The sequence below is a fragment of the Leucopleurus acutus genome (assembly GCF_964270905.1).
Source record: "Leucopleurus acutus genome assembly, chromosome: 21".
Classification (NCBI taxonomy): domain Eukaryota; kingdom Metazoa; phylum Chordata; class Mammalia; order Artiodactyla; family Delphinidae; genus Leucopleurus; species Leucopleurus acutus.
This window is the reverse complement of record NC_139163.1, coordinates 29,265,973-29,401,298: the sequence shown is the minus strand read 5'-3', so window position 1 is coordinate 29,401,298 and position 135,326 is coordinate 29,265,973. Positions and strand designations below refer to the sequence as shown.

General features: G+C 51.6%; 4 protein-coding genes across 8 annotated transcripts; 3 read left to right on the top strand and 1 right to left on the bottom strand.

Moving 5' to 3' along the window:
• Positions 1–11,365: 11,365 nt before the first annotated feature.
• Positions 11,366–16,202, top strand: GOT1L1 (glutamic-oxaloacetic transaminase 1 like 1; the record flags this gene model as incomplete). The annotated part of the gene is made up of 10 exons (XM_082863734.1): positions 11,366–11,383; positions 11,482–11,659; positions 12,541–12,722; positions 13,465–13,576; positions 13,835–13,944; positions 14,155–14,247; positions 14,341–14,491; positions 14,979–15,144; positions 15,623–15,765; positions 16,027–16,202. 10 exons carry the CDS (start codon positions 11,366–11,368, stop codon positions 16,200–16,202), a joined length of 1,329 nt encoding a protein of 442 aa, XP_082719860.1.
• A 23,605-nt stretch (positions 16,203–39,807) lies between these two features.
• Positions 39,808–69,776, top strand: RAB11FIP1 (RAB11 family interacting protein 1). Of its 5 annotated transcripts, none has more exons than XM_082863681.1 (6): positions 39,808–40,234; positions 54,553–54,998; positions 56,109–56,895; positions 60,502–60,610; positions 66,219–66,410; positions 67,863–69,776. In XM_082863681.1, exons 1-6 carry the CDS (start codon positions 39,855–39,857, stop codon positions 67,884–67,886), a joined length of 1,938 nt encoding a protein of 645 aa, XP_082719807.1. In that variant the 5' UTR covers positions 39,808–39,854; the 3' UTR covers positions 67,887–69,776. The 5 variants fall into 5 exon arrangements, with proteins under 5 accessions (XP_082719807.1, XP_082719805.1, XP_082719804.1 ...); XM_082863679.1 differs by having other exon boundaries at positions 66,797–69,776; XM_082863678.1 differs by lacking the exon at positions 67,863–69,776 and adding an exon at positions 57,946–59,730 and having other exon boundaries at positions 66,219–66,937.
• A 7,248-nt stretch (positions 69,777–77,024) lies between these two features.
• Positions 77,025–81,889, top strand: BRF2 (BRF2 general transcription factor IIIB subunit). The gene is made up of 4 exons (XM_082863663.1): positions 77,025–77,215; positions 77,929–77,988; positions 79,154–79,475; positions 80,532–81,889. The coding sequence occupies exons 1-4, from the start codon at positions 77,062–77,064 to the stop codon at positions 81,268–81,270; spliced, it is 1,275 nt and encodes a 424-aa protein (XP_082719789.1). The 5' UTR covers positions 77,025–77,061; the 3' UTR covers positions 81,271–81,889.
• Positions 81,890–83,499: 1,610 nt separating this feature from the next.
• On the bottom strand, positions 83,500–116,109 carry ADGRA2 (adhesion G protein-coupled receptor A2; the record flags this gene model as incomplete). Its single annotated transcript, XM_082863644.1, has 19 exons — positions 115,717–116,109; positions 103,529–103,600; positions 93,744–93,815; positions 93,412–93,483; positions 93,207–93,278; positions 92,745–92,908; positions 92,134–92,347; positions 91,359–91,523; positions 90,571–90,769; positions 89,947–90,096; positions 89,657–89,818; positions 88,749–88,973; positions 88,349–88,565; positions 87,592–87,800; positions 86,690–86,817; positions 86,289–86,412; positions 85,722–85,867; positions 84,999–85,088; positions 83,500–84,769 (listed from the first exon to the last, which is right to left on the bottom strand). Exons 1-19 carry the CDS (start codon positions 115,977–115,979, stop codon positions 83,500–83,502), a joined length of 4,014 nt encoding a protein of 1,337 aa, XP_082719770.1. The 5' UTR covers positions 115,980–116,109.
• Positions 116,110–135,326: the final 19,217 nt, after the last annotated feature.

Genomic DNA, 135,326 nt, shown 5'->3' with positions numbered 1-135,326 from the left:
TTTCCCCTTATTTCAATTTTTATGAACTTTATCAGGCAGTTTCCTATGGAAAGAAAATTGCTATGGAAATCCCCGGGTCATTTTGTGGGTTCTTATTTAAACTCCATGAGCAGAGACCATTGTCCGGGCTGATTTACAGGATAGCCACTAAATCGTCAAAAGTTTAACGTGCTGGATGACAGCAGCATACAATGCATTGGCTAAGTTCAGGGGCTCCAGGGATATGAAACTCTGATCTGCCCTGAGGATGAGCTCGGTGGATTTCCACATATGGGTGTTGCCTGTGAATTGGACCTGGCCTCAGCTGCTTTCTTTTGTCCAGGAGTCCAGGTTTTATTTCTTAGGATGTTTGCATACCAAAGATGACTTTCTCCTTTTCGACCCAGAGCAGTGTGAGCTCTCTGGTGTCTGAGGTATGGAAAGTTTCTTGGCAAGGACTCAACTGTTGAACCCTTACGGGAGAGAGAAGTCTTGCTTTAGCCTGGGGACACGTAAGAGGGCCTCTGCTCTCTCCCCATCTCTGGATATTTTCCCAGCATCGCCGAGGGAAGTTGCCCAGTCAGTGCTAGGCAGGGGAGAATGATGATTTGGGGGAGGAAGGGCGCTCTGGTGTGTAGAATTGTCCTTGAACGCTAACCAGGGGCTCGTAAGGCTTGAGTCTCGCTCGACGTGCACCCGCGTGCCAGCTGTCAGTCTCCTCTGGAGCGTTTAGACTTGCACCGGGGCTGTGGACTCCATCTGCGAATTGTCACCGGTGCATCTGATGGAGAGGCAGCCGGCTGCTCTGGTCGTTTCTCCAGCAACGTGTGGCCAGGTGTCAGGCTGAGGGAGATTTACATCCTCGGATGCCAAGTGGGCTGCCCTCGCTAGCGCGAGCACGGGGCCTGAGCACTTGAACTGTGGAAGACAAACAACCATCCTCGGAGCCTAGGGGTGTGAAGACTTACAGACCAGTGAGAACAAAAGGGCCCTCCGAACAGCTGGCCCTGCCTGGGCGTGGGCAGGGGGGGGGGCGTGGGAGGGGAGAGTGCCGAGCTGGAGGACAGGGGATGAGGGGTGACTGGGTTTTTCAGAGGGAACCTTCCTTCTGCATCAGGTGGGACTGCTGAGGGGCAGGCAGAATTAGGGGGAGGGGGAGGTTGATAACAGACTTTCCTAGGACTCTCCCCGTGGTAGATTCTTCTGGGGAGTGATGGTAAGTGCAGGCTGTGGTCCTTGTGGGGGGTCACGGGGCTATCATTCCACACCAGCTTCATCCCTCCACCCTTACAGAGTTGAGCAGCTTCTCCCTGTCGTCCTGGGGCCACAGGTGAAGGCCATGGAAACAGTTTCCTTTATGGTTCCATCCTAAAAGCCAGAGATCCAGGCTCCCTCTCAGACCCTCTTGGCGGAGGGAGTATGTCTTTGTTTGTGTGTCTGTCCCGGGAAAAAATGGGAGCCGGCAATGGGGGTACAGATCTGCTAATGCCCGCCCCAGCCCCCTGCCAAACGCCCTGCGGACAGTCTGCCTTAGGCCAATGAGTAAGCAGTTGAAGTATGATGCTCAACTGTCTGATGAGCAGAAACTCCATAGGGCCATCGACTCTTTCATAGCTCATCCTGTTATGGGATTAAGGAAAATCAGAATGCATTCCTCAGTTTCCTCATCTATAAAATAAACGGAGAATAACCCTTTCTCTCCTCTCTTGCCTTTAGAAGGGGAATGATGGTGACTGGGACGGCTGGCTCTCATCGACCCCTGGGGAGCCCGAGGCAGAGCTTTGCAGCTTCAGCGTTTATGCAGAGCTTTTGTGCTCCATCCAAGGCATAAGCGGTGCGAGGCGGCCCCTGACGGCGGTTTAAGGTACAACAGGTGTGGACAGAGTTTGCAAGTTGCCCTGACTTGCAAAAACTTGAAGAGACCCTAGGAATGGTTTAGCCCAATCCTTTGATAAAATGGATGAAGAAACTGACTTCTAGAGAGGTGAATTATGAGTAGCCAAGACTAGTGTAGTCAATGAAAGGCAACGCTGCATGGAATTTGCAGCTGGAAAAAACAAATAAAAAAGGAAGGAGGGGAATGACCCATCAATAAATATGCCAACACTCTAAGAGGTGCTCTCCAAATGTTATGTTGTAGTGACAACAAAGAAAAAGTACAGCTGCATAGAAATCAAAGAGCTTGCCGTGCTGATTCTAACCCAGTCTGCCGGGCTCCCAAGTGCACTTTCTTTGCCCTGCACTCACTGCCCACCATGAGCCACACAGAGCAAGTGATTTAACATCTCTGCTTGCCTGTGAATCAAACGCAGATTATATTACTGCTCTACTCAGTTCCTGCACACTGGTTTTGAAGCTCAGATGAGAGGCTGTATGTGAAAAGATTTGGAAGCTGAAAGGGCTCCTCCAGTGTAAGGGGTGTCATGGAGTATGGAGCTCGGACTAGTCCCAGGTCTCCTGGCTTTGGCCTTTGTTTGGTCCTGCTTCTGTTGACAGCCTGGATCTTGGACCCACTTGCCTTTGGTCTCTGTGGGCATGTCCTGCCTGGTCTTTCTTCCACAGGTTCATCCCTACCTCGGGCTGATTCCACTGGTGTCACCTCCATGTCACTGTACACCTCCCCCTCCAGCTCTCTTTTCACGTTCAGACCCTGATCTGGCCTGTGCCTGACCCTTTGGTCATGGTTTGGCTCACCCTACCATTGGGGTGCAGCATTTATAATGAGGTCATTTTAAGGGTGGACAGAAGGTTTAAGAGAGAGGGCACTTTTAGATGTCTGTGCTTTATGGTACATTTGTGAGAATGTACCCTAAGGAACCGGAAGAGGGAGGTGGTATATTAGTTTGCTAAACCTTCCATAACAAATCACCACAAACAGAAAATTATTCAGTTCTAGAGGCCAGAAGTCCAAAATCCAGGCATTGGCAGGATCGCGCTCCCTCTGAGGGCTCTGGGGGAAGAATCCCCTTTGGCCTCTTGTAGCTTCTGGTGGCTGCCAGCAAGCCTGGGTGTCGCCTGACTCATAGCTGCCTCACTGCAACTTCTGCCTCCGTCTTTGTCTGGCTTTCTCCCCTGTGTGTCTGTGTCCAAATTTCCCTCCTCTTATAAGGACACCAGCCATTGGATCAGGGCCCAGCATAATTCCGTAAGACTTCATTTTAACTTGATTATACATGCAAAGACCCTATTTCCAAATAAGGTCACATTCTGGGGTACCAGAGTTTAAGATTCAACATCTCTTTTAGGGGGACACAATTCTACCCACAGCTGAGGGTGTGATGGGGAAGCAGGAACACTCTTAACTCTCCATGTTCATCTTATTACTGCTGTCTCAAACCCACATTTCCCAGGCTCTGTTTCATCCTATAATCAGTCAGAAGGGTAGTGGGCATGCTATGCACTCCTGGATTTCCATTTACGAGCCTTTTCTCCCATCTCCCTGGGCCCCAGATTTGAGAGGCGATTCGTCAAGTCAGACTTTGTGTTTGTTGTCTCCTCTGGGCAGAATTTGCTGTCCATTCTCCATTCTTCCCTTCTTCCTTGAGTAACAGAACCCTTAAGTTTGATTGGGGCACGTGGCCTCCCTAAAAACACATTGCGGCCTCACCTGCAGCTAGGTGTGACTAGGTGACTTAAGTCCTAGCTGACTGAAGTGTACAGCTTCCACGTCTGAAAGGGAAAGGGTGTATCCCCCATGTCCGCTTGTCCACTTCCAGCCGGCTGGAATGCAGATGGGATGGTAAGAACTGAAGCAGCCACATTGGGTCATGAGATGGCAACCATGTGTTGCCAATGGCAGAAGAACCAGACATGGGGAGCCTGGGTGTCCAACGGTGTGAAGTCATCTTTTTAGCCCTGAACTGCTTATGTTTAAAACTCTTAAATGAAAGAGAAATAAATGTCTATCCTGTTAAGCTACAGTTGTTTTCACTTTTTTTTTTTTTTTAATAGCTGCTGAATCAAACACATTCATCAGTGAAGGGAGGCAACAAAAGGATAACAATGAATGGACATCTCCTACATTCTGTAATGAACGTGGCTTGGCTTACAAGGCTGCCTTGCTTGGGTTCCCCTAGGGCATCTCTGGGAACTGGCATTTCTGTAGAGTCTGAGTTCGTGTCGTACCTGTGGCCACCGAGCCCATCTCCTGGACATTAATTCACATGGGGACAGTGAGCGTGCTCGTTTCCCAAGACCGCCGCAACAAGTGACCACAGCCTTGGAGTCTTAAAACAACAGAAATTCATTCTCTCACAGTTCTGGAGGCCAGGACTCTGAAATCAAGGTGTTGACAGGGCTGGTTCCTTCCGGAGGCCCTGAAGGAGAGTCCATTCCAGGCCCCGTTCCCAGCCTCTGATGGCTGTGGCATTGACTTACAGACACATAGCTTTGACGTCTACCTCTGTCTTCACTTTCCCCCGGTATCCCTGTGTGTCCTCTCCTTTCCTGTCTCATAGAAAGGCACAGCTGTGTCTTTGTAAGGGACAGATCGGATTTGGATTTGGGGCCTATTCTAATCCAGGATGATCTCGTCTCAAGATCTTTGCCTTAATTATATCAGCAAAGACCCTTCTTCCAAATCGGGTCATGTTCTGAGGTTCTGGTTGACATACCTTTTGGTAGGCGGCACTGTTCAACCCATTACAGTGAGAGATCCATGTGAACTCTTTAACGAATAGTTCTGATCTCATGAAATTTTCATCCACTCCAGTCACCCCTCACGGAAGGGCTGTTTTCTCCAGAAGCTCTTGGACTCTGTGGCAGGCAGAATTCTGAGATGACCTCCAAGGACCCATGTCCTTATATAATCCCCTCCCCTTGAACGTGGGTGGGGCCTGTAATTTGCTTCTAACAAATAGAAAATGCCAAAAGTGATGGGATGTTACTCTTGTGATTATGTCATGTTATGTGGCAGAGGGGAAGGGATTTTGAAGATGTAATTAAGGTCCCTAATCCATTGACTTAGGTTAACAGAAAGGGAGATTATCCTCAGGTGGGCCTGACTTAATCAGGTGAGCCCTTTAAAAGAAGGTCAGAGGGCAGAGAAGAGAGATGCACCTACTAGCCTTGAGGAAGCCAGCCATGGTGAGCTCTATAGCTGCAAGGAAATGGGTTCCGTGTGAACCTGAAAGAGGACCCTGAGCTCCAGGTGAGACTGCAGCCCTGGCCAACACAGTCATTGCAGCCTGGTGAGACCCTGAGCAGAAGACCCAGGCTCCTGACCCATGGAAAGTGAAATAATAAATGTGTGTTGTTCTGAGCTGCTTTGTGGTAATCTGTGGCCCAATAATAGAAAAACAAATATAAACTTACTTCCCAATTCTGTCCTAGGCTGCTCTTTCTAACAGTCCTTCTCTGGTCCTGTTTTTAAAGATTTCCTATCAGAAACCGAAATACAATGGGACCCCAAGCTCAGGAAGTTCCCATGATCTGCCATGGCCTGCTTTTCTCCAAAGGACTCTGGGAAACTCTTGCTTGTCTGGTCCAGAAAGAGCATCTCTCAGCCTCCATCCTTCACTCCTGAGGGAATGACCAGTCATTCTATGATTCCTTCTCCCCAGCCTTTTAAGAAAATTAGGAGCTAAAGAACCCATTGCACTACAGTTTTCATTTCTGAGTTGCTAGTGAGGAACCACACTTTATAACACACAGTAAACACTGTTCCCAAAGCCTCTTCAGCAAGAAACAAGATGAAGTCTTATTGCTTCTGCTGTTGGTATTCCCAGAAGGAAGAGTGGATGGGTCAGTTCTTCCCAGAGAAAAGAGTGCTGGGCACGGGAGAGCTTTGCATCAGCTCAGCGCCACCCACGGCTTCTCCGTTTTCTCTCCCAGTCACTGGATCATGTGACTGAGCCCTTCCTCTGCGGGCTCCCCTTGGGCCCAAGTCTGAATCTAACTGACGTCGGAACACTCTCCCAGGGCCACAGGCAGCTGCTTTCCCAATGAAGAAATTCTTACCATTTGGGGGGAAGGAGAAACATATGAGGCTGGTGGCAAACATCACCGCTACGTGAAGACGCAGAGGGGAGAACACATTTTAAGAGCAAACTAGTCCTTTCTCCCTAACCCTAACTTTCATGCCCATCCCCTTGGTAGTCTTGCTGGCTAGCTGGTTTGACCCGTTCTGGTATTGCACTTCTGACCCCGTAGAATGAAACAGTTTTGAAAACTTTGCCTTGCTTTCCTTTAACATTTCTTGCAAGTTGTTGTAAGGAAAAAGATGTTTCTTAAAAAAAAAAAGGTAGAAAAGTTGGACAAAAGTAAGTGAATATTATTAATGATACATAAGATATTGTTTAAATTAAGCAGATATTTTGCAGAACAGACATCTCCCTCCAGGCTTGCTGTGGTGCCTGGTATTTTTATGGAGACATCTGGTGAGTTTACCCGGTACCCACAGCATATCTCAGGCCTTCAACACTTAACCGAATTAACTCAGATAGTCTTCACTGGGCCTTCTTGCCTAGCTCTGGCTTCCCTCCAGTTCATCTCCCACAAGCCCACAGATGGATTTTTCTAAAGTATAAATCTGTGTCATTCCTTTTGTCAAAATCATTCAGTGATTTTCTGAAGCATTTGGGGTAGGATTCAGACCCCTTAGCACAAGGGCCTGGCATTAGATGGACAAGTGCCTACCCTCCTAACCTGATTTCACACCACTCCTCTCCCCCATACACTTTTATTCCAACCACACTTAATTTTTAGTTTTTGGCCACACTGCGCAGCCTATGGGATCTTTGTTTCCCAACCAGGGATTGAACCCGGGTCCTCGGCATTGAACGTGCAGGGTTCTACCACTGGACCACCAGGGAATTCCCCCAACGACATTTAAATTCACTAAAGAGCTAATTTTTCTTTGTACCTTCACACAGACTGTACCCTCTGTCGCCCATCCAAACACAGATTGTACCCTCCATTCATCGACTCACCCATCCCTTCCAGCAATAAGTAATGATTTTAAAGTGAACAGATTCTAAATATGTTACAAAGTAAAACTGACAGGGTTTGCTGATGGCTTGGACGTAGGGTGTAAGAGAAAGAGAGAGAAGTCCGGGATGAGACCAAGAGTTTTGGGCTGAGAACCTGGCAGAAGGGACTTGCCACTTACTAAAATGGGGAGAAATGATGAGAGGATATGAAACTATGAGTTAGTTTTTAGATACAGTAAATTTGAAACGTCTATGAATGATTTATTGGAATACTATGTAGGCATTTGGATTTCCAAGTCGGAAGTTAGGAAAGAACCTGGAGTCGGATATATGTGTATGGTCAGGCCACCCAAGATGGCTGTTCTCTTGCTCTCTGTACATCCCCTGCTGGGCCAGGCCCTGCTTCACCTACACCCTACTCACCTGACTGACCTTCCCTCTTAATCATAGAGCCTAATCAGTAAATGCCTATGTACTTACCCTGGCCCTAGCTAGTGATTGTTCTAATCTTTAGATCAGAACTATTTCAACTATGATAGTTTACCAAAGGAGCCATGAGGGGTGCACCCCTTTGCTGGTTTCCCTGTTAACTGATGAGCCATCCTGACGTCAAGTCCCCTAAACTGGTAATCTCTCTATTACCCCGGGAGCGAAGACTACTGCCTTGTCCTGCCTTCTGTCTGCCACACACAGCGGGGTGTCGCTCCAAGACCTCGCTTCAGACATGTAAGGTCCCTCTCATCCATTACACCATTGATGTCTCTGTTGCTGACTCTGGGCTCTTGAGACTGGACAAGTCCATGGCTTGCAGGCCTGTGGGTACAGCTCAACAATAAGTCTGACAGATTGATTTCAGCAGTGAAAAGCTGGAAGAAGGGCCTCAGTCCTTGTCTTCTGTGAAGAAAGAATTCAGCAAAGAGACCAAGATTGTGAAAAAGACAAAAGATACAAGTGTTTATTAGAAGCAAAGTATGTGGGACTTCCCCGCTGGTGCAGCGGCTAAGAATCTGCCTGCCAATGCAGAGAACATGGGTTCAAGCCCTGGTCCAGGAAGATCCCACATACCGCGGAGCAACTAAGCCTGTGCACCACAACTACTGAGCCTGTGCTCTAGAGCCCACGAGCCACAACTACTGAGCCCGTGTGGCACAACTCTGAAGCCCGGGCCCCTAGAGCGTGGGCTGGTGTTCTAGGGAACACCCCAGGAATGGTCAGAACTTGGGGCCACAAACACTCCATCCCCAGTTATTGGCTGATCAGCTTCCAGGCAGAGCCTCAGGCACAAGCCAACCGCCCCCTCCGTTACTCCCCACATGCTGTCACTCTCCGTAGCCTGGGGTAGACCAGAAAGGAACCTTCCCTCTGCTGCTGAGACAGCAATGGGGACCGTGGATGTTTAACACGTTTGGAAGAACAAAGCCAACACACATAAAAATAGCCATTAAAGATGGTGGTTCCTGGGGACTTCCCTGGTGGTCCAGTGGTTAAGAATCCACCTTCCAGCGCAGGGGACGTGCGTTAGATCCCTGGCCGGGGAACTAAGATCCCACACACTGTGGGGCAACTAAGCCCGCGCTGCAACTAGAAGAGCCCGTGCGGCCAAAATTAAAAAAAAAAAAAAAAAAGATGGTGGTTCTTAAGCCTTGGGAATGGATGATTCAGCGAACACTCTCTGACTGCCTTTCCAGCATCCCTTCTCCGCTCTCCCATTTCTGAGAACACCTGGCATCTCTTTTGGGAATGCTTCTGTCCATTCTTAGCTGTGCAGTTTGGGAGGGATGAACAGCCCCCCTCAGCTCTAGGTGACTGGTTTACACGCACCAGAGTATCCCATCCTTGGTCAGGGATGGGCCAGTGACCGACTGCAGCCAGAGAAAGGAGGCCGGGGGCTTCGAGGAGGGAAGCTTCCTCATTCTTGCAAGGAGCCAAGAGAAGAGGCGCTTTCTCTTCTTCTGGATAGTGAGGATGTAACATCTGGAAAGGCTGCAGCCATTGTTTGAAAACATAAACACTTTTTTTTTTTTTTTTGCAGTACGCGGGCCTCTCACTGTTGTGGCCTCTCCAGTTGCGAAGCACAGGCTCCGGTCGCGCAGGCTCAGAGGCCATGGCTCACGGGCCCAGCTGCTCTGTGGCATGTGGGATCTTCCCGGACCGGGGCACGAACCCGTGTCCCCTGCATCGGCAGGCGGACTCTCAATCACTGCGCCACCAGGGAAGCCCATAAACACTTTTTAAATGAGAAATCATATGCAGGTGGTCTAACATTTCCAAGGGGCAACGTGGTGTCCAGTGGAAAGCAAGTCAGGGTTATTCTCTGTCCTTGTCCACCAGCCAGCCTGTTCCAGTTTGCAGAGGTGATCACAGTTACCTGCTTCTCATGCACCCTTCCAGAGATTTTCTAGGCATATACATGCAAATGCATCTTTTATTGATATATCCCCCCAAATATTCCCCACTTTGCTATCTATTTGTACCTCCTTTGTTCTTAATGATGTATCTTGAATATTTTTATACATTTGTACACGTAGGGCTGCCTTTAACACCTGCATGGGATTCCATTATATGGATATCCCATTATTAATGTAAACATTCCTTCAGGAATTGGCATTTAGTTTATTTGCAAATAGAGCTGCAATGTAAATTCCTCAGATGCGTTTCCCCTGCACATGTGCTACACTGGCATTTGCTCCCGTGCCCAGAGTCAGCCCGAGAACAGAGCAGAAACATCCGGAAGAGCAGAGCCAAGGGAACCACAGAAAAGGGAGCTGGAGCCCTGACAACTCATTACGCTCTGGCATGAACGATGAGTGAGGTCAGATGTACCCTGGGCTGCCCCGTTATAGAGCCAAGAAATTCCTTCTCTTTCTCAAACTAGTTTAGGTTGGGTTTTTTATTACCTGCTGCATGAAAAGTTCTCATTGGCACAGATGTTAAAATTGTCACAACTGAAATGTGTAGTGAAAACAAGAATGATGAAAAATGACACGGCAATTTTGATCTCCATAATCTTTTTTTTTTTTCTGGCTGCGTTGGGTCTTCGTTGCTGCACGCGGGTTTTCTGTAGTTGCGGCGAGCAGGGGCTACTCTTCCTCGTGGTGTGCGGGCTTCTCTTGTTGCGGAGCACAGGCTCTAGGTGTGCAGGTTTCAGTAGTTGTGGCACAAAGGCTCAGTAGTTGTGGCTCGCGGAGTCTAGAACACAGGCTCAGTAGTTGTGGCGCATGGGCTTAGTTACTCCACAGCATGTGGGATCTTCCCAGACCAGGAATCGAACCAGTGTTTCCTGCATTGGTAGGCGGATTCTCAACCACTGTGCCACCAGGGAAGTCCCAATAACCATCATCTTAAAATATAAACATCTTAGAGAAGAAACCAGAGGGGTGTACACCAAAATGTTAACTGTGGTTGTGGATTGACTGTAGGACATCGGCGCTCTTTGTTATTGTTTTTTGAAGTTTTAAAGTTTTCTACAATAATAAGGATAACTTCCACTATCATTGTCTCAAGGCAGGTTCCCTGGAAGCACAGGCTGAGACAGAGGTTTGGGGCATGTGATTTTCAGAGGGAGTGCCCTGTAGGAGGAACCTGTAAGGAAGTGGGGGAAGCACGATTGTGAAGGGGAGGGGGGCCATGCAAGGATGGGGCCTTGGCCTGATTGGGGGATGGGCCCTAAAGTGCAAATTGAGCCACGTGCATCCCCCAAGGCAAGAGGGCTGGCTTTTTGTATGCCAGGATCAGGCAGTCCTGGGGGTGTAAGTGTGATGCTGATGGGGGTGTAACCTGCCAGGTGGTTTCCTGTTGCCAAGGACAATCTGGAAGGTAGATCTGAAAGATAAGCCTTATCCACCAACAGGGCTGGAAAATGTATTTGAGTGAGACACCACCAGTGTCTGCAAGGATCACAAAGTCATTTGGAAAAAAAAAGAAAGCAAGATGCAAGACTGACCCTGCAGAGGCCAACGCTTTCTGCCTTTGATCTCTGCCTTCTACACTTGCTGCTCGGCCACCACTGAAACAGTTTGCAAATGTAGAAGTCTTGTCTGTAAATAACAGAGAAACAGGATTGGCTTAGAGAGCTGCAAGTTATACTGTTCTAAACATAGGACTCTTTGTGAAAATAACTGTAGAAGAAAACAGTGATTTCTTTCTATTTAAAAAAAAAAAATCTGGAGCCCTGAGCAAAATGAAAGTAGAAGCTTTTAAAATGTATCCCTCGATTCACGTTACTGCTGGGTCAGAGATTTTCCCATCTGCAGGAGGAGCCCTCGCCGGGCTCATGGCTGCCTGCATTGCCCCATCTTCTAAGGGGCTGACTTGTTATTTTGGATTAGGTGACGAGTGGAGCCAGTGAGTTAGGGAGAGGTGCCTGGGAGTTCCAAGTCCTCCCTACACCCTCCCCCGGCCCCCTCTCTCAGAGGGTTCTCCCCAGTTGTCTTGCAGTATTCCCGTAGCCCTGGAGGATGGCCACCGCGGAGACAGTGAGTGGTGGGGTTCTGTTGCTCTGGTGACCAGTTGACCGGAGCCTCTGCGTTGGAGTTGCCAAGGTTCTGGGAAGAGGCTGGTCTGTCGGGTCCAGACTTGGAGGAACGCTGCAGAGCAGAAGCCTTCGGGAGCGGAAGCACAGTCTTGGCTCCACTTTCCCTCAACGATGTCTGTGTTCACGGATGTGCCCCTAGCCCAGAAGCTAGAAGGCAGCTTGCTGAAGACCTACAAACAAGATGACCACCCTAACAAGGTGTTCCTGGCCTATAAAGGTAGGTGTCTCGTAGTTTTGGAGTGTGAGACCTAGTCTACCATCATTGCCTCTAGGAGGGCCGTATCGGGAGAGAGCCCAAGCCTCCCCAGACAGACAGCTCTGCTCCTGTTAACAGAATTGCCCAGTGGGTAAATAAAAGAGCAGAAAACCTCCTGGGTCATTCTGTGCCCTCTGCCCTTCTCTGCGGGTTTCCCGGGATTTGATAAGAGCTGTATCCTCTCCCCCAGCTCTACGCTTGGGGCCTGCGTGGACACTGTACTTTCTTCAGCCTCTTCATTCTACCCCCTCCCCCCTCCACTCCTGTACTGAGAATCGCTCCTAAAATGGACTGTTCAGGGATGCAGCCAGCCCTTGTTATGGTGAAAGTCAGTGTCACCTTTGTTCAGTCTCATGTACCTACAACTCTCACGTTGTCTATCATTTTTGCCCTTTAAATGGCATAGGTTTCTGTTGCCTTTTTTAAAAAGATGAAAATTAGATACATTCACTAACAACACATTGTTTTGATAAAAGGGGAAAAAGAAAAGGAAAGTTGTCTTTTCCTAGATGACTTCCCAAAGCCCCAAGAGAGGCAGGACAGATCTGTGGGCTTTCTGAAGAGCCCAAACTCGCAGATGCTGAGGTGGGCATTAAGAGCCCCCTCTTCGGGCTTCCCTGGTGGCGCAGTGGTTGAGAGTCCGCAGTGGTTGAGAGTGCAGGGGACAGGGGTTCGTGCCCCGGTCCGGGAAGATCCCACGTGCCACGGAGCGGCTGGGCCCGTGAGCCATGGTAGCTGAGCCTGCGCGTCCGGAGCCTGTGCTCCTCAACAGGAGAGGCCACAACAGTGAGAGGCCCGCGTACTGCAAAAAACAAGAGCCCCCTCTTCCCTTACCTTCACAGTCTGCATGACCAGCCAAGGCCAACCCTGGGTGTCCTCTGTCGTGCGCAAGACCCGAATGCAGATCGCCCAGGATCCCTCCCTGACCTATGAGTACACGCCAGTGATGGGCATGAAATCATTCATCCAGGCCTCCTTGAACCTCCTCTTTGGAAAGGACAGCCAAGTCATTATGGAGAACAGGGTGAGAAGCAGGGCCCTTTCCTTACTCACCGAGACACGAGGAGTGGAGATCGGGGATCGGGGATGTACAATCATAAACCTGAAAGAGACTTTGGACGGGCCCCTTGAGGCTCAAAGAGTCCCCAGCTTGGTCACTGGAGGGCAGAGCCAGGATCAGGACCCCAAACCAGGGCTCTCGCACCAGCCCACGTGCTCATGTGCAAGCTCTTTTAAGAAGGGGATGATCTGAATCTGAAGTGGGGCTGGTATCACCATCACTCTTTTTTTATTATTTTTTAATGGTTGAAAGTCAAAGAGGGGTAATATTTTGGGACACATGAAAATTATATGAATTTCAAATTTCAGTGTCCAGAAAATGTTATTGGAGCATGGCCACGATCATTTGCTTGCCTTGTCCAGAGCTGTCTTCTGCTATAAAGGCAGACTTGAGTAGTTACACAGCTTGAAAGCCTAAAACATTGACTACTTGGCCCTTTGTAGACAAAGGCTGCCGATGCCTGGTATGGACGTGAGCACCACGGGGGTGGAGGGTGTTCTTTTTGTTCCCTTATGCATCCCAAGTGCCTACTACCGTGTCTGGCACATAGTAGGTGCTCAGTAAATCTGGTTGAATGAGTCAACGGAGGCGTATGTGTTGGAGCATGTTGCTTTGACCTCCATGAGGAAGCGACCCTCCTTCCCCAGCTTTTTCTGGGAAACATCAGTGCCTGCAGGTGCTACTCCTGCTTCTGGTTTGCTGGCAGGCAGGGGGCGTGCACACTGTAGGTGACAGCGGTGCTTTCCAGCTGGGGGCCCAGTTCCTCAAAACTTGGCATCGGGATTCTCAAGTAGTTTACATCATTTCTTCTCACAAAGGTGAGTGTTAGGCAAGTGGGGGCGACAGCAGACCCCCGTCCTGTGTTCCTGATTCCTACCCCATTTGCAATCTCCACTGTTGTCCTCTGCACCCTCTGTCATGAGAAACATGGTGGACGAGCCAAGGTATGCTTGTCCCTCTCCTGTTACTGTCCTGCCTTCGGCCACTGACCCTCCCCCTCAGGCTCACTCTCTGGTGTGGCTGCTTCCATCTTTCCACCTGCCGCGTACCAGCTGGTGGGGGATGTCTCCCCACAGAACCGCATGGACTCGTCTTCCAGGACATGGGCTTTACAGTTTATGAACACATCTTCTGGGACTCCGCACGGCTGTGCTTGGACCCCAGCATGCTCCTCGATGTGGTGGAGGTAGATGTGCTCGCTCAGAAGCACCCCCCGAGACTTGATTCACAGTTTCCCTTTCCTTTCCCGCCCCCTTCGATCATCAAGGCCTTTTCTAGGCTTGGATTCGTAGCCCTTTAGTAGGACCAACATGGAGGACCACGTCTCCTCCCAATGTCGCGTTGCCATGACCTACGTGGTCAAGGAAGCGCCTGACGAGACAGTCTCTCCCTGCAGCAGGCCCCGCATGGCTGTATCTTCGTGATTGGGAACATCGGCAGCTGCAAGCTGACACAGGGTCAGTGGACACAGTTGATGGTCCTCATGAAGGTGAGCCCACCCTCCCGCCTGGCTCCCCTCCCTCTCACCACCTGCCGCGCCTCCATCAGTCCCTTCCTTTTCTCATTCTCCTTTCTCCTACAGAGCAAGCAGATCTTTCCATTTTTTGACATTCCCTATCAAGGTTTAACGACAGGTGACCTGGAAGAAGATGCTAGATTCTTACAATACTTTGTGTCTCGAGGCTTTGAGTTCTTCTGCAGCCAGTCTCTGTCCAAGAATTTTGGTATTTATGGTATGACGTGGGCAGGAGGAGAAGGGAAGGCCTGGTGGTGCCCCACCCTGGGCACGAGCGACGCGTTTGACATCTCCTACCCTCTGGAGAGAACCCAGGCCTCCAGAGAGGGCACCAGCGGCAGAAGGGAAGGGCACTGAGCTACCAGTCAGGTTCTGTGGTATGGTCTCAGCTCAGCTGCTAAAACTGACTCTAGCTGAGCCATCTCACGCCTCTCGGGCTTCTGTTTCCTCCACTATAAGACGAGGGGTGGGAGTTAGTGATCTTTCAAGTCCCTTCCACCTTTAAGGCTCTTACCTGTGGCTACTTTTTCCTGCAAGAGGAGCCTGTGGCAGCTTCCCGGGGCATGGATGCCAACTTGGTGGGGCTGGGTGGTGAGCCCCGCGGTCCAGCCCTCTCTTCTGCAAGGCAAGGGGCAGAGACTGCGTGCACGGCCGGGGAATGGCAGAGGGGGCGCTGAGACAGGCTGTCTGTCCCAATGCTGCAGACGAAGGAGTGGGGATCCTCGTGGTGGTGGCACTCAGTAACGAGCTCCTGCTGTGCGTCCTCTCGCAGCTGACGGACTTCGCGCGGGCCCTGTGGCTAAACCCTCCTACCACGGGTGCTCGCATTATCACCTCTGTCCTCTGTAACCCGGCTATGCAGGGAGAATGGTAAGGGGGAGGGTTGGGGCAGGACGGGTGGGCGGAGCCTCTGGATACCCACAGACTTGCTGACTCACAGGATGCAGTGGCTGCCTCTCTTCCTGCCCACATTGCCTCTTTACTCTTTACTGAGGAGCCCCTGTGTACCAATGGCAGCGGCTATGCTGAGGGTTGCCCAGCCTGCGGCAGTGGGTAATAGGATGCGCTTTTTGGACCCAGGTCAAATTATTATTGAATTATTTGAACATTCCCAGATTGCAGGAGGAGATGAGGAAGGACCAAGGGCCTGCTACTCTGGCAGTCTGCCTGAGAGTCTGCTTCCCTTGCTTACATTAATATGGACTGAAACCCCCTCCCATTTATAACCATCCCAGGTGGAGGCCTGGCTCCACCACTTTTGAAGGGAGAAGAGGGGAAAGGCACTGAGGAGGCTGAGAGCACGGGGAGACCTTATGCTCTTAATTTCCTGATGTCTTTCCCTTGGCAGGAAACAGAGTCTGGAAGGGGTTGTAAAGAATGTCATGATGACCAAGGAAAAAGTGAAGGAGAAGCTCCGGCTCCTGGGAACCCCAGGCTCCTGGGATCACATCACGGAGCAGAAGGGGTCCCATGGCTATCTTGGACTCAACCGTAAGTGTCTAGGAAGGGACAGCTCCCCACTTTCTCACCTTGTATTTGGGCTTGTATTTGAGCATAAACTTCATGGACTAGGTGACCAGTCCCTAGCTTCACCCCAGATTTTGATCCTTTCCTGAGGAAGGTAGAGCTGCTTTCAAGATGCTTCTGGATCCCCAGAAAGGCTGACACTCCCTCTCCTCCATAATTCACCCTAGGCTAGAGGGGAGCTAGAGGTGGCCACCTCAGGATCTGAGACCCTATGGTCATCACCAGCCCAACAGGTGGACTACTTGGTCAAGAAAAAGCATATCTATATCCCCAAGAATGGGCGGATCAACTTCACCTGTATCAATTCCTACAACATAGATTACATCACTGAGAGCATCAATGAGGCTGTCCTCTTCACAAAGGACTCAGAGAAATCGCTTCCAAAAGTAAATGACTCCTGATTGGAATAAAACCTTTGGTCTCTAAAAAAATCCTGTGCTGATTATTCATTGCTGCAATTCATTTCTCTGCAAAACACTCTCTGTCTCTCTCTCCATCCATTGACGAAGCATTGGTCTGGCCTCAGCAAAGAGACCCAGAGAAAAAGGGAGTGTTTACGTTCATTGACCATCTCATATTTGTTGAGCATCTATCATGTTAAGGGCCTGATCTGGTGTCTTAGTGCATTTGGTCTGCTATAACAAACTATCATAGACCGGGTGTCTTATAAACAACAGAAATTCGTTAAGATTCTTAGAGTTCTGGAAGCTGGGAAGTCCCAGATTAAGTCACCAACAGAGTCAGTGCCTAGTGAAAGCCCACCTCCTGGTTCATAAACAGCACCTCTGCCTGTAACCTCACATGGTAGAAGGAGTGAGGGATCTCTGAGTCATCTTTCATAAGGGCACTAATCCCATCCATGAGGGCTCCACGTTCATGACCTAATGACATCCCAATACCATCACATTGGTGATTAGCTTCCAACATATGCATGTTGAGGAGACACAAACATTCAGACCATAACATCTGGGCATCAAAAGGTATGCAAAAAACAGGCACAGTCCAGTTCTTTTTCTCTGGAAGTTTATAGTCTAGTTGGAAGATGAGCCTTAATCACATGAAACAGAAGTGACTATTGGGTGTCTGTTAATACATGGAACTCTGCAAGCCCCCAGGATACTAAAAGGTATAAGACACTGTTGCTGCTCTTATGATGTCCTCCACCCCAGCTGGGGAAATACAACTCACTTGGTAAAAAAGAAGTTAATCATAAAAGGTGGCATGTAATAAGTGCTAAGTAAGTTTCAGGAAAATGTTAACACAGCAGGACTTCGTTGCCCAAACTCTATACATTCCAAGGGGCTTCAGGACTGACCCTTGACCAGTTACTGGGAAATGAAGTCTGAGCCCTTGGAGTTTCCTGCCTGACAAGAGTGGTTTGTATGATGGAACCCTTGGGTCATGCTGTGTCAGTTTGATGTCTAGGGGCTGGAGACTGGGTAGTTAAGGTGAGTTATGCAGGCACTGCATGCCCATGTGATTAACCCCCAATAAAAACCTTGGCTATCAAAGTCTTGGTGTGCCTCGTTGGCAACACCTCACACACGTTGTCACACACTGGTGCTGAGAAAATTGAGCACTGTCTGTGCAACTGGAACAGGACAACTGGACAGGAAACTGGAAGCTCGTGCTTGGTATCTCCTGCACTCCACCCTATCTGCCTTTTTCCTTTGTTGATTTCAGTCCTGTCCTTTCACTGTAATAAACTGTAACCATGAATGTAACAGATTTACTGGGTTCTGTGAGTCCTTCTAATGAATCATTGAACCTTGGGGACTCCTGAAACACACATTAAATTAGGTGCAGAGCTGCATTTTTTTTTTTTCTGGCTGCATCGGGTCTTAGCTGTGGCACGCGGGCTCTCTAGTTGCTTGTCCCACCGCATGTGGGATCTTTGTTCCGCCATCAGGGATCGAACCAGTGTCCCCCGCATTGCAAGACGGATTCTCAACCACTGGACCACCAGGGAAGTCCCAGAGCTGCATATAGCACAAGGATTTAGGCAAGTCTGTTCTCAGCTTCCTTGCACTCCCTGAAGATTGTTCTTACAGAGAGTGCAGACAAGTGAGCAGCCTTATGGGGTTGGGCTTAAGATACCCAAACCTGTCTATCAAGGCTGGCGGCTCCTTCCTGGAAAATAAATAATACCTTTTCCATAAACTGTAGTTCTTATGAGAGGAAGCAGAGGTTCTGTCTACGGGTCTCATAATTGAGAAGGATTGCAGGCAAGCTCATGGAGCAAATGAGGCCATCTCCTTTGGTTTCCTGATGCTTAGAGATGAATTTATCTTAAGTGCCTGTGTTTACCCACAGGTGAAGATTCTTATTTCAGGTCTTCTGAAGAGTCTCTTGTCCCCAGATTCTAAGGGCTTCTAGCCTTAATGTCAGAAGATCTCTAGAGGAACCCTCAGTGGGTAGCATTTGTAACCATTCTCAAAGCATGAGGATAGAATTTATTCAGCCAGGTTCTCTCCAACCTCCTGAGCCTAATAAAATAATTCTAGTGACTTTCAGTTTATGTAGATAAGAAAGCCTTGAACAAGCAAAGCTTGGAACTGCCTGTGACCTCTCCTACTAGCTTATATGAAATATGCGGGCTTTTGGTACCCCCAGCCCAGAATCCCAGCAGGATTTGAGGAGAGAATATCTTTTCACCCTTTGTTGCTAGTTGGCTTCAGGTCTCCGTTTTACATCTCTTTGATGTTCATTTAAGACTTCCTTGAAACTAGTTTCTGCCTTGATCACCTCTTTTTAATTTTTTAATAGAAATAAGTTTTAATTTTCCAAAGTAAAAATGCTGTTAACAAGACTTAGTTGATATCTAGTTACCTCATACAGCTTTTTTTTTTCTTTCTTGAAAATACCAAAATACACTTGCACTGCATTCTTTTTTCTTTCTTTTTTTTTTTTTTGCGGTACGCGGGCCTCTCACTGTTGTGGCCTCTCCCGTTGCGGAGCACAGGCTCCGGACGCGCAGGCTCAGCGGCCATGGCTCACGGGCCCAGCCGCTCCGCGGCACGTGGGATCTTCCCGGACCGGGGCACGAACCCGTGTCCCCTGTATCGGCAGGCGGACTCTCAACCACTGCGCCACCAGGGAAGCCCGAATTTAAACTTTTTATTGCGAACATTTTCAAACATAGTAGGAAGAATTATATAACGAATCCCCTTGCACCCAATGATTAAAGCACGGTCAATCTTGTTACTTCTGTATCTCCATGCACTCCTCCAAATTATTTTGAAGCAAATTGCCATATATTTTCATCTGTAAATATTTTAGTATATATTCCTAAAAGACAAGGCATCCTTTTTTTTTTTTTTTTTTTTTTTTTTTGCGGTATGCGGGCCTCTCACTGATGTGGCCTCTCCCATCGCGGAGCACAGGCTCCGGACACGCAGGCTCAGCGGCCATGGCTTACGGGCGCAGCCGCCCCGCGGCATGTGGGATCTTCCCAGACCGGGAAACGAATCCGTGTCCCCCGCATCGGCAGGCGGACTCTCAACCACTGAGCCACCAGGGAAGCCCCCTCCCTGTATTTTTGAAAATAAGAATTTAAATTTAGAGGCTTGATCAGATTTAGCATTTTTTTTTTTTTTTTTTTGGTCTTGTCAAGGCCACATCACAGATGGTATGTTGTGTTTTATCAGGAAGCAGGTGATGCTAGTTGTTTTACTGGGATGTTAGCAGTCACAGAGGATCATTGCCGAGCTCCATTAACTCATTAGTGTTGAAGAATGGTGATACAGGTGTTCTACTTCTAACATCACTTATTCATTAGCTGGAATACTTTTATGAATAGAAATTTCCCCTCACTGTGATTTAATGTGAGGTACACTTCCTATAGGAAAGGCAGAATTAGTTTTGATGCTTTCCCTTCCTTTACTAGTTATTAACTTAATGAATTGGTATACTAGCAATCCCCAAAGGTGGTTGATAAGGTGTGTTTTTAATCTTTATGGATTTAAAATGATTTGTGTTGTAGTCTACTGTGACCATCATCCTTATTGATGTTAAAAATGTCCCATCTTTGACCTGTCAGAGCCAATTCAAATTAGTTTCCAAGATCTTTGATAGAAGCCTAGCAGTTTTTGAGAGCTCCTTTAAGACTTAATCTTAAATCTTCTTTAAGATTTTTGAGAGTTTCTGGCATGACAAGACATTCCAGGAAAATTTGAACATTTTCTGCCCCAGACCCGGAATCAGTCTTTTCTCAAAGGAGCCCTGATCATTTTTAGCAGATAAAAGTATTTATACACCACAATCTGAGCTCTTAAGGTTCTCATTGATATTGATTAGTCATTATTTCCAGGTGTTTTCAGTAAACTAAAATATATTGAGTGAAAGATTTAACTCAAAATGGATCATAGACCTACGTGTATAACCTAAAACCATAAAACTTCTAGAAGGAAGCAAAGGAGAATATCTCTGTGACCTTGGGTTAGGCAAAGTTTTCTTAGATACAACATCACAGCATGATCAATAAAGGAAAGAATAGATGAATTCGAATTCATCAAAATTAAACATTTCTGTTATTTAAAGTCATTGTTAAGAGAACTGAAAATCAAGCCACAAACTGGGAAAGATATTTGCAAATCATAGAGCTGGTAGAGGACTGGTAACTAGAATATATAAATAGCTCTAAAAAAGTAACAAGAAAACAAACAATACAATTTTTTAAATGTTCAAAAGATTGGAACACATACTTCACACACACCCCCAAAGCTATATGAATGTCAAATAAAGCATATGAAAATATGTTCACCATCAGTAGTCAAAAAGGAAATACAAATTAGAAGACTGACCATACTAAAGTGTTGGTGAGAAAGTAGAGGAACTGAAACTCTCATACACTGCTGCTGGGAACATATAATTATCATGTCACCCAGCTATTCCATTACTAGGTATTTACCCAAGAGTAAAGGAAATATATGTCCGTACAGAATCTTATACATGAATGTTCATAGTAGTTTTATTTGTAATAGCCAGATGTTCATAAACAGGTGAATGGATTTCAATGGGTTAACAAATTGTGATATATTTATACCGTGGAGCACTACTCAACAATAAAAATGAAAGAACTACTGATATACAGGGACTTCCCCGGCAGTCCAGTGGTTAAGACGCCGCCCTTCCACTGCAGGGGACGCGGGTTCCATTCCTAGTGGGGGAACTAAAATCCCACATGCAGCTCAGTGCGGTCAAAGAATTTAAAAAAAAAAAGAAAGAACTACCAATATACACAACATGAATGAATCTCAAAATAGTTATGCTGAGTAAAAGAAGCTAGACAAACAGTACATACTCTATGATTCCATTTGTATAATATACTAGAAAATGCAAACTAATCTTTAGTGACAAAAAGACCAGTGGTTGCCTGAGAGGGAGGGGTTACCAAGGGTCACAAGGAAACTTTTGCAGGTGGTAGATACGTTCACCATCTTGATGGTGGTGATGATTTCACAGGTGAATACAGATGTCAAAGCTTCTCAAATTGCACATTTTAAATACGTGCAGTTTATTGTTATGTCAATTATACCTCAGTTTTTTAAAAAGATATGAAAGGAGTGACAAAGAATGAAAAAGTCATGGGGGCTAGTGAATTAGAGGTCTTGAAATCAGAGAAGTATAGAAGGTGATGGTCTGCGGGCAGGAAGTATGAAGTCAGTATCTCAGTCACAGTACATTTTCTGGTAATGCAATGACTTGGGTGTGACCATGTGAGTGGGTGGCCAGGTGAAATGAGAATATCACTGTACAGGAGGACTATTCGCTCACTTCTTAAGCAGAAGTCTTGCTTTATGTTCTGAAAAAGGGAGGTTTTCCTTGCCACCCTGCCTAAATAGATTACTCTGTGATCCAGCAATTCCATTTCTCAGAGTTTATTCTAAGGGAATAAAGAAGTGCCCAAGAATGTGTGTACAAATATGTTTATCATCAAAGTTTCTTATGATCAAAAATTGATATCTAAGTGTTAAACAAGAGGATTGGTTAAATAAATTATATCTATTCCTCTGAATACTATGCACTCATTAAGAATGAGACGATAAATGTCAGTTTAGTGACCTGTAAAGTGAGGCAGAAGCATAAGGTGGGGTTAAGTACATGGCCCCTGCCACCTCTTACATGTGTGGCCTTTGGCAAGTCGCTTAACGTTCCTGGGATTGAGCTTCCTCATCTGTAAAATGGGATATCAATCAAGTGTTACCTCATTGAGCTATTATGAGGATTAAATGAGTTCACATATGTAAAACACTTTGGAATAGGGCTTGGTACATAGTAAGCACCATATTAAGAGTTAGCTATTATTATAATACCTTAAGTGAAAGGTATTGCCTTTCACTTAAGTGATGCCTTAAGTGAAAATTAGGTTACAAAACAGTATGTACCATAGGACTCCATTTTTCTAAGCAAATTACATTAAAAATTAATATATATTTATATTCAGAAAAGTCTGGAAGGATATGCTTCTAAGACATCTCTGAGTGATGGGATTACAAATAACATTCATTTTGTATATTTTAACTTTTTATTATTTTCATATAAAAAACTACTTTTATTTAAAGAATATGTATTAGGTGGTTCTCAGCGATCAGATCTGTATAGCTTTTGGAGAAATAAACTTTAAAAGAAAAATATTAAAATAAATCATTGTTAACTTTTATTTTAAAAGTTTTATGAAGGAAGATTACATAGCAGCATTATCTAATGAAAATTTGTGAACAACTTAAGAGTCCAACAGTAAGGGAATCATATCAATTTAGTGGAATATTATGATCCATTAAAATGATTGTTATTAATACCAATACCAAGTAGTATACTTATGCAACCAGGGAAATATATAATAAGTGATAAAAGAACACAAAATTCTATGTATGTAAACCAGGGATAACATGGAAGACTGAAAACAGTGATGTTTTAGGAATGGTAGGAGGTGGGCAATTTTTCCATTTGGATTTCTTCACACTGGGATGGCAATAACACGGGAAGGAATACTTTTTCATTTTTTGTTGCTAGGAGCCTGTCTTCCTTTGCCTAGGACCCTGGAGACACGGGGGCGTCGATTGAGTACATTGTCAGTAAACGCATCTGGCTCTTCCAAGGAGTCCAGACTGTAACAATGACCATTACTATCATAGCTAATGGTTGTGGAACGCTACCTGGAACTGTACTATTCTAAGCACTTTATGTCTATCTTGTCATTTAATCTTCATAACAATTCAAAAAGGTAGCTATTTTATTTTATTTTATTTTATTTTTATTATCATCATCACCTTCGTTTACAGTCTCAGCATCAGTAACCTGCCCAGCCCAGGGCACACAGCTGAAAAGGGCTGCAGGGGTCCATGTGCTCGGTGCCTTGACCCCTGCTACAGGCGCTGCCTTCCCCCATGCCGGCTGCTCCCATCACCCCTTCATTCTCGTCCCCCAAGGGCTCTGGCTCCCAACCCCGAGGAGGTAATAAGCACCCAGAGCGGGGCCCAGAGGGAGGCTGCTGGGGCCCAGAGGAGCCTCCGGGGTTCGCGCGCCCGGAGCCAACTGTACCGCCTGCGCCATGCGGAGAATCAAGAGCTGCAGAACTGCGTCCCCTCCGAGCAGACAGTCCTCTGCGCAGAGTGGAAAGCTTGCTCACCGTCGGGCTGGTGAGGACATGGAGATGAAGGAACGGGTAGGAGGGAGGGACTGGTTCGCAGGCTTTCTTAGGACCGGAAAACCCTGCGCGAGGACGCGGGCGCCACCAGCCGCGCAAGAGCAGTCGCGGCCGGCGAGGCTGCGGGGAGGCCAGGTCCCAGGCCCCGGGTCCGGAGATTCTGCACCGACACTGCGGCCTCGCCTTTCCTGGTGCCGGGCAGGTTCCTCCCGGGCATCGCTGACGCCGCCGGGGACCTGGCTGGTCCAGGCTTCTTCAAGTATCTGATGTGTGCGTGTTGGGGAGGAAGGCTCCGGGGAGGCAGTATTTCCGAAGTGCAGTCAGCTCTGCCCCCCGACCTGCTGTCGGGGATCTTGGTCTTCAAGTGAATCCGCCTCTGTCGGTGGCCCGCGACTCCAAGGTTATCCAAGCCTGGGCAAGCTGGGATTCCAGAGGGTTCCAGAGGATCCCGGGGACAGGCGTCCCCGTGTTTCTGCTCACAGATGCGGGCTCCGAGCCCAGCAGTTTGTAGTGCACGCACTGAGCTTTCTGGGGCTGCCTTCTCCCCTTTTCCATCGGCTGTGGGTCCCAGCAAGACCTCGTACTAAAAGAAAATTTGCGAGTTTGTTCCGATTTTCCCTGGTCGGCAAGTGGCTGCAGACGCACAAGGAGAAGCCTGGGCCCTGGGCACATCTTCCAGGAAACCCCGTTGTCCGCAGGCAGAGATGGCCCCGGGCTCAGCTCCAAATCCCGTGTGTGTGTGTGTGTGTGTGTGTGTGTGTGTGTGTGTGTGTGTGTGTGTGTTCGCGCGCGCGCGTGTTGGGGGGCCCAGGGTTGGGAGGACGCCCAACTCGAGCTGAGGAAAGTCGAGAATGGGGTTCCACGGTGGGGCAAGCGCGCAGCCTCCCGGACGGAGCGGACCTAGCAGAGCCGGGCGGTACCCGGGGCCGAGCATCCGACCGCGGGCGGCGAGGTCACCTGGCCAAGCACCGGCCAGCGGGTAGAGGGGAACCCAGAGGTGGGAGAAAGGCGTTCTTTACCTAGGAGTCGGCCTGAGTCCCTGGTCTAAGGCTGGGGCTCTGGTCCCTGGACAAGGCCTGGAGGGCTGACCCGCTGTGGGATGCGGGGTAGGGGCCGTGGTGGAGGATGGACTCGGAACTGCTCCTGAGCGCCCCCAGCAGGCCTTCGCCTTCGCTCGCGATTCCACTCCTGCCCGGGCTCTAGGGTCTTCCCCGGGAAGCCAAATTCTTGTGCTCGCCTACGCCTCTCCCGTGGACTTGTAACAGGGACCCTCACTCCGCACTGTGATTTGGGAGTTAAGCGCCCTTCTCTCGCTTGCTCCACACTCCAGCCACACCGGTCTTCTTCCAGTTCCTCCAATATAAACAGGTCTTCCAGTCTCAGGGCCTTTGCACAGTGTCTCCTGCCCAGTAACGCCCTCTCTGCTTTTTGCAAGGTCAGTTCTTTCTCATGGTGTGGGTCGCAGATCTCAGCTTAAATGTCGCCCCCGCCCCCGCCAAAGACTTGTATGTAACCATCCTACAAAGTAAGGTCTCCCTTCCCCCACAAATATATTTTATTTCCTTTCCTTCTTGTTTCCTTTATGCTTCTTGCGGCACTTTGTATTTATTTTGCTTTATTCTCTGACTTTGCCAGTTTAATGTAAAATAGCACAAGGAACATATTTGTCTTGTCAAGTGGGCACATAAAAATATCACAAACATTTGTGGTAGCATTTTTTTTTAAAATAAATTTATTTATTTATTTTTGGCTGCATTGGGTCTTTGTTGCTGCGGGCTTTCTCTAGTTGAGGTGGGCGGGGGCTACTCTTCGTGCCCGTGCGTGGGCTTCTCATTGCAGTGGCTTCTCTTGTCGCCAAGCACGGGCTCTAGGTGCACGGGCTTTAGTAGTTGTGGCACGTGGGCTCCGTAGTTGTGGTGCACGGGCTTAGTTGCTCCGTGGCATGTGGGATCTTCCCCGAACAGGGCTCGAACCCGTGTCCCCTGCATTGGCAGGCGGATTCTTAACCACTGCGCCACCAGGGAAGTCCCTGTGATAGCATTTTTATTAACCAACCGCCTCCTTGCTCCATAGAACATTAGAACCAGAATACGCCTCCTGGACAGGGCAGTTCTGCAGAAATCTGTGCTACTTGCAGCAGCCGCAATCTGTCAAGGTAGAGGGTTGGCATCTAAGTGTGATCTTTGTTCCCTGAATCCTCCCTTAGAGCCAAAGACAGGTACCTCTGCCGGGCAGGATTCCCGGGCCCTCGCACAGGGTTTTATGGTGTCAATGGAAAAAATACGAATGGCAATCAAGAAGAACTTGAACTATGAGACACAGAAGAGAAGGTTAGAACTGGGGGGAGAAGAGTGTTGAAAATGGTACTGGGGTCAAGATGAAAAGCGCTCTGGAGTTTGGTTGCACGAGAAGCTAATGTCCTTAGCGCTCCTGGACGGTACAACTTAAACCATGTAAACTTCATTTATTTATTTATTTTTTTTTCCGGTACGCGGGACTCTCACTGTTGTGGCCTCTCCTGTTGTGGAGCACAGGCTCCGGACGTGCAGGCTCAGCGGCCATGGCTCACGGGCCCAGCCGCTCCGCGGCACGTGGGATCTTCCCGGACCAGGGCACGAACCCGCGTCCCCTGCATCGGCAGGTGGACTCTCAACCACTGCACCACCAGGGAAGCCCAAACCATGTAAACTTTATACGGTATAGCACAGGGAACTCTTCTCAATACTCTGTAATGACCTGTAGGGGAAAATAAAAACGAGTGGATAAATGTATATGTATAACTGATTCACTTTCCTGTACAGCAGAAGCTAACACAACATTGTAAATCAACTATACTCCAATAAAAATTTTTTTAAAACATGTAAATTTTATACTATGTGAGTTTTACCACTACCGAAAAAGAAGTTACTGGGCAACAACACATCATCCATGAGAACTTTTAGGGGGTCTACCTTATCAGACCCTGAGCCACTAACCTCCCCTTCCTACCAGGAAGTGCAGAAGCTCAATGACGGAATTTGGGTTTAGGACCTGTCTTATCAATGAATGGTATGTTGGTGTCCGAGGGATTGTCGATGTGGTGCTGGGGACGGAATTAGCATAAAGCTATGGGAAATTGGTGGGTTTTGGTGGAGGGGAGGTTGGAGTGGGGTAGGCCGGGAGGAGAGGGTGTAAAGCTGGCCTGTGGGATGTCCTTCTCTGCCTCTGCTTTTTCCCGAGGGTCTCAGGGGCGCACTGGGAGGGAAACTCATTCTACTCTATCAACGGCATGTTGCAAGGCTCACCCACGTCGGCTCTCCCGTTTCCTGACGTCTGAGACAGTAGGTGGTGCTGTTTAGCAAACTTGGGAGCAGGGAAGAAGAACCCTGAATTTTAAACTTGAGAAGTTGGGCAGCTCTGGCCTGGTAACTCTCTCCTTCCATCTGCCAGTACAGAGGAGGGTGGGGGAGATGGGAATCTTCTTCCTCTTTGACCTCTAAAGAACTCCTCACCCGGCCCCAGGGAGAAGGAGGCCCGAGATCTGCTCTCAGGTGTACTTCCCACGTGTGTAGGCATCGCAGATGTCTTTGGAATGCGGTTCAGGTGAAGTCCTGGGTGGTGGCCACCTGCAGCTTGTCTGGGAGGGGCAAGGAAATTTAGAGGTGTTCTCACACCCCCTCCACCAGCCAGGCTGACTCACCCTCTACCCAGCTTAGGGGTGACCTCGATGGTCCTGCCTGCTCCCCCTGGTCCTAGGAGCCCCCCTTTTCGTAGGAAGTTCAAACTGCCCTGAGGATTCTGCAACGCTGAAGTAAAACAGAGCAAACACTTGAAAGCCATCTCCTTAAATGTATTTTTAAATGTCGGGCTTTGGTCCAGTGAGTGCAGGTTCCAGAAAGCATGCACAGGGACTGGTCGGTGAACTGCAGTGCTTTCCACGTGGGTTAGGGCATCGGATTAGGTAAGAGGTCTCCTTCTGTCCTGGGAATCCGGATTTGATTGTTTCACTGGCCTTTGTCCCCAACAATGACAGGATTCTGGGGAATGAAAACAACACTGGTTTGACAGCTTCAGCAAGTTTTACAAAGCCCAACAGGACAGAGCCCAGTGTGCCTTTGGGGCTCCATGGGCTGCCGCTCACTCTTAGCACACTTTCATGCCCTCACCCTTGTTTTTCCTCTGCCTCGCCTTTCCCCTGCTATTCTAATTTATGCTCTTTAACTCCATTATGTGGTTTTGTAAGCAGCCTTAAATCCTTTTGGAAACAGGGCAGGGTACAAATAAATAGAAAAACACGGCTCTAAAAGGTTAGATGTTCTGATATTGGCTGAACCTTGAGCTAATATAAGAAAATGACTCCAGGGCTTCCCTGGTGGCGCAGTGGTTACGAATCCGCCTGCCAATGCAAGGGACACGGGTTCAAGCCCTGGTCCGGGAAGATCCCACATGCCACGGAGCAACTAAGCCCGTACGCCACAACTACTGAGACTGCGCTCTAGAGCCCGCGAGCCACAACTACTGAAGCCCGCACACCTAGAGCCCGTGCTCCACAACAAGAGAAGCCACCGCAATGAGAAGCCCACACACTACAATGAAGAGTAGTCCCTGCTCGCCGCAACTAGAGAAAACCTGCATGCAGCAACGAAGACCCAAGTCAGCCAAAAATAAATATATAAATAAATAAAAAAGAAAGATCCTTAAAAAAAAAAAAAGAAAATGACTCCATCCCTTAATCACCATAACATCCAGAATCTTCTACGACTGACAGCAGAGAGAGGGTCTCCTTATGAAAAAAGGCAATAGAAATGCACAGCCTTGACTTTGACCCCTGGCGTTCCTAAGGCCTCTCCCTGGCATCTTTCTAGGGCTGCTGCTCTTACTGTCAAGCGTTAGGGTAGGGTGGAGCCTGGGGATGCTGCGTCCTGTAACCATTTTGCTGCTGTGGACTCATGACCTTTCCTTTAGAGCTCCCTGCAGAGCTTCTAAAGCTCTAAACCCAGAAGGTCGGAACATTTGAAATGACTTCCGAAAAGACTATGGGATAAGCAAAACGGAAGCAGAAAGTTACAGGAAACTAGTGACGGCTACGGATTTTTATTTCATTTTCCATTAGTGGGGTCCCTCTTCCCTACTCTCTAGTCTGCCTCAGGACAGTGCTACCATCTTAGGATATATGCACACACCTCTTCCGAGTCTAAAGCTAAGAGAGCAAGGTCTAGACAGAAAGAGGGAATTTCCTTGTCCCCAACCCTCTCCTGGTTCTATTTTCTATCTGAGCATCTGCTTCCCTTGACACTTGGAATGACCCCCTTTCAGGGCTGTTCCTGTCAAAGCGAGGCACTGCACGATGGCCTCAACTTTCATACAGAAGCCGATCAGGGCAGCAGTTGTTTTTTTATGCTCGTGACAAACCTAAGCAATTCTCAAACTGCAGGGCCTACCATCTCCTTCCTCCACAGGTGGTCCTTACCTTCCTAGGATCACTTTCAAACCAGCTGATGTTTCGTAACCTCCAGCACCAACCCTGGCTTTCAGTTTTAACCCACACTTTTCCCTCCAGTCTTAAAAGATGAATGTAGCCATACCAAATACTTAGATGTAGTTCCCTGCTTTCTCTGAGGTGTTTCGCCCAAAGGCCTGTGGTCAGGGTCATCTCAGTGTTGAAAAGTCATTTTTACCATCCAAGTGGATTTCAAAGAATTTTAGAGACGTAAGATCATAGAGATCATTTAACACCATCCTTGCAGAGTACTGAGGCTGGAAGTGATTAGATGACTTGCTGAAGGTCCCAGAGCTAAAGTGTCTACACTAAGATTGATGCCTGTTGATTCCCAGACCACCCCTTTTCTCACCTCACCACCCATATTGACCTCTTTCACGTCTAACAGAACTGTAACTGTACCTGGAATTTTCTTTACAGAAGTAGATGATATATATATATACGTACAGACACATAATACATATATACACATACAAGATAATAGAATTAGGGATTAAAGTAATAGAGGAATGATTCTTTGTGTTATGTGTACAATTTTAGCGGTTGGTCACGGGTGTCTTAAGGTATGTATGGAAGCAAATCTGACCGCTAGTAGATGGAATGAATGAATGTGTCTTAAGGGAGAAGAAATGTAAGTCCATCCATCCATTGAATGCAGAATTAGGGGAAACAGTGAAATTTAGATGTGGTCCTACCCTTTATTTATCTATTTCTTTTTCCGGCTGCACCGTGCAGCTTGTGGAATCTTACTTCCCCAACCAGGGATTGAACCCAGGCCACGGCAGTGAAAGCACCGAATCCTAACCGGATGCTATGGAATTCCTGGTCCTACCCTTTAGAAGTTCATGAAGGATAGACATGGTTAAATAATTCTAATATAAAGCAGACTTTGATCAACATTGTTACAATTTAAAAAGGAGTTCAGGATCACTATGTGTGAAAAAATAATAGTAACACAAATAAGGAAAGTTATCAGTAAATACAAGCAAATTACATGTATACAGGTATATAGTGGGTATATATATACATGTATATAGATATGTAGCAGCTGCCCGTTCACATACATGCCATTTTTTCCACTGTATTCCAAGTATCCAGTAGACAAGGATGATGTTATTTGGGATGAATTCTTGTACTACTTCCAGCTTTTTTTCCAGCAATATATATATTTTAAAGTATACACTACAAACAAATGGAGTTTATTCCAGTGATGTAAGGCTTGTTCAATATTTGAAAATCCATGAAGATAATCCATCATATTAACAGAGTAAAAATAATCACATTGTATTCATTATATCAATTGGTATATATTTCGGGTAGAATTTCAAGGAAGTATAGAGCGTTCATGACAGTGTTTACAGGTAGCTAAGTGTTCTCAGATTTATAAAGGGCCTGGGGAGGGGGAATTAAATATATGGTGCTGTCATGAAAATGCAGCCTCAGGGTAAAGATGAAGCCAACTTTCATCCTTTCTGTGAAAGAGCAGGGCTTTTAAGAACTTTAAAGTCATTTTTTCCCACAATAGCCTCATAGGGAACCCTTGGCTTGATTCTACGTCTGATGAAGGAAATACATTTCCAGTCCAGACCTCTCCTCTGAGCTCCAGACCCACATATCCACCAGTCTGTTTACCATCCTCTTGGGTGTCTCAAATGTACCGAGAGCTCAGCATGTCCAAAATGGAACCCAGTCCTTCTTCCAGTGTTCCCTAGCTCAGTTAATGGCATCATTGTTCACACAGTTATGCAAGCCAGGAACCTAGAGCCAGGTTATAATCTCCCTGAGGGCGGGCACCTGGCCTGTCTTGTTTTCTGCTGTATCTTCGAGCCCTAGAACAGTGCATGGCACAGAGTAGGTATTTAATTACCGTCTGCAGTCTCCAGACTGCATTCACTTCCCTCCTTCTCCACCATTACTACTCAGTCCACCTGCCATAACTTCTCACTGGCACTAATGAAATAGCCTTCTAACTAGCCTCCCTTGACCCATGCTCAGCCCTACCTTTATCTGTCTTCCACTCTAGCCAGTGATCTTTTCAAAACACAAATCTGACCCTAAGAAAAGTGTTCTTGCCATGGCCTCTGAGGCTGTGTACGGTGTGTATCCTAGCACTCTTCCGGCCTCCTCTCACACCATGATTGGCCTTGCTCTTTAGAGCCAGTCAAGTTGGCCTTTTTTACAATGCCTCCCATCACTTGCTCTTTCCTGCCACAGGGCCTTTGCACGTATTGCTTTCTCTGCTCGGACCATTCTTCACCCACTTAACTTCTACTCATCCTCCAGATATTACTCTCAGAGAAATTTAGAGTATTAGGTCCTGTAGGTCCTGAGGAGACTGACTGTATTTGATGGAGAAGTGATAGTCAAAACCACTTCAAAAATGCTGACAAGAGATATCTCCACAGCACCGATGGTGGTTTCATTTTTACATTTGTCTGTAAATTATTTTCTACACAAAGTTTTTCACAGCTTGTAAGAAGCTTTTGTTTGTCTTCCTATATGAGAAGAAAGATCTAGTCAAGGACCATTGACACATATAACCATTTCTCCCTTTCTTTATAAATTTTTGGAAAGTATCATCAAATACGTTTACCTGTATTCATTTATTTTCTCTTGGATGTAAATTCTCAGAAGAAGATCTTACTCTGTTTTTGGATTAACCGTTATAAAGATCATTCCCAGTACAATATGAATGTTTAATTATGCTTAATAAAAATATCTCATGATGATAGACCTCGAGGTCCTCCTTACTTTATAAATGCTCTATAGGATGGCTTAAGTGCCGTTCAGCCTGCTCATTGTTTGGAAGATTCAATATTGTAAAGATGTCAAATTTCCCCAAAATTAATCTACAAACTCAATGCAATTTCAATCAAAATTTGAGGTTGCTTGAGGCCCAGTTTTTAGGACTCAGTATTTTCACTGCTGTGGCCCAGGTTCAATCCCGCATGCCATGCTGCGGAGCCAAAGAACCACCCCCCCCAAAAAAAAAACCCAAAAAACCTCTGTAACTTGTAGATAACTGATAGCAGTGCCAAGCTCATAAAAATAAATTCTGTCTGGTGGAGGAACACACCCTCAACCGTGGAAAAACCAGTTTTGCCTCAGTTTGTACATTTATTTCAATATTCCTTTTTTAAAAAAATTTATTTATTTAGTTGCACCGGGTCTTAGTTGCAGCAGGCAGACTCCTTAGTTGTGGCACCCGAACTCTTAGTTGTGGCATCCAAACTCTTAGTTGTGGCATGCACATGAGATCTAGTTCCCTGACCAGGGCTGGAACCTGGGCCCCCAGCAGTAAGAGCAGGTAGTCTTCTCCACTGCACCACCAGGGAAGTCCCTATTTCAATATTCCTGATCTATACATGAGTCTATTCTTCGGATTCACCTTGGAACAGGCTGAAACACCTTGCCACCTTTCCTTCTTAATAAATTAAATAAAAATTTAACATGTGTTCATTTTTATATCTGTATGAGTCATGGTTTTATCTTATTTTGGAGAATTATCTTTTCACAATAAAGTTAATCCCAGATGGATTGCTAACCTAAATGTGAAAGTAAAGCAGTACAGCTGCTAGAGGATTATAAAGGAGACTGTATTTATGACTCTGAGGCAGGAAAGTTTTCTTAAACAGGACACAAAAGCGCTAACCATAAAAAATTGATAACTCAGATTTCATTAAATGTAAGAATTTCTTTTCACCCAAAACACCACTAAGAGAGTGAAGAGGCAAGCCACAGAGTGGGAGAGGATATTTGCCTGAGATTTTTTTGGACAAAGGTATAATATACGCAATATATTATATGTATGCTGTGAATCAATAAGACAGACAACAGAAAACAAAAACGGACAAAAGAAACGAATAGGCATATCACAAAAGACCATATCCAGATGGTCAATGAACAAGCACACAAGCCCCTTAGTTATCAGGGAAATACAAATTAAAACCACTTCACAGCCACCAGAAGAACAAAATAGGAAAGACTGACAATACCACGGTTGACAAAGATGTGGAGAAACAGGATCTCTCAGACATTGTGGATGGAAGTAGAAATTGGTATCACTACTTTGGAAAATGATCTGGTGCTCTCTCAGTGCTAAACATATAATCACCCTGTGACCCAGCAATTCCATGCTTAGGTGTGTGTGTATGTTTATGCATATGTACCCAAAGACATATGAGAATGGACAGCAAATTTATTCCTAATAGGCCTGTTTCCAGTGGCTGCCGTCCTTGGTGGTTTAAAGCAACAGGAATTTATTCTCTCGTTGTCAGTTCTGGAGGCCAGGAGTCCAATTGTAGAATGAAAAATAGGTTGTGGTATAGTCATACTGTGGAATACTACAAAACAATAAAGATGAATACATTACTGCTGTACGAACACCACTGGTGAATTTCCTAACATAATACTGAGTGAAAGAAGCCAGACCCTGGGGAATTTCCTGGCGGTCCAGCGGTTAGGATTCTGCACTTCCTTTGCAGGGGACACAGGTTTGATCCCTGACCGGGGAACTAAGATCCTGCATGCTGTGCAGCACAGCTGAGACAAAAAAAAAAAGTAAAGATGCCAGATCCCAAACAAATACCTAATATATGATTCATTTACATAATGTTCAAAAATAGCAAGGCTAATCTTTGGGGATAAAAGTCAAGGTAGTGGTTACCTTTCGAAAGGAGGGGAGCCTAGTGACTGGCGGTGAACCAAGGGGAAATTTCCGCAGGTGCTGGTCCTGTTCTATTTCTTGATCTGGATGGTGAAATTTCACAAGGCTGGAAACTTTTGTGTACTTTTCTGCATATAATGTTTACAGTACATTTTTCTTTCCTTGATTATAGCCATGCTGTAATGCTATAATAAAGTTTGTTTTAAAAAATCTGTTCCTGGGCTTCCCTGGTGGTGCAATGGTTAAGAATCCGCCTGCCAATGCAGGGGACACGGGTTCGAGCCCTGGTCTGGGAAGATCCCACATGCTGCAGAGCAACTAAGCCCGTGTGCCACAACTACTGAGCCTGCACTCTAGAGCTCGTGAGCCACAACTACTGAAGGCCGCATGCGTAGAGCTCGTGCTCTGCAACAAGAGAAGCCACTGCAATGAGAAGCCTGCACACCACAACGAAGAGTAGCCCCTGTTCACTGCAACTAGAGAAAGCCCGCAAGCAGCAACAAAGACCCAACACAGCCATAAATAAATAAATAAATAAATAAATAAAATCTGTTCCTATGTTATATAAACACTTTTCTTCCTTTTTTTTTGTTTTGGCTGTGACGCTCAGCATGTGGGATCTTAGTTCCCCAACCAGGGATCAAACCCATTCTCCCTGCAGTGGAAGGGCTTTATTCTGGTGCTCTCCCTTGGACCCTGCCAAGCATCAAGCGCTGGGCTTGGCTTGAAGCTTCCGGGTCTACGTCACGATTCCTTAGGGTGTCAAAAGTCCACGTAGCCATCAGCCCTGTGCCATGTGTCGTGGCATCAAAAGGGAAGAGGAGTAAAATGTTGATGGGGTTGTTTACATCCTCCTCTTGGCCGGCTCTGCTGTGGTGGGGTCCCCAGTGGTCCAAGGGGGGCAGCGGTTGAGAAAGTGGAGGCTCATGGCTTTTCTGAGAGATGCCAGGAAGAGAACAACATCTTGAGGGGCAGCTTCCAATGCGAGAATTCAAGGAGGAGTAAACACTCAAAACTTCTACTTTGCCCCTCTGTGCCATGAAGTTGATTCTGGAAAGGTGGAAAATGGCTCTTATGATGAACATGTATTTTTTTATACTCAGAAAGTATAAACGTTATAATTTATTTAATTAATTAATTTATTTATTTTTGGCTGCGTTGGGTCTTTGTTGCTGCGCGCGGGCTTTTCTCTCTAGTTGTGGTGAGCGGGGGCTACTCTTCGTTGTGATGTGTGGGCTTCTCATTGCGGTGGCTTCTCTTGTTGCGGAGCACGGGCTCTAGGGACCCGGGCTTCAGAGTTGTGACACACGGGCTCAGTAGTTGTGGGTCGCGGGCTCTAGAGTGCAGCAGGCTCAGTAGTTGTGGCAGACGGGCTTAGTTGCTCTGCGGCATGTGGGATCTTCCCAGACTAGGGCTCGAACCCATGTCTCCTGAATTGGCAGGCAGATTCTTAACCAATGCACCACTAGGGAAGTCCTAAACCTTATGTTTTAAAAAGACAGTAATACAGGGCAGTGCTGGAGGTGGCGGTAGCAGGGATTAAATGGACTAATGTTGAAGGTTCGAGAGTCCTTTATGTCTCTTCTACCTAACTTGAGCTGCCTTCCATTGGCAAGGAATTGGGAGATGGTTAAGGTAAAGGTGAGGACCACATTTTTCCTGCCTTCGAGCTGCTGGCAAGTGAGTAAAACCAGTGCTGATTCCGAGTACAAGAAATAAGCTAGGGGGACTTCCCTGGCGGTCCAGTGCTTAAGACTCTGCGCTTCCACTACAGGGGCACGGGTTCGATCCCTGGTGGAGGAACGAAGATCCTGCATGTGACCTGGCCACCCCCCTCCGTGTCCGCCCCCCGAAAAAAAATAGCTAGGAAAAGGCAGCAGTTCTGAATGGGAGCGGCGGGAGGGAAAGCTTTGGGCAGAAAGTGGGAAGGTGAGGGCTGCACATTCCCTAGAGCTTTTCAGCTGTAGGATTCAGGAGCCTTCTCTGAAGGGACCTGACAAGTTGGAAAGGCAATGCCTTTGCGTAATCTGTGAGGCAAGCTTCATTAAACAAAGCAGTACTGTCACCAAGATTGTAGGGAGATGGCTGAGCCATCCTCTTGTTGAGACCCTCCTCTGTCCGCTGGGCCATGCTTTCAACCTCTTCACTGCCACAGCCCCTGGGGCACAGGAAAGAGCCTGGAGCTCACTGACTCCATGAAGAAGCAGGAAGCCCTTGCTCCTTGGAGGGAATCTTGGTCAACCGAGTGGGCCGGAGGAGGCAGAGGCAGCTGGACCGGAGCAGCCAGAGGGCTGTTTAAGCAGAGCCCCAGTGAATGAGTCATGTGTGTGGAAGGCTGTCGCTACCCCCCAGAGACTGGGGCGAAGGAGAACAGGCTGACAGGCAGCCCTACCAGGCCCTTTCTCTTCCTCCCTCGGGGGAGCATGTGGGCCCCTCCAGAGTCGCCAGGATGATCTCTGAGGTCGTGTGTCTGCAGCTGGGGGATGTCGAGGGGCCGTAGGGAGGTTGGCCGCTGGCGGGGCAGTGACGCCTCCCCCTCCACAGGCCCTGTCTCCCGTCTAGTCTGGCTCTGCACCATGTCTTAGAGGGGAAACCTTCCCGGATGAGCCTAAGAGCATATCTGTGCTAGAGACCCCACAGCGAGGCCCAGCGCCGCCAGGCAAGAGGCCCGGGCCCAGGTGCTCTCTGCCCTGCTGCTTTGGGAGGAGGACAGGTGGCTGAACCTTCCAGTTGAACCTGTCAGGTGCCTTGTCTGCTGAAACTCCTTCCTCTGCCAGTCAGAGCCCCAGGCGGGGCGGGGTAAGAGGGGAGAGCAGTCATCCCTCCGCACCCTGGCCATGGGAGGTGTTTACAAACACTCCCGGAATTCAGGGAGCCGGCCAGGGGTCAGCGGGCCCAGCGCCAACATTGCCCTCGTCATTGGGCCTGCTCCACCCGTCCACCCCCTGCCCCACGTGGCCTGAGGGTCTGTCTACAAAGCTGGAAGAAGACAGCCTCTTGGACTCTGGGCGGTCAGTAGGTAGGCCTTCAGGGACAGTGTGCTCCAGCTGGGGAGGGGGAAAAGCCACGCCGAGGCGTGTGGAGGGCGATCAGCCAGCTCCCAAGCACGCCCTGTGCTGGAGCTCCTGGCATCTCTCCACCGGCAAGTTTCTCATTCCCGCCTCCGGTGAGCCCCACTCCTCTGAGTTAACCCCTGCCCATGTCCAGTGTCTAGAGAGAAGGATATGGACCGGGATTTCTCTGAGGTGGCGAGGCTGCCCTGTCCTCCCCCAACCTCTCACTTCCTCTTTAACCACAGAGCCTATCTGTGTCTGGCAGAAACCCAAACACATGAGGTCACCAGGGGATCCTGTTTTCTCCTCCCCTCTCGCACCCCGCCTGTCCTCATATCCTTCCCATGAGTGGAGGGGATGCTCCGTGTCATACTCAGCCTGTGGGGCTGTCCTTCTGGGTTTCACTCCTGGCTCTGTCTCCCCCGGGGAACCGTGTGTGTGTGGGAGAGGAGGTGAGGCTGGAGATGAAAAACTTTGCTCCTAGGATCAGTTTGGATGGCAGATCTCTGACTTTGTCTGGCTGGGAGGCAGTGGAGCAGTGGACAGGCAGGGCAGCCAAGAGGGGAGTATGGTACAGCCTTATTTATTGTAGCATCAACTTAGAATAGTCACCAAGGACGGGTCAGGGGTGGGGCAGAATGGGGCTGGAGGCAGACAGTCTGCAGGTGAAAACAAAGGCGGGTGTCTGGCTGTGACCTACCGCGCTATTGGCTGCTGGGCTGCCTTGCCTTACAACCTGATCACACCACTGTTCAAAGTCCTCTGGAGGCGGGCTCACCTGGTCCAGAGCTCTGTATACACACCATGGCCTGGTGTCCATGGTCTGCGTGATCTGGCCCGGCCTACCTGGGCTGCCTTATCTCCACCACCTATCCCCAACGCCTTCCTGAAGTATCCCACGGTCTAGCCCCACTGGGGTACTCTGACCTCCACACTCCTGCTTTAGCTGTTCTGTTCTCTCCTGAAAGGCTCTTCCTCCATGCTCCCTTCTCTGCCTTTCAAATCTGGCATATCCTTTAGGGCCCAGCTCAATGCCATGTCCTTCATAAAAATCCACCTGCTTAAGATGTTAGCTATTTTATAGAGAATGGATAAACAACAAGGTCCTACTCTGTAGCACAGGGAGCTATACTCAATATCCTATGGTAAACCACAATGGAAAAGAATATAAAAAAAGAATATATATGTATAACTGAGTCACTTTGCTGTACTGCAGAAATTAACATTGTAAAACAACTATACTTCAATTTTTAAAAAATTAAAAAAAAATCCACTAGCTTAGAGAAATTGCTCTATCCTCAAAACACCCAAAGCATTTTGTTGGTATAGGACTTCCTTTACAGCATTTGTCAGGGCGTGCCTTGGGACTGGGTCTCATTCAAAGGGTTTTGTGCCCTCGGTCTGTAGCACCTAGCACACGCTGGGCACCAGGTCAGTTCTCAATATATCTTTACAGTAGCGAATGGAGCCATAAGGTTGAGTGAGGTTAACAGATCGTCAAGCAGGGAAATGGCACCAAATCAACAGAGTTCTGCTAGGCTTTCCTGCCGCTTACAGGTCTGGTACCTCCTTTCCTTTCCCCTTCCGATCACTGTTAAACATTTCAAGGCCTAGTAAATAGGCCTTTCCCACACTGCAGCCACCCTCAGTTGCAAACCTGAGGCATAATGTCTGTCTTGTAATTTCTTACGTGGTAAAAGGAAACACTATGTACTCATGGTTGGCTGGGATAACCTGCCAACTCTTCAGTTCCGTAGCACTTCCTGAGTACCCACTGGCTGCCCAGGTTTCTGCTGGGGGTTCTGGAGGAGACAAGTCACCACCCGGTCCTGCCCTGAAGAGGGCTATCAGAAGCCAGACCCTGGAGAAATCTGAGTGAAGCCTTGCGGTGGATAGGACATGGGTTGGCAGAGAGGTGGGCAGGACCGCCATGGGCCAGCCAAGTGAGTACATGCCTGAGGTGGGAAGATTATCTGGGCTACAGTTTGCTCAGGAGATAGAGGAGAGAGAATCAGGGTGGGGTCCAGATAGGAGTGCCTTGAGCCATCCAAGATTGGGGTTCTGAGGATCTGGAAGAAGCAAAGGATGCAGCAGAAACACTAGATGGGAGTCAGGACACCTGGGTTCTAGTCCTGGCTCTGTTGCAGGATCTTGAACGAGTCACTTCTCTGCTTCCCTGGCTCTTTCCTTAATTCTAAAACCTAAAAACCTTCAAAGTGACCTTGGCAATCTGATGATCAATAGATATTTGAGTCTTTGAAGTAGCATATTGGGAATGAAGGGAATCAGCCACTCTAATGGAAACTGGGAACGAGAAAGTGCCTGACTGGGAGCTCAGAGATAAAGAGCGAGGAGAGACTGCAGAGGGTCCAGCCAGGGAGAAAAGGGGAACTGCGGGGAAGGGCCCCGTTGGGCAATCCCATTTTCAGTTCCTCCTTTCGTCCCCTTCCCCGACTTAGCCTCTTGGCCTCACCTTATTTGGTCAGGGCGGGGCAAAACAGAACACTCCTACGCCGTCTCAGGCGCCTCCTGCCTTTCCCTTCTCCTTTTCGGGTCCTCAAAAGATCCTCCTCGCTCTTCCCTCACCTGGCACCTTCCCCGAACCCACTTTCCTCCATAGCAACGCCCCCCGCGGCCAAAGTAGGAAGAGCAACGAATTTGGGAACGCATTCATAATTACCCTTGTAGCTACCGTTTATTGGGAACTCACCCTGTGCCAGGTAACATTTTTTTATAGCAATTCTATGAGGTGATTGTTATCTCATTTTACAGATAAAGAAACTGAGACCCAAAGATATTAAGTAATCTGTGCAAGGTCACACATCTGCCGGTTGGCAAGGCCAGATTGGAAATGAGGTGTGGCTCCCCAGTAGCTACTCTGGCCACTTCCGGTTGGGCCGGGAGACCTTTGGCAGTCGGAGACCCCTGCCCTCACCTAGCACCTCTCAGACCCGAATTCTTCAAGCCCCGCCCCCGCCCGCGCCGAGCCCGCCCAGTCCTCGGCGCCCTGGAGCCTCGCCCGGCCTGCGCGGAGGAGGCGGGCCCAGCACCCGCAGGTGGGGCGGGTGGCGGGGCGGGGCTGGGAGGGGCAAGGCATAGAGGGGGCGTGGCCGGAAGCCTTAAAGAGGCCGGCGCGGCGGGGCGGGCCGTAGGGGCCGCGGGTCGCGGCGATCTTCTCAGTTTCGTTTGGACCGCAGCGCAGCCACCATGTCCCTGGCGGCTTCGGCGGGCAGGGGCCCGGGGGCCGTGTGGTCCCCAACGCACGTGCAGGTGACGGTGCTCCAGGCTCGGGGCCTGCGGGCCAAGGGCCCCGGGGGCACGAGCGACGCGTACGCAGTGATCCAGGTGGGCAAGGAGAAGTACGCCACCTCCGTGTCGGAGCGCAGCCTGGGCGCGCCCGTGTGGCGGGAGGAGGCCACCTTTGAGCTACCGCCGCTGCTGTCGGCTGAGGCAGCGCCCGCCGCCGCCGCCGCCACCCTGCAGCTCACCGTGCTGCACCGCGCGCTGCTCGGCCTCGACAAGTTCCTGGGCCGCGCCGAGGTGGACCTGCGGGAGCTGCACCGGGACCACGGCCACAGGAAGACCCAGTGAGTGCGGGCCGGGGGCGAGGACGCGTGGTCTGGGCGCCGAGACCCTTTTGAGTGTGTCCCCACCAAGGGGACGAACGGAGCGAGGCCCTTCTAGAGGGATCCCCTCGGCCCGTACTACTATTCTCACCTAGCTTCACCTTCCTGGGCTCTCCCAAGTGTGTGGCTTCGGGTACCCGGAGAGTTTTTGAATCTGCAGGACGGCGCTGGGCGTCTGGAACTTAGTAATCACTTAATGAATTTTTGATGAATCGAAACTACCTGTGGGCTGACGAATTACTCTTATTTAGTTGAGTAGCGTGTATATTTGATGTACGCATTAGCCTCCGTGGAAAGCCTCCTGGGTATTTAATTGTACTGGACACTGAGCTGAGAATGGCTGGGCCGGGGCGCAGGGAGGACCCACTGGAGCAGTGAAAGCCACTGACACTAGGGCCCTAGAGGCTCGCCCAGGGGCTGAGCTGGGGCGTTACAGTGCGGTGGGGACTGGGGAACGGGGAATGCGGGCTGCCTGGGGAGGGCTATCCCCCAACCCGACCTCACAGCCGCCGAAGGGGTTGGTCAAGAGAATTTGCCCCGCCCTCCTCTCCGCCCCTCCCTCAAGAATGCTAGAACAGTTTGGTCTTCACTTTCAGACCGAAAAATACTAAGCGTGTTTGCCCCGGGCCCCAAAGGAGTAAGGATTTCCCATTGATGGCTGGAGCCAGGGCCTGCCCTTGGCCGAGCTGAACTGAAAAGTAAGCATTGTTTCTGTCCGGAGTTTGTCAAGTTCTCTGGTCCTACTGGGTAGTGGGGAGGGGATGGCTGCTCACCTGTAGCCGCCGCACCCCCCCCCCGCCCCCAAGACTTCTCTTTTAGGGTATCAGAGTCCCGCAGGGAAAGCAGGGCGAAACCCTGTGCACTCCAAAGTGTTACCGATTTATTTGTTCTCTTTCGCGGGTGTTTGGAAGGGAACATTTGATTATGCTCATCTAGTGTACCGACAACTAGCCTCGCTTAGCTTAATTGGTTACTTTGCTGGACCTTAAATATGCAAGGCAGTCATGTTATCACCTAACTCCTGTGGTTTACGAAGCACTCTGATCCATATTGTGTGTTTTAGATATAAACGGTATTTCAGCTTTCCCTTGTGAAGGAGACAGGAAGAGCCAGAGGATTTGAAGTTACCAGACTCCCCTTTCTGTAGGGTGCTTGCAACTGTAATACCTGCTCCTCTTATCTGGCCAAAGATGAACAGGCATTTCTGAACTCAAATCAGATAAAAAGAGAGAGCCTTGAGGTGAGGATGGATGGGGTATCTTTGTGGCATCAACTTACAAGCCATAAGGTGAGCAGCAGCGTCTTTGCTGAGCTGGGGCTGAAGCAATGCTAATTTTCCATTTGACTAAATGACATTTGGGGCCTGGGGTTGGCTTCCTTTCCAGCTTCAACTAGGCACCATTGGCCGTCCTTTGTCTTGTCCCATCCCGAGATGTGTGGATATTATCGTCTGTCTCTGCCATCTGTTTCTTCTGTGAACCTTTTATTCCCTTGAAAGATAGATAGCATCTTCCTGCCAGAGATGGGGATTCCAGATTCCTGGGTCTGGTGCCCACTCTCGCCCTGACTCATTGCTGGGCTTCAGGCTGCTCGGTCTCTAAACATCCAAGTTGCCTTATGTATAAATGGAGCTTGTGGCCAGACTTAATTGATGTTTATAAGATGTTTCCAGGTTGCTGGATTAATGGAGCCCCGTGTATAGATTCAAAACGTTCTGTTACTGCTTTGGGAGGAATGAAAATCTCCTCAAGTTCCCTGTTTCAGGAAGGGTACAGTCTCCGCATCTCCATTTTTCTCATCCTCTCTGATGTAATTCTAAACTTAGATGATTACTGCTGTCTCTATCATATGAGCTTGTGACCACTTAGAGTATCAGCTTATAGGAAAATGGTACTTAGTTGATAGATTTTTTTTTTTTTTTAGTTGATAGATTTTTAATAACTGCAAAGGAAGCCTTCTTTGCTCTGCTAAGCAGTAGGTGAAATTGCAAGCTTTCCACCTGTCACTTGCTGGGACTTTCCAAGGTGCTGGGGAAACCCAGTTAAACTAAGCCTGTCTGATGTCCTGGTACATCACTTGGGTGCCCAAGGTAGCTGTGATTTGGAGCATGAGATATACACTGAGAGGTGGGAATTCAATGGAAAGAAACTGGTTGGGCTAGGAAGATCATTTGAACTAGCTATTAATGGTTTGACTCCACCTTAGACATTAAAACCAAAACCAAAACAAAAGCTCAAATCTTGGTCTGCAGTTTTGTATGTGTGTGTTAATGTGTGCATGTGTGTTCATCTCTACAGAGAACAGTTGCTCCTCTAGAGTATGATTTTTTTCCCCCATGGGTCCAGAAGCTAAAACTCAAGGCATTAAGAGCTAACTGTGCTGATATTTTCATTTGTTCTCTTAATAAGCCCCCATGTATCATATATCTGGAGTCAAGAGAATATGCTTTTTGTAATGACTCAGATTTTGCAGACCTCAAATTTAGTGTGATGATACATATCTTTAAAGCACTAAACAGAGGCTGACATATAGATAGGATCCATTTAACAGGGAAGAGTGTTTGGCCCCTTTAGTTAAGAAAAAATGGAAATGAATTGATTTTGCACTTATACAACTGTCCCTCATATCCGAGGGTGATTGGTTCCAGGACCTCCACCGCCCGCCCCCCCCCCCCCCCCCCCCCGGGATAACAAAATCTGCAAATGCTGAAGTCCCTTATATAAAACGGCTTAATATTTGCATATAACCTCTGCACATCCTCCTGTATACTTTAAATAATCTCTAGCTTAGTTATAATACCTAATGCGATATAAATGCCATGTAAATAGTTGTAAATACAATGTAAATGCTATATAAATAGTTGCCAATGCATGAATCCAAGTTTTGCTTTTTGGAACTTTCTGGAATGTTTCTTTTTCCAAATATTTTTGATCTGAGGTTGGTTGAATCCAACATGTGGAACCTGTGGATACAGAGGGCCGACTCGTGCGTACTTATCTGGGGTCTCAGCTGGGCCCCGGTTAAATGGGAATCAGTTAAGTCCCGTGATCATAAAACAGACGTGAATCTGAGAGGAGGCAGAATCAGGTGACTAGCATGTGGATTTCTCTGCTGTCCGGTCTCATGTAGTTTGGGGTCCTAGACTGAAAACAAAACAAAACAAAACAAAACATTTTTTTTTTTTTTTGCGGTACGCGGGCCTCTCACTGTTGTGGCCTCTCCCGTTGCGGAGCACAGGCTCCGGATGCGCAGGCTCAGCGGCCATGGCTCACGGGACCAGCCGCTCCGCGGCATGTGGGACCTTCCCAGACCGGGGCACGAACCCGTGTCCCCTGCATCAGCAGGCGGACTCTCAACCACTGCGCCACCAGGGAAGCCCCAAAACATCTTTTTAGGATACTAAGAGCAATAAAAATGGGAGAAATAATCTCTTAAAGACAGATTAAAATAAATATTCAGGCTGGTGCCTGGAAGGCCATTGTGTAAGTAAATAGGATGAAACTTGATACTGTGATAGCCTTCCAGATATGAAGAGAGACTGATGGAGGGTCATTTTCTCATATTTCTTGAAGATTCAAGAGGAAATTTGGTTGCATGTGAAAAAGATCTGGATACTGATAAAGGTTAGACATTTTGAAGAACTGTAAGTATAGTAAGAAAGAGTGACAAGCTGTCAAAGGAAATTCAGGTGATTAAGGAGGGCTAGACAGTTGTTTTTCTGGGAGAGGTGGAGGCATAGAGGTGACAGATGAGCACAGAGGTCTCGAATTCACAAATCTGAGCCGTCAGTGTTTGCACTTATACCTCTGGGTTTCCTAAGCACATTTCGGCTTTTTATAATAGACTAGAAAATTCGAGCAATGCTGTTACTGCTTAAGTTTTTCTTTTCTTGGGATTCCCCCTAAAGATGCCATTGGGCGTTACTGGAAACCCTCCCACCCAGTGTAGGAACCTGATAGCTCACGTCCAGGACGGGGATCTGTGGGTTCTGGGATAAATAACCCCAACCTATTCACAGCAGGGGAATGGAGTGACTAAGAAGGGGGAGGGTGGCTCAAAGTCACAGTTCCATCGATGTGAAAGATGTTCCCTCCTGTTTTTCGTGATATGATTTGATGATGATTTCATTTAGAAGACAGTTAGCATGGGGAAAGTTCTAACTGCCTTTTTCCCCCTTGTTTTTAACGTTCATCCATACTTTTAGTAATTATTTTTTGATGCCTACTATGTGTGAGGCACTTGGTATACATTGTAAACAGTGATGAACAAAACACACATGATCCCCGCTTTCAGAGAGCTGAGAGCCTTGTGGGGGAGATAGCCAGTAAGCAAATGAACACATAAATGAACAATCCTGTATTGGGGTGAGTGCAGTGGAGGAAGAGAACAGGGTGTCATAAGAGAAAAGAGCAGGAAGGAGGTTGCAGGTAGCCTCTCTGAGGCAGAGACCTGAAGGATAAAGAGGAATTTTCCCAGGGAAAGGTAGAGGAAGGGGGAGCAGCCTGTGCAAAGGCCCTGAGGCAGGAATGCCTGGGAAGCTGGAGAGGTTGCATCCATTGAGGCTGAAGAGGAAGGCAGGGCTTCGTTGAAGAGCAGTGGAAGCCACTGAGTGTTGAAAGTAGAGGGGTGATGTGATGCAGTTCATGAAAGATCACTGTGGCTGTTGGGTGGAGAGCAGATTTGGAGCAGGCCTAGCCTGGAATCAGACAGGTGAAGTGGGAGGCTCTGGCAGGAATCTAGGCAACCAATTATGGTGCTTGGACTTGGGTGACAGGCATGGTCACGGACAGAGGTAGGTGGATTTCAGAAGTATTCCGGAGGTTCAGTTGGCCTGACTGGTGATGGGTTGGGTATGGGTGGGCGTGAGTGAGAGGAAGTGATAAGAATGAACAAACAAAATAAGGAGAACTTGCTGTTGAAAATGAACCAGGAAACGGTGGCAGATTTCTTTCCCTGGCAGTCACCGTGACACAAGAGTGAGGTCACCATTACAAAGACAACACCAGCAGTGATACCTGTGCGCTGAGTGAATGAGCAGGAAACACCATTGAAACCAGGGTGTGTATATGTATGTCTTCAAGTGTTTACAGTTTCAACACAGGCCAAGCCTTTGTTTTGTAATAACCCGATGTGACCTCCCTGGTTGCCCCAACCCGCTGGTAGAGTCACTTCTGCGAGGACTACAGGACTAAGAAAAGGAAAAATAATAAATAACACGAGGGAAAATAAACCTGTAAATGAAAACTACGCCTCTGGAGGCAAGTCAGTCAACCATGTAAAGGTTTCTCACATCAGGGAAGGTGAGCGCACAAAAGAGCCTTGTTTTGCTTAACTTCCTTTTGGTTACAAAGACTTCTGTTGTATTTCCACAACTACCATCAGAGGAAGGCTTTTCTAAATAGTATCTCTGTCATTTTAATTGTAGTTATTAACTAAAAAATGTTATGATTACATTAACAGTACACGTGCTTATTAAACGGTCATCAACTCCAACATGCACTTGCTGACACCACTCTCCCTCTCCCTGGACGGTAATCTTAGGTATCCATTTGGCCGCTCCAATTTTAATTGCCATACGTCCGAGAAAGCTGTGCTTCTCACCCTATACTTTTGGAGGGACGCTCACTCTGGCCTAGCTCCAGAGGATTAAGATGCCCTGCCCAAACGTGGGAGCAATAGAAGGGCATTTAAGACCTTCTCTTCATCTCAGAGCCATGCCCTGGGTGGCCTATTGTCCTGGGCCTGGTGCGGATCTCTAAGCCTCAGGGTCTTTGGGGTTTTTTTTTGGTTTTTTGGTTTTTTTTGGCCGCGCTGTGCGGGATCTTAGTTCCTTGACCAGGGATCGAACCCTCACCCCCCTGCATTGGAAGCACGCACTCTTAACCACAGGACCATCAGGGAAGCCCCCCTCAGGGCCTTTGAATTCCAACACAATTAACACCCAGACACGTGTATGGCCTTTGAAGAAAGCCAACATCCACTGTGTGGAAAAAACTTGGTGAGCGGGTTGTGCTCCCCTTAAGGGGTCCTGGGCCAGATCTCAGGCCGCAGCTGGCTCAGCAGGAGACCAGGCCAGTTCCTCTGCTTTCCCCTTGGCCAGGGACCACTTCCATCTCGTTGTTTGCTGTGTGACCCAGCCTAGTTGCGCAGATGTCTCTGAGTGTGGTCCCTGTAGACACAGGGCAGGCGGTCGTTTGCCCGTGTGGACGTGGAGAAGTGTTTAATCTTACTTTTAGCCCAGTGGATTAAAGACTAGGGGTGGCCTCGGTATGAGGTCAAAGCCCCGCTTCTCTCCGTTTCCCAGTGTGCTGTCTGGCTTGCTCGTCAGCACCCCTGCTCAACACTGGCAGGTCACCTGCAGCTTGGGGCTTACGGTGCCCTTGGTAAAGGAGCCGCTTTTAGCCACTAATGAGACGAGAAATTCCTTTCCTGCTGGGACAGGTCTGGGGATGATCTGTTAGAGCAAAATCAAGGGCTTTCGTCTCCAGGGTGTCCCTGAGGGACACATTTAGGAATGTGCCCGTAGGGAGAAAAAAGCCAGCTGTAATTAAGTGTCTTCTCCTGAATGCTGGCCTCTGAGTGGAGCAGAGGGAAGGCATTTATAGGAAATCCCAGAAAAACCCTTTCTAGAGGTGTGACCGCTGCACACTTCACTTTTAAAATTCTTGTTTATTCAAAAGGACATGGCTAACTGAGGGAGAACAGCCAAGGCTTCCAGAAAGCCTGGTCTGAAAAGGCCTCTTGTGATCCTAAATAACCGCTGTCCTGCGTGAGGGGCACCAGTGGCAGGCGGGCCCTGAGTTATTTCTTCAAGAGTGTCGCCACCTACAGCACCAGTCCTGTGGGGTTTCCTTTTACGCTAATGGAACTTTTCGTTTCTACTGATCATTTGTCATGAGAACAGGGTTTTGAAATCCTCTTGGTATGGGGTTTTTTCGTCCTCCTTGGGACTTACCTGATTACCAGATAAATCAGATGCTGTGCTTCCCTGCCGGGAGCTCCCACAAAAAGGAGTGTGAGTCTGCCTGTGGGGTAGAGTGGACTGAATGTTCTTTGATGTCTGTCATGCTGAAGTTGTTTTCTTTTGTCCTGGCCGAGAGGTGGTGAACCAAACCATCACATTTTCTTTCCCCATCCTTAAAGAGACCCCACAGAGACTGTTCTTTGGCAGATCATGTAGACTACATCAGTGGCATTTACTTTTGGGCAAGAGGCGAGATACCAGATCTGATGTTAGAATATTAACATTTGTGGCTTTTTGAGATATGGTCAAGTAAAAACTTGGTAACTAGATGATGGCAGGAGTGGTAGACTTACATGTTTATAAATGTGTTAATTTTTCTAATTCTTAGAGAATCTTAAAACACTGGTGCTTGGTTTTTTCTTTAGTCTTTACCTACAAGGAGTTTGGTATTGCTTTCAACTTAGAAAATATGTCTTGATCCTTATACTGCAGTCAGTTATGCCATCTTGGCGTATGTCTGAAATAGTTTGGGGGCCTCTGTTTCTTGTCTCTCCCACCTACTTAGAAATCCTGTGGAGTTCTGAGGATCATTAAATCTCAGGATAAGTTATAGAAATTATTCACCAATTGTGGTATTTTTAAAAATTGTATGTACTTTTTAATTTTGGAAATTGTGTCATACAAACAATTTTTAAAAATTATTTATTTTTGGCTGTGCTGGGTCTTCGTTGCTGCACGCGGGCTTTTTCTCTAGTTGCGGTGAGCGGGGGCTACTCTTCGATGTGGTGCGTGGGCCTCTCATTGCAGTGGCTTCTCTTGTTGCAGAGCACGGGCTCTAGCCATGCAGGCTCAGTAGTTGTGGCTCACGGGCGCTAGAGTGCAGGCTCAGTAGTTGTGGCGCACAGGCTTAGTTGCTCCGCGGCATGTGGAATCTTCCCGGACCAGGGCTCAAACCTGTGTCCCCTGCATTGGCAGGCGGATTCTTAACCACTGTGCCACCAGGGAAGTTCCACAAACTAATTTTATAATTGAGTCTTTTCCCGCTCCCTTCAAATGCAAATCATTGTTATCTGTGTTTGATGGCTTAAGATTGGATCCTTAGGAATACAGTCAGTCAGAACTGTTGATATCTTAAGTTCCCGTTTGAGAACCATGTTTGAGAACAGTCAGTCAGAACTGTTGATGTCTTAAATTCCCATTTGAGAACCATGGGTGAACGACAGTATAAATCACTTCACAGAACATCATACAACCATTAAAAATGGTCGGTATGGAGACTGTAAGACAATTATCTTTAAAAACACGCTGCAAATAGAATTGCATGTGTACTCTGGTTACTACCAAGTCATAATCATAGCGAACACTTACTGAGTGTAAGTGCCAGGCACTGTTCTAAGCTCTTTACATATATTAAGCCATTTAATCTTCATTACATCCTTATGAGGTAGGTGCTTTTAACCCTGTTCCACAGACAAGTTAAGTAACTTGTCTGAAGCCTCTCAGCTAGTAATCGTTGAACTATGCGGGGAAAAAGACTTCAAGAAAATACAGCAAAAGGGAATGTTTGAATTAGCATGAGAGAAAGTCGATTTTAAAAAAATATTAAAAAAATTTTCTATAACCTGTTTTAGTTACTTTCTAAGGGAATTTCTGTAGAGCAAATAGTATAGGAAGATCAAAAGCGTTTTCAACCTGCTTTTTCTGTGATCTCTCCTTTGCCATGTCATTTACTGGCTTTTTAGGATTGAATTTGGTGACTACAGATAGCTTTTCAGTGCTTCCAGAATGGCTGTTTTAGGGATTAGGGTAAAAAAGGAGCCATTTACAACCCTCATGATTTACCACCAGGAAGTTGATGATGGGCAGAGGGGAAGGTCCACCTCGGGGGTGGGGGGGGGCAAGGCTGGCTGGTCGGTGATTCTGTATTCACACTTAGGTAGTTAGGACTAGCTATCTTGGTCAATGACAAAACCTGTTAAACTACTTAGCTTCTGGAGGATACACACCAGAAACCTTTTATAGGTCATAAACATCTCTGTCCCTGTTCGCTGTGCATTGCCTCTAGGCTACCAAGAGAAAAGTCTGGACACTTTACCCATGTGGAACCAGTCCTTTTCAGAACCCCTTTTAGATGTCCTCCTCTGCTACCCTCACGTGATTTTTATTGTTTATTTTTATTCCCTGGGAAAGACGGTGAATAAACTGCTTCTTAAAATTTCTCCGTCTAAGAAAGATCAAGTGCGTCCTCCATCTCAAATGTTAGACTCGGGTGCTCTTCTGTTCTTCCTGCTTCTTTCCTCCCTTGAGGCCAAACTCCCCTGTGTCATGAAGTTTAGTTACCACGGGGGATGATTCATGCTATAACTCATGGTTGAGTTTTTGTGCAGGAAGGGAAGTAGGCGGTCCCCCATTGACCCTGGAGTCCACATCAGACCCATAGACAAGGACCCCTTGAAATTAATGCTCACCCATTAAAGTGAAGTGACTTGTGGAGCTGGTGGTCTTCCTTTGCCTTGCCTTTCCTGGAGCCTCCTGTGTCTCATGGGAGGGTGCAGGCTTAATTCATTTTGCCGAGTCCCTAAGTAGGTGGTTCTTATAGCCCCTTGGGATTTCAATTAGCTGAGAACCTTCTTTGTGTGTGAGAGTCCTTGTTTTAGCAGGAATTTCTTTTCATGTCTAATTATTTTCTCACACTTCATAGTCAGAAAGAAAAGGCAGCAGTTGTTTCATTGTAACAAACGCTTTGTGATGTTTGGTGAGCGAGCTCTCTACTGGTGGGTAAGCTTTTCAGCGAAGAATCTGGCCTCTTCGTTTTGTATTTCCAGTGCCTGCCGTGCAAAAACATGAACCGAACCGAATCTTTGAAGCCATCGTTTCTCTGTGTCTTGAATCTTTGAAGCCAACATTTTTTCTGTCTGTGTCTACCCCTCTGGAATGTTTTAAAGGAAAAACATGTTTGCTTCAGCTGCAGACAGGTTATTTTTGAGGCGTACCAGTCAGTCCTTTACAAGTGTAATCCCGCACGTCTGCAGGGATGCACTGTGAGACCTTTCATTTCCCAAGAGCAGGAACCACACTGCCCCCGCTCTCCCACATTCCGATAGAAGGCCCCCTGGGACCAGCTTTCCTTGTATTGAGAAACCTACGTTCTGAGGCAAACCAGCCCTGAGAATTGGACATGGTTGGGTGGTTTTAGCTGTTCTCAAAAGGAGTGTTTAAAAAGCCCAGGAGGACTTCCCTGGTGGCGCAGTGGTTAAGAATCTGCCTGCTGATGCAGGGGACACAGGTTTGGGACACAGGTTTGAGACCCGGTCCGGGAAGATCTCACATGCCACGGAGCAATTAAGCCTGTGCGCCTCAATTACTGAGCCCACATGCCATAACTACTGAAGCCTGTGCGCCTAGAGCCCGTGCTCCGCAACAAGAGAAGCCACCGCAATAAGAAGCCTGCGCACCACAACGAAGAGTAACCCCTGCTCGCAGCAACTAGAGAAAGCCCGTGCACAGCAACGAAGACCCAACGCAGCCAGAAATAAATAAATAAAATAAATAAATGTATTAAAAAGAAATAAATAAAAAGCCCAGGAGATTTGACAATGCGGTCCAGACACTAGTTCCCCAGCCTGGTGACTCGGGAAGCAGACCCTGTGTCCTGCATACTGTATATTTTCCTTCCTGTACCCAGTTCATGCTTTTTTACTTTTATTCATTCTTTCCCTTGCTGCTCTTAATAAGGCATCTTTCTGAAAGTGTAGAAGACTTAAATGAATTTTTCTATATTTTTAGCTGTTGCCTTGTCTTGTGTTTGACCAAGAAAACCCCAAACCAAAAAACTCCCAAACAGTAGGGCAGCCTGTTTGGATAATATGATTTTTGCTTGTATGTTCATTTCCAAGGTCCTCACGTGACTGAGGGGCATGGAGATTAAAGTTTTCATTCTGTACCATTTTGTATGATTTGAATTGTTATCCTATGCGTGTTATTACTTTAAAATACAGTTTATATACATTTCTTGTCACTTTCTGTGTATTCAGAGATCCTTTTAATTTTGGAAGAACTAACTTTTAATTATAAGTAAAAATGACTATTTGCTTATAGAAGGGATCCTTTTATTTTTCATTTTTTTGATAGGTTGCAGGATGTTTTAGAATATGGGCCTAAAAATAAACTTTCTACACTGGGATTATGGCTTTCTCTCTGTACTCTGCCCTTTGTACTGGGAAAGCCCAGCCCTGATTTCTGAGATGATTCAAGCTTTCTGGGCCTTCGTGAATGGTTGTGCTGGGACACAGCCACCCTGCTGTCTCAGGCCCTGCTGGGACCTGATTATATATGAACTACTTCTGTGAGGTGCTGGAATTAAGTGCACTGAAAATCAAACGGACAGAAACACTGATAAATTGAACCAATGCTTAAATGTTGGAACCCACAAATATGTCCTGCTTTGGAATTTCTTAGGGTGAGACATTTATGGATCATTGCTTTCATGAACTATCAGATTATACTAGTGTCAAAGATCCCTTGCTTAGGGCTTCCCTGTTGGCGCAGTGGTTGAGAGTCCGCCTGCTGATGCAGGGGACACGGGTTCGTGCCCCGGTCTGGGAGGATCCACATGCCGTGGAGCGGCTGGGCCCGTGAGCTATGGCCGCTGAGCCTGCGCGTCCGGAGCTCCGCAACGGGAGTGGCCACAACAGTGAGAGGCCCGCGTACCGCAAAAACAAAAAAGATCCCTTGCTTAAGCTGTGTGAATTTAATGATCAGGATAATATTGCTAGAAGAATTCCTGTCTTCCTTTCCAGCTTTAATAAATCCAGCAGACTCACAGGGGTTACTTACCTGCCTACGATTCAGTCTGCTTTTCACGTCCTTAAATAGCCCTGTGGCTGTTCTTGGCTACCTGGTCTTTGGTTTTAGGCTTGCGTGTGAAAATAAGTGACAGGAACAGTTGAAGTGCCTGTTCATACCTCCTAGTGGTGTTAGAAGTTTCCAAAACAAATCCCACTCTAGTGCCCAGGGACTGAACCTGAGCATCAGGTGATAATAGGCCCTCAGGGAGGATCCTAGAGTTGGTTGCAGCTTCGCTCAAAATAAACGGACTTCGGCACTGATACTTCGGGGAAGGCGCCCCGTTCAGGGAGCCGGCAAGTGGTATTCTTTGAAGGTCGGGAGCCTTTGCGTCCCCTGGGAGGGTGAATAGAGAAGTGGAAGAGCTGGGAGAAGGCCCTGGGTGGAGAGGTGAGGCTCTCTGCTTGTGGCTGGTGTGGTCATCTGTGCCTCCACACTCAGCTCTCAGCAACTTCCCCTATTCAGGTGCCTACCCTTGCTATTTACAAAAGCTAACCACCCCTCATCATCAAGGCTACCATTTAGCACATGACTGTCAGAAGAGAAAGATACAAATAATCCTCTCAACATCTAAATGACAGATATGCAAACTGTTCCCCGCCCGCCATGGAAAATGTGTTGGGAAGACACTCGGCTGGCAGGGTGAGGCTGTCTGTAAGGACCTTGCGTCTTCCTCCTGCTCCAGCTGTGGACTGTAGTTTTAAAAATCATAAAAGATTTCTCCTAAAGGTCCAAAATCGTAGCTCATGTCATTTTCCCAGATCTTGGCTGGATTTTGTTAATCCAGTGTAAGTCCTTCTTGATGACGTTGTGTCTGAACTTTATGTGCAGCCCTATGATTTATGGTTGATGCCAGCTATGGGGGCTTTCCCCTTTCTCTTCTTTCATCTCAGGACATTTAAATTGGAAGCTTAAGCCTTCCTCAAAAAGAATTTAAATTTCAGCCCTCTTTTCTATGTGTTGTAAAAGACGGCTCAGCAAAGATGAGTTCAGAGGGAGTGCCAACCTGGAATCTTGGTGTAAGGGAAAGCTTTGGGGAAATTGTAGAGCTGGCTCAGAGTCCTGACTGTGCCTTTTAGCAGTTGCAAGGCCTTGTACCAGTTACCTAACTTGTGAGCCTCAATTTCCTTATCTGTAAAGTGGGTATGCTGTCCACTTCATGTCATTCTCGTGAGACCTAGAGGAGAACGTTTCTAAGTGTGTTTCTGCATCCCTCTGCCCCTTTAAGTGTAGAATGAGCTAAAGTAGCCGGGGGGGGGGGGGGGGGGGGGGGCACGATCTGCCCTGGGAGCAGGACGGGCTGAAGGTGAAAGAGGAAATTGTGTTTATTTGGGCAAAACCATCATTTCCTTAAAGTCCACAGCCCTCAGCTCTTAAATAGGTCACCGAAAAGAACATCAGAGTGTGGTTCTCGGCATGTGAGGGTGACCCCGGGGGCAGCTGTGGGTCAGCCCTGTATTTGGAGTTGTTTATTCTGCGGAGCCCGCGCCACTCACCGGGCTCACATTCTTGCGGTTCACCCGATGGAAAATGCCGAGGGGAGGTTTACTTTCTCTGAAGTTCATCTTTCAATGGAGTTGGGCTGATATAATATCATTTGCCATATCGTGAAGTAGTTTGCAAATGACCAAGTGAAATTCTTGAATCATGCTTGAAATATTCCTTTTTCTGATTATTAAGCTGGGGATGAATGCCTCCTCTCAGTTTCTCTTTCTTTCTCATCGTGGTAAAATACATATAAGAACGGTGACCATTTTAACCATTTTTAAGCGCACAGTTCTGTGGCATTAAGTGCTTTCACATTTTTATGCAACCATCACCACCGCCCAACTCCAAAACTTTTATTCTCCCAACTGACACTTCCAGGTCCCCCCACACCCCCCAGCCCCTGGCGACCACCATTCTCCTTTCTGTCTCTGAACTCGGCTGTTCTAAGGGCCTCACGTCAGTGGAATCATACAATATTTGTCACTTTGTGACTGCCTTATTTCGCTCTTTTTTTTTTTTCTTTAACAAATCTTTTACTCTGTCTTATAGTTTCCATTACTCTCTGCCAGGGACTATTCTACAAACCCTTGCTTTTCTCTTGCAAATTTGCACTCTACCTACATAACTGTTTGTATATGATCTTTGCATTTTTACCCTGTTGAAGGAAAAAACCAGTCACAGGAAGTGATTTGATGGAATGTTTATTTTATTCTTAGAAATAGCTCTTTACCGAATCAAGATTTTAGGTGACCTTACACTAAGTACAGAATCAGATCCTATCTTTGCCTGGAGGGTGTCTTCTCAGAAATAAAACTTCAAGTTCTGCCCTCCGCCACTGCACCCCTCACTCCCCAAAGAAGAGAACACAGGGTGTGTGTACGAGGCTGGTAATAGCAGAGAGGAGAGGCCAGGTAACACGGACTGTGAACATCGTTTGAGGTGCTTCCATTCAAAGGTAACCTCTCAGCCTTTCTCCTCGTAGGTGGTGTACCTTGAAATCCAAACCGGGGAAGAAGAATAAAGAACGAGGAGAAATTGAGGTTGACATCCAGTTTATGAGAAGCAACATGACCGCTAGCATGTTTGACCTTTCCATGAAAGACAAGTCTCGGAATCCCTTCGGGAAACTGAAGGACAAGATCAAGGGGAAGAATAAGGACAGCGCGTCAGATACCGTGTCAGCCATCATCCCCAGCGTGACGCCCTCGGCTGACAGCGATGACGAGTCTCCTTCGAAAGACAAGAAGAAGAAGTCAAAGCTCAAGACCTTGTTTTCCAGGTCCAACCTGCAGAGAGCACCACTTTCCCAGTCCATGTCTGTCCTGCCGACTGCAAAGTCAGACAAAGTGCTGCTTCGTCCTGGAGACTTTCAGTCCCAGTGGGAGGATGAGGACAATGGCGAGGACAAGTCCTCCTCTGCCTCGGACGGTGAGTTTCCTTCTCCTCCTCCTTACTTGGCCCTTCTCCCCCAGCTGAGCCTACTTTGCTTTGGGAGAGAAGAAACAAACAAACCTTAGGAGAAAGATTTTAATTCAGCTCCTCAGTTAGTACAGTGACGGTGCTGCTGGTGGAGGGGGTGGCGGGGGTAGTGGTGATGCTGCTTTTACTGGTGGTGCTGGCGCTGTAGCTGCTCGTGGTGGTCACGGTAGTGGTGGTGATGATGAGGGGTAACCTTGGTTAGGAAGCCTTCTCTATTTCTAAGCCCTCTGGTTTCTAGGAATGTGCGAATGCCTTTTCCATAATGCCTGGCTCAGTAACTGATGTACATTAGTACAAGCTTTTGGGGCTAACAGAATGAATGCATGTACAGTTTATTTTTTATTTTTATTTTTGTGGTATGCGGGCCTCTCACTGCTGTGGCCTCTCCCGTTGCGGAGCACAGGCTCCGGACGCGCAGGCTCAGCGGCCATGGCTCACGGGCCCAGCCGCTCCGCGGCATGTGGGATCTTCCCGGACCGGGGCACGAACCCGTGTCCCCTGCATCGGCAGGCGGACTCTCAACCACTGCGCCACCGGGGAAGCCCCGAGTTTCTTTTTTTAATTAAGGATAAAACCATGGAAACTTACAGTAATTCTGATATTTCATTAATTCGTTGGGTACTTATACTGAGCTCTCATGGAATACGTTCCTAATGAAAGCCGAGGAATCCAGTTCCATTAACTCTGAATTAACTGGATATTTTGAAATTCAGTCTCAGTGACCAGATCCCTATTATTGGCCAGATTCTGCTCCTCTACCAAGAGCACTGCCCTTTTCCTTGCTTGCATGCACGGCTTCTCCACCTCAGCACCACTGACAGTTTGGGAGGATAACGGTTTGTTGTGGGAGCCTCCCTGTACTTGTAGGAGCGTTAGCAGCATCCTGGCCTCCACCTGCTAGATGCGGGTAGCACACCCCACCCAGCTGTGACAACCAAAAATGCACTCAGATGCGTGAGGACAAAAGCCATGCCCCGCCCCCCACCCCCACCCCCACCCCGTGTCGCGACCCATTCCCTCAGCTTCTCACTCCCTTGGTTCTTGGTTCTTCTCCCACAGTCTTGTCTCACAAGGGAACGGCAAGCGTGGATCCTAAGCAGCTGAACCAGATCCACTTCAACCCCCCCAAGAAGGAAGGACTCTCCTTCCTGGGAGGCCTTCGGTCTAAGAATGACACCCTTTCCCGCTCGAATGTTTGTATCAACGGGAACCACGTCTATGTGGAGCAGCCTGAAGCCAAGAGCGAGACCAAGGGCAGCTCCCCGGCCTCCTCGCCATCCCCCCAGGGCCTCAGGAAGAAGCATTTGTTCTCATCTACAGAAAACCTGGCCTCTCGACCTTTGAAGGAGCCTGGGGAAGGAGGTGCAGTGCCTTCCGAGTCTTCCACAAAGGACTCTCTCAAGTCCATGTCCCTGCCATCCTACCAGCAGCTGGTCAGCGGGGACCTTCGGGAGAACGCGGCTCTGGCGACCTTGGAGGCTGCAAAGGAAACCAAAGAGAGCAAGAAACAGGAGAACAAGAAGTCCTCTCTGCTCTCCCTGGTGACCGGGAAGAAGGACACAGCCAAGGGCAGTGAAGGCGAAAGCCCGCCGGCCGCCCCCGGGAAGGAGAGGGAAGGCACGCCCGTGGCGGTCAGAGCCAGTGAGGACCAGCCGGGGCCTGTCGACGACCCTGTGAAGAGATCGGACGAGGAGACTGCGGCCATTGTCTCCGGACGGGGCAGAGCCCCGAACCCCTTTGAAGATGTGCAGATCCCAGAACCAGAAGCTGACCCAGAGCCCAAGGCTGCACCAGCGCCACCTGTTCCCTCACCCAGGGCTCCCCAGACCAGAGCCGTGAAACCCCGGTGAGTCTCGGCCCCTCCCCGGGGCCCAGCGGCCATGCCTACGTTAGAGCAGACCTTGCTTGTTGGTCCGTAGTGGTCCCTGCAGAAATTGTTTTTAGCCAGTTCCTACCACTGGCCTGGCCCACCTGCAGAGACTGCAGTGATGTGCCCCAGCCCGGGGCCACTGCCAGCAGGCGTGGTCTGCCCCTTGCCCGACATTTTCCCTGCAGGCATCTTTGCCGCAAGCATTTTCTCTGCACACAGTTTTGCTTCTGGCGAAAGTACCTAGAACTGGTCTGTCCATCTCAGTGAGATAAGCAGAGCACAGTGGAATGCCCAGGTTTTGTATCAGATTCCGAGTGCCGTGGTCTGGGGGCAATACTAGGTCTCGGTGGTGGTACGTGCAGACCGGGGTTTAGTAGGTTCTTCCCGTGAGTTCCCTTTGGGGCAGGTGTAATCTCTCCTCCTTGCACTTTGGTGTGGCTTTGCTGGCACAAGAGACCCTTGGTCCACTGTCAAGTGTGACTGGGAGGGTTCTCTGTGTGTTTCCTCTGCACGTTGTCTCACTAGCCGGTGTTCTGCTTCTCAGCATGACTCACATTCACAGTGACGATATTCCTGTGCGCTGGGGGTGGGAGAGACTTTTTTTTGAGATTCTGCCTACTTTGATTTCACAGACACACACACACACACACACACACACACACACACACACACACACACACACACAGTATTCCTCTTCAAAATCTGCCTCTTGCTTTGTGGTGCACCTTTTATGACTTTGCACTGTTTAGGTGCTTTTTCTTTATCACCAAAAGAGACTGCAGACTGTTGCTCTACCTGGATCTTTCTGTTTCTATTGCAACAGTCCTTTCTGTGGCAGATGTACTTGGTGATAAAATTGTGCCCTTTGTGGATTAAGTATTGGTGTTGCTTCTTTAACTTCTCAAGGTACTGCCCCCAATATAAAAAAGAGTTCTCGCCTTTGGAAAGACTGTATTTTTACATGTCTTTTGCCTCTCATGCTGCATCTGCAACTGACCTGCAGATTTTATTTTGTCCTTTTTGCAGACTGGAAGTGTCTCCAGAGGCTCAGCCCGCACCCAGGCTCCCTCCTTCCACTCGCTCTCCTCTCGTGTTCTCTGCTCTCCCTTCCAGTTCTGGTCAGACACCCATCCCTTCTAAACTGGGGCATGATTCAGAGCCACAGCCCTTGGAATCTCCTCCTGGCTCCTCTTTCTCCTCTCCTGTAGCGGCCCCCATTTCCACATCCCCTCCCATTGAACACTGGCCTCCCACAGATGTGGGTGAGGCCAGTCCTGAAGAACCGCCTTCGCTCCTTGAACCAGAGCTAGAAAAGGAGAGTTTGACACAAGTTCCAAGTACTGTTCCTTGTGCTGTGGGCTCGCTTTCCAAACAGACACCCATTCCAGTGGGGAAAGGGATGGAAGACTCTCCAGTGGGGAAGACCAGCGCTGATGACCCAGGACAGTCTCTCCGGACGCAGCCTGAAGTGGGGCGAGAAGAAGAGCTTCTGGGGTCTCCCCCCAGGAAACAACGAGGCACCATCCCTTCATCTGTCGAGGCCCGAGAAGTAACACCCGCCGCTGCGCTCAGAGGAGGCGGGACGGGCAGCCCTGCCGGGAAGCCCCCGAGGCGGGGAGCCTCAGGCTCTGCGGGTCAATCTAGGTCTCCCGTGGGGGATGCAGACGGGGGTGGCGGGATGAGTCCTGCAGTTAAGGAAGCGGTGCCCCCCGTTCCCGTGGGCGAGTCGGTGCCTCCACTTGACTCTGCGATGCAGAGACACGAAGAGACGGGTCCGGATGCCTGTGAGGGCAGAAAGGGAATCGAGGGGCAGGTGGTGTTTTCCGAGCAGCTCTCTAGGGAAGAGGCGGGGGAGGAGGCCCCTGTGCTGGTCCGCGGGGACAGAGGTGACCCCCAGGAGGTGACGCCACAAGGGGCCGCCCCTGGAAATGCGTGGGACACGGGACACTCCCAGGAGGGCGCGGCTGTGGCTGGACCCTGGCCCGCTGCCCTGGCAGCTCGCCCTCCCTGCCCGTCCTCCAAGGGGAACTTCTTGGGGGGCCCCGCGCATGCCGCCAGCTCGGGGAGAGATGGTCCCCGTCTCAGGAGTCAGGGAGACGACACCCGGATGGCGCAGAACCAGAGCAAAGCCAGTGACCACGAGGGTCTGCTGTCTGACCCCCTGCACGGCCTTCAGTCCTCCTGCGAGGCAAAGCCCCCAGCCCTGGCCCATCTGGACTTGACCCTGCCTTCCATCCCTGAAGTCGCTTCGGAAGATGAGAGAGGAGATCAGCTTGAAGATGACAGAGGGGTGGCCCCGGTGGCAGCTCTGGGAGGAGGGGCTTCTTCCCCGAGCACGTGGCCCGCCCATGCTGAGCGGGAGAGGGCGCCCAGCAGGGAGGCCGATGGGTCAGCAGGGGGCCTGCGCGAGCCCAGGCCGGGAGCGCCCAGAGCACCCGCCCCCGCTTCTGCAGAGCAGACCACAGCCTTGGAGGTTCAGGAACCACAGTCGCCGGGCCCCGGTGACAGCGGGGAGGCAAAACCAGTGGGAGATGGGAGGCCGGGTCAGCCTCCAGCCGCAGCCCTGGATTCCCTTGTGTCCGGCCCCCCCTTTTCCTTTCCTGCCACACGCTCTTTTCCCACCTGTGCACACTCTGACACCCACCACACCAGTACAGCAGAATCTCAAAAAAAAGCAGCAGTCGAGGGCTCCGCGGGTAAAGTGGAAAATTCTGGCAAGAGGAAGCCGCTTCTTCAGGCCTGGGTCTCACCCTCAGACACACAGCCCGCCTCGGCTCGACCAAGCGCTGGAAGCGGGTCGGCCAAGCACAGGTGAGAGCCGGGGGACGACCGTCCTCGAGAGTGTAGCCGTGCCCCCTTTGCTGCTCGTCTGCAGGCGCCAGGGCTTGCTCGCCGCACAGCTGTTCTGCGGGGTGTCCGCCTGTGTTGCCGGAAGGGCTGTGTCCTGGGCCGGGAGCAGCGTTTGTAGCTGCGTTTGTAGCAAGAACAGAGTAGCAGCTGTCCTCAGAGGTAGATTCGGAATTGTTCTGCATGGTCTGAGTTGGAGCTCTCCTTGTAGAGAAACACCGGGAACCGTATCTTATTTCCTAGTCTCGGAAACCAGCTGAGATTGACCAGGAGAACCCAGCAGTGCGGACAGCTTACTTTAAGCAGCGCCCAGTGGGAAGCTGGCCTGTTTGTTCTGAGCTCTTTCCTCCCTCTCGAGGCGCGCGCAGAGGGCTCTGCAGGGACTCCCACAGTGGAGTCCTAGGCTGCAGCTGCCTCTGAGAATAGGAGACCATCTTTAACGTTCTCCTGACGTTGATAACGAGGCCAAGGGTCCTGTGAGAAGCTCAGGACACGTGGCCGGAAGTGGTGCCTTGTTGGCTTGCACGTGGCTGCCTCGTGCTGACTGCTTTCCTTTCTGAAGGAACGTTGGCACGTGTGGGACTGCAGGTGTGAGCGTGCGTGTCCCCCCTATTCCCCCGTCACCTCTCTCGTTGGCGGCCACGTCTGAGAGAGGCAGTCCCTCAGTTCCTCCGGTTCTGCCGTGACATACACGTCTAAGGAAACAGCTAAGTGTCCTTTCCCCCTTCTCTTTAGACTTCATCCCGTGAAGCCGATGAACACGGCAGCCACCAAGGTCGCTCTCTCCAGCTCGGGAACTGCCACCATCATCAGTGAGAACTTGGTCAACGAAGCCATGATGAAGGTATGTCTTCTCCAGAAGGAGGCAGGTTAGTTAGGGATCTAGAAAACCCGCTGTGAGAGTCACCATGACATACACCTCCCGGGGCAGCAGGGAATGCCAGGGGTGACTTAACCACACGTCTCGGTCTCTGGATGATCTTTGGAAGCCCCTACACTTTCCATGGGATACTTACTTTTCCCCTCATACTTCTTTGGCTGTCGTTGAATTTTGTTGTGTGTCAAGCAACATGATTGACACCAGTACTCTTTTTTAATGAGAAGGAACTGTCACCCACCCTCCAGCCCATGCAGATCAGATATTCTCATTTTCCCCACATGTCCTCTCTTATCTTTTGGTAAGAACATACAATTCTCGCAGTTGTCATCATTGCACAGATAGACTTTTTTGTAACTTTATTCTGAAGTAATTTCAAACTTTACAAAAGCTGCAAGAATAGCACAAAGAGCTCCTGTCTACTTCCATCCCAATTCACCAACTGTTGACATTTCATCAGATTTGCTTTATCATCCTCACCCTCTCCTACTCCGTTCTCTCTTTGTAGCTGCGTATATATTTTTTCTGAATTATTTGAGAGTAAGATGCACATGTCATGCTCCTTTTACCCCTAAATGCTTAAGTGTGTAATTCCTAAGAATGAGGGCGTTTATCAAAATGAAGAAATTTAACGTGGATGCCTCTCTGCTTTCTCATCTGCGGTCCGTATTTCACCTTCACCAGTTTTCCCAGTAGTGCCCTTTCTTGTCTGTCTGTTCTCCGGTCCAGGGTCACTCCGTTATCTCGTCTCGGGAGTCTCCCTTATTCTGGAATAGTTCCTTGGCCTCTTTTGTCTTTCAAGACGTTGACCTTTTTCAGAGTTGCAGTCAGTCGTTTGGTAGAACTTTCCTCAGTTTGGATTTGTCTGATGTCTCCCTGCGGTTTGGTCAAGGCTGGGCATTCTCGGCAGGAATTAACTAGAGAAATAACGTGCCCTTTCCAGTGCGTTGTGTAAAGAGCCCGTGACACCAGCCTGTCCTGTTAGTGGGGCGTTAACTGTGATGACTTAGGTTAGGTGGTGTCCACTAGGGTCTCCAGTGCAAAGTTGCTAGTTTTCCCCTTTACAGTTAGTAAGAAATGTGTGGGGAATTCGTTTCAGACGGTGTAAGCCTCCTGTTCCTATCAGCCTTCTGCTGGCAGGCCTTCTGTCCACTAACGCACGTGGTGGTGGCAAAATGGTGGTTCTCCAGCTCCATCCCCTGCGTGGAAACGCTCTGAAATCCTCTTTTTCCCTTAGTATCACATTGTAAACACTTTTGCATGTTGCTGCTTAATTATTCTTTGAGCCGGTTATGCCAGTCTTTACTTACTCACTTCCTGGTTAGTGGATACTTAGCTTGTTTTCTATTTTTCAATATGAACAACACTGTCGTCAATAATTTCTCGCATAGAACTTTTCCCTTCTTGTAGGTGATTTCCGTAAGCTAAATTTCCAGGAAGACTATTGCTGGATGAGAAGATCTCTGCTCTTTAAAAAGCTTGAGTGGCTAACACGAAAAAACCCAGCTCCTCCCCTTAAAACCAAAACCGGTGCCCCCCAGATGATCTCTGCTGGAGAGTATCTTCATCCTGCCTTTTCTGATCCTAAAATCAGAGGGATTCAGATGTGTTGTGTTTCAGACACGTGGACAGGAATTTCCTAACCCACCGCTGGGGATCACAGTTGGGAGACATAAACTTTATTTCTATTTTACCGCAAGCATCTAGAAGTTTCATTCAGTCATAGATATTTACGGTCCCAGGGACTCCAGGACATCAAATAGTTTTTGTGTTTTTAAAATAAAACTTTTGCTCACGTCTTCTTCACTCCTGCAAGCGTTTTGTAAGTGCCAGGCGGTGGCTGATACCTCTGGCTCTGTTGCACCTTTGCCTCCAGGCGCTGGGCTGAAGGTACACTGAAAGCTGGAGATTTTGGGGTCGAGAGGCTGAGTAGTAATAACGAACTGCTGCTGAAAACAAGTTAGCATCTTCTGGCCATCTTGCCTTCTCTTCCCTGTCGTCCATGCTGACAGGGCATCACTGTTAAGCATCATTCTCAAAATGATCAGCTGTAGCCAGAACTGTGAACGTACAGTGTTTTAGCCCAAAGCCTAAAGGTGGACCCTAACTTCGCCAGCTCAGCCTGGCTGGCTTCTGTAGTTGTGTAGAAGGGGCAGCACTTGTCCTCTTGGAGTTAATGATATTTACCGGGAAACTGGGCAAAAGAACAGCATGAAAGGGACCATCACGAAAACTAGAGTCACTTAGCACCCCCCTCGCCCCGTCCCCTCTTCCGTTTGCTGTGGCATGCAGCTTGGCTCCGAAGAGAAGCAAGGCCCCTGGTTCCCATTCTGCTTCCTCTACAAAGCTCATTTAACCAGGGCCTTATCTCAGGGCCCTGACTGAGAGTAACTTGCCTTAAAACAAAGGCAACGGCTGCTTATTCTACTCATGATTTGTAAGTTCCGCTGCTGCCCCCCTGCCTGGATGCAACAAAGCTGTTGGTCCTGGACCATACCTGGTAACCACTCTGAGTAAACATGGAAAGGTTCCTGGAGACGGCTATTGGCCGACCGTAGAATAGACGCTTTGTACTAAGGCATAAACAGTGCTTATAAAAATAACTACTCTTTGGAATGTTGCAAAGTGAGAGAGAGGTTAGGAAAAGAAGTCGCATCGCTAAAGTTACGAAAAGCCAGCTGAATCATTACTACAATGGCTTTTTTTGTTGTTGTTGTTTTAGGGCCGCCATCTTTTATAGATGATTAAAACTAGGAATGTATTATTTATTCAGGTGGCTTCCACACTTCCATTTAAAAATAATCCAGCCAACTAGATCCAAAAATCATCTGTCATATTGTATGGGAACAGTTGGATACAAATTTGAATGTACGTCATTATTGGTACAGCTATGAGGGAAAAATCCAACGTAAAAATCCTGGAAGGAAATGTGTGACACTGGGCACTATTGTTTCTTGAATTAATGGGTATTTTCTTTGCACCTCTTCCTCTCCATGGCCATTACTCACTTTCTGTAATTGCTGGATTGCTTTTTAATTTTTTTAGTCACCACATGAATAGGAACTTCTAATGATTTCCAAGTCCTGCATAGTTTCCTCTTTAGATTACAGAATCCAAATCGAAGAGCTGTTGGACAGTTTGTAGGAAGTACCTTAAGTGTGCATGCCTTTTCAGTTCTATGCATTTGTCTTAAGGAAACATTTAGGGATATGACCAAAGATTTATGGTCACACATTTAAATAAATGCTATTATATAATTGTGAAAATCAAAACCAACCTAAATATCCAGCAACAGAGAGATGGTTAAAATATAATGAAATTTAAAACATCCATTTAGGACTTCCCTGGTGGTGCAGTGGTTAAGAATCTGCCTGCCAATGCAGGGGACACGGGTTCGAGCCCTGGTCCGGGAAGATTGGTCTGCAGAGCACCTAAGCCCATGCGCCACAATTACTGAGCCTGCGCTCTAGGGCCTGGGAGCCTCAACTACTGAGCCTGCGTGCCACAACTACTGAGGCTGCATGCCTAGAGCCCGTGCCCCACAACAAGAGAAGCCGCCACAATAAGAAGCCCGCACGCCGCAACTAGAGAAAGCCTGTGTGCAGCGACAAAGACCCAACACAGCCGAAAATTAAATAAATAAATAAATAAAATTAAACAAACAAAGAAAATCCATTTAAAAAGCAATTTTTCTAAAGTTTAATGATGGGAAAATGCTCACAAAATAAAAATTTTCAAAAGCTATAAAACTCGATTTTGTATGATGCTGAAGTTGTAAAACATATCATAAAGAAAACCCAGGAAGGGAATTCCCTGGCGGTCCAGTGGTTAGGACTTGACAGTTTCATTGCCAGGGCCCCGGGTTCAATCCCTGGTCAGGGAACTAAGATCCCACAGGCCGTACAGTGTGACAAATAAACAAAAACAAATAAACCAAACCAAATAAAAAACAACAATGAAAAAACCCCACAAACAAAACAAAACAGAAAAACAGGAAGAATAAGAAAGAAAGAGACCCCAATGTTAGGTGTTGGAGTTATAATAATAACTTATATTATAAGTTATATATTATAATTATATATATTAGAGGCTAATAATTTTTTCCCTCTTCTGGATTTGAGATTTTCTATGATAAGTAAATATTCCTTTTATGATTCAAAACAAAATCCTGTTATTTGGGGGGGGGGGAATTAATTTTTTTTTTTTGCGCTACACGGCCTGCTGCTTCTTTCTCTCTCCCAAACTCTCTTGCAGAGCATCTTATGTAATCAATATTTTTGAATAAATATAATCCTTCTGTGACAGAGGTATAATCTAAAACCCCTTGAGGATGTGTTCTTGGCTATTGTTTACAAAGACTACTTTTTTCCTTGATAGGATATGTAAACAGACACACCCTGTTTGAAAGTGTCAGGCACGTTTCTAAGCTAGTGTTGCCATCATCGTGCTGTTCTTTGTAGCCCGGACAAGAGGGACGGGATTTCTTTCGGGATTCTGGCCGGTGTGCAGGCAGCTTGCGTCACTGGACTGAACAGGGTCTTCTCTTGTGTCGTGTCAGGGTTGACCCTGCTCTTGACGTAGCTGCTTCTTGAAGCAGGTGGTTCTGAGCCTTCCTCGGTGAAACTGTTAGACCCTCACGACAGTGAAACCGTGATTACCTCAGAGTTCCACCGGCAAAACTGTCTTGAGGTTGCCCCATGACCTCGTCTCTTTAAACTTACGAATCTGAGCCACAGATTTCAGGAAAAGTTAGCTTTGGGGGTTTTCCCTCTCACTAGAGACTTGGTACAGCGTGTTACTTTATATAATCCTTATCTTGCGTTTCCTCGTGGCTGGGGCCTGGGCAGTTTTCAGTCAGCTGCCAGTCATCCCAGATTGTAAATGTAACTCCGTGGGGCTCCCGCTCTGGTCAGGACGGGGCTGCTCAGCCGCTGTACCCAGAGGGGGCGCCATCGATGGCTGTGATGGTGGCCCTTGGCTTTGACTCTGCGTAGTTTTGGGGAGTGACTTACAGTGGGGTCTCCCAGTGCACCCTCCTGATCCCCAGATATCCTGAGCACAGCCGAGGCAGTAGCAGACCTTCTGGGATGAGCGGCCACGTGTTGTCTTGGGAGGACAGTGTCGCCTCCTGCACCGTCTGCCACTAGGGTTTCTTCACAGGTCACCTTAGACTGGGGCTCAGCTCCACTTGGGTAGTTGGTTGTGCCAGCTCCAGGGGTCACAGGCCACCAGTCATTACATCTCTAAACCCCAAGCCCAGAGTCTAGCCCGGGGGTCTGCAGCCTGTGAGCTGGGTACGGTTTGTACATTTTTAATAGGTCATAAAACAAAACACCAAACCAAACCACAGAGACGAACATGCAGCCAAGGCCACCTGTGGCCTGCACAGCCTGAAATACTAACTCTTTGGCCCTTTCACAGAAAAGTTCATCTGTCATCAGTTTTCCACCAAAATCAAAGACGAATTCCCAGGAGACTCAGATCACAGACTCAGTCACTAAAAGCTACCTCTTTTGTATTTCTTTAAGATGTTTGACTCCTTGACTGACTTTATCACTCTTCTCCCCCCCCAAAGAAATACAAGCCCTCGGAACCCGCGTTTGCTTATGCACAGCTGACCCACGACGAGCTGATCCAGCTTGTCCTCAAACAGAAGGAAACGATAAGCAAGAAGGAGTGTCAGGTGCGCCAGCTGGAAGACTACATCGACAACCTGCTGGTCAGGGTCATGGAAGAGACCCCCAGCATCCTCCGGGTTCCCTCTCAGGTTGGCAAAAAAGCAGGAAAAATGTGAATCACTTGCCTCCGGCACTGAGACTTGTGTGTGAGTTTGTTTCCGCCTGCTCCCAAGGCCGAGGACTCGGTGTGCCTGAGAGCCCCAGGGTCCAGGCTCCAGACCGCTCTCTCTCTCGCGCCTTATCTGGCAAGAGTCAGTCCCACCCACAGAAGCCAGGTTAATTATTACAATGAATCTTTTATTGGACATTCCCAGGGTTTTATTTTTAAATGCCACTGTGCCTTTAACCAACTTGTAAATATTTTATGCCTGACCGGAGACATGGTCATTAGATCTGATCCTGGCCCAGAGGTTCAGATGGCGCTGGGGGTATTAATGTATTTTTAACATTGGGGTTTTCTTTCTTTAATATGGAGATTTTAAAGTACGTCTCCCGGGCTTCCCTGGTGGCGCAGTGGTTGAGAATCCTCCTGCTAATGCTGGGGACACGGGTTCGAGCCCTGGTCTGGGAAGGTCTCACATGCCGTGGAGCAACTAGGCCCGTGAGCCACAACTACTGAGCCTGCGCGTCTGGAGGCTGTGCTCGGCAATTAGAGAGGCCACGATAGTGCGAGGCCCGCGGACCATGATGAAGAGTTGCCCCCACCTGCCACAACTAGAGAAAGCCCTTGCACAGGAACGAAGACCCAACACAGCCAAAAATAAATAAATAAAATTAAAAAAAAAAAAAAGCCAATAGGACTAGGAGGGAGAAACCATACCTTGGAAAAAATCTTTAAAAAATAAAAAAATAAAATATAAAGTACGTCTCCCCCAGCCATTAAAACTTAGGGTGAGATGACGAGGACCAGGCAGTTAGTGCGGTGTTGCACATACTTTCTTGGCCTTTGAGTAGCCCAGCTGTGGCGTTTTGGCTGCAGATGCTAAGTTTTGATACTATGTAAACCTACCCAGCTCCTCGGACTTGGTCTTTTGTTTTCGACTGGAGCAGAGGGGCTTAGGGTACACCTCCGAGTGTGCCTCTGATATTTGGAGCAAGCTGCCTTTTTCAGACATCAGCCTCCGCTACTCTGTAGCCTTAAAGTGTGCTCTTTATCATCCAAGAGGGGCTGTCTGTGGAGGTACGGAAAGTAGACCAGGGGAATTAGAATCACTTTGCACTGGGGCAGTTGGTCAAAATCCCTCCTCTTGTGATCGCAGGGTCCCTGCTGGCTGGAGTGACCGAGTCAGTGCCTTGATTAGGGATCGGGTGAGCCAAGCATTTGCTAAAACAGTCCCACCAGGTACGGAACAACTGCAGCGGCATCCACTGGCCCTCTCCCACGTGCCGTCGCTTGGCTCCCTGGTTCCCTTAGCAGCTCTTCTTGGCATTTCCCTCCCCCACCCCTTGTTATAAAATTGTGAAGAGCAAGATGATACCTATTTTTAGATGGCTGTATTTTTAAAACTAGATTAACATACTTTTTTTTTTTTTTAAACTAGGACACTTGCCCCCTTCTCAACTAATAGCACCAGTTCAGAGTCTTCAGGTAATTTCGTTGTTAGTAACCTGATATTGGAATTGGAATGTTTTCTGTATTACTCATTTTTTTCTCCCAGTTGTGACAGAATCTCTTCAAATCCCAACATCTCTCCTGGGAGGAGAATGTCACAGGCCAAGTGGGTGGGCAGGGGTTGAGATGAGAGCGGTTATTAAATGGAACGCTCTTCTGTGTTCATTCTTGTTATATTGAAGTTAAGAGGCAAGGTGATTGGCAGCGGAATCCCTTTTCAGGATCACGTTTGCTGCCACGTTAGTTAATATCAGAGCACTTTAATCTGAAGGATGATACTGTAACTTGATTTAGCTAATTTGCTTTGAATTATCGATAGCTCTTTTATTTAATACCCTCCTACAGTACTGGGGACCACTGTAAACTTCTCAGATGACTTGTATTTTTGTAGCGCTATGAGATTTCCGTGCACCCCTGTAAAGAGAACTGGATATTCCCTGGAACTCTGCAAATGCACGTGTATATATTTGTTCTGCAATGTTTTTTACTTGATGTCAATGTACTTTGACGGTGATGCCCACGTGCACTGGGTGGCGGGAGCGCTGAGTGGTTTCTCCTCGGAAGAGCCGCTACGGAGACCTGCATGCTCCCAAGAGCTGGTTGTTGTGGAAAGATCTGCTGCTAGGACCTCGGGGATGGGAGCCGGTCTCTGTTTGAGAGGAACGGTCTCTGTTTGAGAGGAACGTCTGGGTGGAGGAGCAAATTCCTCTGCTCTGTATGCCACTCGAGAACTCTGGAGAATGAAGGACAATCTACTTCAAGGGCGTCTGGTTTCTACCACTGCTGGGAAAAAAATTCCAATGCAGGTAGCATTCCTGCACCTCTCAAGGTCACCGGTTAACGCCTGTCCTTGAGGACTCTGCTGTGAGGGAGAACTCAGCTAGGAAAGCTGGAGCCTGCTCTGAGCTGTTGGCAGGGGCAGGTGGACTGGAGGGCTGGAGCTCCTGCAGCCGGCGTGGGTCTGAGGGCTTACACCCAGCTGTCTATACCAGGAGAGCCTGAATTAGCCTCTAGCTGCTGAAAGTGCTCACCAAACTGACGGGCCCTAGGAGGAGGCCGTGCTCTGCAGAAGCAGGAGCAGCTCTTTCTTGGCCTTGCCTGGCTGACCCCCTGGAAGACCAGTCAGTACTTCAGAGAAGCATCCGATGAAATACCAAACACCTTGCGATGAACTTCAGTGGGAGGTCAGCGTCCGGAAAAAAATGTCAACCCTTTGCCCGGGTGTTTCATATCATCTCAGTCCTTGGACTTTGACAGATGTCCTGCCCACCCCTTTTATTTCCTGTGTGTCGGCCTCTCCGGGTAACAGAATGGAGGGGCAGGAAGGTCTGTCCTTTGCCACACGAACAGCGTTGACCCTGAGTGGAGGGTGCGTGCGTGGTGAGTGGGATACGTGTGTGGTTTCCAGCTTTGCTAACAGTGGGGGCTCGGAAGGGCAAAGAGGGAGGAGGGTCCACGACACTCAGCCACCTGCCGGACTGAAGGCCAGAGGCAACCTGATGTTAAATTAGGCACGATCTTCCCTCCCTGTGCCCCTTCTTTTTTAGAACTGCTAACTAATGGTCCCTCAAGGCTGAAGGATCTGTTGCCTTAGCTGAGTGGAGAGCTTAACCTCCAGTTAAGCTTAACCTCCACACCAGCCTCAACCCTGTGGTTTCTCAGTATCTATCATGTGAGCTGCTAACTTGACCTCTTCCTCCCTCTGACTTGAAAGTTCACCCAGCATCTCTGGATTACAGAATTCTTATTTCCTGCTTTGTTACTTCGGGAATTTTGAACTTCTTTGCTTTTATTTTTAAGAAGTAACCTCAAATTTCCTACAACACTAAATAAAATGGCACTACCTTTCAAAGATTTGTGTCTGTGGTGTCGTACGGGTGCAATAAGAATTTCTTCTGTCTTCTTGGAAAACCTTTCTTGGGGGCGTGACCGGCGTTTCTCACCCCGTGAGGGTCTCTTGCCTGGGTTCCTGCTGCTGCCACGCTGTCTGATGCCCAGGGATCCCAATGCCCTTTCTCCTCCAGAGGTTGGGACATCTCTGACCCTTCCCTATGACATACCCCATATTTTGGCCTGGAAGGGACTATGGTGTTTACCAGATGAAGATCATTTGAATTTCCTGTCCCTAGTGCTACAGGCTGCCACCTTTTCCTTGGCAGTGGTCGCCTTCAGCTAATCACATGAACAAGGCCACTTTCTTGGTTCCCTCCCCCATGCCACCCCCTGCCTCCTCACCCCTGACCCACTGATTTCCCAGAGAGTGGCATCTTGACCTTTGGAGCATGAGTTGAATTCACACTGGGTTCAGGAACGCCCAGATCAGTACCAGATCTAGGTTCCTGGTTCCATCAACCGAGTTCATTCATTTCTGAGTAGAGGGAATTCTGGCTGTAAAGGACTCTTCCTCCTGAGCTCATTCTACCAATCTCCCACCTTTGCTGATGAGGTGAGAGGTCTGCCTGCCTCAACCAAGGGTCCCCACCTCTCAGAAGGGAGGAGATGCTCTTTCTTAGAGATGAAAGTCACACTGTAGAGGCACAGAGGCAGGCAGCACCCGGGAAGCCCCTGGGTGGGCTGGGGGGAGCTACCTGAAGGCCTCCCTGGTTTGGGTGAGGGGCCTGGTTACCCAGCCAGATGTGGACGGCGGGGCCACCGCGTACAGTGATACAAAAGCGGCTTCTCTTGACACAACAGCCTCCCAGGTTTGCTTCAAACAAATAAAAAGCCCTCCAAGGAGAGTCTCTAAGGAAGGAATGTTTACGCAAATGACCCCCAACCCTCCCCCAAGATTCATTTCCCTTGCATTTGGAGGGGGCACCCTGCCCACCTCCCCATGGAAAGTGTCATTTACAGGGTACAGTTACCACCGTGACCATGGCCAAAGCGCTGGCAGCACGCGCTCCCCTAGCCCTTGGACCCCATCTCGAAGCCGATGGAGCCCGTGCCCTGGCCTTCTCTTTGGGGGTGTCATCTTTTGCCTTCTGCAGGCTTCCCCTCCTGGGGAGGCAGGTGCGATCACTTCCCATTTAAGTTCAAAGCTGGCTTAGCTGACCTCTGTGGGACCAGCGGATCCCAAAGCCACAGAGTCTCCTGAGGGAGGATGTCCTCATTTAGCCTTTCCACGTTTGACTCTTACACACCTGTATCCCAAGCCCTGGAACTAGTCACCCTGGTGACACTGACGAGCCCTCAGAGCTGCGAGAAAGCTGCTTCATTCTTGCATTATCAGCTGCTCACTTCAGGCTGAAACTTGGTCGCAAAAGGAAGGCCTGTTTATTGAGTTCCTGCTTATTCACTAAGCGCCGCTGAGTATTATTTCCAATTCTCAAGGTAGATAATATCTCCATTACGCAGATGAGGAAATGGAGACTTCCAGAGGCATCAGAACTTAAGTTTGCCTGGGGTCCCACAGCAGGTAAAGAAAGGATTTGAACTCCTCACCTGTGCGACCTGGGGTTCTAGAACAAGCGTCAACAAACTATGGCTTCGCTTTTGTTCATGTAACCCTCAAGCCAAGGAATTTCTCCCGGGAGTTCCCTGGCGGTCCAGGAGTTAGGACTCTGCGCTTTCACTGCTGCGGCACCGGGTTCAATCCCTGGTCAGGGAACTAAGACCTCACAAGCCTCCCACAAGCCATGTGCGGTACGGCCAAAACAAAAAAAAAAAACACGATGAGTTTTCCTTTTTTTTTTTAAATGTGGGATGAACAAGTGGCCGGAATGATGACCACAGTCAACAACACCTCACTGAACACTGGAGATTTTTACAGTTAAAGAATCAAAATAATATTTCATGACATATGGAAATTACATGAGATTCAAATTTCATTGTCTCCACAACTTTATTGGAATACAGCAGTGCTTATTTAGGTAATTGTCTACGGCTGTTTCCACGTTGCAACAGCAGACTTGAGTGCTTAAAACAAAGACCTTCTCGCCCACCAAATCTAAATATTTGCTCTCTGGCCCTTCACAGGAAGAGTTTGCCGACCCCCAGTCTAGGCCCCCAGACTAGGAGGCCCCAGTCTCCTCTAGCCTTGGGGGCGGAGGAGATAATATTCTGAGTGACTTGACATCCTGGAGGATGGGCAGGGAAAACGGAGGGCCTCAAGACAAGGCCCGATGAGCCATGGCTCCGAGGAGGGAAGGTCCCTCTGAGGCGGCTGTGTTCGTGCTCTAGGCCTGTGACATCCTTCTCCGAGTTACCACGTGCCTTCGTTCCTGGGAGATCAGGAAACCGAACACAGCGATCCCCAGCCCAGGGGAGGGAACGTGTATTGGGGTCACACAATAAACAACAGGAAAGGGGAAAGTGATATGAATGAGGGCAGGGACTTGGCACAAGGGTTTAGGAAGTACTGGCCGTGCCCTGTACTGAGGCTGTGTCACCCTTGTGTGTCAGAGAAGAATCATTGTCTACTGAAGAGCTGAGGTGATGGGGACCCAGTCAGAAAGGCTCCAAGACTCATTGTGACGAGGAGCAGGGGGTCCTCTGGGCTCAGAGTGAAACTGGGTTAGAGTCATCTGAGCTGGAAGGAGCCCAGGGGGAGGCCCTGAGGGCAGCCCAACTCCCACTGATTGCTCGCTCCAGATTAGAAATGACCCCATCTCTGAGGAATCCCGTCTCTATGTTGCTTCTGACCGGCCCTCCCAGGACACGTGTCCACCAGAGCCGGACAGCCTTTCCAGAGCGTAGCAGGCACTCCCAGGACACGCGGATGAGAAAGCCAGGTCATTCCCAGGGAGATTGTAACAAAGACAGGTAGATCCCTAACACATTCGCACATGTCACCAAGGGACGGCTGGCCTGGGGCTTCCTTCAGGCCCTCAGTGCCCTCCTCTCTGGCCTCTTCTCTAGAAAGAACTCTGGCCTTAAGGTCAGTATTTCACATCTGGACCACGTCTGAGGCATCCTTTCCAATGGCCGCCCCTCCCCAGTAGCTTTCTGCTCTAATCCAGCCCATCCTGGGCACTCAGCCTTCCAAAAGCCTACGTGCCAGGAACCATGTGGGCTCCAGCCTTACAGACAAGAAGCATGGCTCCAGCTTCACAGGCTCAGGGAGGAGTAGGGGAGAGAGGTTGGAGGAACAGCTGTTAAACAGATCATCATGGGCTTCCCTGGTGGCGCGGTGGTGAAGAATCTGCCTGCCAATGCAGGAGACACGGGTTCGAGCCCTGGTCCGGGAAGATCCCACATGCTGCGGAGCAACTAAGCCCGTGCGCCACAACTACTGAGCCTGCGCTCTAGAGCCCGTGAGCCACAACTACTGAGCCCTCGTGCCACAACTTCTGAAGCCCGTGCGCCTAGAGCCTGTGCTCCGCAACAAGAGAAGCCACCGCAGTGAGAAGCCTGCGCACCGCAACGAAGAGTAGCCCCCTCTCACCGCAAATAGAGAAAGCCCACGCGCAGCACCGAAGACCTAATGCAGTCAAAAATAAATAAATAAATATCCCTTAAAAAAAACCAAAAAGAACAGATCATCACTATCACTGAATGATGGTAACTCTTGGTAGAGTCTGTAGCAGCAGGAAAGGCACCAAGGCTGATGTATCTGTCCTGATTTCCCAGAGGAAGGCAAATAAATTTCCTAAATAAACAGATTTCTTCCTGAGAACGTGAACCCCAGACTTGCATGTCTTAGTGGAGCGCGCCATCTTCTGGCCTGGGTCCTGCCCACCTCCTAGCCTGTCTGTGTCTGAGGGCGAGGCTCTCTTACACTATCACATACCTGTGGCTGGAAGAGAATCACCCCTCCACCCCTAGAGTTGCTGGTAGGAGAATCATAAACCTGCTCTTCCACTTTACTGTGAGTAGTGTTGGGGAAAGCAGAATTCCAGGGCTTCTGTCATAGGTAGATGACTCTGTAGTAAAATCTCACTTTAAAAAAGTGCAGTTCAGTTCAAGATCTGTGCAAAATTGGGGATGAGAGGAGTCTGATGCTGTTCTGTATGGTAATGTAAAGAACTACTCCCAAAGAGACACATGTATATGTATAACTGAATCACTTTGCTGTACACCTGAAACTAACACAACGTTGTTAATCACCTATACTCCAATATAAAATAAAAACTTAAAAAAAAAAAAAGAAACCTACTCCTGGCCTTCCCTGGTGGCGCAGTGGTTAAGAATCCACCTGACAACGCAGGGGACATGGGTTCGAGCCCTGGTCCGGGAAGATCCCACATGCCGCGGACAACTAAGCCCACGCGCCACAACTACTGAGCCTGCGCTCTGGAGCCCACGAGCCACAACTACTGAGCCCGTGAGCCACAACTGCTGAAGCCTGCGCACCTAGAACCCGTGCTTCGCAACAAGAGAAGCCACCGCAGTGAGAAGCCCATGCACCGCAACGAAGAGTAGCCCCCGCTCGCCGCAACTAGAGAAAGCCCACGCACAGCAACGAAGACCCAACGCAGCCAAAAAATAAATTAATTAAAAACAAAAAACACCTACTCCCAGTGCCAGTTATGTGGCTTTTAGGGACCTGTTTCCCGTCCCCAGTAAGGATGTCGACTGCACTGTCTGAAACTAACAGATGTCTCTGAGAGCTGTGTGTGCACACATGAGCACACAAGTGTGTCCCCAGTATTGATCTGCTGGACAACCAGAAATAAATCCTGTCATACCTCACAGTAGTGGGGAAGTCTAGGAAAGAGGGGAACTTGGGGCACCAAAGCCCACTCAAGCCCTCGCATGGCGTGGGGCTAAAGTGAGTAATTCACACCTCGGGGAATGGACTGTTAGAGAGTATTGCATCCCTTGGTTGGGGGAGAGGGTGGATCCCTCCAGTGGGACCAAGCCCTGTGGTAGCGGTTGGGATTTCTCTAGGAGAGCGGTTCTCTTGCTCTGAGAAAGCAGTCTCTGGGGGACCGGATGGGACCCTTAGATGTGGCTATTGAGGAGAGAGGCTTGAGGAGAGTGTGGGAAAGAAGGCGCTGACACCTTTTGAAGGTGTTTTTGTTTGGTTTGATTGGTTTTTAATGCTTTCCTCTTGACTGTGAGGGGAATCTTATGAAAGTTCCCATCTCACTAATATGTTTTCATTTATATTATAATCACATTCAGTTCTTCAACCCTTCAGTATAGCCCATTAACCATCTCATGTGATGCTGATGTGGAAAATGAAAAAATGGAAGTCTAGCTGCTCTGTGTTCACTGGTCAGCTAATACCTGGAATCCTGACAGTTCACTGAGGTCCAGGGTGCCAGAAGTTCTGTTGTGCAGTAGGAAGGGAGGGGAGGCTTTGGAGTAGCCGTGAGCAGAGGGGAGGGACTTGTGAGCCAGAGGGCCTGAACGGACAATTCTTGAAAGGTACAGCACCTCTCCCCCAATTTATATTAGAGGGAAGTGGCATTTGAAGCAGAGAAGGCTGCTGCGTGGATTACAGACAAGAGGCAATCTTATTTTGGTCAGAGATGCTCTTGTTCTGCACTGTGGTCCAGAGAACTCACAGTCTCTTAAGGCATAGAGTCCTCTGTACCTGACCACTGGTTGTAGCTCTTTCAAAAGAACCTGTAGCTCTGCCTGCTCAGAGCCCTTTATTTTTGAGGCTCAGATCCTCTGTTTGAGGACTCACTGGGCACATGGTCATTATGTTGCCTCATCTCTTCATACTAATAAGTACCGTTTTTCTGTTGAAAACTTTTCAGCTCTAGCATGCATACTTTATTGGTCTTCTAAAGAAGACAGCTGTGACCTGTGTCTTAATCCTCAAGGGAGCATCCCTATCTGTTAAGGCGCTGACAAGACACCCTTTTTCCTCAATTCAGTCTGGGCAGGAGCTGTCCAGTTATTTTCTGTTCTCAGTGGGAAGTGCTCACCGTTCACCCCCAAGTCCCTGTGCACAGTTGAAATTGAGCCCACAACAGCTCCCAAGATCTGCTAATGCCGGACCTGCCTGAAATTCTCCACCACCAGACTGAGAAACAGAAATTCCCCACCTAATTTCAGTACTGGCTATGATGACTTCCATCTGTTGTCTTGGAGTCAGAAGGGACTGGCCTTTGTTTCTCTGTCATTTAACTCACTTTTCTTATTTTTCAGACACAACTGATTCTAAAACTTTCAAGTGTTAAAACCTTTTGTTTTGTTTTGCCACACCATGCAGCTTGTGGAATCTTACTTCCCCAACCAGGGATTGAACCCAGGCCCTCGGCAGTGAAAGCATGGAGTCCTAACCACTGGACCACCAGGGAATTCCCAAAACCTGTATTCTTGATGAGTGCAATTAGGATTTACTTATGAGAAAGCACACTCTCTTTGGTCATGTTTAATTTATATTCAAACATGACATACAAAATCTCTCATGTGTAAGCTTGCTAGAGGCACTCTTTTGCTCAAGATTCTTTTATCTATACTATCCCATGCTAGGAACTTTGGAGCTAGAATCTTGGAGCATCTTAAAGGTCAGGTTTAAAAACATCCGAATCTGCTTGAATCCTTCAGATTGCCAAGAGTCTCACCACCGCATATTCTTTCTCTCCAACTCCCTTAGACATTCCTTGCCTAGCCTCTGAAAGCATCCGAGGTTGCCACTCTGGATTTTAATTCAACTCCTTCATTCTACAGTGGAGGGAAATAGACTGCAAAGAGAGGAAACAACTTGCTGGAGGGGAAGCCACTCTGGAAAGAGCACGATTTCCTGCTCTCTTGATACACTACTCTCCCTTTTAGACACAGATTTTGTACTATGGCCAAAATCAACATCCGTCACCAAAGAGAAATGGAGAATCTGCGATTCCCCTAGCGCTTTAGAAAGAAGAGTTGTTTGCGGATGGCAACAATATCTTGTCTGTTATCCGTGTCCATGCAGGTAGAACGCTCACTCAAATGCAATCCCCAGTCGGGCCCACCTCAAAGTAACTACAGATTGCGGGGAACCCGAAGACACAGTCCAGAACAGGAACCTCCTCTCCTAGATCACGTTTCTACCCGAGCCAAAGAGGAACAGACCGGAAGTTCCGCGCAGCCGCGGAGGAAATACCTATAATACCCCGGTTACGCTGGACGGAAGAGAAAGGTGCAGACCTTACAAGGGTCCGCTCCTACTTCCTGTTTCTGCACAGTTGCTGTTGTCGACGTTAGGGGCGGGTGTCGGAAAGCTTCATCGGCTTTGGACGGGTTGTGAGATGCCGGGCGGAGGCCGGTGTCCCGATTGCGGCTCCACTGAGCTCGTGGAAGACTCGCACTATTCGCAGAACCAGCTGGTGTGCTCCGACTGCGGCTGTGTGGTCACCGAGGGAGTCCTTACTACCACCTTCACTGACGAGGGCAACCTCCGAGGTACCTCTGCGGGCTTTTCCGGGGCCGTGGGTACAGCCTGGGGCTGTGGAGGGATTGACGTCAGATTCTTCTTATCTCCTGCCCTCTCCCTGTCACGTGCACCCTTAAATATGAGAGAAAACAGCCTAAAGTGGACGAGCGAGCTGCAGAAGGTCAGGGACTGCCATTCATCTGTGTTTTTCTAGCACCGTATGTGGTATATGTAGTAGGTATTAACAGATGTTGAATAAATGAAACAGAAACAAAGTTCCACTCAGTTTACCTAGTCTGGGCATGGTCGAAGAATTGTATTGATAGAGCAGTTCTTTACGAATACAGAAAATACTGTTACCCCGAAGTAGTTTTGGGCACTAATTAGCAAAAGCATCTTTTTTTTTTTCTTTACTTTGTTTTCCAAGTCCCTACGCAGTGCAGCGCTCAGAATCTGCAGGCAGGAGAATTGCCTGAACTGGATGTACAGGAGGGACAGCTGGAAATTTGGAACACTTGGAGCTGCTTTAGGGCAGTCCTAGTCCTCTTTAGTCTCTGTGTATTTGGCATTGCTTGTGGTCATGGAAAACCAGGTGGACCTTTAACTTGCACAGATGGGCACCTTCTGTGAGACGAGGAGTGGGTGCATGATGATTGGGTTTCTGCTTCCCGGTTTTGTGTGGTGGGAGGGCAGGGATTTGGTGAATAGAGGCTAAACAAGCTATTTGTTCATTATCTTACAGAAGTAACATATTCCCGAAGCACAGGGGAAAACGAACAAGTTAGTCGCAGTCAGCAGCGAGGTGAGTATCAACCTTTTATGACACAGTGGCTTTAAAGAAAGTTCTCCTCATGGTCTAGCCCAGTGGTCCCCAACCTTTTTGGCACCAGGGACCGGTTTCGTGGAAGACAGTTTTTCCACGGACTGGGTCGCGGAGGGATGGTTTAGGTAGTAATGCGAGTGATTGGGAGTGGCAGATGAAGCTTCGCTGGCTCGCCTGCCGCTCACTTCCTGCTGTGCCACCCGGGTCCTAACAGGCCGAGGACCGGTAGTGGTTGCTCCGGGGGTTGGGGACCCCTGTCTAGCCCATCTGCTTGTCTTTCCTGTTTTCAGCATTACTGGGTAAGGTAGAGAGGAAGAGAATGGTAATTAGAAATAAAGGATGGAGATGGTTCTAAGACAGGTGGCAGTTAGGTGGAAGGTTTAGGTTTGCTTGGGGGGTATGTCTGAGGTAGACTCAAGGAACCCAGATCACACTTTGGCTTGGCCACAGATCAAACCAGCCTCCAGAAGATGGGGCACTGAAGCATGACTTCCTTTCATAAATGTCTTTGTGCCTTTTGAATGACCTCACCAAGTGTCTCTCTTGTCATTGTAGAAAGGTCCATTATTTGTGCCTCTGGTATCTGAGGCGAGTTGAACAGAAATCGCTAGGAGCTGCATGGTGGCTTCTTTGTCCCCTCTATGTACAGTATCGTGTCATCTGCAAACAGTGACAGTTTTACTTCTTCCTTTCCAATTTAGATTCCTTTTATTTCTTTTTTGTCTCTGATTGCTATGGCTAGGACTTCCAAAACTTTGTAGAGTAAAAATGGCGAGAGTGGGCATCCTTGTCCTGTTCCTGATCTTAGAGGAAATGCTTTCAGCTTTTCACCATTGAGTATGATGTTAGCTGTGGGTTTGTCATATATGGCCTTTATTATGTTGAGGTATGTTCTCTCTATGCCCACTTTCTGGAGAGCTTTTCTCATAAATGGATGTTGAATTTTATCAAAAGCTTTTTCTGCATCTATTGAGATGATCATACGGTTTTTATTTTTCAATTTGTTGATGTGGTGTATCACACCGATTGATTTGCAGATATTGAAAAATCCTTGCATCCCTGGGGTAAATCCCACTTGATCGTGGTGTATGATCCTTTTAAGGTGCTGTTGGGGTCCCTCTAACTCCTGCTGTGGGTTTCTTAGGTCTCTGCCGAGTGAGAGACCTCTGTCGAGTTCTGCAGCTGCCACCAACGTTTGAGGACACGGCAGTTGCCTACTACCAACAGGCATACCAGCACTCTGGCATCCGTGCTGCCAGGCTGCAGAAGAAGGAGGTGTTGGTCGGGTGCTGTGTCTTAATCACCTGCCGGCAGCGTAACTGGCCCCTGACCATGGGAACCATCTGCACCCTGCTGTATGCAGATTTGGATGTGTTTTCTGGCACCTACCTGCAGATGGTGAAGCTCCTGGGGCTGGATGTGCCATCTCTGTGCTTGGTGGACCTGGTGAAGACCTACTGTAGCAGGTACCTGCCTAGTGGGAGACACGGGGATGGGATGAGTTTAGACCTGAATCCTTTTACCTCTGGCTGGATGTTTTGTTTTTTTTTTTTTTTTTTTTGCGGTACGCGGGCCTCACTGCTGTGGCCTCTCCCGTCGCGGAGCACAGGCTCCGGACGCGCAGGCTCAGCAGCCATGGCTCACGGGCCCAGCCGCTCCGCGGCACGTGGGATCCTCCCGGACCGGGGCACGAACCCGCGTTCCCTGCATCGGCAGGCGGACCCTCAACCACTGCGCCACCAGGGAAGCCCCTGGCTGGCTGTTTTTGACCAAAGCCCATCTACAAGGATGTGGGAGAAAAAAGTCTTCTCCCTTTCCTGTGCCTAGCACTCACTTATCAGGTTAATCCTGTTTTACATTTCTGGAATCTTATAATTTTCAAATCCCTTTGCCCTTATAGCAACCTAATGATGTAGGAAGGAAGGTGTTGGCCTTGGCACGGGGCTCCTGGGTTCCACCACTCATGTTGTGTGTGGCCTACTTGGCTAGATGGAGCAGCCCTGCCTCAACAGGATCATGTGTGATTAGAGCTGAAAGGATATTAGTAACTGAGGGAGCTGGAGTTAGAAGCCAGTTTTTTTGTTTTTTTTTTAAAATGAGTAGCTGTGTTCTTTTTTTCTGGCAAATATGGTAGAAAGCAAAGACTATCGGTGTGAAACAGTCTTGGGTGTGAAGCTTGGTGACGTCCAAGCTGGATGACTGTGGGCAAGTTTTGTGACTCTGAATGTACGTGACAGGCTGTGGAGTAGATTAAAGGAGAACATTTGTGAAGCCCTCAGAATGATGGCTGATGGGGTGGGGGGAGGGGCATCGTCAAGAAATGTTAGCTCCCTTCTGCATTCTCCTGCCCTTTATCTCTTCAGCAGGAGACTCACCCTGTCTTCTCTCGGTACCTGGATAAACTTGCTGCCCAGCAGGCTTGAGTGTTCCCGGGAGGATAGCATAGCTTGCCCATCTTTCGCGCTTTGAAAGAGCGGTCCCCCAGAGGTATTGAGATCAGACCCTCATTTTGGTTATTTCAGCTTCAAACTGTTTGAAGCCTCCCCGTCTGTGCCAGCCAAGTACGTGGAAGACAAGGAGAAGATGCTATCGCGAACGCTGCAGTTGGTGGAGCTGGCAGATGAGACGTGGCTGGTGACCGGGCGGCATCCCTTGCCTGTCATCACCGCTGCCACTTTCCTGGCTTGGCAGTCGCTGCGGCCTTCAGATCGGCTGACGTGTTCCCTTGCCCGATTTTGTAAATTGGCGAGCGTGGACCTGCCGTACCCCGCTTCCTCCCGCCTGCAGGAGCTGCTGGCTGTGCTGCTGCGGCTGGCCGAGCAGCTGGCCTGGTTGCAGGTCCTGAAGCTTGACAAGCGGTCTGTGGTCGCGCACATCGGCGACCTTCTCCAGCACCGCCACATGTTGGTCCGCAAGGCCTTTCGAGACGGAACAGCAGAGCCAGACGCACTGGACGCCCGGGAGAAGGAATTGCAGGGGCCGGGCCAGGGGCAAGGATGGGGAAAAGAGGACCGGGGCGATGGCTCCGTAGATTTGCCCGCAGGGAAGCGGCCAGCGAGCCCCACCCTCCTCCTCCCACCCTGCATGTTGAAGCCTTCAAAGCGGATCTGTCCCACACCCCCTGTCTCCACAGTCACTGGAGATGAGAACATTTCTGATAGTGAGATCGAGCAGTATTTGCGTACCCCTCAGGAAGTTAGGGACTTCCAGAGAGCCCAGGCCGCTAGACAGGCTGCCACGAGTGTCCCTAACCCTCCCTGATGCACAGCCGGGGTCTGCGGGGTGGGGGGGCGCGGGCGCTTAACCCCACCTGACGGCGGCTTGCTAACAGGCCTGATGTAGCCAGAGAAATCAGTGTATACAAGTCTTTAGGTGTCTCCCTTCTCATTTAAGGGACCCAAGAGGGGCTCTGCAGTTATTGGACCCCAGGTCCTAGAGTCGAAGTCAGAAGGAACACGGGGACGCCTGGGTTGGAGAGTCCCATCCCTCGTCCCAGACAGTGGTCGCACATACTCCTGTTCTGTGGGCTGGCTTTCTCTTGGACTGTTGGGAAGGTGCCAGGCGCTCTCCTGCTCTCGGTTCAGATTGGATACACCGCAGCTGCAGGGCTGGCGGGGCCTCCCTGCTGGTGTGGAGCAGTGCACATTCCGGATGGTATCAGCCCTCAGAGGTTGGAACTGGGCAGCCCTTGGCCCTGCGTCCATTCACAGGCCTTAGTGGGTTCGTGTGTACAGTGTCAGAGATCCTCTCCCTCCTAACAAAAGGACCGGGGCTGGAGTAAGCTCATAGCTCAAAGGGCTTTGCAAAATTTTAATATATTAAAACAAGAGGCATCTGCTAGAAAACATTCTATTGTATAAAACCCTAGCTTTTAAAAACATGTTTTCTTTGGCACTTTTCATCCCCTCCCTCCCCTTTCCCCAGCGTATTGCAAAAAGCTCTCCAGTGCTAAGGCATTGGCGGGGTATGTAAACAGCAGCCAGCGTAAGTGGAAGAATAATACGAAGCTTTTTTTTTTTGCCTTTTTTTTTTTCTGTCTAATATTGTCTGTGCAGCAAGCATAAATAACAGGGTGCATCCCAAGGCGCGTGGGTTTTCTCCCTGCCCCCCCTGTCTTCTCTTGCCTTGGTGACCAGGCTGGGGTGATATGGAGACTGGGCCGGGATTCCCTGTGGCTCTTCATGAGGCCCAGGGTTCCCTGCACTCGCACTGCATCCTGTAACCAAAGGCTGGTGGTTGCTTTTTAGGTTGGGAGAAATATGCGTGCTGGTGTTCAAAAGCAGTGAAGGTGCAGGCCCCAGGTGAGCTGCAGGGCCCCCCCCCCCCCCACTGCCCTGGGGACTTGGCTTGGGCTTACGGGAGGCAGGAACCTGGTTTGATGTTTTGGAGGTTTCTCCCTAATATGGAGCTGGAGATCAGATCATTGGAACGGTTCTCCTCTATGGCCTCACGTGGCAGGGAGTGCGCTTTGTCAGTCCCTAGGTGTGGAGGGCCGAGACTGGGGCTATGGGCCTGTCATTGGACAGTAAGTGCTTCTCCAGCACCACCTGCAGCCTGGCGGTGGCACCCCTCTTCAGAGCATTTTGTTTTTTTATAGGATTAGGTTTAAGGCAGGACTAGCTTCAGCCCCAGATCTAAGCACTAACTCTGCTTCCCTCACATCATCTCCAGGCATCTGTCAGGCAGCTTCTTAGGTGTAGGGCCTGGGCTTTGTCCTGAAGCGCCACCTCTGAGCCCTGCCGTGTGGTGTGTGTCCCAGTCCTGTGGTAATGGCCTCCAGCCCTGATGGTGCACCTTTCCACCTGCCCCCCTCCCAGAGGGCTGGTTGATCCCTGCAGCTGCCTTTCACCCTGCTCCACCTTCTCCTTTTGCATAGCTGATCCGAAAAGCAGCACCTTGTTTCCTCCCACTGGTCCTGGTCACCTGGCTCATCTGCTAGGCTGGCTCCCTAGTTAGCCAGAATTGGGTGGGGGAGAGGCCCTAGGATTTGGGCACAGGTGGGTGACTGATTCAGAGGAGGGCAGTGAGGAGAGAACACCTTACTCGGGCCCCCATCGCCCGTGTGTTTCGGGTAAGGCTGATGGCCGCCCGTGAGCGGGGCGGGAGGAGGTGCGGGGAGTACCTTAGGAGAAGCCCGCCTGAGCTGTGCTGTCCCTGCCGCCCTTGCTCACTCCGCAGCCCCACAGGACCTTTCCCCCGAGCCTGGACGGCTGGGGCTGCCGAAACCAGCCTGCGCTGGGACGGAAACGTATCCCGTCTGCGGTTCGGGGATTGTCTGTCGCTACCCCAGAGGGATGGCCCTCTTCGCGTTGGCGGGCCTGTGCCTGTCCTTTCCCCATCCTCCGGGACTAAAGCTGGCGAGCCCGGGCGCAGCGAGGCACCCCTACCTCAATCCTGGGGACGTACCGATCGACGTCTCTGAGGGCCCCCGAGAAGCGGGGTCTCCTGCGCACGCGGCCCGCCCGTCCTGAAGCGGCGCCCGCCCCCAGCCTAGACGGTGGTCTCGCTCTTCCAGAGCCCCGTCTTCATGCAGCCGCCGCCGGCCGCCTCGGCGCCGCTCAGGGTGACGTCGTCGTACTTGCCGCCCTTGGGGGCGCCGTTCAGGCTGGCAGCGTTGAGCGGGTACGAGCGGCGCTGGCTCTCCTTCTCTAGCGCGCCGCCCCCGCCGCCCTTGAGGTGGTCGCGGCCGGCGCTGCGGCGCTGGCCAGGTCGGCCGGCCTCGGGGAGCGGCGCGGCGCTCGTGTCGCTGCCCTCCGACGGCGTGAGCGTGCTCTCGCCCTCGAGCCGGGGTCCGGCGCCCGGGCTGTTGCGGCTGCTGCCCGGGTAGCTGTCGGACGGGCTGTTGTGCGGGCTGCCGCTCTCGCCCGACGGCAACTCGGCTGCCCCGGCCGCGCCCCCGCGCGGCGCCCTGAGCCGGTTCCTGCCGCCGGCCTCGCCCGCGCGATGCCCCTTGGCCCGGCTCTTGTGGCCCCGGCGGCCGTGGTGCGAGTTGTTCGGGTGGCGCGGGCCGAGGCTCCCCCGGGGACCCGGCGTCTCGGGCTCCGCCTCCCCGCGGGCCGCCACCCCCGCCTCGCACGCCTGGCTCTGCGCCAGCTGCAGGTTGGTGAGCTTGCAGGGGCCCGGGGGCGGGGCGGGGCCACTGCTGCCGCTCGGGGACGACTTGAGGGACGCGGGCCCCTCTCCGAACGCCGGGGACCCGTCCTCTGGGGCGGCGGGCGCGGCCCGCGGGGAGGCTCGGGAGGCCGAGGCGGGGGGACGGCACGCGCGCCAGGAGGCCCTGACGTCCCTGCGCCTGGCACAGTGATGGGTGAAGACGAAGAGGCCCAGGGCGGAGGCCGCCACCCCGTACAGACAGCTGCACACCACCCGGGGCAGCCAGCGCTGGGACACGCTCAGAGCCCCGCAGGCCCACATGGCCAGGTAGAGGAAATGCGTGGTCACCAGCGCCCCCAGCTGGGCTCCTGGAGAATAGAGACCGTCACCCTCCTCCGGGGGCCCGGGCGTCACCACCCCTGCGCTCCCAGCGGCCAGAAGGGAACCCGAGTCACTCAGGAGGGGGCCGCTGCTCCTGAGCCTGATGGAACCCCTCAGCTCCTCCCCTGGCTCCAGGGAGACCCTGCTGGTGCCCCCCTTTGGGCTCTGTGCCAGAGGACCCCGTAAGCGCAGCGCCGCGCACAGGAAATAGATCCAGGTGATGAGCAGAATCAAAGCCACGGGGATGTAGAAGGCTCCTAGGCTGGGGCGCCACACTAGCCAGCAGCTGAGGGGAGACACAGGCGGCACGCGTGAGGTGGGGCGCGGAGGCTGGGTGGGCGGGAAGGGAGGCTGTGGTGAGTGGAGAGGCGGAAGCGGCTCAGTCAGCATGCAGAGCTTGGGGCTGGGTGACGGGCTGGGCGGGTGTTTGCTGCATCGGAGTAGGAGGCCTCCGGGGCAGGGCGAGGCATCGGGGCAGGGCGGGGAGGTTTGGGGCAGGCGGGCCGTGCACTCACTAGGGGCTGTGGTCCCGGTAGTTGTGGATGTTGACAGCGGCTGTGATGCCACAGATAATGAGTGGGATCCCTCCCGCGATCAAATAGAACCTGGAGAGGAATGGGTTTGGGGGTCAGAGAGTTGGGGAACAAGGAGGGGGCCAGGTCCTCAGAACCCTCACCTTGGGGTCTCTGTCCTATCCTCTTTCCCCTAGAAATTATGTCAGAGTTTGTTTGCCAGGGCTGCAATGCCTTTCCAGGGCAGGTCAGTAGGTCCCTAAGGGATTTGGCCAAGACTGTTCTAAGGGACAGTGGCCAGAATTGCTTTCTGTCACCCTAAACAGTGCAGAAGCCAGGGGTGCCACTTGGGTTCCCAGGATCCCTGCCCAATGCCCTTTGAGGTCGCTCCCTTCCTGGCCTTGTCATGTCTGAAAACCCCGAGGATGCCCCCCCTCCATGGCACTGGGCAACCTAGTGCCACCCAGGGCCTTGCCTCTTCTGCCTTTTATTTTTTTTTTGGCTGAGGGATCTTAGTTCCCTGACCAGGGATTGAACCCCGGGCCCACTGCAGTGGAAGCACTGAGTCCTCACCACTGGACCCCCGGGGAACTCCCCACCTCTTCTGTCTTGGGAGTGTGATCTCCCAGGACCTTGGACCCCTGGGACAGCATCCACCCTGGGAGAACAGCTTTTGGTGTCCTCCCCCCGACACCTGAGCCCTTCCCCCCTGCAGAGCTGACATACCGGAGCATGGGTCGGGGGGCAGGCAGGGCAGCATCCCCTTCTTGTGGAGGTGGTGCCCTCCAGGTAAGCTCCTTGTGGAGGACACGGGCCTTCACCCCCATCCAGAGCAGTGTGGACAGTGAAGAGTAGTGCAGGGTGATGCCCACCTATAGGGTCAAGGCACTGAGGCTGGGAGACTGGCCGTCCCAGAGCCTCAGCCCCGCAGTGCTCTCCTGTGCCTCCCTTGTGCCCAGCCTCCAGCTCCACCCAGAACCTCCCCAGGGTTCTGTCCCTGCCAGTACCCTCTCTACTTCCAGCCCAGGGTTCTCCCCTGTGCCAGGGACTCTCCATGACCCTGTCATTGCTGCCTGGCTCATCCCCGACCTCTCTTCCATCGCAGGATCCCACTCTCCACTTTGTCCTGTCTCTTAGTTGCTCTGCTTCTTACCTCCCCTACTCTCATGCCCACCTCGCCCACGAGGCTGGACACAAAAGAGCGGAGCCCCCTTCCTCCCGCGCGCCTCCCTCCTGTACCCCAGGCTGCCGTCTCCGATCCTGGAGACCCCCCATCCCAGCCCTTCTGCTTACCGCCTGGCAGACCATCTGGTAGTTGGTGAGTGTGATGCCTCCCGCAAAGACGGCGGAGGTCATGGCCATGTGGAAGCACAGGTTCAGCAGCATGTGCCAGCCCTTCCGGGACACATGGATGGAGCTGCCGCAGAAACAGTCTTTAACAAATGGGCCACCCAATCCAAGGTCAGGCCTATGGGGGTCTCAAGGTCACTGGGAGAGTCAACGAGGAGAAGGCAGATATCTGTATGCACGCGTGGGCGTGAATGGGATGGACACCTTAACCCCCAAACGCATTTTCCAGCTGCAGAACCTTTGAAGGAAAGGCTAGGCAAGAGCCTGGGAAAGGAACACCCACTGCCGCCTTGCCAGTACTTAGTAACACCCAGCATGCCCTCCCTTCCCGCAGGAGCTCTCACCTGTGGTGGAGGATGTAGGTGATGATGGTGGAGAAGAGGCAGAGCAGCAGCAGGGCCGTGCAGGGGTACACGACAGGGTGCAGGCCTGCCCCTGAGCCCTCCACCTCCCTGGGGAAGGCGCGCAGCTCCTGGGAAGAGCAGAGAGCAGTGAGTAAGGGGAAGCCGGGAGCTGAGCGGCCGCCCTGTGGAGTCCTGGCCGGTCCCCCAGGCCAGTTTTCCTCTTCCCAAGCCCAGTCAGCTTTGGGCCCCAGCTTTGGCCTTTGGTCCATCTGGGTAGCAAAGATGTAGGCACCATGACACCCTCTCTTAGAAAGTCGGTCTAGGTGGCGTTAATGATCTGTCTTTCTGGGAACTTTTCAGGTTCCCAGCCCGAGAATCAGAGAGGAGGGAAGAGGGGCAGGTTCTGTCTATCATACAGCTGCACGCCTGCTCAGGATCTGGAAAAGTGGGCTGTGAAGTGTGGTGCGGGCACGGGGGCTGGACAGGGGTGAGTGAGGAGGGTGACCGGGATGGAGAAACGTTCCCAGATTTTTTTTCACTTTAACGATCTGGGTGTCAGAGAGTGCAGGATGTGGAGACCAGGCTGGGTGGTCTCTGATCCATCTCTCTCAATATGGGAGTAGAGGCAGGACGTCTCTTTTTTTTTTTTGCTCTGGGGCTGCTATTATGGGGATGACTTGATAGAGGGCCAGAGGACCTGCCTGTCTTCTGAAAGATGAAGAGGTATGGGGTAGACCAGAGGGCCATTTATTTCCCTGCGAGTCCTGACCGTCACGAGGCCCGATAAGGCCTGTTTTTTCAGGATTTCTGTGGCCCCAGGCGCTCAGAGTGCCCCTGGTCACCCCCCGCCGGCGCCCCTTCTGCATTCCCCTGCCCTCCACCCCCGTGCCCGCTACCCTCACCATGAGCACGGCCACGTTGCCCAGGTGCTGGCACTGCAGGGAGCTGACGTGGGGCTGGCTGGAGCGGAGCTGGCAGCCCTCAGAGCTCCAGCCCCCGGGCCCCCCCGGCCCCTCCTGGCTCCACCAAGCGGCCACGGGCTCGGCCCCCTCAGCCCAATGCCGCAGCGAAACGGCCACCGGCTCAGTCAGGTTTCCCACGCTGCAGCCACCTACAGGGGAGGGGGTCCACTCAGGCTCGGTCAGGGCGTGCGCTGGGCTTGGGGAATAGAGTTAGATGCCAAGTGCGGGCCTGCCCCCCAGGGCCTCAGCCTAACTGGGAGACACAAGGATGAATCAAAATAAAGGCACCTGGAGGTGGTGGCCCACCTAAGTGCCAAATGAGTTGTGGCGACATGCCCCTGAAGGGAGGACTCTGGGGTCCGGGACGAGAAGGTGGAAGGTGACGCAGAGGGAGTGGAAGCCCGGATGAAGGGAGGATTCAGGAGGGCACCCTGAGGGGGAAGTTGGCACCAGGTGACAAAGGGGGACGGAAGGAGGCCCAGGTGGGTGGAGGGTTCGTGTTATAGCCCTTTGGAAATCTGACGAATCTGGGCTGTGAAACCCAGGGTCTCTTGAGCCTTTTCTCCACCAGTCCATTCCTTCACGGGACATCCCTGCCCCGCACCGCCCGAGGAAATGGTGCAGGGCCACCGCCCCCGGCCACCTCCAGCAGGGCGCGGGGGGCGCAGGGGAGGGCGGGCGGGGTGCAGGCCCTTACTGGTTCCCGCAGAGATGACGGGGGTGGCCACGCCGCGCCTCTTGCCAAGCCCAGCGGCTCCAGGGCGGGAGGTGTTGCCGTGGCTGCGGAAGAGACGGCCGTTTCGGAAGACAAGCAGCTGCAGGGTGCAGTCTGGGGGGGCCGGGGGGGCCAGGGCAGCCGGGAGGGACGAGAATAGACTGGGCGGCAGCTGGATGGAGGCCAGGGCCACGCTGTTCTGGGGGGAAACAGGAGTTCCTCAGAGACACCCGGGGTCCCTGGGGCTCCGCTGTCCTCCAGCCCCTCCTCCTCCATCCCCTCACCCCCTGTCTGAGTCCTGCGTCCCCTCACACCATCCACCTGACCAGGCGCCTGCACCCTGTACCTGCCCTCTCAGCATCCTCCCTCCCCCGGCGCCCACCTTGATGTGGAAGGACGACAGAGAAACGTTGGGCCTCCCCGTGGTACAGCGGAAGCGGAGCTGCTGGTCGGCCAGGGGCTCCGGCTCCGGGGAGGGGTTCTGGCCGGGACCCAAGGGCCGGGTGCCCGGCGCACCGGCCTCCCTCCTCTGGAAGGCCGTGCAGGTCAGGCCCACGTAGCTGTGCGGCTTGATGAGGTAGGCCTCCAAGGCCACGTTCCTCGAGTTCTAGGGACAGGGACCTTGTCACCCCTCTCCTGGCCTTCTCCTGCTGGAGACCGCAGACCTGCTCAGGCCCACCCGCCGTCCCTGCTCATCACTCAGGGCCTGGCAGCCTCGCGTCTGCCGTGGAATCCCCCGAACCCCTGCTCTTCGGCCCCTCCTCCCGCTCGCTCACACCCCGTCCTGGAGCTGGCCCAGCTCTTGCCACGTCCCAGTCCTGCTGCCCCAGCTATGCCGGGGAGCAGGGTCCTCGCCCCCCTCGGATCTCCCCCGGCACCCAGCACAGTCTCACGCAGCGGAGATGCTGTGCGCTGCTTGTTAGCTGGTTCGCCACCCACCGCTGGAAACTCCCCCTCTTCTCAGGGAACAGAAGTCTCCGTCACCCCTTCCCCACCCCACCCCCCACGTGCTTCCATCCGGCTAGCCCTTCAACTCGGTCCCCGCACGAAGCCCTGTGTAACTTCTCCGATGTCGCCGGCCTCCCTCTCCTCTGCCCTGCTCCCGACAAGTTGGAATTTGATGCCACACAAACGGAACCCTGGTCACGTTCGGTGTTCTCGCTAACTGGGCGCACGGCTGGTGCACACTCGGAGGACTTGATCCTGGATGACAAGGGCTGGCCCCCGTCACCTCTGAGTCCCTCCCTGTCCCTCCCTGGGCAGGGCACCCTCCCAGCCGGCCCACCGTACCACAGAGATGTGCTGGGCGTGGGCGCTCAGGGCGGCCCCCCCAATGCGCTCCAGGGCGCCCACGATGCCGCTGCAGGCCTTGTCCTCGCGCTGGGCCAGCCACAGCAGGTGCTCGTCCACCAGCATCAGGTTGCTGGCCATATCCACCATCACCTCCACCAGCTGGAGGCGGGGGCGGAGTCATTGAGGGCAGGAGGGCGGCTGGGGACCCAGAGGCTGGGGCGAGACCGGCTTCAGCAGGTGGGGGGCAGGTGATTTCCAGGGGCCCCAGGGGCCCGATTGAATCTCACCTCTTTGATCTGGTCGACGTAACCCAGAAACTTCTGGATCATCTGAGCCACGTAGACAACGTCCATCATGTCGGAGAAGCTGGCGGCCTCGGCCGTGTATACTCGAAGCTGGTGGGCCAGGGTCAGTGCGTTGGAGGCATTGATGGGCATCTGGGGGTGTGGGGAGGAAAGGGCACCGTCTAATCTGGCTCCTTCTCCCCCAAAACAGCGCGGGGGCCCCCTCCCCTGTGCTGATGCTCAGAGCAACGGGGCCTAGGGAACAGGGTCTAGCCCACAGCTGGGTCTGGTCCAGACAGCAGGCGAAGGTAAGGAGTGAGCCCTTCCCAACTCGGGGCCGTCCACTGGTTATGCCACTGCTTGAGGACAACGGGATGACCTCACGCTGTCCCTGCTTTCTGCTTAAGGCTGTCCTTGCTGTACTGGGGACCTTGGGGGTGGCCCACATGTCCCAAGTGTGGCCCTGGGGTTCTGAGTCCCCTGGGAAAGGGAAAGCTAGAGGAGAAGAGCATGAGACACGGTGACCACGGCCCCTCACCATGCATCCCAAGGAGGCAGCACAGCCCATGAGGCCAGCAGGCTTCTCCCCTCCCCCTTTCCCGCACCCCTCCCCTCTCCTGGCCTCACCAGCACGAAGGTGTAGAGCACCCGGGTGATGTCGTTGGTGTACAGACAGTGGGAGTAGTCCCCCGGCTCCCAGCGGCCAGCTCGGTCACACCTGCGGGAGGCTCGGGTGCCAGGGGCACCCCCGCTCAGGGGCACCGAGGTGAAGGGGTACTGCAGGCAGGACTGGTAGGCTGTGATGCCAGCCAGCGTTCGAGGCCACCTGGGGGCAGAGGTGGGAAGTTGCCGATGACCTAGGCTCCTCAGGCCAAGAGTCCCTCCCCTGCCCTGAGAACTGTGAGGCCAGACTCCTTGGGAGCTGCAGGACGGGCCCAGAAGAGGGTGTGTGTTTGGACGGGACTTCAAGGGCTTCCCAAGCTCCACCTCCTTTCTAAAGCTGTGTTTGTTGGGACAGTGCTGTCACTGGTGCTGCGAGGCTGGACTTGAAGTCCTGAGTTCAAGTCACTTATGCTTTCTGGGCCTTAGTCTTCTCGGCTGTACGATGGGGAGAATAACTCCTCCCCTGCCTAAGTGAGAGGCCACTGGGATGTGAAAGTGTGGCGTCCGCAGTGGGAGAGCTTTGTCAGCTACGCATGGAAGGAAGAAAAAGGAAAGAAAACCCTTTTTGTTCTGCACAGCACATTCGGAGGGTGATTTTATACAAAAGGATACGGTCTCTGTAGATATGCCAGCGGGACCTGGAGCTGAATGACAAAAGGCAGTGTATTCTCCAGCTTGGAGTGGGTGGGGGACTGGTCACCGGTGGTCCCAGGGGCAGGAGCGGGGTGTGGGCCGTGGCCTGGGTCTCGAACCTGAAGTCCCCGCGGTTGTTGGCGACTCGCTCTGCGGGGCAGTAGGAGGCCGAGGTCTCCAGCACCACGATCTCCACCTTCTTGCTGGCGTTTCCCTGGACCGTAGACACGGAGCACTCCCATTCGCCTGAGGCCCACACGCCGATGTGAGACAGGGTCAGCTCACTGTGGGCGGGCAGGCGGGCGAGGGCTGGCTGGAGGCGCTCCCGGCGGCCAGCCACCCTCCCCTAGCGCCCGGGGGCCACCCTGGGGTACGCAGGGCATCAGCTCCAGGCTCATTTCTTTAACTGAGCCAGGGAAGCACGTACACACTTCTTTAACTCTGATTGGCCTTCCATTAGTGTCTTTCTTTTTTTGGCTGTGCCGTGCGGCTTGCAGGATCTTAGTTCCTCGACCAGCATGAACCCCCGCCCTGGTAGTGAAAGCGCTGAGTCCTAGCCCCCGGACCGCCAGGGAATTCCCCAATTTCCCCATCTTTTATCACAGAGATAATATTACCTCTCTTGCAAATCTACTGGAGAGATCAAGTCCAATGATACAGGTGAGAGCCGCTGTATCATTGTGAAAACACTGCAGAAATGTCAGATATAATCGTTTTCTTCCATCAGGCGTTCAATCTGTCCCTCATCCAGACCATTTCTGACTTAGTCCTGGATGTGCATCAGCACACCCGCACGTATCCCCAGATCAGGCCATCTCCTTCGCGGGGTGCATGAGGGTACTGTGGCCACCCCCGCCCGCACCATGGGCCCAGAAGGGGCCGCAGGGCCTGTACCTGGTGATGAAGGTGCAGTCGTGGATGAGGCTGTCGCCCAGGAGGATGCCCGCCTGCTCGTCGCCCTCCACAGGGGCCCGGTTGTGGTACCAGCGGACGTGGGTGTCATTGCCCAGGTAGCTGGCCGAGCACTGGAAGGGCAGCCGGTCGCCCTGGAAGACCACTTGGCGGAGGGATGGGATGAGGTGATGTGTGTGCAGCTCCAGGGCCCCCTCTGTGGGAGGGGACACTGGCAGTGAGGCTGAGTGACGGGTGAGGGTCCAGTGGGGGCAGAGCCAGGCCCCTCTGTCTGGTCTGGAGCCCGCCCCAACTCGGAAGGAGAAGGGGGGCTGGAGAGTCTCCGGAGATAAGAGCGCAGGAGAGGAGCAGGCAGGTTTCGAACAAATAAAGATGCTTCTTTCCACTGCACACTTGTCACCCCAAGAGGTGGGACCAGACGGAAAACATAAACAAAGCAGCGGCCCCAAAGGAAGTTTACAAAAGCAGATGGAGGACCAGCCCCCAGTGGGATCTGAGGGAGAGGACGCCCTGGAGGCCAAGCCCAGCGCACAGGGAGCCTTGAGCCAGCAGGGGCCCCTCAGGAGGGAGCCTGAGGGTGCGGGTTTGCTCACCGCAGCGCAGCTGGGCCTCCTGGAGGCCGCCCAGGGTCTGGGCGTGCAGGGCGCTGGGGTAGGCACAGAGCGTGCGCTCCGACAGCTGCACGGAGCGATTCCGGGCCCAGGACAGCAGCCAGCGCAGGCGGCAGTCACACGTCAGGAACTCGGTGCCCAAGTCCCTGCAGGGGGGTGGAGGGGCCACAGGGTAGAGCAGAGGGAGCGTGGGCTCCCCGGGGTGGGCATGGAGCCCCAGGGAGAGACTGAGGCTGGAGAGGGCCGGGAGGGCAAAATTGTGCACGTGTGCCCTGATGCCACCATGGCCTCCACGGCAAGCACGGGGAGGCGCGTATGGTGGAGCTTCAGCCATCGTCTGCCCCACCTCCTCAGAAGGCTGGCCACGTGGGCACGGTGCTTATGCGTCTCCCTCCTGGGAAGTGGAAGGAAGCAGGGCCTGACTGCTGGGGCTGGGATACTCACACAACCTTAAGGGCTGGCAGCTCATCAAAGACCCCCGGTGGCAGACTGGAGAAGATGTTTCCAGATATGTTTCTGCAGGGAACAGGGAGAGGGGATCTTAGGCTCCCCCTGGGCCACAGGAGGTGGCTGGTGAGTGATGAGAATGCGGGGACCCGTGAGGCTTTGGGGAGCCTTCCCTCTGCCCCCCTCCCCGCCCCTCACTCACAGCCGGAGAAGCCTGGGGAGGCCTTGGAAGGTCTCAGAGGTGAGACAGCCAATCCGGTTGTTGGAGAGATCTCTGGAGAGACACACACGACCTCAGCAAGTCGGCCACGTGGTAGCGCACGGATCCGCTTGTGAGGGACACACGCGTGTGGGCGGGGCTTGTGGGCGGGAGCGGAGAAAGACACGGTGCTGGGGCATGAAATGTCTGCCCCCAGCCTGTTGCGTTTGGGGAGGAGAGGCAGTGAGGGAGGGTGAGTGGGAGGGTGGCGGCACCCACGGGACCGCCTCCAGGGACGAGGGGGCTGGGGCGTGGGGTCAGGACAGGCCACTCACAGGCGCTTCAGCTCCCCCAGACCCAGGAAGGCGCCCGCCTGCACTGTGCTGATGACGTTGTTCCTCAGGTCCCTGTGGGAAGCAAGCGGGGGCCTCACACCTCGCCCGCTCCGGGGCCACGCGGCTGCCCGGGGCGGGCGGCCTCACCGCCGCCAGTGCCGGGCTCTCGGTTTCCCTCTAAGGCCCTGCTCGCCTCAGCGCGGCTGGGAGGCCGGATGAAGGACCTGGCCGCTCAGACGGGTCCCCCTCTGCCTCCCTGGGTCAGGGAGGATGCAGACACCGAGAGATCCGGCGGGAGGGCCTCGGATGAGGAGGCCGGCGCGGCGGAAACGGGAGAGGAGCTGGCCCTGAACCGGGAGTCAGGAGGCCTCGGTTCCCGGTTCCCACGAGCTGCCCTGAGTTTCTCAGTCTCTCAGGGCTGCTGTAGAATCTTTTGAGAATGGGTGTAACGGCCCTTTGTCAACTGCTACACAAAGGTAAGGTCATCTTGAGCCTGGCCGCGGGGAGGTACTTTAGAGCCATCGGGCGGATGCTCCACCTGGCAGGTGAGGAAAGGTCCCGGGCTTACTGGTGACCCTGTGGATGCTGCCCCGGGGGGGGGGGGGTGTCCATCACCTGGCCCCGCCCCTCAGCCCTCAGACGAGGAAGCTGAGGCCGAGGGGGTCACCTGCCGCCCTCCCCCCAGGCCTCCTCGAGCCCCTAGTGCAGAGAGAGGGTGGCAGGGGAAGGGCCACCTCGGGTCACAGACTGGACAGAAGATGGCAGTTGGCCCCCAGGCACCACAGGGCCAAGGGTCACCCACCAGGAGGGACGAACTGCAGGGAAGTTTTCAGAGTAGCTTCCGTCCCAGGCTCTGGTGGCTCAAACTCCATCACACGGTCAGAGTGCCACCCTCCCTCCACTTTGTCACATCCTCCCGGGGCAGCAGGGGCGGGCCGAAGGGACAGTTCCGGCCCACTGGGGACCGGCCGGTGCCCACATGGCCCCAGCCCCCCACCAGACCCGGCAGCCCTCTGGGACCACCGAGGCCCAAGGCGATGGCTGGCCCCCTGGCCTGCCCCAGCACCCTGTCCTCTCGGGCACAGCCATGGGGAGAGGCGCCAGGCTGACCTAACACTTGCCCACCTACCCAAGGCCTACCTGGGTCTTTCCCGAGCCAAACCAGAACGGGCTCGCGGCCCACAGAGGCCTTACCAGGAGGCCTCACTGCCCACCTGGGGGCGGGGAGGGCTGCAGCCTCCTGGCTAGCTCCCTACGTTCCAACATCCTCTCGGGGCCACCCAGGAGATCATGAGGCAGAGGGCAAGGGTGGGGGGTTCCTGGAATAATCAACTTAGGTTGGCCTGTGGGGTCAGCCTGCTCTCCAAGGCCCTGCCACCACCCCCACCCCCACCCCCCGGCCCAGACCCGCCTTCTTGGCTCTGCAGGCCAGAGTCTCAGGAGCAGCTCCGGATTATGGGCAGCAGGGGGTTAACTGAGCCAGCTCCCTTCTGGGGGGAGAGGAAATGGGTGTCCAGGATGGGGAGGTGCCGTCCCAGCAGGGGGCCTGTTTTCACACAGACAGTCCCCGCTGGGGACAGAAACACCCAGAGAGAGACAGAGAGACAGAAATGCAACAAATCCCCTGCCCAGCCCTGCCCCTGGCCGGGGCTCCTCACACCTCAGCACCCTCTCATACCAAGGACTTGGGCTGCATAACCCTGCGCCCCACTGAGAAAGAAGAGGAAGCCCCCCGAAGGGCCGCTTCGTGCAGGCAGGGAATGTGCGAGAAGGCAGCCCCTAGAAGGCTCCTGCAGAGAGGAGGCTGGAGATGGCTGGGAGAGCGCCCGCCCGCCCAGGGTTGCCCCCCCACCCCACAGCCCGGTCCTCCGATGCTGCGGCAGCCCGTGCCCCCGGCCCCTCTTGGGTTCTGGCCATTCTCAGGGCTCCGCCTCCCACCCGTGTGGGGGACGAGCAGAGGGAAACACATTCCTCATTGTGTCACTTCCCTTCATGGGCTGCCAAGGGGCCCAGGCTGCAGCCCCCCGCCCCTTCCCTCTCCGCTCACTATGTTTATTCTCATTTCCTCCCTGGCCCCCCTCGAGAACCCCCCGCCCGGCTGCCCCACTGATGCTCTACAGATGGGAGCACGGCAGCCTGCTCGGGCCCAGCCCCTTCCTGCCCTGGGTTTCCTGCAGCCTGGGCCAGCCAGGGCCCTCTGAAAGGGGAGCTTCCAGCAAGTGTTGGCGGTCCTGACCTCTTGTCTCACGCCCGCAGAGAGGCTTCCGGGGTGACCAAGGCAGCCCTCAGAAGGAGTGCCCTCAGAGGTGGCCTGCTGGCCTGGAACCAACCAGTCTTGGGTCCTCTCCGGAGGGGTACAGGCCAGGGGCGGCTCCTGGCTGAGCTGCTAGCCCGATGGGGGCTGGCCCCTGGGCAGCTGAGGCCTCCTGGTCCCTAAGGTGGGGAACGCAGCTCTGGGGCTGTACCCTCCCTAGTGGTAGGAGGAAATGCTACCGTAGAACTTGGATACTTTTGTGGACCCGCGAGGCCCCTATAGGTTGGTGGTTCTGCACATTTCTTGCTTAGCACATCCTTTTGAATATCTGATGAGGGCTATGGAGTCCTGCCCTAGAAGAATGCACTACCCCCAATATTGTGCATCTGGTTCCAGAGGCTCGTGGAGCCTAGGTTACAACCTCCTGCTCTGGACTTGCTCATTGTCGCAAGGACGCACAGAGGCTTCTGTGATGTGCAATCTCCTGCCCTCTGTCTGCTTCCACAGACCTCCGGTCTTGGAACCTGGAGAGAATGCAGCTTATGGGTGGAGCCTCCCTCCCTACACCCCCTTGCCTAATCCAGACCAGGCTCCTGGATCAAGATAGACCCCTCTCCCTGTACCTATGTCCACATGGAGGGGAAGGACACCCTGTGGCAGAAGTTGGGGGGCGGGGGATACCTGGGAGCAAATCTTGCCCTATGTCCTTCTTGGGCAAAAAGCAGCTCAGGAAGCTGAATGTGTAAGACTGAGTGTATAAGCACAAGCAATAAAAGAGCAGATTGAAGACTTCCCTGGCGGCGCAGTGGTTAAGAATCTGCCTGCCAATGCAGGGGACGCGGGTTCGATCCCTGGTCCAGGAAGATCCCACATGCTGCAGAGCAACTAAGCCCACAAACCACAACTACTGAGCCCGCATGCCGCAACTACTGAAGCCCGCGTGCCTAGAGCCCGTGCTCCGCAACAGGAGAAGCCACCGCAATGAGAAGCCTGCACACCGCAAGGAAGAGTAGCCCCCGCTCGCCGCAACTAGAAAAAGCCCGGGTGCAGCAACGAAGACCCAACGCAGCCAAAAAAAAAGAGCAGATTGATACGTTACACTTGAAAATGTTAAAGTTTTGCTCTTGAAAGGATACCACCAAGAAAGTTGAAAGACAACCCCTGGGATGAGAGAAAATATTTGCAAATCATATACCTGATAAGGGACTTCTATCCAGAATATGTAAAGAACTCTTACAACTCAATAATAAAAAGACAAATAGCCCAGCTGAAAAAAAATGGGCAAGGGATTTGAATAGACGTTTTCTTCAAAGAGGATATACAAATGACCAATTAATGCATGAAGAGGTGCTCAACACCATTAGGGAAATGCAAATCAAACCCACAATGAGAGACCACTTCACGTCCACTAAGATGGCTATGATTTAGAAAACAGAGATTGGAATCCTTATATATTATAGATGGGAGTGTAAAATAGTGCAGCCACTTTGGAAAACAGCTTGGCAGTTAAAGTTACCATATGACCCAGCAATTCCACTCCTTGGTACAAATCCAAGAGAAGTGAACATACATGAACACAAGAACACATATAGGAATATTCATAGCAGCATTATTCATAAGCCCCAAAGTGGAACACCCCAAATGTCCATCAACTAATGAACGAGTGAACAAAATATGGTATTTTCATACAATGGAACATTATTTGGCCATAAAAAAGAATGACTTGCCAATACATGCTATAATATGGGTGAGCTCTGAAAACACTATGCTTGCTGAAAGAATCCAGTTATAAAAGATTACATACTGTGTGCTTCCTATTTATATGAAATGTCCAGAATAGGCAAGTCTATAGAGACAGAAAGTACATGAGTGGTTGGCTTAGGGCTGGGAAATGGGCCGGGGGGGTGGGGGGCGGAGGGGAGGAACGGGGAGTGATTGCTAATGATTCAAGATTTCTTCGGGGGATGATGAAAATGTTCTAAAATTAGATTATGATGATGGTTGCACAACTGTAAATATACTCAAAACCATTGGATCCTACGTTTTAAACGGGTGAACTTAACGGTATGTAAATTATGTCTCATTAAAGCCGTTAAGAGTGTGTGTTTGTATGACAGCGTGTGTGTATGTGAGCATGTGTGTGAGTGTGTGTGTGTGTCTGTACCCACGCTTGGACAGGGTGGGGCGGCACGAAGTTGGCTCCCTCTGGCCCCCAAAGACCTCCCTGCTTGTGGGTTTGAAAACCGAATTATAGGTTTGGAGGCCGCACAGCAGCTCCCCTGGGCCCTCTAGGACTTTCAGGGTTCCTTAGAAAGTGGGGGGGGGGCTGGCTGAGGAGTGGGCAGAACCCCCCGCCGCAGGTCCAGGGGTTGCCTGGGGGGAAGGGAAACGGAGAGACTGTGGCGACCAGGAGGAAACCCCAGGCGGTCCGAGGCTCCCTCGCAGCGCCACGCCCCGGGCCCCTCTTGTCTCTGATCTCATCCAGGAGGTATTTATGGAGCACATACCCGGTGCCAGGCATTGGGCCTACAACAGCGAGCCGGAGGGCTGTCCCCGGACCCACCGGCCTCCCTTCCCGCGCCCTCGGCCTCGGCGCGGCATTCCTCTCCAGCGCCTAGGGGCGAGGGAGGGGGGCGGCAGAACCCGGCCGCCTTACCCTCGGCCCCGCCCCCAGATTAATGAAAACCACCTGGCGGGTGAGCCGCACGCACCGCCCCCGCCCCCAGGCCCCCGCATCGTTCCCGTGAGCATCTGCGTCTAATGAGTGCCGCAGCACCGCGGCATACCAGCCCCCGGGGCTCATTAATCTCATTAGGCAATGACAAATCATCCTGGGGCTGCCCAGGCTCCCGCCCCGGGCCCTCTCCTCCAGGCGTGCACAGGCCTCTGGAGGCGTGTGTCCGCACAGATCCACACGCAGGCCTGCACGCCCAGTCCCGGGCTCCCTTGACCCCTCCTGGGGGCTGTCTGCCCTGTGGCCGGCTCGATCCACGGTCTGGGGGCTTCTCACTGTGACTGGGTCACCCTGGAGTCCAGGAAAGTCTTCAGGTGGCCAGCCCTCTGCTGAATGCGTGGGAAGGATCCGGGCAGAGACGCAAGGGACCCGAGGAATGATCCATCCGCGAGTCCTTTCCGCCCGTAGACTTCATCTACACGACCGCCTGCCCAGGGCTGGGGGCTCTGGACGAATCTAGGCGCTCTGGGGCGGCCTGTGTGACATCTTGCCACTTGCAACTCTTCCGAGGAGAAGGGGACGGCCATTTACTGAGAGGCCGAGGTGTCCCCTGCTCTCTTCCTGGGTGAACTCATCTACCTCCGTGGCCACCTGTCAGGGAGCCGTGCCTTGACCCTTGGTCCAGGTGAGAGCCTGAACAGGCACCCAGAAGGTATATGGAGGTGGAATTCAATCCCAGTCTCTTTTCACTCCAGGGTGAAGTCCTGTGCCCTTTCATCGCCTGCCCCTTCACTCCCAAAGCCTTTCCTCTGGCTAGTCTGATGAGGGAGGCGGGACGCAAAGGAGGGCTCAGAGACAGGGCCTCACACACCTCTGGGCCCTTCTGCACACTCCTGGGCTGGCCTTGAACTCTGCTGGGCTGTTTGAGATTCCCCAGTTCAGCCTGCCTGCCTGATAAAGGTGTGTCTCCCCCATCCCACCTCACCCCCCAGTTCTCTGGAGCGCGGGTCCTCCCGTGGGATCATCTCAGGCACATTCCCTCTCAGGGCCCTCTCTGTGTCCCCTTCCTGGCCTTGGGGCCCTGCACTGCACAACAGGGGAGCCCCCCACTTACACCCCACCTGTTTGCAGAGGCCAGAGGGGCGCTCAGCAGGGCGGGCAATGCCGGCACTTTCTGGAGCAGCCCACTTCTACTCAGTTATCAGACAGGCCGCTAACTCCCATGGGACTTGCTGCATGGACTGTGGGATGTGAAGCTGCCACAGGCTCAGCCGCCCCAGCCTGGACGGCTGAGTCCAAGAGGACAGAGAGATCAGTGTTTCCTGGCACCAACTGCACGCCAAGCCGCGGCGTCTCGTTTGCAATGAATAGGCCCACAGTGCAGGGGTCATCTGGTCCACTGGTTCCCAACCCCAATGAGCATGAGAATTGCCCGCATACCTTGTAAACAATTCCCAGGCCCCTGCTGACCTGATGAATTAGCATCTTCAGGACCGGGGCCAGGACCTCTCCCTACCTCTGGGGTAGTGGGTAGTGACTGTGATGATTAGTTTTATGTGTCAGAGTATAGCCCTCGGTGACTTAATCAATCACTAATCTAGGTGCTGCTGCGGAGGTATCTTGTAGATGTGGTTACCGTCTACAGTCAGTTGACTTTAAATAAAGGAGACAACCTCTGCTAACATGGGTGGGCCTCACCCAATCAGTTGAAGGCCCGGAGAGCAAAACCCGAGGTTTCCCAGAGAAGTTCTGCCTTAAGACTGCAGCATCAGTTCCTGCCTGACTCTCCAGCCTGCTGGCTGGTCCTACAGATTTTGGATTTGCCAGTCCCCACAATCACATGAGCCATTTCCTTAAAATAAATTTCGTTATAAAGAAATAATTTCTTGGAACTCCCTGGTGGTCCAGTGGTTAGGATTCAGCACTTTCACTGCCATGGCCCGGGTTTGATCCCTGGTCGGGGAACTAAGATCCCGCAAGCCGCGTGATGAGGCCAAAAATAATAATAATAATAATAAAGAAAGAATTTCTTTGTATATTTATATAAGGACACAGCCACGTACATCTCCTGTTGGTTCTGTCTCTTTGGAGAAGCTTGACTGATACACTGGTGACCAGCCAGGCTGGAGACCCTGGGCTCCTCCAGCCCCTGCACTGCCTCTCCATCCCAGGGAAGCAAGGCCAGGATGCTGAACCCAGCACCCCTCTGCCCAGAAGCCTCCCCTCCTCTGAAAGTCCGGCCGTGTCACTGGGCTTTTTGATCTTTTCCTTCTGCAGCTCTGTGGGTATTACACACACCCAAGGATCATAGAGTTTTAAATCCAGAGTGCACTTTACAAACTGCCCTGTCCCCCCACTTTTTTTTGGGTCTTAGTTCCCCGGCCAGGGGTCGAACCCGTGCCCCCTGCAAGGGAAGCGTGGAGTCCTAACCATTGGACCGCCAGGGACTCGCCCCCCCCACTTTTAACAGATGAGGAAACTGAGGTCCCAAAGTGAGGCAGCCCTCTGACCCCACCTCCCACCACTCCCCAGTCACGCTGCCCTGCTTCTGCACCTCAAGCTCACCAGACAGGCTGGACCCCAGGGCCTCCCCCGCTGCTACTGCCTGTGCCCCTAGACAACTACCTGCCCGCCAGGTCCCTCCCTCCATCACCTCCAGCGAGGCCTTAACCTCATTACATAAAATAGCAGCCCCCACTCCAGTGCTTTCTGCCCCCTTCCCCTGCTGCTTTGTTTTCCTCTGCAGTGTTTGTGCGCTCCTGACCTACTATACATTTCTTTGCTACGTTCTGGGTCCCATCAGCGGCAGGTAAGTTCCCCAGGGCGGGCACCTGGCCTACCGCGTTCACTCTGGATGCCCAGCACGCAGCCTGGCACACGGAGGGGGCTCAAGAAACATCTCGAGAGTGAACGACTAGATGATCCTAACAGGGCAGGGGCTCCAACTCAGGACCTAGAATTCTCACTCCAGTGCCCTTTCTCCTCCCTCAGCATAGGTCGTTGTTCCTGTCTCCTCTCCCACTTTGCTCTGCTTGCCTCCCGTGGTTTGAGTGCACCTGCAGGGTGCTGATCTGGCTCCCGGTGCCGTGGGGAGGGGTCCAGTTGGGTAGGCTTGCGTGGGGGGAAGGAGAAGCCCATCGTCTCATCTTCACCAGACAATCTACCCTCATGAGATTGAAGGACCACCCAGCAGACCCAGCGAGGGGGCAGACCCAGCAGATTTTTGGCAGATGAGGCGAGAGGGTAAAGATGGGAAGATGTCCCAGAGGCCTCAGGAGGCTCTGGGCAGCTCTCGCTTGTGCTAAGGAGAACAGAGACGGACGCTGGGCGGTGACTGGCCCTGGTTTGGCCGGGCCAAAGGACTGCGGGCAGCTGCGGTTAGTTTTTCTCCAAAAGATCCCAGGAGGGAGCGTCTGCTTTCTGGCAATGCAGCCGTCTAAGACCAGGCCTGGGCTGAGACAGCTCCTGAGTGCTTCGCTGCTCGAGGAGGAGAATGTTGGTACCTAACGAGTCTTCTGAACAGCAGCTCGGGGGCAGCCCTTCCTCCCTTTCGGAGCAGAGTCAGCGGGACCTGGTCACGGCTGTCTGTGCGCACTGTGGCTAACATCCCGGGAGCCCTCCCACCCCCAACATGCCCTGATCCCGCAGAACGTGCTCCACCTTTCCACGCCAAACGTGGCTGTGTCCCTTTCCACCCGCCCCCAACCCAGCCAGGCCACCAAGCTTTCCCCACAAGCGGCTTGGGGGAGAGCCTTGCCCTTCCCTCGTGAAGTGGGTATAATAGAGACAACCTCGTAAGTTGTTGTCCTGGTTAAAGATCTACACTCCATCATGTCGGCACTGCATCTCTATTACCCTTGAACTTTCTAGCCTTCGCTGATCCCTCCTTTGGCCTTTACAGAAACCCCGACCTACTTCATTCCTATATATATGGCAAGGTCTCTGGTCTCACTAGACGGTGATCCCTTTGGCTGTTTGAGAGCAGGCGTCTGCCTTATTCGTTCGTATCCCCCATCGCTCTGATCCAAGCCCTTCAGGCAAAACGGTACTAGAGGGGGCAGGACCCTGGTGGAGGCCTTGGGAACGCCCAGCAGGTGGGAGCAGAGCTAGGAGACAGGGGCTTGGACGTGAGGGAGATGGCAAGGATCCGGCTCCAGGAGGGACGGGAGGCCCAGGGGTCCCGTGGAGGAGACAGGACCCAAAGCTGTTGTACAGGCTGTAGATCGAGAGTTGCCAACTGAACGGGGAATCGAGAGAGGGGTTGACTCAACCCCCTCCTTTGGCACGGACTTGCCCGTGACCGAGGCAGGTCCCCAATTCTGGGAAGGAGCTCCTCTCGGGCTAGCAGGGCCCTTGCCGTCCGTCCACAGGGCAGCCGAGGGTGCTGTTGCTGATGCAGCTGTAATCCAGGGCAGTGGGGATGGAGGGAGGGGGAGAAGTGGGTGTGACCCACTGTCCCCACTCTCAGCCCAGGGCTCTGGCCCCTTGGAGCCTTGTTTGTCGGCTGTGTTTAGGGAAGGAGGAAAGAGGCCTCAGTCACACTAAATGCTCCCTCTGCCCTTTATGCTGCCCAGCTGGGGCGGGGAGCAGCGTCTGGACAGTGAAGGGGCTCAGCCCTCATAGCTAATTGCTCATTAAAGAGTGTTAGTGAGCTTCCCACAGCCCCACCCCTGCCTGGGCCAGCGCCGTGTCCCCACTTCTCTGTGCTGTGGCTGGTGAGGGAACTGGTCTCTCTCCCCTGGACCAGTCCCTCCGCCCTCCACTTGGTGGTCGAGTCCGACCGACCGGTCGAATCCCGACCCTCAGCAGCCGGGATTCCTCACCCTCCCTGGCCCGACCTCTTGCCCGAGCACTTACAGTTTCTCCAGCAGCGGCAGTCCCAGGAAGGAGCCGTTCCGGAGCCCCGTGATCTTGTTGTTACTCAAGAGCCTGGAGGACAGGGGAGAACACAGAGGGGAGAGTGTTGCCTTCTGTGTAAGCGGCGCCCCCTGAAGCTGGGTGAGGAGCAGCCCCACCCTGGGCTCCGGGAGACCATGGGGAGGGGCCAGCGAGTGGTTCGGGCAGACTGGTCAGCCCACTGAATGCCAGGTCAGATGTGTCACCTGCCCTGGGTCTCCCCACAGCCTGGATCTGGCTTAGGCTCTGTACGCAGGTGAGCTGAGCAGGTGTGAAGTTGTGATGACCCGTTTTAACCTTGGAACCACAGGGCCGAGCCCACGGCACCCGCTTTCTGCCCGCCACAGCTCTGTCTCACTCAAGCCATTGGCCCAGTTATCTGAGGACAGTGCTGGGGAGAAAGGTCTGGCAGGTAGAAGAGGAAGTCAGGCAGGTGCGAGGACCTGCCCTTCCTCGGGGTCTCCATCACTCCGGGAGCTGAGGACCACCAGAAGGGGAGCCCTCCCTCCCCTCAAAGGCCCCCAACTCAGAGGGACGGAGTGCCCATGCGTCCCCAAGCCTGTCTATAGCCTTGACCGGAAACTGATGGATTCCTCGGCCCCGGGGGAGCCCAGGCCTCAGCCTCTGCCTCTGCCCACTCGGAGTCTTGTTTATTTACTCGTTTGTATTTGTGGAAGCAGAAAGGGGCCCCAAGCTCCTGACCCAACCCACTCTGCCCACCCACTCAGCCTTTCTCTGTCAGGCTCCCTGCTGGGAGGAGAGAGTTCCAGGCCAGCCAGAGGGCTCATCCCTTGAGTTAATTGCTTATTAAAAAGCTTTAATGAGCCTCTCAGCTCCAGCTCTTGCCTGCCCTGCGCTGAGGCAAAGGTTTTCCCATCTTTGCTCTGAATGGTGGAGAACGGACCTGGGAAGGCCAGAGGTGCAGGCCTTGGGCCTCCCCTCCAGTGAGCAGCCTCTGGGCTGGATAGTAAGGGAGAGGGCAGGGGTCGGGGTCGGGGCCCGGGAGGGGCTGTCAGAGCTCTGCCCCAAAGCTTAATGGCAGTGGGTGGGTGCACAAGCCAGACTGGCAGTGAGAGGACCCCGGACGTCCATGCTACACCACGTTCAAGGGCACATGGAAAACAGACCATGGCCGTGGCGGAGGCAAGGGTGGAAGGGGGCTTTGTGGGTCAACGGGAAGACGTGGACACCTCATCTCCTTCCTCCCTTCTCCCCTCTCCAGAGAGGCCCCTCCTCCCCTTCAGGTCCCCCCCTCACTATCCTTCCAAGGGTGACATTTCCCAGCAAGGTCTCAAGGGTGACTGTGTGGAGGGTTTCAAGGGAGTGCTGGGTTTCCAAGGTGCTACACACACGCACACACGTGCACACACGCGCACGCACACACGCACACACGCACACACACATGGTCTTGATATGTCAAAAAGCACATCACAGTAGTCATCCTATGAATAATTGGAACTTTCTCAAACCCCTTTGTTCTCATTTTATGGGTTAGGAGAGTTTTATTTCACGTTACCTGTGGTGGCCAATTACAAATAATCTTGTCAGTTCTTAGGGCCTTGAATGGTCTCATTCAGGCCCTGGTGGGGCTGCGGTGGCCCCCTGGGTGGGGACAGGCTCTTGATGGTGTGAGTTTTAAATCGAAGCCCATCCCACCTCATCTGTTGCTCATTCCCTCATACACCCTCAGAGCCTGAGGTTCAGAGGTTGCATTAAATGTTGGAGAAGGCGACAGGACCCCTCAGTATCCTTAGTAATGTCGGGAGGGGTCCTGAAACGTCAGGATGAGGGGTGAGAAAGGGCATCTGTTTTAGCCTCCCCAAACCCCAAGGGTCTCTCCCAGGGACTGCCCCTCCCTGGATCTTGGGGAGGGGGAAGGATGGGGATGCTGATGGGGGGGCACAGGGGAGAGGTAGAGGGTATGGAAGGTTAGAGGAACAGGGGGAGCCAGGTTATCACAGCCCCGTGCACGAAGGGGGAAGCCTGAGAACATTCCCAAACTTGAGTGGAGTATGGACCTGTTAAAGGGAGGGGAAAAGTATCTTATTTCCTGCAAATATGTCTGAGGATCCCAGTTTGAGAAACACTGACTTTAGAATTGAAAATCTTACACTATGAAAATACCTTCTAGTAAAAAATTATCTCAAAATTATAGGCAAAGGGGCTTCCCTGGTGGCGCAGTGCTTAAGAATCCACCTGCCAATACAGGAGACATGGGTTTGAGCCCTGGTCTGGGAAGATCCCACATGCCGCGGAGCAACTAAGCCCGTGCGCCACAACTACTGAGCCTGCACTCCAGAGCCCGCGAGCCACAACTACTGAGCCCGTGCGCCACATCTACTGAAGCCCGCGTGCCTAGAGCCCGTGCTCTGCAACAAGAGAAGCCACTGCAATGAGAAGCCCATGCACTGCAACAAAGAGTAGCTCCCGTTCACCACAACTGGAGAAAGTCCGTGCGCAGCAACGAAGACCCAACGCAGCCAAAAATAAATAAATAAAAGAAATAGAAATAAAAAAAATTATGGGCAAAAAATGTTTTGCTCAAAGATCATTGAATTGAAAACAGAAAATTAAACAAATTCTCCAACTCCCAAATCCCCGATATTAAAACCCGGGATCCTAATTGGAGAACCCTATCCAGACAAGCCTAGTGGTAGTGTTGGTGGTATAGGTACCCCACCTTCTCCAGACTCTTTGTCCTTTAACCCTTGAACACCTTTCACATACCCCAAATTTAACCCAGCACTGGCCAACAGAAGTACAATGCCAGCTGCATATGTAATTTAGAATGTTCTAGCAGCCACATTGTTTAAAAGTTAAATTAATCTTAATAATATACCTTACTTACCCCAATGCACCCAAAATGTAATCATTTCAACACATAATAAATATATTATTATATATTATAAATATACATATATTATAAATTATATAAATAACAAAAATTAGTAATGAGATATTTTCCCTTTTTTGGTACTAAGTCTCGGAATCTGGTGTGGATTCTCCTCTTCCAGCACAGCTTACTTAATTCAGACCAGCCACATCGCAAGTACTCAGGGCCACATGGGGCTGGTGGCTTTAAGTCTTATCCCTGATTTAGTCTCCTTGTAGCCAGCACCTTCCCAGGAAGAAGTCTGGGCTGCTGGGGGGATACTCAGGTGGCCCGGGGTGGGGTGTGTGTGTGTGTGTGTGTGTGGCCTGGGAACAGAGCAAAGGATGGGGACCAGCCCCCAAGGCAGGTGAGGACAAGCCTCTGGTCCAGAGCAGCTCATCTCCTGGCTGCCACCCCAAGGCCCGCCTTCTCTGAGGCAGCCTCTGTTGGGCTGGGGAGGAGAGGGTACAGCAGGGTGACACTGGGGTCAGCTGCTGCCCATGCTGCAGGCTTGGCCAGCCCAGTGTAAACTCCATCCTGGAGAGTCTTGAAATGAGATTTTTTTCTCACTGCGAGAACACATTCCTGATCGCCCACCCTCTAAGCCACTCACTAAAGCGGGGGCACCAGGCAAACAGTGCTGCTTCCTTCTCCTCCAATGGGCCCCTTCTTGCCACGTCTCCAGTTCTCAGACAGACTTCAGCAGGTATCGGTATGGTTTAGTCCCCAGATACCCAGAAATGGATCTTTTGGTCTTAACAATCTAGATCGGGCTGAGGGAATTTTACTTCAGACCTAGATTAGGGGGAGAATGGCCTCAATTATGCTGGTAGGTTCAGTCCTCTGGAGGTGAAGGCAGGGATTTGGGAGAGTGTTTGGGGCAGGTAGGAAGCTGGCAGTTACGGGGCCACTAATGGGGTAGACGAAACACACACACACACACACACACACACACACACACACAAACACACACACACACACTCATCCAACAGGAAGAAAAATGTTCCCGCCATGCTAGGCTCTCATGGGAGGAAAACAGGCAGGGCAGCCCCATGCTTCTGTCCAGAGTCGCAGACACAACGCCAGTCTCTGCCCCCTCCTAATCGCCTCCCAAGCCCGCCCAGAGAGCCTCAGCCCCACCGGCCTCCCCCCAGCACCAGCACAGGGCGTCTGCCAGGTGGGTTTTCTTCCCAGCCATGCCTCCCATCCCTCAGACCCCAGGCCCGCCCAACCCAGCATCCTCGGCTTCTCCCTCCCTCCCGCGTCTACCACCCAACATCACATTTTCACAGGAAGGGGGGCCAGTCCCTGGGGGCCCCTGTTCTCTAACCCAGAATCTGAAATCTGGCCAAGGAGAGGGGGCACACTGAGTCCATTCCAGAACTCTCTCCCGGCTCGGGTCCTATTTTAGGGAAGAGCAGCAAACAGTTACCACTAATGAGGCTGGAGGCCACGGGAGCGAGTGGCTGGCGTCTGCAGAGGCCCTGTGGCCTCTGGGCAGCCACAGACGCTCGCCAGATCCCAGTCCGACATCAAAGCTGACCCTATAGGGGTCACGTGGGCACCGCCCCATTGGGCACGGGGCCAGCACCTGCCCGAACAAAAGGGTTCTCACATGTGCGGGGAGAGTCATACATGTCAGCCCCTCACCGACCCCCCAGCCCACCCCAGCACAGAGATGCAAGGACCACAGGCCTGGACACTATGGCCCCGTGCTCTCCAGGAATTCTGAGCCCGGAATTTAGGCCACTGCCAGGGCCCTCTGGGCTGGGAGGGACCCGTCTCCAGCACCTGCTGCTGGCACCTTGGCGGTGTCTTCGGGAGACCATCAGAGAGGGGAGGAGGGTGGTCTGCTTGCTAACACCAAAAGGGCCTCAGGCCCATTACCAGCTGCACCATCAAGGTGAAACTGTACTCCCAGCCCCGCCCGCAGGCACAGTACCCGGGGCCTTGGAGCATTTCCAGGGCCCACAAGGGCATCTGAAACCTAAAAAAAAAAAAAAAAAAAAAAACACCACTGAAATATAAATGCTACAAACATAAATTAATGAAGACTTAGCTATAGAACTACCAAATGTCATGTTCTGCCAATTAGCAATAACTGTTCTGCTTCATAAAGCTTGTGGATGCAGTTTGGCCTGACTGATAGGACAGTGGGACCTCCACACAGGAGACTACCTCTGGGCCACAGGCCCTGCTTTGACACACACCTCAGGCTAAAGGTTGCCCTTCATGTGTACCGAGCCTGACTGCAGGGGACATAGACGCTGGAGAGGACACACAGCACCTCCACACCTCCTGCCATCCCTCCCTTGGCTAGAAGCCTGTCTGTCAGCCTCCCTCTGGCTAGGAGGGCACCCATGTGGGACATCTTTCCCCCAGACTTTAGAGAGCCATATCCTGAGACAGCCTCTGACCTCAGCCTTGAAGACGGGCTGTCCAGGCAGGGCCTGAGGTCAAGGTCAAGAGGGAAAACTATTTTGCAAGGGCTCCTACACATGGGCCTTCCTTCGGTCCTTTTCTCTACCCTCTCTGCAAGGTCACAGCGTCCTGATGGTCACTAGGCAGAAACCAAGAAATTGGGGCGGGGATGGGAAGGAGTAACCTACTGGTGTTCATGGTGGGTGGTCGGTGGGCTTGGTGGGGATTTGAGGGCCCCCAGCACTGGAACTGATTCTGCTTTAATCGTTCACCCTGGGCATCCATTCATTTGGTCTTCAATCCTACGTGAACACCTACTGTGTGCTCGGCCTTATGGAACACATCAGTATTACAACCACAAATGAGACCTGGTGTTTACCATCTCCCACTCGTGGAAGGTGAAGGGAGATGTGTCACACTGGGTGGACTGTTTGCGTGCGTGTGTCCCCGGGGCTTGAGGAAGCTGGGAAATTACTTGCAATCCACCTTAAGCACTTCATGCACTCACAGCCTAAAATCTCACCACTGGGGAGCCAAGCTTTCAGGTGAAGAAAGTAGGTTTCTTTAAACATACACATAAACCTGAAAGGATCTGTCTGTCATCAGTCATTTACACCTAAGTATAAATTAGTCCTTTAATCCTTCCAGCCCAGACATTTTCCTTGGGAGCCTGGAGGCTCCTGTCCTGCTTGGTGAGCCTGTATCCAGTCTCCATGGTGAGACTGCAAGGCCCCTGAGGTCCAAGGCCAGCTCTCTCACCTCACAACAGGCACTGGCGGAATGGGTGGGTGGCTGTCTGAAGGGGCAGAGCTCCAGGGAAGGTGGGGTTGGTCCAGGACCCACGCTTTTCCCAAGTCGGGAGGCATTTTTTCCTGCCTCCACTTCCCACCAAATCCTCTGTGAAGTGATTTTGTACTTAGTGGTCCCCTAAGCACACACGTATCGTCGCGGGTGGCGCCCCTTTTCCCGGCTCACTATCCACGTGGGGGAAGCGGATTGGTTATGTCCCCGCCCTGTCCCCAGGGAGGACGGCTCTGATTGGTCAGTGTGGGACGGGGCTGACCCGGAGCAGGAGCCCTCGGGTCTGGCTAGGAGCTGTGTGACCTTGAGCAAGTCAGCCCCTCTCTGGGGGTTTTCTTCTCGGTAAAAGAAGGGTCTGGACCGAAGATTCCCACTCCGTACGTTTGATGGCTTTTCCCATCCTGGATGCCGAGTCTCCTGAAGTCTAGAGTTTCTGCTCCAACACACAGTTCCCAGCAGGCAAAGCGCCCTGGGGGAGGGGGGGCCGGGAGAGGACACAGGGAGGAGGGAGCTTCGACCTCCCCTTTGCTTTCCAGCTGGGAGACGTCTGGCCCCTCAAGCTCAGGCTGGAACTCCCTCCTGGGCCGCTCTCTGAGGCCGGTTCCCGGCTACTCCGTGACAGATTGGTCCCCTGCCCCTCACCTGGTCCCATCCATTTTACACACCCTTTGCTCCCCCAGCCCGGCTCCCCAAGCCCACCTCTCCCCACTCCCAGGGCTGGGAAAGCTGGGTCCTGGGAGGCTGCCGTTAGCTACACTCCACAGTGTCTCAGCTCTCCCACCCCCATCACCCAGTTCTAAAAGCAAAGGAATGTTCTGGAGTTTGGGAAGGATGGGGGGCCCCCCGGAGGAGGGAGGAAGGGGAGGAGGCAGCTTTGTCCTGTCAGTGTCTGAGCTCTAAATAGAACGGAGCGGCTGGGCTGGGGGAATGAAAATAAACAGCCCCTCTGAACAGCCCCTTCCTAGCAGTTAACCGGATTTTCCTTCTGGTTCCTCAGCCCAGGGCCATTTCCCTCCTCTCCCCTCCCCTCTTCTCTGTCTGGTCCCACGGGGGTGAAGGCTCTACCTCAGGGTGATGGGGGAGTGAGGGGTCCTGGTCCAAGCTGCGTGGCACGGGGGAACTCACCTCCCCTCTCTGGGCTTTGGCAAGGAAAGCTCACTGAATGGAAGGGCAGAGATCAACTCAGAGGTGGCTGGAACTCTTTCTCCTTCAGGAAAGAGTTCTTATCCCAATGACTCCCATGTGACATAAACTTAGGAACCCTCGCTCCCTTTAAAAACATGACCCCAAATTTAAGGGCCAATTTACGGTGAGGTTCAAATTACACCGGTTTGCCCGTGCCTTTGGGGGAAATTCGCAGACTCACCATGACTAGGGATTGCATCCCTCCCAACCCTAACCCAGAGGGGTGATCACAGTAGGCGGCAGGAAGGGACTTCCTTAGGGGTCAGGAGTGGCTGGGTTCTTGCATGGGTTCTGAAAAATTCAGGCCAAATAACCCATGCTGGGTCCTGGTCCCACTGGGGGCCTGAATTATAGGTCCAGTCTCTCTGGTGCAAGAAGGACTCAACCAGGGAAGCACGGAGGGCTCTGCTCTCCGCCCGGTGCTCTCCTGAGCTGGGACCCTGGGCCCCGACGTCCTGCACAAGGGGCAGCCCTCAGGGCAGGGTCCCTAACACCTCCAGGAAGGGGCTGATGAATCCTGGAACCTGGGCTGGTGGCCTCCAACTCCTCCAGTAGGTAGTCGGGGAGATTCCTTCTGAGTCCCTCCCTTCAGACCAGCGGGGGGCCGGGAGCCCACATGGGGGCGCTGCAGCTGAGACCCCCCCCTCCGCCCCTCCCCCGGCACCATGGGGAGGGTAAGGGAGAGTGTGTTGGAGTCTCCAGCCTCTTCCCTCCTTTCCTTCTTTCTCCTCGCTCCCTCCCCCTCCCCCTCCGCTCCCGCACAAAAGCTCTCTGTACACTGCCACTTCCTCTGGCTGCTGTCTCTGAGCCCAGACCTTATGAGAACCATATGGGGGAAAGAGGGTGGAAGGGAAGGGGGTGGGGAGGCCGCGCGGCCCGCCCCTCCAGCCACCATCTCCCTCCGCTCGCGCTCTGTGCAGGCGGTTGGCACACTTTGCCCCAAACTCCCCCTAAGTGGACCCCGGGGGCTGGGATGTGGGGCACTGAGAGGTGGGCCCAGTCCAGAGCTGGAGGTCCAGAGGGACGTCTGTGCTCAAAAACTGCTGGGCCAAGCACGGGGGCTGGGGCTGGGAAGGGGCCTCCCCTCCCTCCCCTCCCCTCCCCTCCCCCGGGGCTCCCAAAGACCACCACACTCCGAGCAAAGGGCCCCGGCCTCCGCTAGGCACATCTGTGTGGAAACTGCCCCTTCTCCCCTATGGGGGCAGCCTACGTGGTGGGCAGCTCCCCCAGATGGGAGGCTGAGGGGATGAGGGTTTGCGGGCCCTGGGAGAATCTGGACCGAGGGACCGTCCCATGCCTGCCCCTCTCTCCACCCAGCCTTGGAATGTTCCCAGGTCAAAAGGGCCTGGGTCCTGCTGGGAAGGAACCGGGTTTTTTTAAAGCAGGCTTTGTGGCCATTGGGTCCCAAGTCCAGCTAGGTGAACAGTGAGTCTCTCACCTGAGAGGAAAACTAAACGAATCCAACCAGCTAATCCTGACGCTGGTGTCCGCTAAGCTGTGTGACTCTTGGCAAGACGTGGCCCTCTCCCCATCTGGCCTCAGTTTGCTCAGCTGTCAGACGCTGATTTAGGGGCATCTCTAAGGCCCCTTTCGGCCCAGGGGCCCAGGAATTTATGACACTGCCTGGTATCCTCCGAGGGCCTGCTCAGATGTCCTGGGAGGTCCTCATAGGAGGTTTCCTTCTAGAGTCATCCATTATCAGCCCTTTCCTGGAATTCCTTAGTATCCCCCTCACTTGAACTCCCAGAGCCCAGAACCAGAGGGCAGGCCCGTCAGCTGCTGCCAGGGCGGGCAGGGGGGTGGGGGGTGGGGTGGGGCCGTTGACAGTGGTCTGCGTCTCCCTCCTCCAGCCGGGTTCTCCCTGTGCTAAGCCACCTCCACCCCGCTGCCCATGAGACCCTGTCCCTCAGGGAAGGCCCATAAAGGCTCCTGCTCTGGACAGGACGTGCCCACAGCTGCCCTGTGCACTAGGCCTTGAGAATGGGGGCTGGGGTGGGGCAGGCGGGTCAGGAAGGAAGCCAAGAGTTCAGCTTTCCTGGAAAACCGCGAACGAAAATCCATTAGAGGAAAGAAAGAAAGAAAGAAAAAGCCAAGCGTGGGGAGAGGGGGCCTGCAGCCTACAAAACCAGAGGGCAGAAGCCGAGATAACCGAGTAGAGGTGGAAGGGTTTTCCGTGAGGTGCACAGGGCTGTCCACAGGATTGCCCTCAACAGCCTGGAGGCTTTCTGAGCAGAGACGGAGGCTCTCTGCAGACAGGCACCTTATCTAGCACTTTCCCTGCCTGAACAGTCAGCCGGGCTTCCCAAAGCAGAGGCCTGACTCTCCCCCTACTCCCCCAGGACCCACGTGGGCAGGGTGGTGTGTGGAGGGGACTGGGAGATGGTGGTCCATTCTGGAGGAAAACAGGGGAGGCGGAGGGAGGGGAAAGCAATAACGCAAAGACTATTGGCTCAAGTCCTGTTGTTTGCACCAGGTGATGGGCAGAAAGGGGAAAGGGGACATTTGGAAAAAGAATAAATAAATAAACGAGGAAGGAGGAGGAGTTTGGGAGAGTGTGAAGGCTTTTGTGCTCATAGCCTCTTTGCTGCTGGGCTGGAGCGGCAGAAGCCCCTTCCCAGCCTGTCTTTTCCTTCCTCCCTCGAGATGCTTGCTGGGTAGGGGTGGGTTTGCTGGGGGTACTGAGCCCCCAGAAGAGAATCTCTGCCGAACTTCTGCTGAAGAAGAACTTGCGCTCTTCTTCCTTCAGAAGCCAGCTTGGGGGAGGGGTTGTAGTCAGGACGGGGATTAGGTGGAGCCTGTGGGGGGTGCCTAAGGCATATGTCTGTGGCTGCTTTTAGTCACACCCCCGGCTGATGGGCCAGCGGGCTCGGGCTCTCGGGGGTTGCTCCGGCCTGACCTGCCCTGTCTGTTGTTCCTGCGGAGATGTCCAGCCAGGCTGCGGGGGCGGGGGGGGGGGGGGCTGTTCTTTTGGAAGGTATCTTAAGCCAGGTAGGTCAGTGGCCTGGGACAAAAGAAGGGTCCTTCCTCTGGGGATGGTTTGGGATGGGAAGGTGAGCTAGCAGTTCTGCTGGCTGCCACCCTGTCCTGATATATTCTCGCCAAGAGTTGGCCCGCTCTCTCCCTGGAGTGGCGTCGATGGGAATTAGCCGTGGCTGGAAAGCATTAGTTACCAAATCATTCTAAAATGTACTGCAAAACCACCTTTTAATGTTTTCCCTTCTTTCTGCCGTCAGTATGTTAGGATTCCCTAACCCCAGCACAGGAGTGTGAGCTCTGCTGCAGGATCCAGGGCACACACGCTCCTCTCAGAACTGAATGACTGTGGCCCAGCGGGGACTCACACAGATACCAGCCCAGCCATCCCACACAGCAGGCATTTTTCTCCTTCAGAACTGAGTGGGCTGGGGAATGCCCAGGCCTGTCTGGACACTTCAACCCCAGTGGACACTCAGAGGGACCTGAAGCAGCTGCCACAGCTGCCTTCCCAGGCCATGGCTGTATCCCTGAGCTGCTGGGACGTGGGAGAGAGCAGAGACAACGCTTCCACCCCCCTAATGCACACATGCACACACCCACCCCAGCTGGGGAAAATGCAGGCCAGGCGGACAACGTCAGAGGCTGACCAGTCGTGTCCTGTCAGGAAGCGGGCAGCCTCTGAACTCACCCAACCAGAGGCGTTACTGTATTGTTCTGGACACAATCGGATAGACTGTGATCCAGCTCCAACTCTGGGCAAGGGGCCGTGGGGAAACGTTCGCCGCTGGGGTCAGGAGGACAGGGAAGGGGAAGCGGCTTGGAGGCTGGATCCAGGACAGGAAAGGAAGGGGCTGCCGCCAGGGCCCGACCCTCCAGTCCACGGCGTGCGTGGAGCTCCAAGCACGTGGTCTGCGCAGGAAATCTCTGCAGTGGGGAGGGGTCGCTAATTCTCCTGCAGTTGCGGGGACTTCGGACCCCCATCGAGGAGGCTTGGGGTCGGGTTGCGGGCGCAACGGGCCGCGCTGGTTGCCAGCGAAGTGAGGACTTAATAAGGCCCGGGCTCGAGGAGGGAAAGGGTATGACGGAAGGAGGCTGGGAGGCAGCCTCCTTCCCCTCAGCCAGGTTTCTTTCTCCGCACTCTTTCGCGAAGAAGTCAATTGAGAAATAGCCAAAGTTCGTCTTTATATCCGAGGAGGGGAGGAAGAGGGAGGGATGCAGGATCCAGAGCAGAGCTCAATTCACAGATGCGCACGGCGGGAGAGGGGTCCTAGTGGGAATCGGGACGCCGGGGTCTCATTCACACCAGAAGTGCCTGCACCCCAAGGACAGACTTTTTCGAGCCCACCCTCCCGCCAGCGCTAGAGAGACGGGCTGCAAGCGGGGCTGGCAGGCTCCCGGCCCCGATGGGGCGCCCCCAACTGGAGGAGCCAGGCCGGCGGGATGAAGCCGGGAGACTCCTCCAGTGCGGCCAGGGACGCGTCCGCGGTGGTAACGACCACAGCCATCTACTGGGCCGCGGGCGTCGGTCTTCCCTGAGCCTTCCCCCCATCCCACCCCCCGCAGGTCCGCAACACCAGCCCTGGCTAGAAACTCAAGGGGCGCGGGCGTCCCGCCAGCGCGCATTCCCTGTCACCTGTGCAGGTGAGTGGGCGCCCGCGGTGCCTCACTTTGGGGCGCCCCCGCCCCCCAATGCTCCTTCCTCCCTCCACACCACTGGAGCCCTAATCTTTCCCTTACTTCTCTTCAAGCCTCCCTTTTCGGCTTCTGGACTCGGGCCTGTCCTAGAGTCCGAAGTGGCACATCGACTCTGTCCCCCATTTCCCACCCCTCCCGTCTGGTCTCCTTTCGTCCCCTCGTCGGGGCTCGAGCCGGGCCGGCCAAGTAGGATACTTACAGGGTAACGGTGCTGTTAGGCAGAAGGCCGGGCTCGGGAGGCTCCGGGAGGTCCCCGCCGCCGCACACCACCCTCCTGCGCGCCGGGCTGGGGGCGCCGCCGCTTAGCCCCTTGGGCCGCTCCCCTGAGCACTTGCAGCTGCGGATAGGGACTGGGCAGCCGGGCGCGCCGCGGATCTCGGGCGCCAAAAGCAGCAGCCACTGCAGCAGCGGCAGCAGCAGGCGCGCGGGCGCCCACCGCATCCTGCGTCCCGCGGCGCCCATCAGCCCATCGCCCCGCGGGGACCGACAGCGCTGGGGCCCGTCTGCGCGCCAGCCGGAGGGATCCGGGCGTGCGAGAGGCGTGCTCAGCGGGGGCCCGGGGCGCTCGAGGGCGGAGCGGGGGGCCCTGGGCGGAGGCAAGCCCCGGGGTCCCCGCCGCCGCGCCCCGGGGGCATGTCCGGCGAGCGCCCCGGCGGGGAGGACGCGGGCGCGGCTGTCAGCGCAGCGCGGGCGGGCCCCGGCGGCGCGGCCCGACTGTCTGCGTGGTGCTCCCGGGCCGGTTGAGGCCGGGCCGCTCCTCGTCGTCTGCTCGCTCTGCGCGGGTCTGTGACCTAGCGGATCGAGCCGGGCTCCTGCCGCCGCCGCCGCTCCGTGCCATGGATGGAGGCAACTCGGCTCGGCGCCGCTCCCGCCGCCGCCAGCCCCCGCCCGCCCTCCGGAGAGGGCGCCCTCCCCTCTCCAGCTCGTCCGTCCGCGAGGCCCTAGCGCCTCCCGATGCGCAGCCAGGCCGCTGCCCTCCTCGGAGTAAGAGCGGGCCAGCCGGCTGGAGGCCCCGCGTGTCCCCTGCACCCGCCCTGAGCCTAGACTTCTCCCTCGCGCCTCTCTCCCCCCACCCAGGAATCTTCCTCTCCATAACCCACCTCAGACCTCAAGGCCAACCGCCATCACTTTCCACAAAACCCTCCCTCACTCGTGCCGTCCAGCCTGCACCTCCCGATGCTTCTGGGGCTTTCATTGACCCGCGGGCTCGGCCAGAGATGCCCATGTTTTGTATTGAACTTCGTTCACCGCTCTGAGGCTGCTGAGACTCGGCTTCCCTTGACCCCCCTGACCTGATGGGCCAGTCTGGAAACCGGGGCTCACTCTCACAGCCCTGCTCCAGCCGCTGCAGGAGACGAGGCGGAGGCTAAGGAGGCTCAGACCCTCTGGGTGACCTCGCCCAGCGGGGGGAGCATGTCATTCGGCCAAGGAGGGGTCAAAGGCCGAGGCAGGCCTTCCAGATCTGGCTGCCTACCTTTTCCACATCCGTGTGTGTGTGTGTGTGTGTGTGTGTGTGTGTGTGTGTGTGTGTGTGTGTGTGTTTGATGGTAGGTGGGAATGAGGGGAACACAGAGGGAAAAGCAGGGATTCCCGCTGGGTGTGGAAGGAGCACAGCGCTGAGTCAGGAGGGCCCGTTCTCGGCAGCGCTGACAAAGGACACAGCCCCTAACATCCTGGGGTATCTAATCTCGGGGGTCAAAATGAGGCCCTGCCTGCCTGCAAGTTGTGGCCTGAGAATGAGTGAGTGATGGGGGGCACTCGGATGGGGATGAAAACTGCCTTGGGTCTTAGATGGGCTGCAATGCAAGTTGGGAACCGGGCTGGGGACAGAGAGAACAGTGAAGTGTGGCCCAGTGTATCTGCTTCCCCAGTTTGCCCATGAAGGCGGCCTTTTCTGCCGCTTAATGCCACAGCACGTTTGCTGTGGAGACGCAGGCTGCCCGGGTTGAGGGATCCCTGGGCAGGGCTCTTGTTCCTCATCCTTCACTGGGCCACCAAAGTCATCCCTCCGGTGACTGCCACCTTCTTTCTGTGCCTTTGGCCCTGCTGGGGTGTGTGGCACCTTTTCCAGCACGGTGGCCTTTCAGCCGGGTCCCCACCCCCCTTTTCTGGGAATGCTTCTTTCCCTTGTGTGGGTGGCAGACACTGAGCCCAGACGCTGGCTTCTCCTGGCTCCACAAGTCTCTCCCAGTTGCAGAATCTGGTTCTTTCAGTTTTCAAAGATAAATAAATAGTGATTGCAAATGGAAGAAGGAAGAAGGGGACCGGCCTCCCCCAGCAGCAGCCCTCCTCAGGGCGGGCACAGGGGCTGGGCCTGCATTCCTAGGAAGGGTCCTCACAGAGCTGCGGCCCACAGGCCAGTCTGCCACCCAACCATCCTGTTCACAGGCCAGGGAAGTTCTCAAAGACAAGAGAAGAGGAGGCCTCTGGCCTGGGTCACACAGCTTCCCCGTCATTTATTTTTTGCTAAACGAAGACACTCTAAGTACGGAAAGGAATTCCACTGAAACACCGGCTCTCTGAGGCTGAATCAAGGCCAAATGACATTTAATGAGGCGATGCTTCCCCACAGGTGGGAACGAGGTGCGTGGTGGAGACATTTACAAAACACTGTCCTGTCCTGCTGGTCGTCACTTTTGGTCTCTATAGCCATCCAGGAAGGTGAGTGGAGCAGGGGTTACTTCCCCATTTTACAAACAAGGATGAGGAAACCAAGTCGCTGAGAGATAAAGAGACAGGGCTGGGAACTTTTCCTCCGACTCCTTTTAAAATGCTCTTTTGTCTGAGCCACTCAAAACTTTTCGCATAAAAATCCTTCCTGGTTATCTGTTCTCAGAGGTGCAGGGTGGAATGAATAAGTGGCTACACGTTTTGAAGTTTGTTTGCAATAGAAGGATGACTCAGGCTTAATTCCCACCCTCACGACATCTGGTTAGGAAGCTTGACCCTGGCCCTGATCGCCTGTGATAAACTCTTCGTTGAATTATGGATAAGGTACCACGATATAGGGATGGGCTGAATTAATCCTGCCTGAAGCAAGGGAGGGGGGCTTCCCAAAAGCTTTAGTCCAATCTCACACAGAAGTGTAACCGACCTGACTCTACTAGACCATAATTGTCCCCTTAAGGGCCCGGGGGGACTCACATCCGTTATGCTGTCTCTAAAGAAGTTGGCCTTTGCTGGGTGTTAGCTGCCAATGTCTGTCTCGCCTCCAACTTCAAAGCTGATCCATTCCCCTTTGTCAAGGAGTGGCTGCGGCCTCTTATCCCACGATTGACCAGACCCTCCACTGGGGACAGCTGAGAGTGGAAAATGGGGCCATGGTTGGTGTCCCCTCCCTCTGCTCCCAGAGCAGAGCAGAGTTAGCACAGGACAGCCTGCACAACAGGACAGCCAGCGTCTACTGAGCGCTTGTTGCCTGCTGGGCACTTGTGACTATGTTTTACAAGAATTAGCTCATTTTGTCCTCACAACAGGGTGAGGATGGCTGTTTTAACAGACAAGAGGGGAAGAGGCACCTTAAGAGTAATTTGCCCAAGGATACACAGCTCAGAAGTGGTGGGACCAGGATTTGAACCAGGAATTCCGGATTCCAGAGTCCGGTTTTAACTGCCGTGCTCTATAATTTCTAGGGGAGGAGGGGTCTCTCAATAATCACCCCAAGAAATTCCCTCACTTCCCCTTGAGGTTTTCTCATTTTGATTCCCTGGCCCTCTCTGAGCTGAACCTTTACAGACGTCCACCCCCAAACCATAGCTGGTGGTAGAAACAGGACCCCCAGCCCTAATTCTTCTAGCAGAGTTAAGGAAGGCAAAAGCTTTCCAAGGAGTTCCATTCCTCGGCTATAGAAGAAAATAGTCTCTCTCGAAAGACTATGAGAGACTATGAACACGTATAGAATCAGAGCCGGCAGTAGCTAACGCTGCCCAGCTCCAGGCCCTGGTCTCTTCTCCTGGCTGTAAGGGTGCCCCCCATCCCGGGGATGTTCACATTTAATTATCAGGTTTCCCGGCTCCCTCTGTGCCTTCTTATCTTCCAGAGGCAGGATCCTAACACAGACCCAGGGTAACAGTGGATGAGCTCATGGCTCATAATTGGATCGATCATGCAAACGGGACAGCCCTCCAGAGCTCTTTTACATTAGAAGGACACGGAGGCACAGAACCTGTGAACCCCACCCCTTTCTCCCACCTCCCCCCACCCCCATGGCTCTCCTGGGCGGTCCTCTGAGCTCTCTGTCCTCTCCTCCCTGTGGGGACTATGCTAAGCTGCCTGTCCTGTTGGAACAGTCACACTGGGCGTTCAGGGCAGAGAAATGCTCATGCCTCAACCGGAAGGAATGAATAGGAATTGTGGGAAGCTACCGAGGAAAATATTTGGACCTGCGAGGGCTTCCCTTTGGAGATCAGACTCCACCCCATACAGGGTACCTGTGTATACTTTAGACGCTCTCATAGGAGGGTGTCATAATCTCTGTCTCCATGAAAATATGACTTCCCCTTTAAGTGACATCTGCTCACATTCGCCCAGATGATGGATAACCTCCTGCACTAGGAGTGCCGTGCCTAAGAGCATGACTCTGAAGTTTCAAATCCTGGGCTCTCCATTTTATGGATCACGTGACTCTGGGCAACTCACTTAATTTACCCAGGCCTCAGTTTTCTCATCTGTGAAATGGGGATAAAAAAAGGATATTTACTTCAGAGGACTGTGATGATGATGTCAGCTATATGGCAATGGTGCCTGTGTGGTATACTATAAAAATATATTTGGTCTTTGTTCCTGACCCCTAGCTCCTAAAACCCTTTGCAATTCCTGAATGACAGGAGCATCTTCTGTTCTTCATCTGGAGCCTCTCTGGGACGCACCGGAGTTTCTGCTCATGAGGGTGGTACTCTTAGCCTCAGGATGGGGGCTGGTCACCAGAAAGACCTAGTGATTCCAGGGTTGGCAGTCTCAGCCCCACCCGCTGGCCTCTGGGAACAGGATGGGGGAACTGGAGATTCAACTTCATAAAAACTCTTGAACGCTGAGATTCAGAGAGCTTCTGGGGTGCTGGACAGTCACGGTGCTGGGACAGTGGCACGCCCAGGATGGGCACGGACGCTCCACGCCCCTTCTCCCCATAGCCTATCCTATGCATCACTTCCATCTGGCTGTTCCTTAGTTGTATCCTTTATAACGAACCAGCAAATGTGAATAAAGTGTTTTCCTGAGTTCTGTGAACCGTTCTAGCAAATTATCGAACTTGAAGATGGGGTCATGGAAATCTCTGATTTAAAGCCAGGACGGTGACCCCGGACTCGTAAATGGCATCTGAAGTGGAGGCAGCCTTGTGGGACTGAGCCCTTAGCTTGCGTGGTCTGTGCTGGGCAGTCGGTGTCAAAATCACATTAAATTATAGGACACCCAGTAGGTGCTGGAGAATTGGAGAGTTGATTGGAGTCAGAAAACACTCCAGCCTGACACAGTCACATGCTCAGTAAATGTTAGTAGGGCCTGCTGCTGTTTTGTTATTGATACCTGCTTAGTTTTGTCCTGTGTTATAGTTCACTGTTTACATATTTGAGTCTTCCACTAGGATGGAAGATCCCAGAAGAGGCTGTTATTTTCCTTATTTCTATGATTCCCAGCCAGTGTTAGTGCCCAACAAATAGAAGAGACATTTAATTAATTTGTTCAACAAAGTGTTCCTGAGATCTTACTTATTTAAACAACATTTATTGGGCATCTACTATGTGCCCGATACGGTTTCGGGCACTGAAGATACAGCAGTCAGTGCATAGAAGGTAAAGTTTGTGGTCTCATGGAGCTAACGTTATAGCAGAGGGAACCAGATAATATGTAAATAAATCAATAAATGTGTATAATCTAGTGGGTGGGGATAAGACAAATGAAGCAAAATTAAACAGGGTAAGGGAACAAAGAATGATGGGAGGATGGACACCTAAGTGTCCATCAACAGATGAATGGATAAAGAAGCTGTTGTGTACACACACAGACACACATAGACACACACACGCACACACACACACACACACACACACACACACACACACACACACACAATGGAATACTACTCAGCCATAAAAAAGAATAAAGTTTTGCCATTTGCAACAGCATAGATGGGCTTGGAGGGTAGTACACTAAGTGAAATAAGTCAGAGAAAGACAAATACTGTGTGATATCACTTATATGTGGAACCTAAAAAATTAAACAAACTAGTGAATATAACAAAAAAGACGCAGACTCACAGATATAAAGAACAAACTAGTGGTTACCAGTGGGGAGAGGGAAGGGGGGAGGGACAATACAGGGGTAGGGGAGTAAGAGGTACAATTATGTATAAAATAACCTACAAGGATATATTGTACCACATAGGGAATATAGCCACTATTTTATAGTAACTCTAAATGGAGGATAATCTTTAAAAATTGTGAATTACTATATTGTACACCTGTAACTTATATAATATTGTACATCAATTATACTTCAATAAAAAACGAAAGAATGATGGGGAAGACCTCTCTGAGCAGGGGCTCTTGGAGAAGAATTCTGAAGAAATGAGGGAACAGGCCCATGGATTTGGGGGGACAGAGCACTCCACGCCGATGCCATGGCAAGTGGCAGCACCGTGGGAGAGCGCCACCTGTAGTCAGTCAAGGAAGAGTCGGGGACCAGCGTGGTTGCAGCACAGGGAGCGAGAGGGAGAGAAAGAGGGCGGTGTCCCCACAGTACCCCTGACCTTGTGTCCAGATCATGTTGGGTACTGAAGACCACAGGAAGGATGTGGATTTTATTCTGAATGAGAAGAGAAGCAAGCCTAGAGGGTTTGAAAAGAGAAGTGGTCCGGTCTGAATTGGACTTCTACATCTCCTCTCTGCCTCCTGGGCGAAGGATGATTCTGGCGGGAGGAGCACGGCGACTGGGAGACCACGTCCGAGGCCGGCGCGACAGTGCAGTGGACGAGGAGGTGAAAGAGGAGGGGGGAGGCTGGGTCCTGGATGTGGGTGGAAAGCGAGTCCAGCGGGATCCCTGACACAGAGAGCGGGGTGAGAAAAATTTGTCCAGAATGACCCCTAGGTGTGTGGCTTAGACTGTGGGAATGGAATCCCCACTAAGGAAGCTGGAGGGGACTCAGGAAGGATCAGATCTGGGGAACGAATCAAGAGTTCGGCCCATCACTGTGCTCGGAGCTGGGGGTCCAGCTTGCTGGGTCATGGAGTTGATAGTCCAGCAGGAGAGGCCGGGATGGAACAAAGCAGGACACAGATGAGTCTATAATGACACATCGTGATGAGAGCCGTGAAGGGAAGGGGGCCGCTAGGGGGAATAATGGGGGTGGAAGGCCCTTAGTGTCCACTGGCGATCAGGACAGGCTTCTGAGGAGGCAGTGGCTAAGCTGCCCAGAGGATAATCAGGCCTCGGCCAGGCCAGGAGGGAGGCTGGGAGACGACAGGCCTCTGTCACTGGAGGGAGTCGGGGGGAGGCTGGGAGGGGTGAGGGCGCGCCTTCTGCCCCTGCCTCTCCCTGGCCAGCCCCTGAAGCCCCGCGGTGAGCTGCCTGGCTGCTCCGAGCTCAGGACGGTTGCGTCTCTCTTGCTCCGGGTCTCCCAGGTGGATCAGGACCCAGGAGGCCTCTCGTCAGGGCACGGAGGGAGGGGCTCTTCTGTTGGGCTGGGGCGGCCGTGCTCATCATGGCCTGCCTTCCCATCTGGCTCTGGGGCTCCTTGGGGTCTGTGATCTATTCTTCTAGGACGTCCCCCCGCGACCCAGGGGCTGCTCCATCCTTTTTTCTTTTTTTGTCCCTGCCATCAGGAAACTTATATTCTTTTAAAAACAGAAGTTATACATATGCATGGCTTAAAGAAATAACAAGTATTATAAGGTTTTTTATGAAAACAGAAGGCAGTCCACTACCTTTTCCCCCATTTCCGCTTTCGCAGAGGCATCTATTTTCAACTCTTTTAGCTGACTGTATTTTAGATTTATCTCCATTATCTCTAAGTAATCTTTTTTTTTTGCTTTGAATTTTATTTTATTTATTTTTTTATATAGCTGGTTCTTACTAGTCATCTATTATATACATATCAGTGTATACATGTCAATCCCAATCTCCCAATTCATCCCAGCACCACCAAACCCCTCTCCACTTTCCCCCCTTGGTGTCCATGTGTTTGTTCTCTACATCTGTGTCTCTATTTCTGCCCTGCAAACCGATTCATCTGTACCATTTTTCTAGGCACCACATATATGCGTTAATATACGATGTTTCTTTTTCTGTTTCTGACTTAGTTCAGTCTGTATGACAGTCTCTAGATCCATCCATGTCTCTACAAATGCCCCAATTTCATTCCTTTTTATGGCTGAGTAATATTCCTTTGTATATATGTGCCACATCTTCTTTATCCATTCATCTGTCAATGGACACTTAGGTTGTTTCCATGTCCTGGCTATTGTAAATAGAGCTTCAATGAACATTGTAGTACATGACTCTATTTGAGTTATGGTTTTCTCAGGGTATGTGCCCAGTAGTGGGATTGCTGGGTCTTATGGTAATTCTATTTTTAGTTTTTTAAGGAACCTCCATACTGTTCTCCATAGTGGCTGTATCAATTTACATTCCCACCAACAGTGCAAGAGGGTTCCCTTTTCTCCACACCCTCTCCAGCATTTGTTGTTTGTAGATTTTCTGATGATGCCCATTCTAACTGATGTGAGGTGATACCTCATTGTAATTTTGATTTGCATTTCTCTAATAATTAGTGATGTTGAGCAGCTTTTCATGTGCTTCTTGGCCATCTGTATGTCTTCTTTGGAGAAATGTCTATTTAGGTCTTCTGCCCATTTTTGGATTGGGTTGTTTTTTAAAATATTGAGCTGCATGAGCTGTTTATATATTTTGGAGATTAATCTTTTGTCTGTTGATTCGTTTGCAAATATTTTCTCCCATTCTGAGGGTTGTCTTTTCGTCTTGTTTGTAGTTTCCTTTGCTTTGCAAAAGCTTCTAAGTTTCATTAGGTCCCATTTGTTAATTTTTGTTTTTATTTCCATTACTCTAGGAGGTGGATCAAAAAAGATCTTGCTGTGATTTATGTCAAAGAGTGTTCTTCCTATATTTTCCTCTAAGAGTTTTATAGTGTCCAATCTTACATTTAGGTCTCTAATCCATTTTGAGTTTATTTTCGTGTATGGTGTTAGGGAATGTTTTTTTTTTAATTTAATTTTATTAACTTTTTTATACAGCATGCTCTTATTAGTCATCAATTTTATACACATCAGTGTATACATGTCAATCCCAATCGCCCAATTTAGGGAGTGTTCTAATTTCATTCTTTTACATGTAGCTGTCCAGTTTTCCCAGCACCACTTATTGAAGAGGCTGTCTTGTCTCCATTGTACATCCTTGCCTCCTTTGTCATAGTTTAGTTGACCATAGGTGAATGGGTTTATCTCTGGGGTTTCTTTCCTGTTCCACTGATCTATATTTCTGTTTTTGTGCCAGTATCATATTGTCTTGATTACTGTAGCTTTGTAGTATAGTCCGAAGTTAGTGGGTCTGATTCTTCCAGCTCCGTTTTTTTCCCTCAAGACTGCTTTGGCTATTCGGGGTCTTTTGTGTCTCCATACAAATTTTAAGATTTTTTGATCTAGTTCTGTAAAAGATGCCACTGGTAATTTGATAGGGATTGCACTGAATCTGTAGATTGCCTTGGGTAGTACAGTTATTTTCACAATATTGATTCTTCCAATCAAAGAACATGTTATATCTCTCCATCTGTTTGTGTCATCTTTGATTTCTTTCATCAGTGTCTTATAGTTTTCTGCATACAGGTCTTTTGTCTCCCTAGGTAGGTTTACTCCTAGGCATTTTATTCTTTTTGTTGCAATGGTGAATGGGATTGTTTCCTTAATTTCTCCTTCTGATTTTTGGTGTTAGTATAGGAATGCAAGAGATTTCTGTGCATTAATTTTGTATCCTGCAACTTTACCAAATTCATTGATTAGCTCTAGTAGTTTTCTGGTGGCATCTTTAGGATTCTCTATGTATAGTATAATGTTAGCTGCAAACAGTGACAGTTTTACTTCTTCTTTTCCAATTTGTATTTCTTTTATTTCTTTTTCTTCTCTGATTGCCGTGGCTAGGACTTCCAAAACTATGTTGAATAATAGTGGCAAGAGTGGACACCCTTGTCTTGTTCCTGATCTTAGAGGAAATGCTTTCAGTTTTCCACCATTGAGAATGATGTTTGCTGTGGGTTTGTCATATATGGCCTTTATTATGTTGAGGTAGGTTCCTTTTATGCCCACTTTCTATAGAGTTTTTATCATAAATGGGTGTTGAATTTTGTCAAAAGCTTTTTCTGTATCTATTGAGATCATATGGTGTTTATTCTTCAATTTGTTAATATGGTGTATCACATTGATTGATTTGCATACATTGAAGAATCCTTGCATCCCTGGGATAAATCTCACTTGATCACGGTGTATGATCCTTTTAATGTGTTGTTGGATTCTGTTTGCTAGTATTTTGTTGAGGATTTTTGCATCTATATTCATCAGTGATATTGGTTTGTCATCTTTTTTTGTAGTATCTTTCTCTGGTTTTGGCATCAGGGTGATGGTGGTCTCATAGAATGAGTTTGGGAGTGTTCCTTCCTCTGCAATTTTTTGGAAGAGTTTGGGAAGGATGGGTGTTAGCTCTTCTCTAAATGTTTGATAGAATTCACCTGTGAAGCCATCTGGTCCTGGACTTTTGTTTGTTGGAAGTTTTTATTTATTTATTTATTTATTTATTTTTGGGTGCGTTGGGTCTTCGCTGCTGCTTGCGAGCTTTCTCTAGTTGTGGTGGGCAGGGTCTACTCTTCTTTGGAGTTCACGGGCTTCTCATTGCGGTGGCTTCCCTTGTTTTGGAGCACGGGCTCTAGGCATGCAGGCTTCAGTAGTTGCAGCACACTGGCTCAGTAGTTGTGGCTCAAGGGCTCTAGAGCACAGGCTCAGTAGTTGTGGCACACAGGCTTAGTTGCTCTGCGGCATGTGGGATCTTCCAGGACCAGGGCTTGAACCCGTGTCCCCTGCATTGGCAGGCGGATATTTAACCACTGTGCCACCAGGAAGCCCTGGAAGATTTTTAATTAGTTTCAATTTCATTACTTGTGATTGGTCAGTTCATATTTTCTGTTTCTTCCTGGTTCAGTCTTGGAAGGTTATGCCTTTTTTAGCATTTGTCCATTTCTTCCAGATTGTCCATTTTATTGGCATAGAGTTGCTTGTAGTAGTCTCTTAGGACGCTTTGTATTTTTGCGGTGTCTGTTGTAACTTCTCCTTTCTCATTTCTAATTCTATTGATTTGAGTCCTCTCCCTCTTTTTCTTGATGAGCCTGGCTAAAGTTTTATCAATTTTGTTTATCTTCTCAAAGAAGCAGCTTTTAGTTTTATTTATCTTTGCTATTGTTTTCTTTGTTTCTAATTCATTTATTTCTGCTCTGATCTTTATGATTTCTTTCCTTCTACTAACTTTGGGTTTTGTTTCTTCTTCTTTCTCTGTTTCCTTTAGGTGTAAGGTTAGATTGTCTACTTGAGATTTTTCTTGTTTCTTGAGGTAGGCTTGTATTGATATAAACTTCCCTCTTAGAACTGCTTCTGCTGCATCCCATAGGTTTTGGATCGTCGTGTTTTTGTTATCTATTTGTCTCTAGGTATCTTTTGATTTCCTCTTTGATTTCTTCAGTTATCTCTTGGTTATTTAGTAATGTATTGTCTAGCCTCCATGTGTTTGTATTTTTTATGTTTTTTTCCCTGTAATTGATTTCTTATCTCATAGCGTCATGGTTGGAAAAGATGCTTGATATGATTTCAATTTTCTTAAATTTACTGAGGCTTGATTTGTGACCCAAGATGTGATCTATCCTGGAGAATGTTCCATGTGCACTTGAGAAGAAAGTGTAATCTGTTGTTTTTGGATGGAATGTCCTATAAATATCAATTAAATCTATCTGGTCTATTGTGTCATTTAAAGCTTGTGTTTCCTATTAATTTTCTGTTTGGATGATCTGTCCATTGGTGTAAGTGAGGTGTTAAAGTCCTCCACTATTATTGTGTTACTGTGGATTTCCTCTTTTATAGCTGTTAGCAGTTGCCTTATGTACTCGGGTGCTCCTATGTTGGGTGCATATGTATTTATAATTGTTTTATCTTCTTCTTGGATTGATCCCTTGATCATTATGTAGTGTCCTTCCTTGTCTCTTGTAACATTCTTTAGTTTAAAGTCTATTTTACCTGATATGAGTATTGCTACTCCAGCTTTCTTTTGATTTCCATTTGCATGGGATATCTTTTTCCATCCCCTCACTTTCAGTCTGCATGTGTCCGTAGGTCTGAAGTGGGTCTCTTGTAGACAGCATATATATGGGTCTTGTTTTTGTATCCATTCAGCGAACCTGTGTCTTTTGGTTGGAGCATTTAATCCATTCACGTTTAAGGTAATTATCGATATGTATGTTCCTATTACCATTTTCTTAATTGTTATGGGTTTGTTTTTGTATGTCCTTTTCTTCTCTTGTGTTTCCCACTTAGAGAAGTTTCCCACTTAGAGAAGTTTCCCACTTAGAGCTGGTTTGGTGGTGCTGAATTCTCTTAGATTTTGCTTGTCTGTAAAGCTTTTGATTTGTCCGTCAAATCTGAATGAGATCCTTGTCGGGTAATCTTGGTTGTAGGTTCTTCCCTTTCATCACTTTAAGCATATCGTGCCACTCCCTTCTGGCTTGTAGAGTTTCTGCTGAGAAATCAGCTGTTAACCTTATGGGAGTTCTCTTTTATGTTATTTGTTGTTTTTCTCTTGTGGCTTTCAATAATTTTTCTTTGTCTTTAATTGTTGTCAGTTTGATTACTATGTGTCTCAGTGTGTTTCTCCTTGGGTTTATCCTGCCTGGGGCTCTGTACTTCCTGGATTTGGGTGGTTATTTCCTTTCCCATGTTAGGGAAGTTTTCAACTATAATGTCTTCAAATATTTTCTCGGGTCATTTCTCTCTCTCTTCTCCTTCTGGGACCCCTATTATGCAAATGTTGTTGCGTTTAATGTTGTCCCAGAGGTCTCTTAGGCTGTCTTCATTTCTTTTCATTCTTTTTTCTTTATTCTGTTCTGCAGCAGTAAATTCCACCATTCTGTCTTCTGGGTCACTTATCCGTTCTTCTGCCTCAGTTATTCTGCTATTGATTCCTTCTAGTGTATTTTTCATTTCAGTTACTGTATTGCTCACCTGTTTGTTTGTTCTTTAATTCTTCTAGGTGTTTGTTCTTTAATTCTTCTAGGTGTTTGTTAAACATTTCTTGCATCTTCTCAATCTTTGCCTCCATTCTTTTTCTGAGGTCCTGGATCATCTTCACCATCATTATTCTGAATTCTTTTTCTGGAAGGTTTCCTACCTCCACTTCATTTAGTTGTTTTTCTGGGGTTTTATTTGTTCCTTCATCTGGTACATAGTCCTCTGCCTTTTCATTTTGTCTCTCTTTCTGTGAATGTGGTTGTCCTTTCATGGGCTGCAGAATTGTAGATATTCTTGCTTCTGCTCTGCTCCATCCACAGCCTTTTGTTTCCAGAGGCAGCCGAGAGGATGGGGCCCAGTTGCAGGCCAGCACCCCTCTCCCTGAGCCCCACTGGGGTCAGAGTATTCAGGCCCTGGAGGGAGGAGAAGCAGCTCTGGCCAAAAGAAGAGTTTGTGTGTGTGTGTGTGTGTGTGTGTGTGTGTGTGTGTGTGTGTGGCGGGAGGGCTCACTGGTCTTCTTCCTTTCTGTGCTGTAACAGGGGTGCTCACTGGAGCAGCCTGGCTGGGCCCCAGCTCTCCGGACGCCCCTCTCACTGCACCTGCCGCACCTGCCCCCATGCGCTGTGGTGGATGAGTTGCATGGATGTCAGTCTCTGGTCTCCCTGCCCCAGCTCCGAGGCTTACACATCTGTGCCCATCACACCCCAGGGAGGCCTGAAGCGGCGCTGAAGAAAACAGAAGAGGAGCCAAAAGCTGCTGGAGGAGGTCGCGGGCATTATTCTGGGTGGCTGGAGAGGTGGAGGACGACCCAGACTAGCCTGGAGTGTTTGGGGTCACCCTGGGGCACTAGGCCAGGTGGAGGCTCTCCCTCTGCAAAGCATGAGGCAGGGAGCCTGAGGTCAAGGCAAACCTCAAGCATTTGTCTAGAGCTGAGCCTGCTTCCAGCCCTCACCACTATTTACAAAAATTATTTTTATCAAAGGGATACACACATATGGTGAAAAAATGAAATAGCACGGAAGAGCTTATAATGAAAAGCAAGGGCCTCTTTCCAGTCCTGCTGCCAGAGGCAGCTGTTACCCAGTCCTGCTTTTAGTTCTCTGCTCTTTGTAGAGAGCAGCTGGGGCAGGAGGCCTCAGACCTGGGAGAGCATCCTTGCGTGACCGTGGGTTTGCAAATCCAGCTTTCAGGAGCTTCCCCACCCAGTGTCTGTCCTTAGATTCCCACGTCTGATGCTCTGGGCCACTGTTGCCCTCTCCCAAAACTACTGCTCCCTTCCCATGGGTCACTCCCCACCGCTTGCAGCACGTGGGAAGCCCCTCCAGTCACAGGGGAGCCTCAGAGAAACGTTACTCACACACAGCCTGGCAGAGTGGATTTCCAGTTTGCTGGAAAAGTCAGTCTTTGCGTGGAACCCCAGTTCCCTGCGGCAGCCGTCCTCTTGGCGCCTGGCTGGCCCGTGGTGGGGCAGGGGCTGGGGGTTCTGGAGCTGGCCCTTTGCCGTTTGTCTTGTCACCTCCCTCTGCTTCTTTCCGCCTCTCTGTGCTTTTCTTTCTCCTTTCCTCTCCTGTCCTCTTGTACATCCAATCTCTCTTTCTCTCTGGAAGGCCAAGGTCAGACTTCTTTGCGGGAGGTGGACTCTATTCCCTAAGACCTGTCAGGCTGCCTTGGGGCCCCGCAAGGCCCATGGGAGGGGTGGAGGGGAGAAATGCAGTAGCAGGACCCTCGCTCTGGGCCTCCTGTCCAGGGGCTGCACTCAGAGAGCAAGGGTGTGTGGCTACAGCCTTGACGCCCAGAGTGTGTGAGCCAGTGTCTAGTTTTGGTTTCACTCTGGGCTGATTTTGCTGTTTTTGTGCCCCAGTCTCCAGCTGGGCCTTTCCTTTCAAGCTAGGGGGACTGGAAGGGAGGCTTGGGTTTCCGTGCTTGGCCAGCCTGTGAAGGGGAAGCTGCCCTTTCCACTGCCCCCATCCAGCCTCCTATGTCAGCAGGACTTGGTGAGAGACCCACTAGGGAAGCTTGCCGGGCACTCCGAGCTTTAATTGCCTGTCGGAGGGTCCCCTTCCTCCTCGGCCTCAGAGGCTCGTGTTTCATTTCTAAAGGAAGGAGGCAGTTTTCCCGACAGTCCTTATCTGCTCCGTCCATCAGCGCTCTGCCCCGATGCTCCGTGGAGATTGCAACAGACTGCAAAGCCCAGCCGGCTGGGTCCAGTGCTGGTCCCTGATGCTTCCAGAGAGCCTACGATGTGCCAGGTTCGGTCACAAGGACACCGTGAGGCCCTATTTACAGATGAGGGAACCAAGGCACAAAGGGGGTTAGTCTTTGGCCCACGGGAATTTGGCTGGCGAGGACCAGATTTGGGATTCAGACACAGACAGACGGGTGTCAGTCTTGGAGCAAGCCTCGTGGCCATGCGTGTGCGTGCGTGTGCGTGTGCGTGCGCGTGCGTGTGCGTGCTTGCGCGCACGCGCGCTTGTGTGTGTGCGCCCACAGCCCCCCGGCCCCAGCGTGGTTCCTCTGCACTTCTTCCCGCAGTTCCTCTCCCTGGGAGTATGTTCCCAAACTCACTGCATAAAATCCTTTTGATGCCCGGGTTCCTTGCAGCGGACACAGTGAGAGCCCTGTTCCCGCTTCCCCACCCCTGCCAGAGGGAGGCTCTGGGCCTCAGTTCAGAGCGCCAAACGGCACAGTGGCTGCCAAAGCGGGCCTGGACCTCACAGGTGAGCGGAGCACGCCGGGGACGGCGCCCACCTCGGCTGGGCCACGTGCTCAGTGATGGAGACAGGCCCTCGACCCGTCACACAGGCACACACAGATGCTGTGAGGCCCGGGGAGGGGAAGAACGTGGCTCTCCTGTGGACCTTCTGGTCGCAAATCTGGAACGGGAAGCGGGCCGTACCCGGGCAGAAGCTTCTTCCCGCCAGAGGGGCTGCCCTCCACCATCCGCGCGGGCCCCAAAGTCCCGGCACCTGCAGCAGCAGGCTCCTGCCCATGGATGGCTATAGCAGTAAAGCAAAGACACTCAAGAGTCCTCAGTCTCGGGGTCCTTCCCATCACCAGTGGTTTGTGGGGGAAATGTGGGCGGGGGGATCCGAGGGAAAGATAGACGTAGGATGCAGGGAGGAAAAAAGGGAGAGAGTGAACTGGCTGGGCTCACCCAGAGGCCCCCCAGTGGAGGAACACCCTCTCTTTCTGCGAGGGAGGAGGTGCCCCCTTTGGAAGGCAGCGGGAGGCAGGAAGCCAGCGCCGGAGGGTAGATCAATGTGGCTGGAGCTCCAGACACCAAACGGCTGCTGTCTGGGCACAAAGGTGTCTGTGGAGAGCCCTGGGGGATCGGCAGCAGCCCCGAGGGCCTGTGGCCCAGCTGGCCAGCCCCTCCCCAGAGCCTGCCAACCCAGCTGAGGAGTGCCGTTGGCAGGGCCCCCTCTGCAGATCTGGCTGTATCTTCCCCACACATTGAAACCATCAGGCCTGGCCCTCCGAGCAGCCTGCCTAGCCCCGTCAGCTAGAGACACTGAGCTTTCATCCAAACCAGACCTTCCCTCCTCCAGGTCCCCACTTGGGGGAAGGGGGGCAGAGAGCACAGCCCTGGAGCCAATTTCAGAACTTTTTAAACCTTTGTCCCCTATTTTGCTCTCTCTTCTGAAATGTCCACGAGGCCACCTTCCACTCTGGGTCCCCCTCACTCCACCCTCGTCCTCCAAAGGGCATTTTTGTTGCTACTGCAGAAACAGGGAGTTCGGGGGACCCCGAAGTACGGAGCAGCTCCATCAAAGCAGCAAGGGCTCTTCTGTGCCTCCAGTTCTGGAGAAGCCAAATCAAAGGCAAAGCCTGAATGCCTCTTGCTCGCGGCCAATAAAAACCTTGCTTCAGTGCCGGCTTCCTCTGCTGAAATCAGATATCCCAGCAATAAACAAGTCCGAAGGGCAGGGGAAAGCTCTTATTTTTTTCTTCTTATTAGTTTTTCTTCCTTATAAAAAAAAAAAAAAAAGCCCTCTCCTATAACAGGATGCCTGCCCCAGAAACTTGAGTGCAGAACTGTGCTCTCTCCCGCTCTGCACCCCCGACTCCAGAATCCTAACCCCCAGGCTCCTGCAGGCAAGGGCGGGGCCTTGAACACTTGAAGGCTTTGCTCAAAGGCAGGTCAAAGGGGGTTGGGGGGACAGGCCTTGCAGCCTGGGTAGCTGGCTGCCAGCTTACAGGGAGAGCTGGGTTCTCGGCCTTTGGCTGCTGGTGGCAGTCAGAAACGAGAAGTGGAGTTAGGACAAATTGGGCCCACTTTTTCCTAAGGTAATCCTTCTGAAGTCCCCTCAATGCAATGCAGGCTGTGCAAAGCCCAGCACCGTGGGGTTTTGTGTTGAGTGCACAGTTGAGAAATCCAGACAAGGGGGGTCATGTGGCATCAGAGGGGCTGGGAGGGCAGAGGACTTGGGGTTTTGCTTCCCCACCAGCTCTCTCCTGGGCACTCCCTTCCATGCCTGTGGCCTGCTGAGGAGCACCCTCTCCTAAGAGCTGACATCTCTCCCCCTCTCCCCACCCCCAAATAGGTTTTTAAGTGACTTTGCTGTCAGAGATGCTATTCTGTTTGTTTTTCCTTCTGACACTATCTCTCTGGAGAGTTTCTGGTCAAGAGAATTATGTCGAGGCTGCAGATTGCAAGAGAATTGCGCCTAATGGGGAACAGACAGACAAGACACCTTTCATGTCCAGCCAAGTTTTTTCTTCCCCCCTCCTCTTTCTCTCTCTCTCTCCCAACTTCTCATCTTCCCTTTTTGGCTTCAAAGTTGGCCCTAGTTTGAGTTAGTTTCTTCGGTACAGCTGGTGAATAAGGTCACACATTGATTTTATTTTGGAGATTGGCAGCTGGGTCAAGCTTAGCTCTGAAGCTGGGGAGAGGCGTGCCTCTGCTGGTGCAGGGGTAGGGGAGCCCCCAGCAAGAGCGCAGTAAGCCAGCTCACGGAAAGAACCTTCGAGAAGGCCGTCGGCACTCCAAGGATGCCTTCTGCTCCTTTGTGGTCTCAAATCAGGAGCCGGAGCTTGTGTTCATTTTAAATACAAGAGTGTTGCCGAAAACACCCCTCACCTCTGTCCCCACTGCGTGCCATGTCAGCTCACTGTGCTGCAGTTGATAGAAAAAAAGAGTGTTAGTTCTGAGGTCCCCTGGGACCTTGAGGTGCTTCTAGGAGAACTCTACCTTGTGAATAGCTGCTCAGCCACACGCAGCCCGAGTATCTACAAACTGGGTGAAGTTGGGTGCTGCTGGGTGTGGTGGGAACAACGCGGGTGGGAAAGAAGGACCCTCTCTTTACCTCAAACAAGCTTCTTGAGGGGCGAGCAGATTAGTAAAACATCTCGTGGACGGCTGGATTCTTTCGCTCTTAGTCACGAGGCTGATGTAATAGCATTCAACTGATTTCATGGTAAAGACAGCCGCAGTTCCCGGAGCAAATCAGTTCAATTGCACCACTGCACATCCATCCTCATAGAAGCCCTCCAGGGACTGGGGGCGAGGCCTTCCTCCTCCAGTGCTTTGGTGGGAAGCCCAGGGCCATTTCTTGTCTGAAGAACTAGGATGTCTTGGATTTTCAGAATGTCCCATTTGACCTCCTTCCTCCCGGCCCAGCCTTGGGGAACAGAATTCACTGCCCATCTAGCTCTGGGGGCAGGAGGACACAGTCCGGCACACCCTGAGCCCTGCAGCCTGTGGCACAGTTTGAATCTGTTTGGGGGGAAATAGGGTAAAAGAAGGGGAAGGCTGATTTCACTCAGGCTGCGTTTAATTCTCTCCTTCCTTCTCATCCCCTCTACTTGTGGTTTCAAAGTTTGTTCTGCATCAAGATGTGTCAGTTCTCAACAATGACTGCAGGCTGGAAAACATACATTTCTATCATGGTAAGAAGGTTCTCTCTCTTTTTTATTTAAGAAGGTTCTCTTAAATGAAGCTTACAGGGAGTTCCCTGGCAATCCAGTGGTGGCCCGGGTTCGATCCCTGGTCAGGGAACTAAGATCCCGCAGGCTGTGTGGCACTGCCGAAAAAAAAAAGCAAAAAAAAAACAAAAAAACAAAAAACACTAAAACCAAAACCAAAAACCAAAAAAACCCTAAACTAAATGAAGCTTATAAATCTAAGAATATGCCGCTTACTAACTATTAAAGCCTGAGACAACAGAAGAGACCAATGTGGTGTGCTGTGGTGACCAAGCTCTGGAACAGGAATCAAAGGTCTTGAGTTTATTTCTTGTCCTGCCACCAACCCACTCTGACCTCAGGCAAGGAGCACACTGAACCTTCTCTGGGCCTCCGAGCTGTCTGCGAAGGGACACCGCCCAACAGCCTAAATCACCCTACCCGCTGCCGTGAGGGCAAAACGAGCGGATGTAGGGGATGGTGCTTTATGTGCCATGAATGATTAAAAAAGGGGGGAGAGGAGTACAGTTTGACTATTAAGAGGTTGCTTTTTTAAGAGGTGCAATGAGTCTGGGAGGAACTTCCAGAGGACAGAGCCTTGATGGGTTACTGGGAGGCTCTGAGTGGCACCAAGCAGAGC

What these genes read in the sequence shown, in the direction of transcription:
- BRF2 (XM_082863663.1), top strand. Translation starts at nt 77,062, where the DNA reads ATGCCGGGCGGAGGCCGGTGTCCCGATTGCGGCTCCACTGAGCTCGTG. An exon ending in TGACGAGGGCAACCTCCGAG is followed by an intron (nt 77,216 to 77,928) that starts GTACCTCTGCGG and finishes ATTATCTTACAG; the next exon opens with AAGTAACATATTCCCGAAGC. An exon ending in GTGAAGACCTACTGTAGCAG is followed by an intron (nt 79,476 to 80,531) that starts GTACCTGCCTAG and finishes TGGTTATTTCAG; the next exon opens with CTTCAAACTGTTTGAAGCCT.
- RAB11FIP1 (XM_082863678.1), top strand. Translation starts at nt 39,855, where the DNA reads ATGTCCCTGGCGGCTTCGGCGGGCAGGGGCCCGGGGGCCGTGTGGTCC. An exon ending in CACGGCCACAGGAAGACCCA is followed by an intron (nt 40,235 to 54,552) that starts GTGAGTGCGGGC and finishes TTCTCCTCGTAG; the next exon opens with GTGGTGTACCTTGAAATCCA. An exon ending in ACCAGAGCCGTGAAACCCCG is followed by an intron (nt 56,896 to 57,945) that starts GTGAGTCTCGGC and finishes TCCTTTTTGCAG; the next exon opens with ACTGGAAGTGTCTCCAGAGG.